The sequence below is a fragment of the Coregonus lavaretus genome, assembly GCF_964263955.1.
Source record: "Coregonus lavaretus genome assembly, chromosome: 14".
Lineage (NCBI taxonomy): Eukaryota > Metazoa > Chordata > Actinopteri > Salmoniformes > Salmonidae > Coregonus > Coregonus lavaretus.
In genome coordinates, this window is record NC_140001.1 from 50,019,064 (window position 1) to 50,163,242 (window position 144,179).

A 144,179-nucleotide genomic window follows, 5' to 3' on the forward strand; every position below is an offset into this window, starting at 1 on the left:
TAACATTATTATATGAAGTTGCCAAACTTTGAAAGAAATGGCATTGCAATCTTCTTACATCATTATATTTTATTAGGGTACTGTCCAAACATAGCTATAGCTTTTTTAAAGAATGGTAATCAAAAAGATTTGAACATCTTCTAGCCCTGTCGGCTACTTAGTCTGCTGCGCCACCAGGATCCTAATGTTTCTAGTGGATTTCCCTTTGTACTGAAATATTTCAATTATGATCCAGACTATGGCTATATGTCTTCATACATATGCAACGATAAACACCACAATCTGGAAGTCAGAGTAAAGGTGTAGCTTTAAGGGTATGTTAGTCCCTTCCCAATGGCGCTGTGGATTAATTCCAGGAATAACCCTCCAAAGTTCCCAGGTTCGATCCCCGCTTGAGACTATGGCAAAACTGTTTGTACAATATATTGTCATGTGAATACAAATAATTGCCAGATGTGTTTCTACATGGATTGTTGAACAACTAACTTCCTCAACAGTAAGATAACACAAACACATGAAAGAAACCTCCATGGACTGTTCAAAATTGAATTGGATCATTCTGGGAACATAGGAAGAACATTGAGGGAATATTTTGTGCACCCTGATACAAACATTGTAAGAATGTTTTAAGAACTTTTAAAGAACATAAAAAATGTGTTCTGGGAACGTTCTTGCAAATGTTTTTTCGACTAATACAAACATTGTATAATCATCTGCACAGTTTTTGTGTTTTGGGAACACATCTTTTGTGATGTCCCCACAATGTTCCCACCAGACTGTTCCCACATTCTGGGAACCTTTAAAGAACAGACTAAATGTGTTCTGGGAATGTTCTTGCAATGTCAGGCAAATGTTTTATACAAACATTGTGTAATCATCAGCACAACTGGATAGTATTATGAGAACATTTGCCGCAACCTAATGAATGTTCTGGGAACTTTCACAGAACCAACTTTAGTTTGCTGGGTGGTCATACATGCCGTCATAGCCTAGAATCCCAAATGGACTTCTTGGTTGTTATTCACACAAAAGCACTTCAGCAGAGACACTACCTCCACCTATTGTCATAGAGACAACAGAATAATGACAGCAGAATGACAATGTTCCATGATAATAACATTATAATATGCATTCTACCAAGGATTGGTACTTCGCCCAACAAAATTGTCAATGTCAAACGTAGCTGGCCAAACTCTGTATATGACCTACCTTGGTCATAGAAAAGCTGGAAACATACGGGTGCTGAGGAGCTAATGTTAGGGAGCTGACTGGAGATCCGAGATGTGCTCTTGACCAAGGGTTTGATCTTTGACCTTGGGGAGGACAGGTTCCCCCTGGTATGTAAAGAGCAGAGGAAGTAGCACACAGTTCAGGGAGAACCTTCGGACAGATCATTACAGATCCATGTGCAAGGGCAGACACAGAGGAGTCTGCTCTTCTCTAAGGGGGAAATTCAGACCAGAGTTATGCGCGTGTCAATTAAACTTTATTCCCTTTTTATGCACTTTTCTCTCTATGCGTATTCTGACCTTGAACTTAAGCATGAGGGAAATGCCAATGCCAGCAAGGTACGTGTTTAGGGTGCAGATCAAAGAAATTGAGGTGTGGCAGATATGCCGTATTCTGACCTTGACTTAATTCCCTAATAATTCCACTACTTTTATGCGTGAGGAAACCATGAATATGGCCGAGCGAACTTGCCGGTTCCAAGTAGAAAAAGCATCTACTTTCTTTTTTTCAGATAGAAATAACACCGTTCTCCATGCACAGTAATATATCAATTGATATGATAAGAGCTATTGATAAGAGCTAGGTAATCCGTTTGGATAAGGGGATTGTAAATATAGGCTAAATGACAATTGTTTTAGATCTATTTTACCTTATGATTGCTGGAGATGAATGTGAAACCAGTCTTAATGGAAGGAAACTGAAAAACATATAAACATGATAGGTAGGCCTATTTATGCCCCTTTCCCACAGTGAAGCTTGCAATGCTTTGCCATTATGCAGAATTTTAATTGTAGGCCTTATAACTTGCAGGGATTCAATTAATAGTCTATGTTAAATATTATTAGCAACTGTCAGTAGCGACCATAAGTGATAACCACATATATTTAACTGCCAATTTAGTGATTGCATCCTACCTTTATTTATTTCCACTGTAAGAATGTCCTTGTGGTTGTGGCTGCGGGTCAAGTAAAAGTGGATACTATTTAATGAAGGCCAAATACAAATTGTAGTAAAAATAAATCATTATGGAGCTCAAACTGTTACTTTGAACTTGACGCATGACGCAAGATTTGGCACCTGCCATCACACATTTCCATGATCAATGCTGGCAATTAGGGTATATTTATTATATGATACTGTTGTATACTATTCTACATATTATAATTATATTGTAGGCTACATTACTTCCAACGTTACCATTGATGATCTGAATGTGGCAGCTTTCAGAATGAATCAAACCACCTTTTTTCATTTGTGCGTAAAGGCTCTATTCATGATTATTCCCTAAAAATAAATAACGTGTAAAATCAGTGTTTTTAAATCTACCCATGGGTTCTGAAATGGAGACAAATATGTATATGTTTTAATGACTATTCTTCAATATTCTGAACGCATTTGCCATAGTCTACATTCAAGTCTTGTGCCGATCAAATTCAAATTAAAGGTACACCATATTTAAAGAGATTGCTTTAGAGAAATTAAATGAACAGATGAATAGATCCTAAACAAAAATATAAACGCAACATGTAAAGTGTCCCATGTTTCATGAGCTGAAATAAAATATCCTAGAAATATTCCAGTCAGGAGAACGTGAAGAGTCTGAATGGTAGGGCTCGGAAGGAGACGGAGACTGAGACTGTACAAGGAAGGAGACGGAGACTGTACAACCCAGCAGACAGACCCAGGACAGGCCCAGGCCCAGGACAGACCAGGCAGATTTCCTCTCTACAGCCGAGTCACTCTCAGTTCCTCCTCCTCATCTCTGGATGGTGTTTCTGAGTGGCAGGATGAAGTTGAGATCCTTTCTCAGCTGGAGCATCTGCCCTGACTAGAGAGAGTGAGAGGGGTGGGGTTAGATTTGGGATGCCCCAGGCTCTCAAATAAAAATGGTGGATTTACAATGTGGAAGGAAAACAACCACAGTGAAACGTTCCCTAAGTCTACCTCAGCAAACTGTGCTTTGATGGCATCAAACTTAATATAATATAAATAATATAATATGCCATTTAGCAGATGTACTTAACCTTCTCATGGACCATCCTGGCTGTGTTGGTGCCATTAAACGGCTCTGAGAGAGCAACAATGAAGAGACAACATTTCAGTTGGGACAGATACCGCGTTTAAACATTGACACTGATTTAGCAAGAACCAGATGTATTGCACCAGCATGTATTGCACAATCATGTTTTGTAGCATAAGTCTCTAGCCCCTAGGCTTCAATATAAGAAGATAATCTAAAAGGGGGGAAATTACATCATGGTAATAACACTGTTTTTACACAGTTACTTCACAACTGTGTGGGAGGCAGCTAGGTGTCAGTGTCATGGTTAGCAGTGATTGACTAGTCAGGTCTAGTGTGGCCTACCACACAGATGAACTTGTCTCTCCACTCTAGACTATTTGACTTGGACAGAGCTCTGGCCTCGCACCGAGATCACCTGTTTATCCCACCTGGAACAGAGGAGAGGGAGTGTGTTGTGAGATTGAGTAGACATCTGTGTGTGTGTGTGTTCTGTATGACATGGTATGGTACTGTAGGCATAAACTTCAGAGATCATTCAGAGTTTCTCGGAGCGTCCAGCAATGCTGCCAAAAGGTCAGTTTCCACCTGTTGCAGTCCCTCAGACAGCAACATGACACCAGAGAGAGAGGGGGAGTGGGAGGAGAGAGGAGAGTACATACCAGCTGTGACGGCAGTAAATGACGATAGTTGCTAATCGAAACTCCATATTTGGTGAGTAACAAACGTATTTTCACATTATTAAGCTTGAAAAGCTGGTGAATGGCAAGTTGAATGGCTGCTTCCTGGGCTTAAAGGAGATTTGCCATATCAACGTCTACTGTAAGGCCAAATTCTGGTTCAGATGAGCACAAGCTGTCATTATATGCAGATGTTGTGTTATTGTATGCGAGTGATCCAATAAATTCTGTTCATAATGTTTAACACTAGAACCGCCATAGGCCAACGGCCCCTGACGTTTGATTTTGTTAGTAAAATGAAAATAAAGACCACAAAAAAAGCTGTGTGTGTCCTGCTCCTTCCTTTACTTTTCCTACATGTTTGTATTTTACATTGCTCATTTGACAGAATTTTGAAATCACAAACAGAAAAGTATTTAGTTTTTTTCACACCTATTTCCAACTAAACCCGCCAAGACAATGTGCTGTAGGTCATTGGTACCCAGCCAGGCGCTAATGCGTCTCTCTCTCTCCTCACTGAATGAATGACAAATGGATGAATGGGCGATAATTGTGTATCTTACTTCACAATTTAATTTAAATTAGGCCTAACTGAATGATAAGGAGGGTGAAGGGGTTGATTTAATTTAGAAAGACAATAGTGTAATGATCAGGTTGTGTTATGCCTATTTATCAGCAGCAAATAATTTGACCACACACCTTGCAGGTTGATACCATTATATTTTACGTTTTACTTCGTAAAAAATAAGCCTTTACGGGACTGTTTTATTTACTGTAACTCTACTACTAATCAAATTTATTGTAAGGAAAACATGCTATGTGTTGTAGTAGGCCTTTAGAATAATACAAAACCTATCCTTGACTCTAAGTTGATGAGTGGGAAACAAACAATGCCAGTCAGCCTGCACAGCCAGCCCATAGAAACTACACCTAAACTATACCGAAACTGATTTCACACATAAGAGTTAGCCTATAGACAAGATTAAATAATTTGATGAGTGACAATATTAGGCCTATCAGTTGTCAAATTGTTCATAGAAGAGATGTGCGCATCTTGTAATTGACAGATGCAGGGAAAGGAGCATCACTTTATCAAATCCTCCTTCAGAGTCACATGCAGGTAAAACATGTTGATTTCTACAGTGGGGAAAAAAAGTATTTAGTCAGCCACCAATTGTGCAAGTTCTCCCACTTAAAAAGATGAGAGAGGCCTGTAATTTTCATCATAGGTACACGTCAACTATGACAGACAAATTGAGAGAAAAAAATCCAGAAAATCACATTGTAGGATTTTTAATGAATTTATTTGCAAATTATGGTGGAAAATAAGTATTTGGTCACCTACAAACAAGCAAGATTTCTGGCTCTCACAGACCTGTAACTTCTTCTTTAAGAGGCTCCTCTGTCCTCCACTCGTTACCTGTATTAATGGCACCTGTTTGAACTTGTTATCAGTATAAAAGACACCTGTCCACAACCTCAAACAGTCACACTCCAAACTCCACTATGGCCAAGACCAAAGAGCTGTCAAAGGACACCAGAAACAAAATTGTAGACCTGCACCAGGCTGGGAAGACTGAATCTGCAATAGGTAAGCAGCTTGGTTTGAAGAAATCAACTATGGGAGCAATTATTAGGAAATGGAAGACATACAAGACCACTGATAATCTCCCTCGATCTGGGGCTCCACGCAAGATCTCACCCCGTGGGGTCAAAATGATCACAAGAACGGTGAGCAAAAATCCCAGAACCACACGGGGGGACCTAGTGAATGACCTGCAGAGAGCTGGGACCAAAGTAACAAAGCCTACCATCAGTAACACACTACGCCGCCAGGGACTCAAATCCTGCAGTGCCAGACGTGTCCCCCTGCTTAAGCCAGTACATGTCCAGGCCCGTCTGAAGTTTGCTAGAGTGCATTTGGATGATCCAGAAGAGGATTGGGAGAATGTCATATGGTCAGATGAAACCAAAATATAACTTTTTGGTAAAAACTCAACTCGTTGTGTTTGGAGGACAAAGAATGCTGAGTTGCATCCAAAGAACACCATACCTACTGTGAAGCATGGGGGTGGAAACCATGCTTTGGGGCTGTTTTTCTGCAAAGGGACCAAGATGACTGATCCGTGTAAAGGAAAGAATGAATGGGGCCATGTATCGTGAGATTTTGAGTGAAAACATAATTCCATCAGCAAGGGCATTGAAGATGAAACGTGGCTGGGTCTTTCAGCATGACAATGATCCCAAACACACCGCCCAGGCAATGAAGGAGTGGCTTCGTAAGAAGCATTTCAAGGTCCTGGAGTGGCCTAGCCAGTCTCCAGATCTCAACCCCATAGAAAATCTTTGGAGGGAGTTGAAAGTCTGTGTTGCCCAGCGACAGCCCCAAAACATCACTGCTCTAGAGGAGATCTGCATGGAGGAATGGGCCAAAATACTAGCAACAGTGTGTGAAAACCTTGTGAAGACTTACAGAAAACGTTTGACCTGTGTCATTGCCAACAAAGGGTATATAACAAAGTATTGAGAAACTATTGTTATTGACCAAATACTTATTTTCCTCCATAATTTGCAAATACATTCATAAAAAATCCTACAATGTGATTTCTGGATTTCTTTCCCTCATTTTGTCTGTCATAGTTGACGTGTACCTATGATGAAAATTACAGGCCTCTCTCATCTTTTTAAGTGGGAGAACTTGCACAATTGGTGGCTGACTAAATACTTTTTTTCCCCACTGTATATAGTATCAGAACGAGCATATTCTGCAGTTTCTATGACACTTACCTTTGTCAAATAACTCTCAAAATTCAAGAGGTGCAGCTCTATTTCCAAATTTCACTTTTTCCAACAATTTTTCCAAGAAGAAGTTGGCAGTGCTGCCAACTCTCACGTGTTGGCCAAGAGACACGTGCATTTGACCCTCTTCTCACGCTCACACGCCACACCTCTTATACAGTGAGGGAAAAAAATATTTGATACCCTGCTGATTTTGTACGTTTGCCCACTGACAAAGACATGATCAGTCTATAATTTTAATGGTAGGTTTATTTGAACAGTGAGAGACAGAATAACAACAACAAAATTCAGAAAAACGCATGTCAAAATTTTTATAAATTGATTTGCATTTTAATGAGGGAAATAAGTATTTGACCCCCTCTCAATCAGAAAGATTTCTGGCTCCCAGGTGTCTTTTATACAGGTAACTAGCTGAGATTAGGAGCACACTCTTAAAGGGAGTGCTCCTAATCTCAGTTTGTTACCTGTATAAAAGACACCTGTCCACAGAAGCAATCAATCCAATCAGATTCCAAACTCTCCACCATGGCCAAGACCAAAGAGCTCTCCAAGGATGTCAGGGACAAGATTGTAGACCTACACAAGGCTGGAATGGGCTACAAGACCATCGCCAAACAGCTTGGTGAGAAGGTGACAACAGTTGGTGCGATTATTCGCAAATGGAAGAAACACAAATTAATCTCCCTCGGCCTGGGGCTCCATGCAAGATCTCACTTCGTGGAGTTGCAATTATCATGAGAACGGTGAGGAATCATCCCAGAACTACACGGGAGGATCTTGTCAATGATCTCAAGGCAGCTGGGACCATAGTCACCAAGAAAACAATTGGTAACACACTACGCCATGAAGGACTGAAATCCTGCAGCGCCCGCAAGGTCCCCCTGCTCAAGAAAGCACATATACAGGCCCGTCTGAAGTTTGCCAATTAACATCTGAATGATTCAGAGGAGAACTGGGTGAAAGTGTTTGGAGGAGGAGGAATGCTGTCTATGACCCCAAGAACACCATCCCCACTGTTTTTATGCTACGGGGACAGGACAATTTCACCGCATCAAAGGGACGATGGACGGCGCCATGTACCGTCAAATCTTGGGTGAGAACCTCCTTCCCTCAGCCAGGGCATTGAAAATGGGTCGTGGATGGGTATTGCAGCATGACAATGGCCCAAAACACACGGCCAAGACAACAAAGGAGTGGCTCAAGAAGAAGCACATTAAGGACCTGGAGTGGCCTAGCCAGTCTCAAGACCTTAATCCCATAGAAAATCTGTGGAGGGAGCTGAAGGTTCGAATTGCCAAACGTCAGGCTCGAAACCTTAATGACTTGGAGAAGATCTGCAAAGAGGAGTGGGACAAAAATCCCTCCTGAGATGTGTGCAAACCTGGTGGCCAACTACAAGAAACGTCTGACCTCTGTGATTGCCAACAATGGTTTTGCCACCAAGTACTAAGTAATGTTCTGCAGAAGGGTCAAATATTTATTTCCCTCATTAAAATGCAAATCAATTGACAACATTTTTGACATGCGTTTTTCTGGATTTTTTTGTTGTTATTCTGTCTCTCACTGTTCAAATAAACCTAACATTAAAATTATAGACTGATCATGTCTTTGTCAGTGGGCAAACGTACAAAATCAGCTGGGGATCAAATACTTTTTTCCCTCACTGTATCTCATGCATTGAAGAGTACTGGTTTTATTTTTCTAATGAATTCAGTGCGTTAACTTTTCAACTGTGCTCCAAATCGTTTTGAAATCGGAGCATCTGCACCTGCAATTTAACATACAGAGCAAAACCTCTATCATTGTAAGAAAAACAACACATTTGTACATAAAATACATTTGTTCAAATTGGCAACAACATTAACAACAGAATTGACAATAGAAGTAACAAGAAGTTAACACATATGTAACCAAATAAGAGAATCATTACAAATCTAAAGTAAAATAGGTAGTGGTGGCTATTCAGCAGTCTGATGGTCTTGGGGTAGAAATTATTGGCCAGTCTTCCAGTTTTTGCCATAACGCTCCTGTGCCAAACACGTCTGAGTAATGGAAACGGGGAACACAGGCCATGGCTCGGATGGCTGAGGTCCCTAATGTTCTTCTTGGGCTTCCTGCAACACCTGGGCAGGCAGTGTGCTCCCAACGGTGCGTCCGGCTGCGTGTATCAACCTCTGAAGCGCCTTGCGGTCCGCGATGGTGGAGTTGCCATACCAGGCTGTGATGCAGCCCGATCTATGATCAGGGGCAACTCTGTTTGGGGTAAGCGGGTCCAGAGGAGGTGAAACACACAATACGACAGTTTGGGCCAGAAAGCATCCAGGAGAGAGAAGTCAGCGCAGCATCAGGTGTTCCTCATGGGGCTCCGTATAGTTTATGAAATCAATTGGGGCATTGAACAAATACAAATAAGACAGCTACAGTGGGGAGAACAAGTATTTGATACACTGCCGATTTTGCAGGTTTTCCTACTTACAAAGCATGTAGAGGTCTGTAATTTTTATCATAGGTACACTTCAACTGTGAGAGATGGAATCTAAAACAAAAATCCAGAAAATCACATTGTATGATTTTTAAGTAATTAATTTGCATTTTATTGCATGACATAAGTATTTGATACATCAGAAAAGCAGACCTTAATATTTGGTACAGAAACCTTTGTTTGCAATTACAGAGATCATACGTTTCCTGTAGGTCTTGACCAGGTTTGCACACACTGCAGCAGGGATTTTGTCCCACTCCTCCATACAGACCTTCTCCAGATCCTTCAGGTTTCGGGGCTGTCGCTGGGCAATAAGGACTTTCAGCTCCCTCCAAAGATTTTCTATTGGGTTCAGGTCTGGAGACTGGCTAGGCCACTCCAGGACCTTGAGATGCTTCTTACGGAGCCACTCCTTAGTTGCCCTGGCTGTGTGTTTTGGGTCATTGTCATGCTGGAAGACCCAGCCACGACCCATCTTCAATGCTCTTACTGAGGGAAGGAGGTTGTTGGCCAAGATCTCGTGATACATGGCCCCATCCATCCTCCCCTCAATACGGTGCAGTCGTCCTGTCCCCTTTGCAGAAAAGCATCCCCAAATAATTATGTTTCCACCTCCATGCTTCACGGTTGGGATGGTGTTCTTGGGGTTGTACTCATCCTTCTTCTTCCTCCAAACACGGCGAGTGGAGTTTAGACCAAAAAGCTCTATTTTTGTCTCATCAGACCACATGACCTTCTCCCATTCCTCCTCTGGATCATCCAGATGGTCATTGGCAAACTTCAGACGGGCCTGGACATGCGTCTTGCTCTCTGGTCTTGGCCATTGTGGAGAGGTTGGAGTCTGTTTGATTGAGTGTGTGGACAGGTGTCTTTTATACAGGTAACGAGTTCAAACTGGTGCAGTTAATACAGGTCATGAGTGGAGAACAGGAGGGCTTCTTAAAGAAAAACTAACAGGTCTGTGAGAGCCAGAATTCTTACTGGTTGGTAGGTGATCAAATACATATGTCATGCAATAAAATGCAAATTAATTACTTAAAAATCATACAATGTGATTTTCTGGATTTTTGTTTTAGATTCCGTCTCTCACAGTTGAAGTGTACCTATGATAAAAATTACAGACCTCTACATGCTTTGTAAGTAGGAAAACCTGCAAAATCGGCAGTGTATCAAATACTTGTTCTCCCCACTGTAGATACACCTATTTCAAACCCTAGCAAACTAATACAACATTGCTATAGCCTACACAATATCATAGATTATTTGACCAGACTCAAGATTTTTCTTTCTAGCTGTGCCACCAAATGTTTACAAACTACTGGTAAAGTGAACAGGTTTAGCTAATATTGTAACATTATGGAACAATGTTTTTTAAATTAAACAAATGGTTAGAGGGAGTGGCAATATGGACAATCCTGGCCTACAAAACAATTATTTATGTCGCGCAGATGAGAGCCAAGTGAACCAAATAACACAGGGTTGTGACAGCTAAGGAGAACTCTGTCCCAGTGTTTTAACAATTTATGCTCTCCCCATTGAGTAGAATATATCACAGTGACATCTAGATGGCTACCAATATTAGTTATTTCTTGTGTAGGCTGCTATCCTACTTGAAATACTGTAGAATCCTGGGAGGGGAAAATACGCCACGTTACTAGTTTCCACCGCCGACAATGTGTTAGGCTATAGCTGACCAGTGGCACAGCACCTTAGGTCGGCAGGCACCTCGATACAATATAGTGCACTGGTCATTCGCATCAGCTTTAGCGGGTCGCGAGTTCGGCCCACAACGCGGTTTGTGTGTAAAATGCGGCCCGTCAATCCGAAAAAAAGATGGGTCATCTTTTGAAATCTGTAGTAATAACGGTCACAAATCTGCTTTCAATGTATTCTCTATGGCATTCAGAGGCTGCGATACAGCCTATAATCACAATATTCTCTCAGTGATGTTTTTATAGGTCGCACAGCTAGAAACAGTTGAAGTCGGAAGTTTACGTACACTTAGGTTGGAGTCATTAAAACTTGTTTTTCAACCACCACTCCACACATTTCTTGTTAACAAACTATAGTTTTGGCAAGTTGGTTAGGACATCTACTTTGTGCATGACACAAGTAATTTTTCCAACAATTGTTTACAGACAGATTATTTCACTTATAATTCACTGTATCACAATTCCAGTGGGTCAGAAGTTTCCATACACTAAGTTGACTGTGCCTTCAAACAGCTTGGAAAATTCCAGAAAATGATGTCATGGCTTTAGAAGCTTCTGATAGGCTAATTGACATCATTTGAGTCAATTGGAGGTGTCCCTGTAGATGTATTTCAAGGCCTACCATCAAAATCAGTGCCTCTTTGTCTGGTTCATCTTTGGGAGCAATTTCCAAACACCTGAAGGTACCACGTTCATCTGGACAAACAATAATACGCAAGTATAAACACCATGGGACCATGCAGCCTTCATAACGCTCAGGAAGGAGACGTGTTCGGTCTCCTAGAGATTAACGTATTTTGATGCGAAAAGTGCAAATCAATCCCAGAACAATAGCAAATGACCTTGTGAAGATGCTGGAGGAATAGGTACAAAAGTATCTATATCCACAGTAAAACGAGTCCTATATCGACATAACCTGAAAGGCCCCTCAGCAACAAAGAAGCCACTGCTCCAAAACTGCCATAAAAAAGACAGACTACGGTTTGCAACTGCACATGGGGACAAAGATCGTACTTTTTGGAGAAATTTCCTCTGGTCTGATGAAACAAAAATAGAACTGTTTGGCCATAATGACCACGTTATGTTTGGAGGAAAAAGGGGATGATTGCAAGCCGAAGAACACCATCCAAACCGTGAAGCACGGGGGTGGCAGCATCATGCTGTGGGGGTGCTTTGCTGCAGGAGGGACTAGTGCACGTCACAAAATAGATGGCATCATGAGGAAGGAAAATTATGTGGATAGATTGAAGCAACATCTCAAGACATCAGACAGGAAGTTAAAGCTTGGTGGCAAATGGGTCTTCCAAATGGACAATGAATTGTGGAAAACTGAGTTTAAATGTATTTGGCTAAGGTGTATGTAAACTTCCGACTTCAACTGTATCTACGAGCAATTTAGAGCAGACCGAAATTGCTTTTGTCAACTTGAGCTAACTAGCTGGCAAACGTTAGCCAGCTATCTAGCTAGGTTAGCTAAGGAAACATGCAGTAATTCAACGTTGGCTAGCAATAACTATGCTAATAAACAAGGCAAGTACCTACCCAGCAGCTGCTGAAAATATTATTCCACTTCACAGCCGCTTCAAGAAGATATTTACTAAAGTAGTCTGAGCTTCATGTGTCTCACCCGACAGCATGAGGTTGCCGCCTGAAACGGATAATTTGAATCTACAGTATGTATAAACTATTACTGTAAAGAAATACGTTAGAGTAATTCTTACAGGAGGCTTCCGAATTAAAGTTAATAACAGTATTTTTCAGCATTGTACCCATAATGTAGTGCAATCTACAGCATGAATGCTGTAAAACACATTTATGGTATTATACTGTGCATCCTACAGTGTTTTTCTGTTGAAATTACAGAAAAGTCTTACAGTGTAGGGCTGTTTTATATACAATGTTGTCAACAAAATTAGGTTGCTGTTACTCCCGTCCCTATTGCAGAATGCAGCCTTTTGACAGCATGTACTAAAGTCGATTTAATCCACACTTGCATTAGTCCCGTCATTTGGTGATTGTCATTTAGGCTGTGACAACGAAAAGGCAGCAGACTGACCTACCGATTTGTAACTATGAAAATAATTTTGTCAAACAGATTGTGAATCCAAAAGTGTAAGTTAGAAAAATAATTTGGTTAGGGTGTAGGGTCGTCTTGTCTTCAGGAGATATTATTATCTATTTACTTTACTTACCTGATCAGTGGAATAATTCTCATTCTTAACAATGAGCTAAAATATAGGGTAATTCGTGTGCTTGTCAGCAAGAACACTACTTTTGTTCGCCACACTTATTTTATTATCCCGCTTCTTCCCAATTTTGCCACTGTAATCACATATTTGAAATCTGATATGCCTACTTGTCTTTGAAAATTAATTATATGAGTCTAGGTATTTTTGCAGCCATTTATGGACAGTTTTGAATAAGTCATACAAACAAGCATTGGATATTAAATGCTCCAGGCCTCAAATATAATTGTTAACATTTTATTATTGTGCACATGCTAGGCAGAGATGGTAGGGGGACTCACAACGCATAAACACATCATATTTTGTCTATGTAGAGTAAGATGATGGCAAGGATGTCCAACTAGCAGGCATAAACCAGGTACCTGCATATTGATATTCATTAGATTTTTCTTGAAGGTTGGGTGATTTTTATTGTTATAAGACATTTTTCAAACACCCAGCACTTGGGAAACATAGATGGCCAACCCTCCTGGAGAGCAAGCAGGATTTTATTCCATCCCTATTTTAAAGAGAGAGTTCACCCAAATTACAAAATGTTTGTATCCTTACCTTGAAAGCAATGAGACTGCAATCTATGATTTGGTTACCCAATGCCATCAACCTTTAATAGCAGTATTTCCCGTGCAGAGCCTTGGTGTAGTGGTAACAGTCCCCGGCATGTGTCGAATACAACTTTCCACCTGAGACCAAGGTTCAATCCCTGCTTCCAACCTTCCCACGGTTTAGCCCATTTGCCTGTCTCCCCATTTCATTACTGTGCCAAACCACCTAAAAATAATATTAGCATACTTTAAATTTCATCCCCCAAAAATCTCAAAGTAACAAAGTCTTAGAATTTTGAGTGTTCAAAGCATCCTGAATACACCTGACCCGTGGATAAAATAAATAAATACCTTCTAGGGGTTGTGCCAGGGGGCAATGAAATTCACATAGCAAATCTCACTCTAAGCTTTCTTCAAAAGTTGGCAGCCCTGTATTTGGCTACCTCTCTTCTCCAATTATCTAGCTAATTGTTTGGATTCAAATACCAACCTAGCTAGATCTTCCTAGATCCTCATCTCATGTAATCTCCTCTACCATCTACTAGACCAAAGGCAGGACCACAATATTCAGAAATGGCAGCAACCATAAGGACCTGTAAACAACTCTACTACCTAGGGCCTCCCCAGAACGGTGCAATCAACACCTTTGCTTCTTCCAAAGCAAAATTGAAAACATAACACCAGAACTACAGGCCTATCTCCAGCCTCCCCTTCCTGAGTAAGCTACAAAAAACGTGCTGTGTCCAGCCAATTCCAACACCATATGGCCACTCACAACCTACTCGAGCCCTTCCAGTCGGGTTTCAAAGCTAGACACAGCACTGACAGTGCCTTGGTAAGGGTCACCAATGACCTCCTCATGAATGCTGACTGGGGCTGCCAGCATCCTCCTACTGCTGGACCTCAGTGCAGCATTTGACACGGTCAGCCATGCCATTCTGCTGGACCGCACGGAGAAGCTCCTGGGCCTGTCAGACACTGATCACTCCCAGTTTGTAGCCCTCTGCCTTAGTAGGTCAGACACAGTGGTGGTCCATCAGGGAGTCCCTCAAAGCTCGGTCATAGGGCCACTACTGTTTTGTATCTACATGCTGCCACTGGGAAAGATCTTGAGGAAACACGGACTGGGCTTTCACTTTTATGCTGATGACACTCAGCAAAAATACAGAGGTCGTCCTGACTGGCACTGGCACCATCATTAAAGAAAAATTTCACCGCTGCTCTATTTCACTATGTATGTCCATCAATATGTTATTAACATACAGTAACATATGCATCATAAAAGTTTCTAATTGTATCACTAAATCTAATTATCACACAAATACAAGTGTTTCTGCATCTCACCGGTAGAAACGGGCCAGCTACTGAGAAGGACTGTACTCCTGAGTGGCGCAGTGGTCTAAGGCACTGCATCGCAGTGCTAACTGTGCCACTAGAGATCCTGGTTCGAATCCAGGCTCTGTCGCAGCCGGCCGCGACCGGGAGACTCATGGGCGGCGCACAATTGGCCCAGCGTCGTCCAGGGTAGGGGAGGGAATGGCCGGCAGGGATGTAGCTCAGTTGATAGAACATGGCTTTTGCAACGCCAGGGTTTTGGGTTTGATTCCCACGGGGGGCCAGTATAAAAAAAATATATATGTATTCACTAACTGTAAGTCGCTCTGGATAAGAGCGTCTGCTAAATGACTAAAATGTAAATGTAAATGTAAGCTACATTTCCTGGATGTAAGCAAACCACAATATCCAGAATTCATAGCAATTTCAGGACATGGAGAACCACCTCGTGGAGGTGTATCCAATTGATATGAGAAATATCAAAATGCCTGTGCTTGTATCCAGAACATTCAGCCAGAGGATTTCAAAACGGAACTGAAGTCATAACTGATGGAGTTGCCATGTCGGCGAACGTTGAAAAGTGATTCGATTCCATTGATTTTCCCCTTCACTTCAAAAAAGAAAGGCATCCGATCAGCACAGCAGAAAAGTAGTCAAGCTGAGGGAATGTAGCTAAAGTTACATAGCTAAATATATTTATCAAAACCAGAATCTAGCTAGCTTTCATAATACATTGGCTAGAAATTCTAAAGCATATCGATGTAATTAGCCAGCTGCTATCTGCGATGTGATTAGCAACTTTGCAAGCTAACATTAGCTTCATTAGGTTACGTTAGCTAGCTAGCTAACGTGACTAACGTAATGTGTTCTATTTAGAGTCCAATCTCATCAACAATGAAGCGGCATCAAAATCAAGCTCAGCACCGGAACTAGTGTAAGTCACCTTCTAAGATCTTACTAAAATCTACTAAATCTTTCCACGATGAGCAAATAAATAAACTGGCACTAGGCATAAACATGGTCCGTGTCTTGTTGTCATAGTTGGTGTGTTTTCAAGTAGGCTACAACTTCTACTGTAGTTTTCTGTATTATGGAGGCGTAGTTGATTGTTCATGCAAGGCTTGAAGTCAAAATTTGAGAAAATTAGGTATTAGTAAGGAGGAGATAGTGTGGGTGACTGTCTGGTGTCTGTTGGGGGTGGGTATTTTGTGTGACGGTTAGTATGCATGATCTATTGAGATGAGGGGGGTGGGTGGATATAGGACCTTGTTTGAGTTCGCTTGTTTGAGTGTGCTTGTTTGAGTGTGTATTGATGGGACAAAGTAGTACAATGTTGGCTAATCACTGACTACTGTGCGTCCTATAGACTAATCCTGCTGCCGACGACGATGACCTTGACACCAGCTTTAGTAGTACAGAGCCTGTAGACCCATTGGATGAAAGATTTCATCCTGGAAAAATCTCAAGTTCAACATCATCTGACTTTGAAGCAAGCCAAGACAGCCAAAGGTATTTATGAAAGCACAATACCCTTGAGAAAGCAAAATCACTAATACACTAAACTGTCTACAAGTCAAGTGATCCTCAAACTTTTCACACCCTTGCAGTCAGTTCTTTGGCATGGGGGAGAGGGCCTGTTAGTATACTCTTCTAGCCTATTCACTATTGTTGGCAGTGTTTGTCTACTCAACAGCACAACTGTAGGTGCTCATACACAACGATACACGACTAGACTGTCTACAAGTCAACCCCCCCTCAAACGTTTCACCTTTGCTAATAGCCCATCTCAAAATCCCATTATTGACTGAATAACAAAACACATACCAGTCTACTGTAACCTTTTGTTTACAGATGAACATGGTTTATTGTATGGTTACACATCTTCATGATCAATATTCATGTCTTTCCAGGAGTCTTGAAGTACATAAAAATGTTCTGCAAGAGGTCGAAGCAGTGGGTGGTGAAGAACATCGCCACAGCGCCAACACCTGCTAAACCAGCTGCCATTATCCAACACAAGAAGAGGTTCACCAGCTAAATACAATTTTGTAACCTGCCTGGAACATTCAACGGACACAACATCCATATTCAGTTAGACTGATGTTGTAGTATAACATAGAATGCCTAGTATGCTCACAACTGTGGTATACACTGAGTGTACAAAACATTAAGAACACGTGCTCTTTCCCATGACAGACTGACCAGGTGAATCCAGGTGAAAGCTATGATCTCTTATTGATGTCACTTGTTAAATCCACTTCAAATCAGTGTAGATGAAAGGAAGGAGTCAGGTTAAAGAAGGATTTTTAAGCCTTGAGAAAATTGAGACATGGATTGTGAATGTGTGCCATTCTGAGGCTATGGCAAGACAAAATATTTAATTGCTTTTGAACAGGGTATGGTAGGTAGTAGGTGCCAGGAGCACCGGTTTGTGTCAAGAACTGCAACGCTGCTGAGTTTTTCACGCTCAACAGTTTCCAGTGTTTATCAAGAATGGTCCATCACCCAAAGGACATCCAGCCAACTTGACACAACTGTGGGAAGCATAGAGCCCCACAGTGGAGGTGTCATAATACCCATAAAAACTAGCGGTCAAACAGGGAAATGGTTCCAATCGTTTTTCCACCATCCATTTTTCCCATTGGGAATTTTAGAAACACTTCAAATAAAGGCAATTTTTCGTGTAGGCTTACCCTGGCGTGACGTTTTGATAACTATGTAAATCTCTCTCGGACAAGGTGACTTTTATCAATATATTCGGCTCTATTTACTCTTAGATTTGAAAAGGCAAATTAGCGTCAAAGTAGACATCATGCAAGACTACAAATCCCTGCAAGTCATCTCTAGCTGATGCCTTTGCTAACAGGTATTGTGTACATTTAAAACTTCCACAAGACAGTTCACAGAATTGTCAATTTCAAGAAATGTAGCCAATTTATTAATGACTAAATTTAGCTAACATTAGATAGTTAATTCAGAGATTCTTACCTTTGCCTCAATTCGGCAGTCTCGTCCAGATCATCATGGCGTGCCGTCTTTAGCAAACTCTTGCTATCGCTCTCAGAATGACCTTCTTGATCCAAACCAGTCAGGTTTCAAGACTGGTCATTCAACTGAGACTGCTCTTCTCTGTGTCACGGAGGCTCTCCGCACTGCTAAAGCTAACTCTCTCTCCTCTGCTCTTGTCCTTCTAGACCTGTCTGCTGCCTTTGATACTGTGAACCATCAGATCCTCCTCTCCACCCTCTCCGAGTTGGGCATCTCCGGCGTGGCTCACTCTTGGATTGCGTCCTACCTGACCAGTCGCTCCTACCAAGTGGCGTGGCGAGAATCTGTCTCCGCACCACGTGCTCTCACCACTGGTGTCCCCCAGGGCTCAGTTCTAGGCTATTCTTGCTATACACCAAGTCACTTGTAGGTTCATGCTCTACAACATTCGGAGAGTACGACCCTGCCTTACACAGGAAGCGGCACAGGTCCTAATCCAGGCACTTGGTCATCTCCCGTCTGGATTACTGCAACTCGCTGTTGGCTGGGCTCTCTGCCTGTGCCATTAAACCCCTACAACTCATCCAGAATGCCGCAGCCCGTCTGGTGTTCAACCTTCCCAAGTTCTCTCACGTCACCCCACTCCTCCGCACACTCCACTGGCTTCCAGTTGAAGCTCGCATCTGCTACAAGACCATGGTGCTTGCCTACGGAGCTGTGAGGGGAACGGCACCTCTGTAACTTCAGGCTCTGATCAGTCCCTACACCCAAACGAGGGCATTGCGTTCATCCACCTCTGGCCTGCTGGCCCCCTACCTCTGCGGAAGCACAGTTCCCGCTCAGCCCAGTCAAAACTGTTCGCTGCTCTGGCACCCCAATGGTGGAACAAGTTCCCTCACGACGCCAGGACAGCAGAGTCACTCACCACCTTCTGGAGACACTTGAAACCCCACCTCTTTAAGGAATACAGTGGGGGAAAAAAGTATTTAGTCAGCCACCAATTGTGCAAGTTCTCCCACTTAAAAAGATGAGGCCTGTAATTTTCATCATAGGTGCACGTCAACTATGACAGACAAATTGAGGAAAAAAAATCCAGAAAATCACATTGTAGGATTTTTAATGAATTTATTTGCAAATTATGGTGGAAAATAAGTATTTGGTCACCTACAAACAAGCAAGATTTCTGGCTCTCACAGACCTGTAACTTCTTCTTTAAGAGGCTCCTCTATCCTCCACTCGTTACCTGTATTAATGGCACCTGTTTGAACTTGTTATCAGTATAAAAGACACCTGTCCACAACCTCAAACAGTCACACTCCAAACTCCACTATGGCCAAGACCAAAGAGCTGTCAAAGGACACCAGAAACAAAATTGTAGACCTGCACCAGGCTGGGAAGACTGAATCTGCAATAGGTAAGCACCTTGGTTTGAAGAAATCAACTGTGGGAGCAATTATTAGGAAATGGAAGACATACAAGACCACTGATAATCTCCCTCGATCTGGGGCTCCACGCAAGATCTCACCCCGTGGGGTCAAAATGATCACAAGAACGGTGAGCAAAAATCCCAGAACCACACGGGGGGACCTAGTGAATGACCCGCAGAGAGCTGGGACCAAAGTAACAAAGCCTACCATCAGTAACACACTACGCCGCCAGGGACTCAAATCCTGCAGTGCCAGACGTGTCCCCCTGCTTAAGCCAGTACATGTCCAGGCCTGTCTGAAGTTTGCTAGAGTGCATTTGGATGATCCAGAAGAGGATTGGGAGTGTCATATGGTCAGATGAAACCAAAATATAACTTTTTGGTAAAAACTCAACTCGTCGTGTTTGGAGGACAAAGAATGCTGAGTTGCATCCAAAGAACACCATACCTACTGTGAAGCATGGGGGTGGAAACATCATGCTTTGGGGCTGTTTTTCTACAAAGGGACCAGGACGACTGATCCGTGTAAAGAATAGAATGATTGGGGCCATGTATCGTGAGATTTTGAGTGAAAACCTCCTTCCATCAGCAAGGGCATTGAAGATGAAACGTGGCTGGGTCTTTCAGCATGACAATGATCCCAAACACACCACCCGGGCAATGAAGGAGTGGCTTCGTAAGAAGCATTTCAAGGTCCTGGAGTGGCCTAGCCAGTCTCCAGATCTCAACCCCATAGAAAATCTTTGGAGGGAGTTGAAAGTCTGTGTTGCCCAGCGACAGCCCCAAAACATCACTGCTCTAGAGGAGATCTGCATGGAGGAATGGGCCAAAATACCAGCAACAGTGTGTTAAAACCGTGTGAAGACTTACAGAAAACGTTTGACCTGTGTCATTGCCAACAAAGGGTATATAACAAAGTATTGAGGAACTTTTGTTATTGACCAAATACTTATTTTCCACCATAATTTGCAAATAAATTCATTAAAAATCCTACAATGTGATTTTCTGGATTTTTTTTTCTCATTTTGTCTGTCATAGTTGACGTGTACCTATGATGAAAATTACAGGCCTCTCTCATCTTTTTAAGTGGGAGAACTTGCACAATTGGTGGCTGACTAAATACTTTTTCCCCCACTGTACCTGGGATAGGATAAAGTAACACCCCCTTACCCAACCCCAAAGAAGAAAAAATATATATATATATTGTAAGGTGAATGCACCAATTTGTAAGTCGCTCTGGATAAGAGCGTCTGCTAAATGACGTAAATGTAATGGCATTTGTAGTTCTTTACGAAAGCCACATTAGCAGCTAATTAGCATTTCTTTTTTGTGTGGTAAATGCAGGCAAATATATTGACAGAAGTCACCTTGTCCTAGAGAGATTTACATGGTTATCAAAACATCACGCCAGGGTAAGCCTACACGAAACACATATCTTACTTTAAGTGTTTCTAAAATCCCCTATAAAGGAAAATGAATCGTGGAAAAACAACTGGAACCATTTCCTTGTTTGACCTCTAGGTTTTATGGGTCATACTGTAGTACTCTATTGGAGTCAACATGGGCCCGCATCCCTGTGGAATGCTTTCGACACCTTGTAGAGTCCATGCCCTGATGAATTGAGGCTGTTCTAAGTGCAAAAGGGGGAAGGGGGGGTATTGCTAGCTGTTGTACATATGAATATAATGGTGTTTTATATCATCTTTTTGTTTTTCAAGTGTATTGACAAGTGAATAAATGATTCCAGCTGCATCAGAAAGCAATGAAGTTTTGACTTCAACTTCTGGATCAATTCATTGTGATATTCATGAAATGTGTTTGGATAAACTAGCTTCAATCTTACTGCTAAAACAAATGATGCAGGGAGTTGGTGTGTAATTTAAACGTACATTTGTTGGCATGTAAACATGTTTAAATAAAACAATAGATTAGTCTGTCTAGCCACGTGTAAAGTCATACGTATTTTTTTTTAAAAATCACGACAGCTGTGATCAAAACAGGACGTTTCGGTACAAATAAATGCCTACAGATAATTTGTTCATTTGACATGGTGGGATCTTTTTGTGTCGGTAAAATGTATTATGCGAGAAATGGCGGTGTCAGTTTGGTGGAAACACACCACTGGAGGGAAAATTTTCATATTTTCTTTATGCATATTTTAAAATATTTGCATGAAAATCTGTCGCCAATTGGATGGAAACCTAGCTAATGAAGCAAATAAGTAGACATGGCTTGTATTCAAGACAGTTTATTTGCTCTGGAGACCGAGGTGATGTTACACAGCAGTATCCAGGAACATTTACTGTATAGCAATGTATGATATACAGTGCCTTCAGACAGTATTCACACCCCTTGACTTTTTCCACATTGTTGTGTTACAGCCTGAATATTTTTGTCACTGGCCTACACACAATACCCCATAATGTTAAAGTGGAATTATGTTTTACATTTTTTTAACAAATTAATTAAATAGGTATTCAACCCCTTTGTTATGGCAAGCCTAAGTAAGTTCAGGAGTAAACATTTGCTTAACAAGTCACATAAGTTGCATAGACTCACTGTGTGCAATAATAGTGTTTAACATGATATTTGAAAGGATACCTCATCTATGTACCCCACACATACAAATATCTGTAAGGTCCCTCAGTCGAGCAGTGAATATCAAACACAGATTCAACCACAAAGACCAGCGAGGTAGTCCAATGCCTCGCAAAGAAGGGCACCTAAGGTAAAAATAAAAAAGCAGACATTGAATATCCATTTGTCTCAATACACCCAGTCACTACAAAGATACAGGTGTCCTTCCTAACTCCGTTTCCTGAGAGGAAGGAAACCTCTCAGGGATTTCACCATGAGGCCAATGGTGACTTTAAAACAGTTACAGAGTTTAATGGCTGTGATAGGAGATAATTCAGCATGGATCAACAACATTGTAGTTACTCCACAATACTAACCTAATTGACAGAGTGAAAATAAGGAAACTTGTTCAGAATAAAAATATTCCAAATCATGCATCCTGTTTGCAACAAGGCACTAAAGTAATACTGCAAAAAATGTGGCGACGCAATTAACTTTTTGTCCTGAAAGCAAAGTGTTGTGTTTGGGGCAAATCCAATACAGCAGCCTCCCGAGTGGTGCAGCGGTCTAAGGCAGTGCTTGAGGCGTCACTACAGACCTGTGTTAGATCCCAGGCTGTGTCACAGCCGGTCGTGACCGGGAGACCCATGAGGCGGCGCACAATTGGCCCAGCGTCGTCCGGGTTAAGGGGAGGGTTTGGCCGGCTGGGATTTCCTTTTCCCATCGAACTCTAGCGACTCCTTGTGGCGGGCCGGGCGCCTGCAAGCTGACTACAGTCGCCAGCTGGATGGTGCTTCCTCCGACACATTGGTGCGGCTGGCTTCCGGGTTAAGCAAGCAGTGTGTCAAGAAGCAGTGTGGCTTGGCAGGGTCGTGTTTCGGAGGACGCATGGCTCTCAACCTTAGTCTCTCTTGTGTCCGTAGGGGAGTTTCTGCGATGGGACAAGACTGTAACTACCAATTGGATATCACGAAATTGGCGGAGAAAAAAGGGGTAAAAGTACCCAAATATTTTTTTATACAAAAATATAAATAAATCCAATACAGCACATTACTGAGTACCACTCTCCGAATTTTCAAGCATAGTGGTGGCTGCATCATGTTATGGGTATGCATGTAATCGTTAAGGAGTGGTGATAAAAAAAAGAAACGGAATGGAGCTAAGCACAGGCAAAATCCTAGAGGAAAACCTGGTTTAGCCTGCTTTCCACCAGACAATGGGAGATGAATTCACCATTCAGCAGGACAATAACCTAAAACACAAGGCAAAATCTACAATGGAGTTGGTTACCAAGAAGACAGTGAATGTTCCTGAGTGGCCGAGTTACAGTTTTTACTTAAATCTACTTGAAAATCTATGGCAAGACCGGAAAATGGTTGTCTAGCAATGATCAACAACCAGTTTGACAGAGCTTGAAGAATTTTGAAAATAATAAAATGGGCAAATGTTGCACAACCCAGGTATGGAAAGCTCTTCGAGACTTATCCAGACACTCACAGTTGTAATAGCTGTTCAAGGAGCTTCTACAAAGTATTGACTTAGGGGTGTGAATACTTACACTAAATATGCAAAAGTATGTGGACACCGCTTTAAATTAGTGGATTCGGCTATATCTGCCACACCCGTTCCTGACAGGAGTATAAAATCGAGCACACAGCCATGCGATCTCCATAGACAAACATTGGCAGTAGAATGGCCTTACTGAAGAGCTCAGTGACTTTCAACATGGCACCATCATAGGATGATACCTTTCCAACCAGTCAGTTCATCAAATGCTTGCCCTGCTAGAGCTGCCCTGGTCAACTGTAAGTGCTGTTATTGTGAAGTGGAAGCGTCTAGGAGCAACAGTGGCTCAGCCGCGAAGTGGTAGGATACCCAAGCTCACAGAATGTGACCGCCGAGTGCTGAAGCACGTAGCGGGTAAAAATAATCTGTCCTCGGTTGCAACAGAGTTCCAAACTGCCTCTGGAAGCAACGTCAACTGTTCATTGGGAGCCTCATTAAAATGGGTTTCCATGGCGGAACAGCCTAAGATCACCATGCGCAATGCCAAGCGTCGGCTGGAGTGGTGTAAAGCTCGCCGCCATTGGACTCTGGAGCACTGGAAATGCATTCTCTGTAGTGATGAATCATGCTTCACCATCTGGCAGTCTGACGGACGAATCTGTGTTTGGCGGATGCCAGGAGATACCTGCACCAATGCATAGTGCCAACTGTAAAGTTTGGTGGAGGAGGAACAATGGTCTGGGGCTGTTTTTCATGGTTCGGGCTAGGCCCCTTAGTTCCAGTGAAGGGAAATCTTTAACGCTACAGCATACAATTAATTACATTCTGGACGATTCTGTACTTCCAACTTTGTGGCAACAGTTTGGGGAAGGCCCTTTCCTGTTTCAGCATGACAATGCCCCCGTGCACAAAGCGAGGTCTATACAGGAATGATCGAGATCGGTGTGGAAGAACTTGACTGGCCTGAACACAGCCCTGACCTCAACCCCATCTAACACATTTGGGATGAATTGGAACACCGATCCCCAAACATCAGCAAAGGGGCGACCAACTCCATATTAATGCCCATGATTTTGGAATGAGATGTTCAATGAGCAGGTGTCCACTTACTTTTGGCCATGTAGTGTATGTAAATGAGATATTTCTATATTTCATTTTCAATCAATTCTGAACAAATTCTAAAAACATGTTTTCACTTTGTAATTATGGGGTATTGTGTGTAGATGGGTGAGAAAAAAAAAATATATTTAACCTATTTTGAATTTAGGTTGTACCACAACAAAATGTGGAATAAGTCAAGGGGTATCAATACTTTCTGAAGGCACTAGAAGAAAAATATACCACTAACGCTTATAATAAATACTACAGTTCTACAAATGGAATACTAGCACGTGGTGTGTTTGGGTGGTGCAGTGAGATTGTTGTTATGGGACCTTTCACATCTCCTCTTGAGAGTCATCAACTTCTTTGTAGCCAAGTAGTATTGTCTGCGCGAGAAAGATGAAAATGCTATTAGACAGTCATGGGCAATCATTGTGTACTGTCTGTATTCCTACTGTAGCAGCAGGGTGTCGAATATGAGACATCCCACAGACACACGTTAGCTAGCTAGCTACAGCACACAGGTATAGTTACTCCAAGACTAAAATGAACAGGTATAGTTACTCCAAGACTAATATGAGTCATAAAGCCAAAGTCATTATTTTACTCTCTGCCATCATCACCAAAACATTTATCCAGTTTTGCTCTAATGAGAGGCACTGGGACTAGCTAGGCTAGTTTGCTAACTAGCTATAATGTTAGTCTACAGGACATTTTAGCTATAGCAAACACAGCTAGCTAGCTAAACTTGGCTAGTTTGGCTTGTAGTGGTACTAGCAAGCCTCGTTATGGCCAAATCGATCACCAAATTGTACTGTACTGAACAACACCTCCTTGTGTAAAAAGAGAGGTTATATATTGCTAGCTAGCTACCGACAGCAAAATAACTTACTTGTTTTTAATTTTCCCTCCTGAGTCCTGGTTCAGATGGGATAGGGCAGTGTGCAATGCGATGGCGATTGCATTGTCTGTTGATCTATTGGGGCGTTAAGCAAATTGAAGTGGGTCTAGGGTGTCAGGTAAAGTAGAGGTGATATGTTCCTTAACTAGCCTCTCAAAGCACTTCATGATGACAGAAGTGAGTGCTACGGGGCGATAGTCATTTAGTTCAGTTACCTTTGCTTTCTTGGGAACAGGAACAATTGTGGACATCTTGAAGCAAGTGGGGACAGCAGACTGGGATAGGGAGAGATTGAATGTCCGTACTCGCTGTTAGTTTGATCGTGCAATCTCCTGGGGCGGAAATTCAACCGAAATCAATCAAAATTATGTAGGGAGACTGGAAAAACACCCCAAATAGTGTCTAGCAGTTACATTTCCCTTAAACAACATCAGCAGCTACAGGCTCAATACTGATGGTGTCAAGATCCTCTCCTCCAGTGAGCTTCGCAACCTGGGTGTGATATTTGACAGTCAGCTCCCGTTTGAGGCCCACATCAAAAGTGTGACCAAGTTAAATTTTTCCATCTACGTAACATTGCCAGGTTACTACCTATGTTATCACAGCCTGCAGCAGAGCGAATCATCCATGCCTTTCTCTCATCCTGTCTGGATATTGTAATGCCCTGTTTGTTGGCGCATCTGCTAAGAAGGCTACAATGTGTCCAGAACTGTGCTCACCCACACCTCCCCCCATAAGCACATCACTCCAGTGCTGTTCAACCTCCACTGGCTTCCCATATGTGACTCGTTTCATGAAACTAGGCGTATGTCGCGCGTCACTACTTCACAGGAGAGGCATTTGAACGTAAACTTTTTTAGAATCAAAATGCGTCTTTGGGCAGAAATGCCTTCAGGAACATGTGAACTTCCATGTGCCTTAATAACAAACTTGTATGCCATCTGTAAATACTAATTAATTGTTAAATTATGAGCCTAGTTGGTTTAGCCACAGAAAAAGACCGCAACTATCCCGCTAGCCATGATTGGCTGAGATAATGAGTGGGCTGGACATGCTGAGAGATGAGTTCGGATTGGTCTGCCATATAGCACGCTTCTGTCTATTTGCGCTGGTCAGTATGTGTAGGTAATACTATCTGACGCGGCTTAAAACATTTTTTTATAGCGTAGTAAAACTGCATAAGTGTTGCTCTCCACTTTCTGGAGGACCGAGTTTTGAAATCAGTGGAATTTGATTATGATAGCTATGGAGAAGGAGAAAACACCTGTCTCCGGATTACGTCTTCAAACTAAGGGCAACCATGCTAGTTATAGCCTAATGTAAGCTAGCTAACTACATTGAACATTCATGCAGGGTAGTAACGTCATGAGTTGGGATTATGGTTCATTGTTTAGCTAGCTACATGTCTTAACAAAAGACTCCACTATGCAAGTATCCATTTCAATAGAATGTTCATGATGTCATTGCGACAGCTGTTGATAGACATAGTTGGTAAATTCGCTCTGGCTATAACTAGCAAAGCAAATGGCTCTGAGATACGAATAATATTATTACACAGATCATACACGTAACGTTAGCTAGCTGACCTAACATCAGCAGTAAAGCACCCAAGCTAACCGGCTAACTTTGGCTATCTACTTCCAGACACAAATGAGAGAACAGCTCACTCTGACCATTTTACTCGCCCTAGCAGAACGCTCTGATCAATCCTTAAAGAGATGGGTGGGGCTAAAGCTTAAGAGGGTGTGAACGATGCTGAATGGGTGTAGACAAAGAAGTACTTTCCAATAGGTGTACCAAAACATTTAAAGGCCATTTTCTCAAAAGTGAGGTTACAAGTTTATCAACTTTCAAAGCAGAATTACTTTCCCATTGTTCCTCAACTGTAGTGTATGATATACCATTTTCTAGCTCTGAGTCTCTACTTTTATCCAATGTAAAAAACACAATTTCAAATTTTGCTACAGAAGACCGAATCGAGCCGGTCGGTCAAATATGCTCATGCATTGACTTTGAAATCCTGGTTCACACCTACCAAGCTATCCACAACTCTGGACCCAAGTATCTGTCTGACCTTATCCTACCCTCCTGCACCAATTGCATCCTTCGCTCCTCCAGGCCTGTCTCCCTTCAGCAGCCCCACAGCGGACTAAAAACTGTTGGTGACAGGGCTTTCAGTTGTGTGGCTCCTCATTCCAGTCATTGTCAGGGCTGCTGAGTCGATGGCCTTGTTTAAGACAGCTAAAGACTGAGGTTTTCAGAAAAGCTTCAAGGACCTACATTATATATACAAAAGTATGTGGACACCCCTTCAAATTTGTGGATTTGGCTATTTCTGTCACACCCGACAGGTGTATAAAACGGAGCACACAGCCATGCAATCTCCATAGACAAACATTGGCAGTAGAATGGCCTTACTGAAGAGCTCAGTGACGTTCAACATGGCACCATCATAGGATGCCACCCTTTCAACAAGTCAGTTCGTCAAATGTCTGCCCTACTAGAGCTGCCCCGGTCAACTGTAAGTGCTGTTATTGTGAAGTGGAAATGTCAAGGAGCAACAACGGCTCAGCCGCGAAGTGGTAGGCCACACAAGCTCACAGAACGGGACCGCAGAGTGCTGAAGCGTGTAAAAATCATCTGTCCTCGGTTGCAACACTCACTGCCGAGTTCCAAACTGCCTCTGGAAGTGCCCGACCTCACTAATGCTCTTGTGGCTGAAGCAAAGCAAGTCCCTGCAGCAATTATCCAACATCTAGTAGAAAGCCTTCCCAGAAGAGTGGAGGCTGTTATAGCAGCAAAGAGGGGGATCAACTCCATATTAATGCCCATGATTTTGGAATGAGATGTTCGATGAGCAGGTGTCCACACACTTTGGTCATGTAGTGTATGTTAATTATGTTCTCCTGTCCACCAGATCTGACAACACCTGTAAATAGCTTTGATTGTTGCCTGCTTACAATGTTCTGTGTTTTTGATTGTTTTTATTATTTATTTATTTATTTTCTTCAGTGCGATGGGTGTGAGAAAAGCGCTTTACAAATTAAGTGAATTATTTTTAACTAGCTGTCAGTAAGTTATTGTAAAATTCAAAGTAACTTAATAGCCAGTAACTGCTATTAACTTACTTGCAACTAGCTGCCAGTAACTTACTGTACTTTCACTGAACTTGAATGATTACAAGATAGCTTAAAAATAGTTCACAACTACTAAGCATGTTTTGTGGTGAGCACACTTGGGACATCCTCAACTGGCCTCAACATCTTGGTTGACAACCACCTGACCTTCCTGCCACACCATCAGGACAGTGAGCGTGACAGGTCAGCCACAGTAAGTTCCTGTGAATTTTAAATAAAAATGTACTTTCTGGTGACCAACTGCCATTAAGTTACTGGAAAATGCACCTCTTAACAGTGCAGCTCTTGATTGTCACAAGTTCTTACAAAGAACTCCTCAGCAAGAAGGTGTTGTTTACGTTCACATCAAACTCGACTCCACTGGAGAGAGAGAGAGAGAGAGAGAGAGAGAGAAAGAGAGAAATACATTTTTATAGAGGTTTGATATAACTAGTCCCTTGCCCATGCACTGTTCTACTGTGGAAATAGGCCATTAGTAATATGTACATATCTATGTTCATAAAGAAATGTTTGATGCACAGCCGTATTGTGTGAACGAGAACCTCTACGCTTCTACCCAGTCAGCCAGAGGAATATTGGCTTCACCTCAAGAGTCTGGTTCTTCACAAGGTTTCTTCTCTTCCTCTCAAGGAGTCATTCCTTGCCAGTGTTGCCTCGGCCTGCTAAGCCTAAATGTTTTTTTTATTTTTATTTTTTTGGGGGGGATGGATCAGCTTAATATTGCAGATAGATTGTATCTTCTATCAATGTAATTGTCTGCATCACTTCCAATCCCCCATGTTTTTTATTTATATATACTCCCCTTTATTACTTTTCAACCCCGCCATCCTTTCCCTACTTGGAGTAAATTAGTGAACAACAATGCCCAGGCCTCTACTTCCGGTCTATACTTACTATCTACACCTTATGGACACAGTTAATTTTACAATAATTATATATATATATATATATATATTATTATTATTTTTTGCTCCTGAACTTCTTCTACTCTCAACCTCTCCGATCATTTTCATGATGTCCATCCGGTTTGCTTCTATATGCCATATCTTTCTAACTGTGCTCTTTCCCAAAAGCTCCCAACATACAACCTACATGTGTTTGTGAAAATCAAAAAGACAAAGAAAATGTGATTGATTGATATAAGTTTCGACCTACCTGACTTTGTCTCTGAATTTGAGGATGGGACCTTGGCTCGGATCAGCTGCGGTCTCTCTATGTACGCTGTGGACCAGAACTCACACATATTCCTCAACTCCACAAGACCTTGCACACATATTTTCTTTACTATGACTGCCCAAACTCAACAACATTGTGTGTGTTTAGTTTACCTACAGCTCTGTATATATCAATGACTCTGGCATCACCAGGGAATTACTGCCCTCTGGAGGCCACTGAGGATAAATACAGCTGCTCCTTTATCATTATTACACAAATTCATGGAATAGGATGGGCCAAGCCCACTGATCAGACAGGTGAAAGCCATATGGTGTAAACAATAAAGCGGAACCTTATCCAGTCCTTTCACTTACTGGTGTTCATAATGGAGTGGAGAAAGGGAGAGGAGACAAGGAAAGGAAGCTGAAGAAGAGTATGTAGAGACACATTCCAGGACACACAGCTGAAATGTGTTTAAACAGCAGTGTTAGTACTCACAGAGTCTGTAGAAGAGCTGCTGAATGAGACTGAGTACATACACAGCATAATTCCTCTGGTCCACCTGACAGAGACACAGACATGGTCAATGGGCATCTTATTCACAGAAAGATAGACGGGTTAGCTGATAAAGTCACAAAAACGATGCGCACGCTTCAATGGGGAAGAAGTCCATGTGTTGTTGTGATTCTGGATGGCCAGATAGCTAGCAACAATAACAAGAAGCTGCCATGTGGGGAACTGTAGGTGGCTCACTGGTGCTGCTTGGATGACCAAACAGAGGTCAGCATCACTGTTCCTGCTGCCTAAACCATACAGAGAAGAACCAGCCAGGTACAACCTCACCACTGAGAGAGAGAGAGAGAGAGAGAGAGAGAGAGAGAGACAGAGAGGTGGCGGGTGTAGAGAATATCATTAATGACAATTCTATGTCATTATGACAATAGGATGATGTAGTGCGTGTGTGAGTTACATACATGGGAAGAGTCTCTGGATCGCTCTCTGTAGTTGGGCTCTGCACAGCTCCTTCCTCTCCAGGTCAGTCGACTGCTGCTGTCATGCTTCAAAGTGCTCCACCATCTGACCACTCAGCTGAGACACACAGCAACTCACAGCATCTGTGCTGATACACACACAGGCTACCCCACTGGGACTTGTTTTCCCATGATCTCTATTCGTTTGTGTATATCCATGTGAACGTGGATGTAAACACCCGGGTTGGATAAAAAGAAAACCGCTACACATAATATGCATTATTATCATGATCCTGAGGCTTACCTTGTCCTTGGCATAAGCCTGCAGTGAGCTATGAGGGTTCTCTCCCCACAGAGGGGGAATCCGTGGGGCAGAGGGTTGGGGGCTGAGAGCGGAGAGCTGGATCGGGGTACACTGGATTTCCCTGGGGCCAGAGGGAGAGGAGCCGGCTACAGGAGGACTGCCATGGTGGGGGCCAGGCGGTGATGCAACCAGTCAGGATGCTCTCGATGGTGCAGCTGTATAACTTTTTGAGGATCTGAGGACCCATGCCAAATCTTTTCAGTCTCCTGAGGGGGAATAGGCTTTGTCGTGCCCTCTTCACAACTGTCTTGGTGTGTTTGGACCATGATAGTTTGTTGGTGATGTACTCAGACAAAATGAGAAAAAAAAATCCAGAAAATCACATTGTAGGATTTTTAATGAATTTATTTGCAAATTATGGTGGAAAATAAGTATTTGGTCAAGAACAAAAGTTTCTCAATACTTTGTTATATACCCTTTGTTGGCAATGACACAGGTCAAACGTTTTCTGTAAGTCTTCACACACGGTTGCTGGTATTTTGGCCCATTCCTCCATGCAGATCTCCTCTAGAGCAGTGATGTTTTGGGGCTGTCGCTGGGCAACACGGACTTTCAACTCCCTCCAAAGATTTTCTATGGGGTTGAGATCTGGAGACTGGCTAGGCCACTCCAGGACCTTGAAATGCTTCTTACGAAGCCACTCCTTTGTTGCCCGGGCGGTGTGTTTGGGATCATTGTCATGCTGAAAGACCCAGCCACGTTTCATCTTCAATGCCCTTGCTGATGGAAGGAGGTTTTCACTCAAAATCTCACGATACATGGCCCCATTCATGCTTTCCTTTACACGGATCAGTCGTCCTGGTCCCTTTGCAGAAAAACAGCCCCAAAGCATGATGTTTCCACCCCCATGCTTCACAGTAGGTATGGTGTTCTTTGGATGCAACTCAGCATTCATTGTCCTCCAAACACGACAAGTTGAGTTACCAAAAAGTTCTATTTTGGTTTCATCTGACATTCTCCCAATCCTCTTCTGGATCATCCAAATGCACTCTAGCAAACTTCAGACGGGCCTGGACATGTACTGGCTTAAGCAGGGGGACACGTCTCGCACTGCAGGATTTGAGTCCCTGGCGGCGTAGTGTGTTACTGATGGTAGGCTTTGTTACTTTGGTCCCAGCTCTCTGCAGGTCATTCACTAGGTCCCCCCCCGTGTGGTTCTGGGATTTTTGCTCACCGTTCTTGTGATCATTTTGACCCCACGGGGTGAGATCTTGCGTGGAGCCCCAGATCGAGGGAGATTATCAGTGGTCTTGTATGTCTTCCATTTCCTAATAATTGCTCCCACAGTTGATTTCTTCAAACCAAGCTGCTTACCTATTGTAGATTCAGTCTTCCCAGCCTGGTGCAGGTCTACAATTTTGTTTCTGGTGTCCTTTGACAGCTCTTTGGTCTTGGCCATAGTGGCGTTTGGAGTGTGACTGTTTGAGGTTGTGGACAGGTGTCTTTTATACTGATAACAAGTTCAAACAGGTGCCATTAATACAGGTAACGAGTGGAGGACAGGGAAGCTTCTTAAAGAAGAAGTTACAGGTCTGTGAGAGCCAGAAATCTTGCTTGTAGGTGACCAAATACTTATTTTCCACCATAATTTGCAAATAAATTCATTAAAAATCCTACAATGTGATTTTCTGGATTTTTTTTCTTCTCAATTTGTCTGTCATAGTTGACGTGTTTCTATGATGAAAATTACAGGCCTCTCATCTTTTTAAGTGGGAGAACTTGCACAATTGGTGGCTGACTAAATATCTTTTTTTTACTTAACACATATTTTTCTTAAAACTGCATTGTTGGTTAAGCGCTTGTAACTAAGCATTTCACTAATGTTTACACCTGTTGTAGTCGGCGCATGTGACAAAAACATTTGATTTGATATATAGACAAGGTACGACAGCAACCCATGCTTTGGTTGGTTTTGTTTACCTGCAGTGATGCAAACTGTTAAGGGTCCAAAAAGGTGACTAAAACAAATATTGTTACGAACCCCGTGGCTTTAAACGTCTAGGGTGGATGGACAAGAGACCCGTAACATAATTCATGCAAATTAGAATCGTGACATGGAACAGTGAGAACAAAAACTACACGACAACCATAAACTACCGTCAAACATAAAATGTTTATTTTTGAATACATGGTAAAGGTTTGGGAAAAAGGGCTGAGCAGGACCCAAGAAATGAAACAATAGTGTAAAAAAAACTAAACTGATCTTGCCTGCCTCAAGAACCGCTAAGCTACTGCTAATCATACAAAAATACAGTGGGTGGTCCGCACAGGTCTAACTAGTGTTTTTAGACAGTTTTCTTCCTACGGGTAATGTATGCCCAAGGGCAACTTGCTTAAATTCCCCTTTTCCCAGAAACACACAAAGTTACCAAACAGAGTAACCAGCAAATGAGTGAGTACACAAAACACCATAGTATCCATACTCCCATACGGAACATAGTCTCTAACAAAGTTACCAAACAGAGTAACCAGCAAATGAATGCACACAGGACACCACAGTATCCATACTCACATACGGAAAATAGTCTTCCTCTACAAACACAACTGACAGGCTTTTAAACAATGGGATGTGTGATTGAAAAACCAGAAACAGGTGGTGCAATGCAGAGGAATGTCCACTGATTGGTCCACCTCAGCAATCAGCAGACACCCCAACGACCACCAATCAGGAACATACAGGACACCTGTGATTAGGGCAGAAGGAGAGGAAAACACAAAAACACACACAGGATACCTGTATCCGTAACAATTATAATTTGCATATTTCAGAGAATAACAAGTACATAACACATATTTGAACAATCTCAATACTCAGGAAACATGTCTATGGTAGGCTGTTATTGCTTAATTGATTACGTGGGTCGAAGGTTATGTTTTGGTTATTTGGGTCTCCATTCACCTTTTGTTTCCTGCATATGTTTACTGTTAATGTAACTAGCCTAAATATATACTGAACAAAAATAAACGCAACATGCAACAATTTTACAGATTTTACAGAGTTACAGTTCAGATGAGGAAATCAGGCAATTGAAATAAATAAATTAGGCCCTAATCTATGGATTTCACATGACTGGGAATACAGATATGTATCTGTTGGTCACAGATACCTTAAGAAAATGTGCCTCACAATGGGCCTCAGGATCTCGTCAGGGTATTTTTGTGCATTAAAATTCCCATCGATAAAATACAATTGTGTTTGTTGTCCATAGCATATGCCTGTCGATACCATAACCCCACCTCCACGATGGGGCACTCTGTTCACAATGTTGACATGAGCAAACCGTTCTCCCACATCACGCCATACACATGGTCTGCGGTTGCATTCCCCCCCCCCCCACCCCCCCTTTACGCTGCTGCTACTCTCTGTTTATTATCTATGCAAAGTCACTTTAATAACTCTACCTCCATGTACATATTACCTCAATTACCTCGACTAACCGGTGCCCCCGCACATTGACTCGGTACTGGTACCCCCTGTATATAGCTTCGCTATTGTTATATTTACTGCTGCTGTTTTATAATTAACTTTTATTTCATATTTTTTATATAGTATATTTTTGTGGGTTTTTTTTGTATTCATTCTTAAAACTGCATTGTTGGTTAATGGCTTGTAAGTAAGCATTTCACTGTAAGGTGAATGCTTTCTCTGTAAGGTGAATCATTCTCTAAAACTGATTGGCTAGCTAGCTAACACACAGAGTGCAGATACATTATTGACCTTCATTGTTTTACACAACAACTTATCACAGCACTGACCAACATGGCGGACCTCTGGACCATAATTTATTTTTACGTATTTTATTTAATCTTTATTTAACTAGGCAAGTCAGTTAAGAACAAATTCTTATTTACAATGACGGCCTACCTCAGCCAAACCCTACCCAAACCCAGATGACGCTAGGCCAATTTTGCACCACCCTATGGACTCCTGATCACGGCCGGTTGTGATACAGCCCGGGATCAAACCCAGGTCTGTAGTGATGCCTCTAGGACTGCGATGCACCACTCGGTCCCCCGATCATAAGAAGGTTTATCGCCATTCTAGTATTCTATGTCCTAATTCTATGGGCACAGTATTGTCCCATGAGGTTGTGGGGCTAGCCCATCATGCAAACCACCGTTTCTTTTGTTACTCTCTTTGTGCACATCCCTATTAGGCTCTTGAGCACTACTTTCAGAACTATTGGTATACAAAAGTATACAAAACCTCTGTTCAATCTCTTTAAAAATGTGTTCTCTTTAGTCTGTATGGATATACACTACCAGTCAAAAGTTTAGACACAGCTACTCATTCAAGGGTTTTTCTTTATTTTTACAATTTTGTACATTGTACAATAATAGTGATGACATTACAACTATGAAATAACACATATGGAATCATGTAGTAACCAAAAAAGTGTTAAACAAAACAAAATATATTTTATATTTGAGATTCTTCAAATAGCCACCCTTTGCCTTGATGACAGCTTTTGCACACGTTTGGCATTCTCTCAACCAGCTTCATGAGGTAGTCACCTGGAATGAATTTCAATTAACAGGTGTGCCTTCTTAAAAGTTAATTTGTGGAATTTCTTTCCTTCTTAATGCAATTGAGCCAATCAGTTGTGACAAGGTAGGGGGGGTATACAGAAGATAGCCCAATTTGGTAAAAGACCAAATCCATATTATAGCAAGAACAGCTCAAATAAGCCAAGAGAAATGACATGAAGGTCAGTTAATACGGAAAATGTCCTGAACTTTGAACGTCTCTTCAGGTGCAGTCGCAAAAACCATCAAGCGCTACAATGAAAGTGGCTCATGAGTTCAAGTAACAGACACATCTCAACATCAACTGTTCAGAGGAGACTGCGTGAATCAGGCCTTCATGGTCGAATTGCTGCAAAGAAACCACTACTAAAGGACACCAATAAGAAGAAGAGACTTGCTTGGGCCAAGAACCACGAGCAATGGACATTAGACCGGTGGAAATCTGTCCTTTGGTCTGATGAGTCCATATTTGAGATTTTTTGTTCCAACCGCTGTGTCTTTGTGAGACGCAGAGTAGGTGAACGGATGATCTCTGCATGTGTGGTTCCCACCGTGAAGCATGGAGGAGGAGGTGTGATGGTATGGGGGTGCTTTGCTGGTGACACTGTCTGTGATTTATTTAGAATTGAAGGCACACTTAACCAGCATTGCTACCACATCATTCTGCAGCGATACGCCATCCCATCTGGTTTGCGCTTAGTGGGACTATCATTTGTTTTTCAACAGGACAATGATCCCACACACCTCCAGCCTGTGTAAGGGCTATTTGACCAAGGAGGAGAGTAATGGAGTGCTGCATCAGATGACCTGGCCTCCACAATCACCCAAACTCAACCCAATTGAGATGGTTTGGGATGAGTTGGACCGCAGAGTGAAGGAAAAGCAGCCAACAAGTGCTCAGCATATATGGGAACTCCTTCATGACTGTTGGAAAACCATTCCTCATGAAGCTGGTTGAGAGAATGCCAAGACTGTTCAAAGCTGTCATCAAGGCAAAGGGTGGCTACTTTGAAGAATCTCAAATATAAAATATATTTTGATTTGTTTAACACTTTTTTGGTTACTACATGATTCCATATGTGTTATTTCATAGTTTTGATGTCTTTACTATTATTCTACAATGTAGAAAATAATAAAAATAAAGAAAAACCGTTGAATGAGTAGGTGTATCCAAACTTTTGACTGGTACTGTATATAAAGATTACACACACTGCATAGGTCCTAAAGTTGCTGAAGGACCCAACATTTGTATTATTTACCTCTAGCTACCAAGGGGCTATATTTGACCCATTTACAAGGAAGCTTCCTATCCAGGTGAAATGGAGACGTAAAACCGCATAATGTGAAGTCACTGATCCCCTCATCCATGCTATATAAATGTTATTTCTAGCTCATCACTTCCCTGATTTTATAGGCATATTTCTTGTGATAGGTCTACATTTCAATACCTTCCTATCAATACAAGCTACAGATCTAGAAACAAGTGTGGTGGGTTCCTTTACAGCTCTTATGAAAGGTACACCTTTTATTTTTTCAGAATTCCTCCCCTTAGATTTTTTACAAATATTTATCCTATTATTATTATTTGTTCACGTACAGATAACATTTTCTGTAGCTCTATAACACTGAAAATGATTTTCAATATTGCCCATATTTAACATATATTCAGGTGGAGCCATTGACTACAGTACCTCTTACCCTGTGGACCTACTTGTATTGACAGCCACACCTCTCATTGGAACCGCCAGCTGAATAGTTTCCTTGCTAATTGTATTGCATTATCCCTATGACCTATGTACTTGTCCAGTCCGTCTGTGTAATTGTTTTGAGAAAAGCCATTGCTGAACCCCGAAACGTCAAGCTTAATAGTTCTTTAAATAAAACATATATTTTTTTATGGTGAGCAAACGTTGCGCCTTTCCTTTTCAATGATGATCTAATACTTTTTTGGCACATCTACTCACATTGGTTAAGTGCCTTCCACTTGTTTCAACATTTGAAAACTAACACTTCATAATTAAAGATCATTTTATTACCACTCTGCAACATTAAATCCCTTCACCCCAAATGCTGGCTTGCCTCTGCATGAAGTGAACTGGATCGCCTATCCTACTGTATACTAGGGATTAATATTTATCAAAAAATGAACCAAGTTTCAATACCAGGAATATTCATATTTATCCAGAGAGTCCCGGGAAATACCGCAAATATTGGAAGTGCATATTTAAAGCGTTTAAAACCAAAATATGGTCACTATGCCAGGGCTTTTCTTCAAATAGGAGGGGCGCTGCGCCACCTTGTCGGCTTGGCTGCGCCACTATGTAAAGGTTTCAAAGGAAATTAAACTGATATTTTGTAACTATCTTTGATCGCCAATGACATTGTTGTGAATTGTGAAACAGGCTGTTAATAAATTCTGAGCGTTATCATTTTCCTCAATTATTTTCAGCACATTTCAGCAGTAGGCTATCTCGACGCACAGAGCACAACCCGAGCATAGCATTGTCGAATCATACAAACTTTGTAACGGCAGTCAAACAAAAGTCAAATTACCAAAGTTGCTAGGCTTGATAGATAACAGTGAGGGAAAAAAGTATTTGATCCCCTAATGATTTTGTACGTTTGCCCACTGACAAAGACATGATCAGTCTATAATTTTAATGGTAGGTTTACTTGAACAGTGAGAGACAGAATAACATAAAAAAAATCCAGAAAAACGCATGTCAAAAATGTTATAAATTGATTTGCATTTTAATGAGGGAAATAAGTATTTGACCCCTCTGCAAAACATGACTTAGTATTTGGTGGCAAAACCCTTGTTGGCAATCACAGAGGTCAGACGTTTCTTGTAGTTGGCCACCAGGTTTGCACACATCTCAGGAGGGATTTTGTCCCACTCCTCTTTGCAGATCTTCTCCAAGTCATTAAGGTTTCGAGGCTGACGTTTGGCAACTCGAACCTTAGCTCCCTCCACAGATTTTCTATGGGATTAAGGTCTGGAGACTAATTAGGCCACTCCAGGACCATAATGTGCTTCTTCTTGAGCCACTCCTTTGTTGCCTTGGCCGTGTGTTTTAGGTAATTGTCATGCTGGAATACCCATCCACGACCCATTTTCAATGCCCTGGCTGAGGTTCTCACCCAAGATTTGATGGTACATGGCCCCGTCCATCGTCCCTTTGATGCGGTGAAGTTGTCCTGTCACCTTAGCAGAAAACCCCCCCCCAAAGCATAATGTTTCCACCTCCATGTTTGACGGTGGGGATGGTGTTCTTGGGTTCATAAGCAGCATTCCTCCTCCTCCAAACACGGCGAGTTGAGTTGATGCCAAAGACCTCAATTTTGGTCTCATCTGACCACAACACTTTCACCCAGTTCTCCTCTGAATCATTCAGATGTTCATTGGCAAACTTCAGACGGGCCTGTATATGTGCTTTCTTGAGCAGGGGGACCTTGCGGGAGCTGCAGGATGTCAGTCCTTCATGGCGTAGTGTGTTACCAATTGTTTTCTTGGTGACTATGGTCCCAGCTGCCTTCAGATCATTGACAAGATCCTCCCTTGTAGTTCTGGGCTGATTCCTGATCTCATGATCATTGCAACTCTACGAGATTAGATCTTGCATGGAGCTCCAGGCCGAGGGAGATTGACAGTCCTTTTGTGGTTCTTCCATTGGCGAATAATCGCACCAACTGTTGTCACCTTCTCACCAAGCTGCTTGGCGATGGTCTTGTAGCCCATTCCAGCCTTGTGTAGTTCTACAATCTTGTCCCTGACATCATTGGAGACCTCTTTGGTCTAGGCCATGGTGGAGAGTTTGGAATCTGATTGATTGATTGCTTCTGTGGACAGGTGTCTTTGCATAGGGCATACGTTCTACTGTAGGGGTCAATTTAGGATTGGGCCATACACCATACAGCACTTACAGGACCATTTGGTGTGTAATACCACATTTCTAACCGTATACAGTAGGGATTAACCTGGGTAACCGGGATCCCTGGACTGTCCAGGGAACACTCTTCACATTTCCCGAAAAAATAACATGATAAAACCAGGGAAATAAAGAAAAAAATCCCTAACGTCGGCACTAATACAATTCCACAAAATACACAACATGCGCAGTATCAGATTAGACAAAAATGTAATAGCACATTATCCAAGCAGGTTGGAAGCCTTTAGCCTAGTGTATTTACTTCACACAAAGTCGCCATAAATTACACACACGCATAATTGAAACTGACATAAAAAGCACACACATACAGTACCAGTCAAAAGTTGGGACACACCTATTCATTCAAAGGTTTTTCTGAATTTGTTCTATTTTCTACATTGTAGATTAATAGTGAAGACATCAAAACTATGAAATAACACATATGGAATCATGTAGTAACCAAAAAACTGTTAAACAAATCAAAATATATTTTATATTTGAGATTCTTCAAAGTAGCCACCCTTTGCCTTGATGACAGCTTTGCACACTCTTGGCATTCTCTCAACCAGCACATGAGGTAGTTACCTGGAATGCATTTCAATTAACAGGTGTGCCTTGTTAAATGTTAATTTGTGCGTTTGAGGCAGTCAGTTGTGTTGTGATAAGGTAGGGGTGGTATACAGAAGATAGCCCTATTTGGTAAAAGACCAAATCCATATTATGGCAAGAACAGCTGAAATTAGCAAAGAGAAACGACAGTCCATCATTACTTTAAGACATGAAGGTCAATTAATCCAGAAAATGTCAATAACTTTGAAAGTTTCTTCAAGTGCAGTCGCAAAAACCTTCAAGCACTATGATGAAATTGGCTCTCATGAGGACCGCCACAGGAAAGGAAGACCCAGAGTCACCTCTGCTGCAGAGGATAAGTTCATTAGAGTTACCAGCCTCAGACATTGCAGCCCAAATAAATGCTTCACAGAGTTCAAGTAACAGACACATCTCAACATCAACTGTTCAGAGGAGACTGTGTGAATCAGGCCTTCATGGTCAAATTGCTGCATAGAAACCACTACTAAAGGACACCAATAATAAGAAGAGACTTGCTTGGCCAAGAACCACGAGCAATGGACATTAGACCGGTGGAAATCTGTCCTTTGGTCTGATGAGTCCATATTTGAGATGTGAGTCTGCAAAGCACACACGTAACACACATATGCAGACCGACACAATACAAACACACATACACATTACACACACACACACTTTTACACTTATCATTTGCTGCTGCTACGCTGTTCTTTATTTTACTCTTATTATTACCTGTCCTGATGCCTAGTCACTCTACCCTGCCTTCATGTACAATGAAGGAAAAAAGTATTTGATCCCCTGCTGATTTTGTACGTTTGCCCACTGACAAAGACATGATCAGTCTATAATTTTAATGGTAGGTTTATTTGAACAGTGAGGGACAGAATAACAACAAAAAAATCCAGAAAAACGCATGTAAAAAATGTTATACATTTTGGAGATCTGAGTGGATTTGACAGGTGTAAGCAATATGGCAATAGCTCCAACTTTTCGTCTTGTAGTAATTTGACTTTTCACGATACTGCTTATACCAATCTCCACAAGCTTTGATCTCCACAAGTGCAAAGGGCATAGGTTCTAGGGGTTGATTGGGTATTGTGCTTATGACATTGCCCTGTGGAGGATGCTGTCCTTTGGAAGGGGCCTTAAACGGATGTCTTGACTCTCTGATCATTGAATAGCTTAACATGGTAGGCCTACTTCTCGTAAGAGAATAGCTTCTTACCCTGATGTCTTGGCTAAATTCCCAATTTAAACCCTCTACCATAATGTTCATGTAGTCATTCCTCTGACAAGTAATTATAGGTCATTAATCCACTCTCCGCCCTATGCAACTAACACTTATGTGTTGGCAGCTAAAAATAGCCATTAAAAAATCATTATTTTATTTAAACAACTAATAAAAGATTGATGTTTTGGGCTTCATTAATGACCTTCATCAAAACAATGATAGAGATGGAATGGACAAATACATAGGTCATAGGGATAAGTGAAGAACATTTGCAAAGAAACTTTTCAGCTGGCGTGCCAATGAGAGGTGTGGTTGTCAATTCCAATTTGGCCCAAAGTTAATAGGTACTGTGGTCAATGGCTCCACCTAGTGTCAAAATACAGAATTGAAAACAATAAATCAAAGGCAGAGGCAAGGCAAGCATATTACATCTGCACAAGAGAGTAATAAAGACCTAGGATGGGAATATATGTTAAATATGTACAATATTGGAATGTTTTTTCAGTTTTTGTTTCAAAACCATCTGGATACAAAGCTACAGAATATGTTATCTGTATGTGACTTAGTAACCAAAGCAGTAATAGGAAAAATATTTATAGAGAATCAAAGGGGGGGGATTTTGAAAACATTAAAGCTGAACCCAACACACTTGTTTGTAGATCTGTAGCTCATATGGACAGTAAGCTATTGAAAATATGGAAATATTCATAAAAAATGTGTGCAATAGAAAAAGGAAATTCTAATGGGTGTACTATGGAGGAGGTAGGTCTGTGACTTAACATCAAGTGGTTTTACAGGTATATGTCATTTGGATAAGAAATTATTGAAAATTAGATCTCCATGCGAACAAATAACCACAGCTATATTAGGATAAATCTTTTTAGAATAGCAAAGGGGAGGAGTACAAGAAAAAGGTGTAGCTTTCATAGGAGAGGTAAAGGAACTCACCACACTTGTTTGTAGATCTGTAGCTCATATAGACAGTGAGCTATTGAAAAGAAGGCCCATAAATGCAAATATTCATATAAAATCAGTGCAATGGAAAATTGAAATTCTAATGGAGGAGGGAGGTCTGTGACCTAACATCAAATGGTTTTACAGGTATACATAATTTGGATAAGAAACTATTGAGAATGAGGTCTGTATGTGAACAAATAACCACAGCTGTAACAGGAGGAATTCATAGAAAAAATAAAATATGTACCTTTCATAAGAGAGGTAAACTAAACCAACCCATGGACACAGAGTTTGAACAGAAAAATCTCACCCACCCCCCCTGAACTCCCCCAGCAAAGAAACCCTCCCAAGTCTACCTTTGCCCCACCACCGCTGAAAAAAATCATAGGAGAAACACTGAAGATCACTGGCCTATTCATGCTTAATGACCTTGTATTTTTACATAAAATACAGAAATACAAACAAGATCAAATTTCAAAATGTAATTGTTGTGGGGAAAAACGAAGTTGGTTTAAAATCACTAGATCATTGAATTGAGACAAATATGAAGTTCTCCTGTAAACACCAGGTTTTGCTGATTGAGTGCATAATTTTGCCCCTTTGAAAACAACTTAAAGTCGCTTTTTGAAAACGAAACAGAACTAATGGGAGAAAAGAAAGGGTGTACCTTGCTGGTCCATGTACGTTTTGTTACTTTGATTTCCGGGTCAAAACGGCGAATGGGAAAAACTGAAAACAGCATGGGGTGTATTTACAGCCTAGGTTGGAAGCACAAAGAAAGAATTAGACTGTGTGAGTGTGACCGAGAGATAAAAATAGTAATGTTAGCTAAGATGTAGAACTTATTATGAAGTTAGCATGCCAAAAGAACAAACTCAACAACAACTGAACAAAGTTAGCTTGCACTAGCTGGCTAGTTAGCACTAGCTGGCTAGCTAGCACTAGCTGGCTATTGACTAGCTAGCACTAGCTGGCTATTGACTAGCTAGTAGGCTGGCTAACCCTACCTAACCCTACTGGCTATAGTCATGCTAGCTAGTAGTAGCTAGTGGAAGTAAGTTAGTCCCTCACATTTTCTGTTGCTGCAGGATTATTTTCCTGCTGTGAGAAAATTATCAAATGAAGATCCTACATCTTTACACACCCCCTGTGGGGGGATTGATGATCAATTGATTACTGACCCCCGATACACATTCTCTCTCTCTCTCTCTCTCTCTCTCTCTCTCTCTCTCTCTCTCTCTCTCTCTCTCTCTCTCTCTCTCTCTCTCTCTCTCTCTCTCTCTCTCTCTCTCATGGACATGATGCTCTCAAGGTCCTGCACTACTGCCTCCTACAACAGCCCGATGATAAGCAATAATCCTGGCCCCATGACTGTAAGTCTGAATATCTTTCTAACCCTACTGTACCCTACTGTGCTGAGACAATGTGACTCTTAGAACAGTTTTACACTATTTTAAATGGAATGCTCAACAGTGATTATCTCTCTCTTTCTCTAAATCCCATTCACTTCAATCCCATGCTGCCAGGCTGCCAAGTCAATTACTTTATCCCAATCATACTAAACTTTGCTCACTCTTGTTCAACTGCCATTTGATTACATCAGTTGAATTCAATGTTTAAATTTGCTTCAAATGTGGTCATACTGAAAGTTGACAGCTGGCACTTGTATGGAAGGATGTGGGTGTGGGGGAAGACAGTGGATAGATGGGTTTGGTTGAAGAAACTCCCTCTCCCATCAGTCCTCGAGGGGTCTTCTAAACCACTCAATGCGAACGAATGGCCGGACCTCCTCAGCCATTTCAGCAGCTGTTGTCATCGGCAGCTCTACGGTGAGAAACATCTTGTTTCCGGGAAAAATACAACGGTGCTATTCTAAAACACAAGTACAGGAATTTACAAGGCTGATTCCTACCATTCTACAACAGCTGCCAGGGGCTGATGCTGTCGTAGTCCATGTAGGTTCAAACGACATTTGGAAGGCTAGCTCGGAACTGCTGAAAATTGATTTTAAAGATCTGATTCTAGCTATGAAAGATTCCAAAAAGCGGGCAATTATTTCAGGGCTGGTACCATCGCTGAGCTCTGTAAGATTCAGCACGCTACTGGCATTACAGACTTTGCTAAAATACTAATGTAGCTCTTTTGGCATAACTTTCATAGATAACTTTGGCTCCTGGACCCTGTCTGCGCATTTCAAGGCTGAGTTGAGACAATGACTTACAGTTGAAGTCGGAAGTTTACATACACCTTAGCCAAATACATTTAAACTCAGTTTTTCCACAATTCCTGACATTTAATCCTAGTAAAATTCCCTGTCTTAGGTCAGTTAGGATCACCGCTTTATTTTAAGAATGTGAAATGTCAGAATAATAGTAGAGAGAATTATTTATTTCATCACATTCCCAGTGGGTCAGAAGTTTACATACACTCAATTAGTATTTGGTAGTATTGCCTTTAAATTGTTTAACTTGGGTCAAACGTTTCGGGTAGCCTTCCACAAGTTTCCCACAATAAGTTGGGTGAATTTTGGCCCATTCCTCCTGACAGAGCTGGTGTAACTGAGTCAGGTTTGTAGGCCTCCTTGCTCACACACGCTTTTTCAGTTCTGCCACACATTTTCTATAGGATTGAGGTCAGGGCTTTAATGTGCTTGACTTTGTTGTCCTTAAGCCATTTTGCCACAACTTTGGAAGTATGCTTGGGGTCATTGTCCATTTGGAAGACCCATTTGCGACCAAGCTTTAACTTCCTGACTGATGTCTTGAGATGTTGCTTCAATATATCCACATCATTTTCCTTCCTCATGATGCCATCTATTTTGTGAAGTGCATTAGTCCCTCCTGCAGCAAAGCACCCCCACAGCACGATTCTGCCACCCCCGTGCGTCACGGTTGGGATGGTGTTCTTCGGCTTGCAAGGGTCCCCCTTTTTCCTCCATACATAATGATGGTCATTATGGCCAAACAGTTTGATTTTTGTTTCATCAGACCAGAGGACATTTCTCCAAAAAGTATGATCTTTGTCCCCATGTGCAGTTGCAAAACGTAGTCTGGCTTTTTAATGGCGGTTTTGGAGCAGTGGTTTCTTCCTTGCTGAGCAGCCTTTCAGGTTATGTCGATATAGGATTAGTTTTACTGTGGATATAGATGCTTTTGTACCTGTTTCCTCCAGCATCTTCACAAGGTCCTTTGCTGTTGTTCTGGGATTGATTTGCACTTTTCGCACCAAAGTACGTTCATCTCTAGGAGACAGAACACGTCTCCTTCCTGAGCGGTATGACAGCTGCATGGTCCCATGGTGTTTATACATGCCTACTATTGTTTGTACAGATGAACGTGGTACCTTCAGGCATTTGGAAATTGCTCCCAATGATGAACCAGTCTTGTGGGGGTCTACCATTTTTTTTTCGGAGGTTTTGGCTAATTTATTTTGATTTTCCCTTGATGTCAAGCAAATATGCAATGAGTTTGAAGGTGGGCCTTGAAATACATCCACAGGTACACCTCCAATTGACTCAAATGATGTCAATTAGCCTATCAGAAGCCATGACATAATTTTCTGAAATTTACCAAGCTGTTTAAAGACACAGTCAACTTAGTGTATGTAAACTTCTGACTACTGGAATTGTGATACAGTGAATTATAAGTGAAATCATCTGTAAACAATTGTTGAAAAAATTACTTGTGTCAATACATGGCTTCAACATCTTTAGAAGAGAGAGGAATGCCAGTGGTGGAGGGGTTGCCGTGTATGTTCAGAGTCTTATTCCTGTAAAGTTCAGAGAGGAGCTCATGTCAAATGCTGTTGAAGTAATATGGCTACAGGTTCACCTGCCTCACCTAAAGCCCATTCTTTTGGGAAGCTGCTATAGACCACCAAGTGCTAACAGTCAGTATCTGGATAATATGTGTGATATACGCTTAATAATGTATGTGATATGAACAGAGAGGTAAATTTTCTGGGTGATCTAAATATTGACTGGCCAATCAAGAAATAGCTTAAACTGTGACCAGTGCTTGCAACCAAGTTCAGTCAACCTACCAGGGTATTTACAAACAGCACAGGAATGAAATCATGTATTTTGTATTGATCAAATCTTTACTAATGCTGCAGAAATCTGCTCTAAAGCAGTATCCAAATCCATTGGATGTAGTGATCATAATATAGTAGCCATATCTAGGAAAACCAAAGTTCAAAAGGCTGGGCCTAATATAGTGTATAAGAGCTCATACTATACGTTTTGTAGTGATTCCTATGTTAAAGATGTAAAGAATATTTGCTGGTCTGTGGTTTGTAATAAGGAGCAACCAGATGCTGCACTTGACACATTTATGAAATTGCTTATTCCAGTTACTAATAAGCATGCATCCATTAAGAAAAATACTTTATAGACTGTTACATCTATGGGGATTGATGAGAAAATGTGTATAGTTGAGAAGGATGAGGCAAAAGGAATGGCAAATAAGTCTGGCTGCACAGCTGATTGACAAACGTACATGATAAATCATGTCACTAAACTGAACAAAAAGAAGAAGAAACTGTACTATGAAACAAAGATAAATGATATAAAGAATGATAGTAAACAGCATTGGAGCACCTTAAATGACATTTTGGGCAAAAAGGCAAACTCGGCTTCATCAGTCATTGAATCAGATGGCTCATTCATCACAAAACCCACTGATATTGCTAAGTACCTTAATTATTTTTTCATTGGCAAGATTAGTCAACTTAAGCATGACATGCCAACAACAGATTTTGAACTTTCACTTCCATGCTTAAATGACCAAGTTATGAAAGCATTGTACTTTTGAAATCCGTAAAGTGAGTCTGGAAGACGTGAAAAAATTATTGTTGTCTATCAACAATGACAAGCCACCTGGGTCTGACAACTTGGATGGAAACCACTCCTATTTGCAATCTCTTCAATCTAACTTTACAGGCCTGGAGGTAAGCACAAGTTATTCCCCTACGTAAGAATATTAAAGCCCCCTTTACTGGCTCAAATAGTCGACCAATCAGCCTGTTACCAATCCTTAGTAAACTTTTGGAAAAAATGATGTTTGACCAGATACAATGCTATTTCACAGTAAACAAATTGACAACAGCACGCTTATAGGGAAGGACATTCAACAAGCACAGCACTTACACAAATGACTGATGATTGGATGAGAGAAATTGATGATAAAAATATTTTGGGGGCTGTTTTGTTAGACTTCTGTGTGGCTTTTGACATTATTGATCATAGTCTATTGCTGAAAAAACATATGTGTTTTGACTCAACAATATACACGTCAGCTACTACAGCGACTGAAATGACAGCAACACTTAACACAGAGCTGCAGTTAGATTCAGAATCGGTGGCAAGGAATAAGTTAGTCCTAAATATTTCCCAAACTAAAAGCATTGTATTTGGGACAAACCATTCACTAAACCCTAAACCTCAACTAAATCTTGTAATGAATAATGTGGAAATTGAGCAAGTTGAGGAGACCAAACTGCTTGGAGTAACCCTGGATTGTAAACTGTCATGGTCAAAACATATTGATACAACAGTATCTAGGATGGGGAGAAGTCTGTCTGTAATAAAGCACTGCTCTGCATTCTTAACAGCACTATCAACAAGAAAGGTCCTACAGGCCCTAGTTTTGTTGCACCTGGACTAATACACCTTATGGAACAGCGGGGACTGTTAAGCAACACTGTAAAGCAACACAAATAATTTAGACGAATACACTGATATAGTAACTGAGATTATCAGGAAGTGTATAGGAGATGTCGTACCCACTGTGACTATTAAAACCTACCCTAACCAGAAACCGTTGATAGATGGCAGCGTTCGCGCGAACCACCGCATTTAATCATGGCAAGTTGACTAGGAAAATGGCAGAATACAAACAGTGTAGTTATTCACTACACAAGGCAATCAAACAGGTAAAACGTCAGTACAGAGAAAAAGTGGAGTCGCAATTCAATGACTCAGACACTAGACATATGTGGCAGGGTCTACAGACAATGACGGACTACAAAAGGAAAACCAGCCACGTCGCCGACACCAACGTCTCGCTTTCAGACAAGTTAAACACCTTATTCGCCCGCTTTGATAATAACACAGTGCCACTGACGCGGCCCGCTACCAAGGACTGTGGGCTCTCCTTAAAACATTTAACCCTCCCGTTGTCCTAGGGTCAAAATGACCCGCCACTGTGTTGAACCAACTTTATTAAATTTTTATATTTTGGGGATCATTTGTGAGAAGGAGGCAGTGAGACTTTAAAGAAAGTATCACTGCCTCCTTCTCACAAATGATCCAAAAAATATAAAAATTAAATAAAGTTGGTTCAACACAGTGGCGGGTCATTTTGACCCTAGGACAACGGGAGGGTTAAACGTGTTAACCCCACGCAAGACTACTTGCCCAGACGGCATCCTTAGCCGCGTCCTCAGATCAGCTGGCTGGTGTGTTTACGGGCATATTCAATCTCTCCCTATCCCAGTCTGCTGTCCCCACATGCTTCAAGATGGCCACCATTGTTCATGTACCCAATAAAGCAAAGGTAACTGAATTAAATGACTATCGCCCTGTAGTACTCACCTCTGTCATCATGAATTGCTTTGAGAGACTAGTCAAGGATCATATCACCTCTACCTTACCTGCCACCCTAGACCCACTTCAATTTGCTTACCGCCCCAACAGATCCACAGACGATGCAATCGCCATCACTCTGCACACTGCCCTATCCCATCTGGACAAGAGTAATACCTATGTAAGAATGCTGTTCATTGACTATAGCTCAGCATTCAACACCATAGTACCCTCCAAGCTCATCATTAAGCTCGGGGCCCTGGGTCTGAACCCCGCCCTGTGCAACTGGGTCCTGGACATCCTGACGGGCCGCCCCCAGGTGGTGAAGGTAGGAAACAACACCTCCACTTCGCTTATCCTAAACACTGGGGCCCCACAATGGTGCATGCTCAGCCCACTCCTATACTCCCTGTTCACCCATGACTGCGTGGCCAACATGCCTCCAACTCAATTATCAAGTTTGCAGACGACACAACAGTAGTAGGCTTGATTACCAACAATGACGAGACAGCCTACAGGGAGGAGGTGAGGGCTCTGGGAGTGTGGTGCCAGGAAAATAACGTCTCACTCATTGTCAACAAAACAAAGGAGATGATCGTGGACTTCAGGAAACAGCAGAGGGTGCACCCCCCTATCCACATCGACGGGACTGCAGTGGAGAAGGTGGAAAGCTTCAAGTTCCTTGGCGTACACATCACTGACAAACTGAAATGGACCACCCACACAGACAGTGTGGTAAAGAAGGTGCAACAGAGCCTCTTCAACCTCAGGAGGCTAAAGAAATGTGGCTTAGCACCTACAACCCTCACAAATCTGTACAGATGCACAATTGAGATCATCCTGTCGGGCTGTATCACTGCACCGCCCTCAAACTCAAGGCTCTTCAGAGGGTGTGGCTTTCTGCCCAACGCATCACCGGAGGCAAACTTCCCGCCCTCCAGGACACCTACAGCACCCAATGTCACAGGAAGGCCAAAAAGATAATCAATGACATCAACCACCCGAGCCACTGCCTGCTCACCCTGCTATCATCCAGAAGGTGAGGTCAGTACAAGTGCATCAAAGCTGGGACCAAGAGACTGAAAAACAGCTTTTATCTCAAGGCCATCAGTCTGTTAAACAGCCATCACTAGCACATTAGAGGCTGCTGCCTGTAGGCATAGACTAGAAATCACTGGCCACTTTAAGAAATGGAACACTAGGTACTTTAATAATGTTTAAATATCTTGCATTACTTATCTCATATGTATATAATGTATTCTGTACTATTCTACGGCATCTTAGTCACTTGAATAATGTTTAAATATCTTGCAGTATTCATGTCATATGTATATATACTGTATTCTATACTATTCTACTGTATCTTAGTCCATGCCGCTCTGACATAGCTCGTCCATATATGTATTCTTAATTCATTCCTTACTTAGGTTTGTGTGTATTGGGTATATGTTGTGAAATTGTTAGATATTACTGTACTGTCGTAGCTAGAAGCACAAACATTTTGCTACACCCGCAATAACATCTGCTATAAAATGTGACAAATAAAATCTGATTTGATTTGACATAGACACATGCATACAAACACATGACAACATACACACTATACACACACGTTATAGATATGTGGTAGTAGAGTAGGGGCCTGATGGCACACACTTAATATGCTGTAAAATCTGTTTTGAATGTATTGTAATGTTTTTAAAATTATTACTGCCTTCATTTTGCTGGACCCCAGGAAGAGTAGCTTCTGTCTTTGCAGCAGCTAATGGGTATCCATAATAAATACAAATACAAATATCTAGTGTCCATCAAAGCAACATTCGCAATGCAAATTCAGGGAATTTCATTAATTTGGACATTTGCCCAGTACTTGAAATGTAGTGGCCACTAGTGAATAGATGTGTAAAGACTAGATGTGTAAAGTAATCATGAAATCTCATTTTGTCTTAGCTTGTAACTTATAAAATATTCAATTTGAATACATTTTTGATCACAGGTAAAATGCAGTAATTACATTCACTTGTATTACTTATCAAGAGAAGGAGGGGAGGTAGGGGGAGAGGGGGTTTCTTCAACCAAACCCATCTACACCCATCTATCCACTCTCTCCCCCCACACCCACATCCCTCCATGCATGTTCCATCTGTTAACTTTCAGTAAAAACCAGACTTTAAACATTGAATTCAACCGATTTAATCAAAGGGCAGTTGAAACAAGAGTGAGCAAAGTTTAGTATGAGGGGGATAAAGTAGTTGATTTGGCAGCATGGGATTGGTGCCAACAGCAAATCAACTTCCCCGAATGCATCCTGGAGAGAGAGAGAGAGAGAGCGAGAGAGCGAGAGAGAAAGAATGAGAGTGAGAGAGAGAGAGAGAAAGCATGGGGAAGTTGAGGAATCATTTAAATTCTGTGAGAGAGATGCAGTATTTAAACACACAGGTAACAAGTACAGTGGTGTGAAAAAGTGTTTGCCCCCTTCCTGATTTGTTATTTGTTTGCATGTTTGTCACAATTAAATGTTTCAGATCAAACAAATGTAAATATTAGTCAAAGATAACACAAGTAAACACAAAATGCAGTTGTTATTATTAAGGGAAAACAAAATCCAAACCCACATGGCCCTATGTGAAAAAGTGATTGCCCCCTACAACCTAATAACTGGTTGGGCCACCCTTAGCAGCAACAACTGCAATCAAGCGTTTGCGATAACTTGCAATGAGTCTTTTACAGCGCTGTGGAGGAATTTTGGCCCACTCATCTTTGCAGAATTGTTGTAAGTCAGCCACATTGGAGGGTTTTCGAGCATGAACTGCCTTTTTAAGGTCATGCCACAGCATCTCAATAGGATTTAGGTCAGGACTTTGACTAGGCCACTCCAAAGTCTTCATTTTGTTTTTCTTCAGCCATTCAGAGGTGGACTTGCTGGTGTGTTTTGGATCATTGTCCTGCTGCAGAACCCAAGTTCGCTTCAGCTTGAGGTCACAAACAGATGGCCGGACATTCTCCTTCAGGATTTTTTGGTAGACAGCAGAATTCATGGTTCCATTTATCACAGCAAGTCTTCCAGGTCCTGAAGCAGCAAAACAGGCCCAGACCATCACCATATTTTACTGTTGGTATGATGTTCTTTTTCTGAAATGCTGTGTTACTTTTACGCCAGATGTAATGGGACACACACCTTCCAAAAAGTTAAACTTTTGTCTCGTCAGTCCACAGAGTATTTTCCCAAAGGTCTTGTGGATTATCAAGATGTTTTCTTGCAAAAATGAGACAAGCCTTAATGTTATTTTTGCTCAGCAGTGGTTTTCGTCTTGGAACTCTGCCATGCAGGCCATTTTTGCCCAGTCTCTTTCTTATGGTGGAGTCATGAACACTGACCTTAACTGAGGCAAGTGAGGCCTGCAGCTCTTTGGATGTTGTTGTAGGGTCTTTTGTGACCTCTTGGATAAGTCGTTGCTGCGCTCTTGGGGTCATTTTGGTCGGCCGGTCACTCCTGGGAAGGTTCACCACTGTTCCATGTTCTCGCCATTTGTGGATAATGGCTCTCACTGTGGTTCGCTGGAGTCCCAAAGCTTTAGAAATGGCTTTATAACCTTTTCCAGACTGATGGAGCTCAATTACTTTCTTTCTCATTTGTTCCTGAATTTCTTTGGATCTCGGCATGATGTCTAGCTTTTGAGGATCTTTTGGTCTACTTCACTTTGTCAGGCAGGTCCTATTTAAGTGATTCCTTGATTGAGAACAGGTGTGGCAGTAATCAGGCCTGGGTGTGGCTAGAGGAATTGAACTCAGGTGTGATAAACCACAGTTGAGTTGTGTTATAACAGGGAGGGGGGAAACACTTTTTCACACAGGGCCATGTAGGTTTGGATTTTGTTTACCCTTAATAATAACAACCTTCATTTCAAAACTGCATTTTGTGTTTACTTGTGTTATCTTTGACTAATATTTAAATTTGTTTGATGATCTGAAACATTTAAGTGTGACAAACATGCAAACAAATAACAAATCAGGAAGGGGGCAAACACTTTTTCACACCACTGTATATAGCATGATGATGTGGACAACCATTCACAGGCAAACAATTTGAAAGTGCCTAGGGGTCAACTATAGGTAATACCACCTTGAGAGCGTCAAGCATAACAGGAAGTGTAAAGAAGGGGCTTTCCTTGAAGGACGGGGAAGGAGTGGAGGGTCTCAGCTGAAGTCCAATAATTCTGATTTGTTCTGTCCAGTTGTCCCTCAAACAGACCTGCAGGTGCCATCAACCAGCCTACATACCATCTATGAATGAACTGTGAGGATTGTCAAGACAGAGACAGACAGAGAGAGACAAAGAGAGAGAGAGTTAACTGTTGATTTGGGATTGTTTATTCCACTTGCTTTGGAAATGACAATAAAGCCCCATTGAATTGAATTTAATTGAGAGAGAGATAATCACTGTTGAGCATCCAATTTAAAATAGTGTACAACTGTTCTAGAGTCATATTGTCTCAGCACAGTAGCGTACATTAGGGTTAGAGAGATTTACAGTCAATGGGCCAGGATTATTGCTTTTCATCGGGGTGTAGTAGGATGCGGCAGTGCAGGACCTTGAGAGCGTTATATCCACTGGATAGGGCTGAACTGTGTGAATGGTCGTGTGTGTGTGTGTGTGTGTGTGTGTGTGTGTGTGTGTGTGTGACCAATTTTTTTTTGACCAACTGGGGACATTTTGTTAGTCCCCACAAGGTCAAATGCTATTTCTAGGGGGTTTAGGATTAAGGTTAGAATTAGTGTTAGTGTTAGGAGCTAGTGTTAGTTTTAGGGTTAGGAGCTAGGGTTAGATTTAGGTTTAGGGTTAGGGTTAGGGGTTAGGGAAAAAATAATTTTGAATGGGACTGAATTTTGTGTCCCCACAAGGTTAGTTGTACAAGACTGTGTGTGTGTGTTTGGGTGTGGGTGTGTGTGAGTGAGTGTTAGAGAGAGAGCGAGAGAGAGAGAGAGAGAGAGAGTGTATTCTTACAAGGATTTGTACATTGCTAGACATGACCGCCTTGTTGACCTGATAGTTCTCCTGCGGGAACATTCAGAACTCTCAAACACACAGACACACACATCAGCACTTGACTATAGCTTAATTGGATATTGTTGTTTGTGTAAGCAATACAGATGTAGGATCTTAATTTGATCACTCTTTTGTTCCTGCAAACTTGTACTGTATTCAAGGTTTAAAAAGGCTTCTAAAGTTTATAATTTCTACTATAAAATGTCAGACTTGATTTGCCCTAACGAAAAATGTATCAACCCCTACAAAGAATATCCATGAATTATAATCCACATAATAATTTACATTTCAGTTACTGCAGTATTATTTTCCTTCTGTACCAAAATGGCTCAAATTAAGATCCTACATCTGTAGATAAATTAGCTATGCAAAGTTCCAGATACTGTAGGTAACCATTTACAGTAACCACTGTTCATTATTACACTCCACCACTCTTCTTCTTGGTATAATAGCCCTTACACAGCCTGGAGGTGTATTGGATCATTGTCCTGTTAAAAAACAAATGATAGTCCCACTAAGCCCAAACCAGATAGGATGGCATATCGCTGCAGAATGCTGTGGTAGCCATGCTTGTTAAGTGTGCCTTGAATTCTAAATAAATCACAGACAGTGTCACCAGCAAAGCACCCCCACACCATAACACCGCGACTCACAAAGACACTGTGGTTGGAACCAAGAATCTCCAATTTGGACTCATCAGACCAAAGGACACATTTTCACCGGTCTAATGTCCATTGCTCGTGTTTCTTGGCCCAAGCAGGTCTCTTCTTCTTATTGGTGTCCTTTATTAGTGGTTTCTTTGCAGGAATTTGACCATGAAGGCCTGATTCACACAGTCCCTTCTGAACAGTTGATGTTGAGATGTGTCTGTGACTTGAACTCTGTGAAGCATTTATTTGGGCTGCAATTTCTGAGGCTGGTAACTCTAATGAACTTATCCTCTGCAGCAGAGGTAACTCTGGGTCTTCCATTCCTGTGTCGGTCCTCATGAGAGCCAGTTTCATCATAGCGGCAGGTAGCTTAGTGGTTAAGAGCGTTGTGCCAGTAACCGAAAGGTCGTTGGTTCAAATCCCCGAGCTGACTAGGTGGAAAATCTGTCGATGTGCCCTTGAGCAAGGCACTTAACCCTAATTGCTCCTGTAAGTCACTCTGGATAAGAGCGTCTGCTAAATGACTAAAATGTAAATGTAATAGTGCAACAAAGGTTCTTAAAATGTTCAGAATTGACTGACCTTCATGTCTCAATGTTTTGATGGACTGTCATTTCTCTTTGCTTATTTGAGCTGGTCTTTTACTTGGTCTTTTACCAAATAGGGCTATCTTCTGTATACCCCCCAACTGATTGGCTTAAACGCATTAAGAAGGAAAGAAATTCCACAAATTAACTTTTTTTAGAAGGTACACCTGTTAATTGAAATGCATTCCTGGTGACTAGCTCATGAAGCTGGTTGAGAGAATGCCAAAAGTGTGCAAAGCTGTCATCAAGGCAAAGGGTGGCTATTTGAAGAATCTCAAATCTAAAATATATTTTGATTTGTTTAACACTTTTTTGGTTACTACATGATTCCATATGTGTTATTTCATAGTTTGATGTCTTCACTATTATTCTACAATGTAGAAAATAGTAACAATAAATAAAAACCATTGAATGAGTAGGTGTGTCCAAACATTTCACTGGTAGTGTATTAATATTATTTTTATATTACTCTTTTTGTATATTGTTTTAAATGTCTGCCTCTCACTACCTCTAGTGGGGGGTACACATGTCGATAAGGAGCTCTACCAGGGCAGTCCCGTTAGTTCTCTTATATACTGTAGACAAGTCATATTTGCATTATTTAGTTTATTTAATTATTATCATATTTAATTCATCATTAACGTTTGCTTCATTCGTGTGACCGACCAATACTGGTTAATGCATGTGACAGACCAATACCTCATGATGGTTCTTCTCTTTAACCTGAGACCTTGAAACAAGGGTCTGGGTGTACTGCCAAATTGCAGATACTGATAGTGAGGATTCGTTCAATCAGTCACTTGCATGAACACAGAAATTGGTTAGGCATTATTGCTGGGATATGAGATAACAACAGGGCCTGTGTTAAAAGGTGTTTCAAATTATTAAAATTCAAAAAAGGTAGACAGGGTTTTAAAAAGGTAGTGGTAATATTTCATTCAGTACATACATTTGTAGCCGGCTTAACTTACCCTGTCCTGTCCTGAGGCTCAACTTACGTTGTGCCTAGAGAACACTTTTTTTGGACAAGCTATGTTTTCAAAACTGTAATGTTGACATTAATTATGAATATTTCCAGGGATACACAACATCCTGAAATATATGTAGACATCTTCCCATTGACGGAGTGATGCTGAATGTAAAAAATGGCTCAACTTACCCCACTGTCCCCTACCAAAGAGCGAACTTAGGACCTCTGCCTTGCAAACACAGGTGACGACCTCCTGAAAGTGTCTTACCTAGTTGTGCCACCAAAAAGCTAGCTATATGGCTGCGCAAGTGGAGACTGAGGAGTATGTTTCTCAGATCCCCCATCTGCTTATTCACCATCTGTAGAAAAACTTTTACAGTTGCCCCTGAACACTTTCTCTCAACCATCTCTTAAGGCGTCCGCAAGCTTCCCATTCTACACAGTTTGGAACAGTTAGTGCATATGTTATGACACATTTAGTGACGTTTTTGTTCGTTTTGGACGTTTTTGTTCAAGGGTTTTTTCAGCTGTTTGTGTGCACAAAATGTTTTCTCGAGGCAAGCCGAAGTTCGGAGCCGAAGTCCATGCACCTTCGTCGGTCACTGGTTAACAGTAGGGATTCTTCAATGAAGTGTTTGTTGTCATTCAACGATAGACGACTTATTTTCATGCAAAGTTTTTCTCTTGAGAAATACTGCACCAAACATCTTAGTTAGATGTAAAATTGTGCAACTAAGATCTCTGCAAAAATTTCAGTTATCTTAGATTAATTGACCAATCACTGAGGAAGGGGTATAGATATATTTTAACTCCAGAAAAAAGGTGGAGTGCCAGAACAGCAGAAAAAACCCTAATTAAGTCCAAAACGAACTAAAATGTCACAAAATGTCATCATACTATATGCACAAACTCTTCCGAACTGTTTAGACTGGGAAGCATGTCTTTACCCTCTCTTAGAGACACAAACTGTGTAGCCTTTTACTGCTGAGGTAGGCTAACATCCGCTTCCTCAGCCTGACTCCTTTGTCCAGTGGCACAGGGCTCTTCACACCTCCGCGTTAAGGACCAGTTTACCAAGGTTACCCATGGGGTCAGCCAATCACAGGCCTTACCTGGTGGTTCTCAAATCCCCACTTCTGTCTCTGAGCTCAGTCTCCAGCAAGCAGTGGCAGAGTGAGGAGCTCACTCATAAACATCTGTCCTGCACATCACACAACTGGACCGCTCACCTATGAACCTCACTCATGGGCTGCTTACCCTCTGGACATCCCATCATTAGTGATTAGTGCGTTCATGACCATGTAAGTAGGTTTCAGTGTCCATAAGTCTATCTGTTGTACTTGGTCTCTGTATGTGTGCTCTCCATTGTGCCTGTGGCCCCAAGATGGCTGCCCCCATGGTTATATCTTTCAAAAATGGCGCGGTAGAATGGACTGTCAACACATACTGAACAGCTCACGTTATAGACAGAAGCGTGCTACATGGCAGACCAATCCAAACTCATCTCCCGGCATGTCCAGCCCATACATTCTCTCAGCCAATCATGGCTAGTGGGAAGGTTCCTGTCATTTTCCATGGCTAAACCAAAACAATTTTATTCATATTTATGGATGGAATACAAGTTTGTTATTAAGGCACATGAAAGTACACATGTTCCAGAAGGCATTTCTGCCAAAAAAAATGCATTTTGATAAAAAATAAATGTTTACGTTCAAATGCTGATCCTGTTTGACGTGCGACATATGCCTAGCTTCCTGAAACGAGACGCATATTAGCATAGCAGCATAGCATGCTAGCACTATGCTAGCTGCTAACAACATACTGCATTTACTGTGTAGCCACATATAAAACAATGAGCCAGATGTGTCACCGAATGTATAAATCTGAAGCATCCGGTTGGCATTTCCACTCACCACCAAATATGGTGATGAGAGGAATCCCAGTGGCCAGAAGTGGGAGAAAATGGAGCGAGATGGATTTTGGCCGACATTCTGCTAATTTTGTAATTGATTAAACAAAATAACCTTGTATTAGTCACATACACATATTTAGCAGATGTTATTGCGGGTGTAGTGAAATGCTTGTTATCCTAGCTCCAACAGTGCAGAATATCTAACAATACACAACAATACACACAAATCTAAAAAGTAAAATAATGGAATTAAGAAATATTGAAATATTAGGACGAGCAATGTCGGAGTATAAATATATACAGTGCATTCGGAAGGTATTCAGACCCCTTGACCTTTTCCACATGTTGATCACAATGGATTAAATTGTTTTTTCCCCCTCATCAATCTACACAAAATACCCCATAATGGCAAAGCAAGAAATGTTTGCTAATCTATAAAGACATTTAAAATAAATCACATTTACATAAATATTCAGACCCTTTACTCAGTAATTTGTTGAAGCACCTTTCTCAGCGATTACAGCCTCGAGTCTTCTTGGGTATGACGCTACAAGCTTGGCACACCTGTATTTGGTGAGTTTCTCCCACTCTTCTCTGCAGATCCTCTCAAGCGCTGTCAGGTTGGATGGGGAGCGTCGCTGCACAGCTATTTTCAGGTCTCTCCAGAGATGTTCGATTGGGTTCAAGTCCGGGCTCTGGCTGGGCCACTTAAGGACACTCCTGCATTGTCTTGGCTGTGTGCTTAGTGTCGTTGTCCTGTTGGAAGGTGAACCTTCACCCCAGTCTGAGGTCCTGAGTGCTCTGGAGCAGGTTTCCATCAAGGATCTGTCTGTACTTTGCTCTGTTCATCTTTCCTTCGATCTTGACTAGTCTCCCACTCCCTGCCGTTGTAAAACATACCCACAGCATGATGCTGCCACCACCATGCTTCACCGTAGGGATGGTGCCAGGTTTCCTCCAGACGTGATGCTTGGCATTAAGGCCAAAGATTTCAATCTTGGTTTCATTAGACCAGAGAATCTTGTTTCTTATGATCTGAGTCCTTTAGGTGCCTTTTGGCAAACTCCAAGCGGGCTGTAATGTGCTTTTTACTGAGCAGGGGCTTCTGTCTGGCCACTCTACCATAAAGGCCTGATTGGTGGAGTGCTGCACAGATTTTTTGGTACCCCACAGCAGATCTGTGCCTCGACACAACCCTGTCTCGAAGGTCAACGGACAATTCCTTTGACCTCATGGCATGGTTTTTGCTCTGACATACACTGTCAATTGTGGGACCTTTTATACTGTACACAGGTGTGTGCCTTTCCAAATCATGTCCAATCAATTTAATTTACCACAGGTGGACTCCAATCAAGTTGTAGAAACATCTCAAGGGTGATCAATTGAAACAGGATGCACCTGAGCTCAACTTCGAGTCTCATAGCAAAGGGTCTGAATACTTAAGGCATTACTGTTTTATATTTGTAATAGATTTGCAAAAATGTCTAAAAACCTTTTTTCACTTTGTCATTATGGGGTATTGTGTGTAGATTGATGAGGGACATATATACAGCGGGGAGAACAAGTATTTTATACACTACTGATTTTGCAGGTTTTCCTACTTACAAAGCATGTAGAGGTCTGTAATTTTTATCATAGTTACACTTCAACTGTGAGAGACGGAATCTAAAACAAAAATCCAGAAAATCACATTGTATGATTTTTAAGTAATTCATTTGCATTTTATTGCATGACATAAGTATTTGATCACCTACCAACCATTAAGAATTCCGGCTCTCACAGACCTGTTAGTTTTTCTTTAAGAAGCCCTCCTGTTCTCCACTCATTACCTGTATTAACTACATCTGTTTGAACTCGTTACCTGTATAAAAGACACCTGTCCACACACTCAATCAAACAGACTCCAACCTCTCCACAATGGCCAAGACCAGAGAGCTGTGTAAGGACATCAGGGATAAAATTGTAGACCTGAACAAGGATGGGATGGACTACAGGACAATATGCAAGCAGCTTGGTGAGAAGGCAACAACTGTTGGCGCAATAATTAGAAAATGGAAGAAGTTCAAGATGACGGTCAATCACCCTCGGTCTGGGGCTCCATGCAAGATCTCACCTCATGGGGCATCAATGATCATGAGGAAAGTGAGGGATCAGCCCAGAACTACACGGCAGGACCTGGTCAATGACCTGAAGAGAGCTGGGACCACAGTCTCAAAGAAAACCAATAGTAACACACTACGCCGTCATGGATTAAAATCCTGCAGCGCACGCAAGGTCCCCCTGCTCAAGCCAGCGCATGTCCAGGCCCGTCTGAAGTTTGCCAATGACCATCTGTATGATCCAGAGGAGGAATGGGAGAAGGTCTTGTGGTCTGATGAGACAAAAATAGAGCTTTTTGGTCTAAACGCCGTGTTTGGAGGAAGAAGAAGGATGAGTACAACCCCAAGAACACCATCCCAACCGTGAAGCATGGAGGTGGAAATATCATTCTTCGGGGATGCTTTTCTGCAAAGGGGACAGGACGACTGCACCGTATTGAGGGGAGGATGGATGAGGCCATGTATCGCGAGATCTTGGCCAACAACCTCCTTCCCTCAGTAAGAGCTTTGAAGATGGGTCGTGGCTGGGTCTTCCAGCATGACAATGACCCAAAACACACAGCCAGGGCAACTAAGGAGTGGCTCCGTAAGAAGCATCTCAAGGTCCTGGAGTGGCCTAGCCGAAACCTGAAGGATCTGGAGAAGGTCTGTATGGAGGAGTGGGCCAAAATCCCTGCTGCAGTGTGTGCAAACCTGGTCAAGACCTACAGGAAACGTATGATCTCTGTAATTGCAAACAAAGCTTTCTGTACCAAATATTAAGTTCTGCTTTTCTGATGTATCAAATACTTATGTCATGCAATAAAATGCAAATTAATTACTTAAAACTGGATTTTTGTTTTAGATTCCGTCTCTCACAGTTGAAGTGTACCTATGATAAAAATTACAGACCTCCACATGCTTTGTAAATAGGAAAACCTGCAAAATCAGCAGTGAATCAAATACTTGTTCTCCCCACTGTATATATTTTGTTATGTTTGCGTACATAGTTCCCATGTCTGATATTAGTGTACATTCCTTTTGTTGTTGCTAGTACCATTTTTAATGTCGCATACTTCCTTCTCCTCCCTCATAAACATTCCCTGCCTCCTTACCCCTTCCCTGTCTACTGTACCCATATGGAAGAGGTAGGTTACTGAAAAATTGTCCCATGAAAATCATAATCAACACAGATATTGAGTTAATATTGTCACTGCCATTGTAATATGATGGTTTTCTGCCAGTATATTGTGATATTTATGCATGCCATGCATTTATGAACCTTTTATCTGTTGATTTGTGAACGCTGTACATGCTAGCTAGTTACTATACTTTTCCCTGTACATGTCGTCATTGGGCTAGCATGGCTATTCCTGTCCCCTTTTGTTAATTTGTACTTAACTTCATTTATTGGAATTGTTTGTTTCTTTATCAGGTACAGTTGAAGACGGAAGTTTACATACATCTTAGCCAAATACATTTTAACTCAGTGTTCACAATTCCTGACATTTAATCTTAGTAAAAATTCCCTGTCTTAGGTCAGTTAGGTTCGCCACTTTATTTTAAGAATGTGAAATGTCAGAATAATAGTCGAGAGAAGCTTTTATTTCTTTCATCACATTCCCAGTGAGTCAGAAGTTTACATACACTCAATTAGTATTTGGGAGCATTGCTTTTAAATTGTTCAACTTGGGTCAAACGTTTCGGGTAGCCTTCCACAAGCTTCCCACAATAATTTGGGTGAATTTTGGCCCATCCCTCCTGACAGAGCTGGTGTAACTGAGTCAGGTTTGTAGGCCTCCTTGCTCGCACATGTTTTTTCAGTTCTGCCCACAAATGTTCTATAGGTTTGAGGCCAGGGCTTTGTGATGGCCACTCCAATACCTTGACTTTGTTGTCCTTAAGCCATTTTGCCACAACTTTGGAAGTATGCTTGGGGTCATTGTCCATTTGGAAGACCCATTTGCGACCAAGCTTTAACTTCCTGACTGATGTCTTGAGATGTTGCTTCAATATATCCACATAATTTCCTTCCTCATGATGCCATCTATTTTTTGAAGTGCACTAGTCCCTCCTGCAGCAAAGCACCCCCACAGCATGATGCTGCCACCCCCGTGCTTCACGGTTGGGATGGTGTTCTTTGGCTTGCAAGATATCCCCTTTTTCCTCCAAACATAACGATGATCATTATGGCCAAACAGTTCTATATTTGTTTAATCAGACCAGAGGTCGTTTCTCCAAAAAGTACGATCTTTGTCCCCATGTGCAGTTGCAAACTGTAGTCTGGTTTTTTTATGGTGGTTTTGGAGCAGTGGCTTCTTCCTTGCTGAGAGGCCTTTCAGGTTATGTCAATATAGGACTCGATTTACTGTGGATATAGATACTTTTGTACCTGTTTCCTCCAGCATCTTCACAAGGTCCTTTGCTGTTGTTCTGGAATTGATTTGCACTTTTCGCACCAAAGTACATTCATCTCTAGGAGACAGAATGCATCTCCTTCCTGAGCTGTATGACGACTGCGTGGTCCCATGGTGTTTATACTTGCGTACTATTGTTTGTACAGATGAACGTGGTACCTCCAGTCATTTGGAAATTGCTCCCAAGGATGAACAGTATTTGTGTAGGTCTACAATTTTATTTCTGAGGTCTTAGCTGAATTCTTTTGATTTTTCCATGATGTCAAGCAATGAGGCACTGAGTTTGAAGGTAGGCCTTGAAATACATCCACAGGTACACCTCCAATTGACTCAAATGATGTCACTTAGCCTATCAGAAGCTTCTAAAGCCATGACATCATTTTCTGGAATTTTGCAAACTGTTTAAAGGCACAGTCAACTTAGTGTATGTAAACGTCTGACCCACTGGAATTGTGATACAGTGAATTATAAGTTAAATAATCTGTCTGTAAACAACTGTTGGGTCATGCACAAAGTAGATGTCCTAACCGTCGTTGTCACGCCCTGACCTTGAGAGCCCTGTTTTCTCTAGTTGGTTTGGTCAGGGTGTGAATTCCAGATTTTCTATTTCTATGTTGGCCGGGTGTGGTTCCCAATCAGAGGCAGCTGTCGATCGTTGTCTCTGATTGGGGATCTTACTTAGGCAGACATTTTGCCTACCTTAGTTGTGGGATCTTGTTTCTGTTTTGGCTAGTGTTTTGTGTAGCCTGTTGAACTTCACGTTCGTTTGTATTTTGTTGTTTTGATCTGTATTCAGTTAATAAAGGAATATGTACGCATACCACGCTGCACCTTGGTCTGATCCGTCTATCAACGTGCGTGACAGTCTTGCCAAAACTATAGTTTGTTGACAAGACATTTGTGGAGTGGTTAGAAAAACGAGTTTTAATGACTCCAACCTAATTGTATGTAAACCTCCGACTTCAACTGTATGTCATGTGTTTTTGTTTGTTTTGAAATTTTGATGATATTTTACTGTTAGTTTGCAAGTGCATGTCATGTACTAACTGTACTTAACGCCTGTCTGTTTTTTATGAAAGTTGGCTAGCCCAGGCCCATAGGCTATACAGTATATTAGTATCGTTGTCAAGCAAGATTGTTATTCTTAACCTGTCTACTATACCCATGTGGAAGAGAGGAGTTGGTGCATAAGGGCAGCACAACACTTAATTATTAGCACAGAACGTTTTTCTGTGTTATTACATACAGCCGGAAATAACTTTTGGATATCATAGCGGCGGTAACTCGGCAGCATTACGACCGGGAATACGACTTTCCCTAATTTGATCCTTTGTTTGGTAGGTTAATTGAATTTATCTCAGAGGCTGCTCCAAGACGGCACGGGTGGAGAAGAGGTATTTGGAGTGGACTTCTAGTCCGACTCAGGAGACGTGCACACCATCCACCGTTTCCGAGTATATTACTCGCTAATGGTCAGTCTCTGGACAATAAAATAGATGAGCTCAGGGCGGGGATCTCTTTCCATAGAGACAACAGGGACTGTAAAATACTCTGTTTCACAGAATCATGGCTCTCTCCTGATATACTATCCCCACCCATACAGCCAACTGGGTTCTCAGTACATCACGCAGACAGGAATAAAGAACTCTCCGGGAAGAAGAAAGGCGGTGGTGTATGTTTCATGATTAACTACTTATGGTGTGATTGTGATAATGTACAGAAACTCAAGTCCTTTTGTTCACCCGACCTAGAATACCTCACAATCAAACGCCGACCGTATTACCTCCCAAGATAATTATCTTGGGTTATAGTCACAGCTGTGTATATTCCCCCTCAAGCCCATACCACGACGGCCCTGAAGGAGCTACACTGGACTTTGTGCAAAATGGAAGCCACATATCCTGAGGCCGTATTTATTGTAGCTGGGGATTTTAACAAAGCAAATTTGAGGAAAACGCTACCGAAGTTCTATCAACACATTGACTGCAGTACTCGCGCTTCTAAAAAGCTCGATCACTGCTACTCCCCATTCCGGGATGCCTACAAGGCCCTCCCCCGCCCTCCCTTCGGCAAAACAGACCACGACTCCATTTTGCTCCTTCCTTCCTATAGGCAGAAACTCAAACAGGAAGTACCCGTGCTAAGGTCTTTTTCAACGCTGGTCCGACCAATCGGAATCCGTGCTTCAAGATTGTTTTGATAACGCGGACAAGGATATTTTCCGGGTAGCATTGGAGAATAAAATTGACATATACATGGAGACTGTGACTGAGTTCATCAGGAAGTGTATAGGCGATGTTGTTCCCACTGTGACAATTAAAATCTACCCTAACCAGAAACCGTGGATAGAAGGCAGCATTCGCGCAAAACTGAAAGCACGAACCACTGCATTTAACCATCAAATCAAATACTGTCTTTCATTCTCTCGGTCCCAGCTTTGATGCACCTGTACTGACCTCGCCTTCTGGATGATAGCGGAGTGAACAGGCAGTGGCTCGGGTGGTTGATGACCTTGATGATCTTTTTGGCCTTCCTGTGACATCGGGTGCTGTATGTGTCTTGGACGGCGGGTAGTTTGCCCCCGGTAATGCGTTCGGCAGACCGCACCACCCTCTGGAGAGCCCTGCAGTTGTGGGCGGTGCAGTTGCTGTACCAGACAGTGATACAGCCCGACAGGATGCTCTCAATTGTGCATCTGTAAACGTTTGTGAGGGTTTTAGGTGATAAGCCACATTTCTTCAGCCTCCTGAGGTTGAAGAGGCTCTGTTGCGCCTTCTTCACCACACTCTCTGCATTGGTGGACCATTTCAGTTTGTCGGTGATATGTACGCCAAGGAACATGAAGCTTTCCACCTTCTCCACTGCGGTCCCGTCGATGTGGATAGGGGGGGTGCACCCTCTGCTGTTTCCTGAAGTCCACGATCATCTCCTTTGTTTTGTTGATGTTGAGTGAGAGGTTATTTTCCTGGCACCACACTCCCAGAGCCCTCACCTCCTCCCTGTAGGCTGTCTCGTCAATGTCGGTAATCAAGCCTACTACTGTTGTGTCGTCTGCAAACTTGATGATTGAGTTGGAGGCGTGCTTGGCCACGCAGTCATGGGTTAACAGGGAGTACAGGAGGGGGCTGAGCACGCACCCTTGTGGGGCCCCAGTGTTGAGGATCAGCAAAGTGGAGATGTTGTTTCCTACCTTCACCACCCGGGGGCAGCCCGTCAGGAAGTCCAGGACCCAGTTGCACAGGGCGGGGTTCAGACCCAGGGCATCGAGCTTAATGATGAGCTTGGAGGGTACTATGGTGTTGAATGCTGAGCTATAGTCAATGAACAGCATTCTTACATAGGTATTCCTCTTGTCCAGATGGGATAGAGCAGCAGTGTGCAGTGTGATGGCAATTGCATCGTCTGTGGATCTATTGAGGCGGTAAGCAAATTGAAGTGAGTCTAGGGTGACAGGTAAGGTAGAGGTGATATGATCCTTGACTAGTCTCTCAAAGCACTTCATGATGACAGAGTTGAGTGCTACGGGGCGATAGTCATTTAGTTCAGTTACCTTTGCTTTCTTGGGTACAGGAACAATGGTGGCCATCTTGAAGCATGTGGAAACAGCAGACTGGGAAAGGGAGAGATTGAATATGTCCATGAACACACCAGCCAGCTGGTCTGCGCATGCTCTGAGGACGCGGCTAGGGATGCCGTCTGGGGACCCTGCCACATACGTCTCGTGTCTGAGCCATTGAATTGCGACTCCACTTTGTCTCTATACTGATGTTTTGCCAGTTTAATCCCCCTTGGCGTTTTTCGTATTTTGTTGCATTACAACCTGTAATTTAAATGGATATTTACTTGGATTTCATGTAATGGACATACACAAAATAGTCCAAATTGGTGAAGTGAAATAAAAAAAATAACTTGTTTCAAAACGTTCTAAAAAATAAATAACGGTAAAGTGGTGAGTGCATATGTATTCACCCCTTTTGCTATGACGCCCCTAAATAACATCTGGTGCAACCAATTACCTTCAGAAGTCACATAATTAGTTAAATAAAGTCCACCTGTGTTCAATCTAAGTGTCACATGATCTCAGTATATATATACCTGTTCTGAAAGGCCCCAGAGTCTGCAACACCACTAAGCAAGTTGCACCACCAAGCAAGCGGCACCATGAAGACCAAGGAGCTCTCCAAACAGGTCAAGGTGTCACGTTCGTTTAAGGACGGGTCAGACCAAGGCGCAGCGTGAAAGGCATACATGTTTATTTCACCGATAAACACACGAACAAAACAACAAACCAACGAAACGTGAAGTCCGAAGGCTAAACACAAAACAAGCCTCTAACACGGAACAAGATCCCACAACCCATGATTGCCAATAGGCTGCCTAAGTATGATCCCCAATCAGAGACAACGAGCGACAGCTGCCTCTGATTGGGAATCACACCCGGCCAAACATAGAACTACACAACCTAGAATGCACCATAGAAATACTAACATAGAATATCCACACCCTGACTCAACATACAAGAGTCCCATGAGTCAGGGTGTGACACAAGGACAAAGTTGTGGAGAAGTACAGATCAGGGTTGGGTTATAAAGAAATATCAGAAACTTTGAACATCCTACGGAGCGCCATTAAATCCATTATTAAAAAATTGAAAGAATATGGCACCACAACAAACCTGCCAAGAGAGGGCCGCCCACCAAAACTCACTGACCAAGCAAGGAGGGCATTAATCAGAGAGGCAACAAAGAGACCAAAGATAACCCTGAAGGAGCTGCAAAGCTCCACAGTGTAGATTGGAGTATCTGTCCATAGAACCACTTTAAGCCGTACATTCCACAGAGCTGGGCTTTACGGAAGAGTGGACAGAAAAAAGCCACTGCTTAAAGAAAAGAATAAGCAAACACGTTTGGTGTTCGCCAAAAGGCATGTGGGAAACTCCCCAAACATATGGAAGAAGGTACTCTGGTCAGATAAAACTAAAATTGAGCTTTTTGGCCATCAAGGAAAATGCTATGTCTGGTGCAAACCCAACACCTCTCATCACCCCGAAAACACCATCCCCACAGTGAAGCATGGTGGTGGCAGCATCATACTGTGGGGATGTTTTTTATCGGCAGGGACTGAAAAACTGGTCAGAATTGAAGGAATGATGGATGGCGCTAAATACAGGGAAATTCTTGAGGGAAACCTGTTTCTGTCGTCCAGAGATTTGAGACTGGGACTGAGGTTCACCTTCCAGCAGGACAATGACTCTAAGAATACTGCTAAAGCAACACTTGAGTGGTTTAAGGGGAAACATTTAAATATCTTGGAATGGCCTAGTCAAAGCCCAGACTTAAAGATTGCTGTACACCAGCGGAACCCATCCAACTTGACGGAGCTGGAGCAGTTTTACCTTGAAGAATGGGCAAAAATCCCAGTGGCTAGATGTGCCAAGCTTATATAGACAAACCCCAAGAGACTTGCAGCTATAATTGCTGCAAAATGTGGCTCTACAAAGTATTGACTTTGGGGGGGTGAATAGTTATGCACGCTCAAGTCTTCTGTTTTTTTGTCTTATTTCTTGTTTGTATCACAAAAAAAAATATTTTGCATCTTGTGTTGTGTAAAGCAAATGATACAAACCCCCCCAAAAATCCATTTTAATTCCAGGTTGTAAGGCAACAAAGTATGAAAAATGCCAAGGGGGGTAAATACTTTCGCAAGCCACTGTAGCAGAGGGTGTCACGCTCTGGCTCCGGGACTGTGTATTTTGAGCCAGGGTGTGTTCATTTGGTTGTGTTGTATTTGGTTGTGTTTCATTGTTTGGTCGTGTGACTCCCAATCAGTGGTAACGAGTGTCAGCTGTCGGCTCGTTATCTCTGATTGGGAGCCATATTTAAACTGTCAGTGTTCACCTTAGTGTTGTGGGTTTTTGTTCTATGTTCAGTCGTTGTCACTGAGGACTTCATGATCGTGTTTTGTTTTGTATTCTCGTGTATCACATTAAAATCAATATGTTCGCTACCAACGCTGCGCTTTGGTCCTCCTCTCTCGTAGACGATCGTGACAGAAAAACCCACCAAGATGGGACCAAGCAGCGTGTCCAGGAGCCATCGCCAGGGAGATCCCTCACAGATCTCCTTCGCCTCCTGGACTGGGTCAAGCCGAGTGAGGAAGAGAAGGGCTTGACATTATGGCAGAAGGGCGAGAGGCTGGCGAGGGACCTGGAGACCTGGTCCACGGGTAGGAGAGACGCCCCGAAAATTTTTAGGGGGGGGCTCACGACGTCGGACCAGCAGGAGGCCGCGATAGAGCGGCCCAGTGGGTTGCCGGAGAAGGCCGCCGGGTTACGGGGGCCACTGGTCGAAGAGGGGATGGAGGAAGTAGAGGCACGGCGAGAGGTACTGGCGTGTGTTGCCAGTCCGGTCCGGCCCGTTCCAGATCCCGGAGTAGGACCAGTGGTGTGTGTCCCCAGTACAGTCCGGCCCATCCAAGCTTCCCGCACCAAGCCAGTGGGGTGCGTCGTCAGTCCGGCACGGCCCGTGCCTGCTCTCCGCATCAAGCCTGTGGTGCGTCTCGTCAGCCCGGCTCTGCCCGTTCCTGCTCTCCGCACCAGGTCTGTGGTGCACGTCGCCAGCCCAGTCCGGCCCATTCCTGCCACTCGTACCAAGTCAAGGGTGCGAGTCGTCAGCCGGATTCAGCCCATTCCTGCTACTCGCAACAAGCCAAGGGTGCGAGTCGTCAGCCGGATTCAGCCCATTCCTGCTACTCGCACCAAGCCAAGGGTGCGAGTCGTCAGCCGGATTCAGCCCATTCCTGCTACTCGCACCAAGCCAAGGGTGCGAGTCGTCAGCCGGATTCAGCCCATTCCTGCTACTCGCACCAAGCCAAGGGTGCGAGTCGTCAGCCGGATTCAGCCCATTCCTGCTACTCGCACCAAGCCAGGGATGCGAGTCTTCAGCCTGGTGAGGCCTGTTCCGGCTCCACGCACCATGCAAAGGGTGCGTATCGTCTGCCAGGTCCGGTCCATTCCTGCCTCACGCGCCAAGCCAGGGGTGCGCGTCGGCAGTCCTGATCCAGCTAACTGGGTCAGATCGGACTGGGGGCACTACGGGGGGATTGTAATAGGGTGGTGGTCAAGCCCGGAGCCGGAGCCGCCTCCGAGGAACAATACCCACCCAGCCCTTCCCTATTTGGGGTGTAGGCGCGGTCGGAGTCCGCGCCTTTAGGGGGGGGGTACTGTCACGCTCTGGCTCCGGGACTGTGTATTTTGAGCCAGGGTGTGTTCATTTGGTTGTGTTGTATTTGGTTGTGTTTCATTGTTTGGTCGTGTGACTCCCAATCAGTGGTAACGAGTGTCAGCTGTCGGCTCGTTATCTCTGATTGGGAGCCATATTTAAACTGTCAGTGTTCACCTTAGTGTTGTGGGTTTTTGTTCTATGTTCAGTCGTTGTCACTGAGGACTTCATGATCGTGTTTTGTTTTGTATTCTCGTGTATCACATTAAAATCAATATGTTCGCTACCAACGCTGCGCTTTGGTCCTCCTCTCTCGTAGACGATCGTGACAGAGGGTGTAAAGCTATAACACATTCCAGCAACAGACTATGATCGATAACGTCAAAAGCCGCACTGAAGTCTATCAAAATAGCCCCCACAATCATTTATCATCAATTTCTCTCAACCAATCCTTAGTCATTTGTGTAAGGGCTGTGCTTGTTGACTCTCCTTCTCTATATGCGTGCTGAAAGTCTGTTGTCAATTTGTTTACTGTAAAATAGCATTATATCTGCTCAAACACAATTTTTTCCAAAAGTTTACTAAGTGTTGGTAACAGGCTGATTGGTTGGCTATTTGAGCCAGTTAAGGGGGCTTTACTATTCTTAGGAAGGGGTACAACTTTTGCTTCCCTACAGGCCTGAGGGCACACACTTTCTAGTAGGCTTAAATTGAAGATATGGCAAATAGGAGTGGCAAAATCGTCCACTATTATCCTCAGTAATTTTCCATCCAATTTGTCAGACCCTGGTGGCTTGTCATTGTTGATAGACAACAATAATGTATTCACCTCTTCCACACTTACTTTATGGAATTAAAAATTACAATGCTTGTCTTTCAAAATTTGGTCAGATGTACTTGCATGTGTAGTGTCAGCATTTGTTGCTGGCATGTCATGCCTAAATTTGCTAATCTTGCCAATGAAAAAATTATTAAAGTAGTTGGTAATACCAGTGGGTTTTGTGATGAATGAGCCATCTGATTCAATGAACGATGGAGCGGAGTTTGCTTTTTTGCCCAAAATTTCATTTAAGGTGCTCCAAAGCTTTTTACTATCATTCTTTATGTCATTTATCTTTGTTTCATAGTATAGTTTCTTCTTCTTTTTATTCAGTTTAGTCACATGATTTCTCAATTTGCAGTACATTTGCCAATTGGTTGTGCAGCCAGACCTATTTGCCATCCATCTCAACCATACAATTTTTCAATTCCTCATCAATCCCACGGGGATTTAACAATATTTACAGTCATTTTCTTAATGGGTGCATGCTTATTAGTAACTGGGATAAGCAATTTCATAAATGTATCAAGTGCAGCGTCTGGTTGCTTGTTATTACACACCGAATATTACACAACAAATATTCTTCACATCAACAACATAGGAATCACTACAAAACATATTGTATGACCTGTTACACACAATATTAGGGCCAGCCTTTGGATCTTTGATTTTCCTAGATATAGCTACTATATTGTGATCACTACATCCGATGGATCTGGAGACTGCTTTCAAACACATTTCTGCAGCATTAGTAAAGATATGATCAATACATGTTGATGATTTCATTCCTGTACTTTTTGTAATTACCCTGGTAGGTTGGTTGATAACCTGAACCAGGTTGCAGGCAATAGTTACAGTTTCAAGCTTTCTCTTGAGTGGGCAGCCTGATGAAAGCCAGTCAATATTTAAATCACCCAGAAAGTATACCTCTATTGATATCACATACATTATTAAGCATTTCACACATGTTATCCAGATACTGACTGTTAGCACTTGGTCATCTATAGCAGCTTCCCACCAGAATGGGCTTTAGGTGAGGCAGATTAACCTGTAGTCATATTACTTCAACAGTATTTAACATGATATCCTCTCTAAGTTTTATTGGAATGTGGTTCTGAATATAACCTTTGGCATTTCTGTATTTTCTGCAGATCTTATATAAATGTATTGCTACCACTGTGTAATCAAATGTATTATCTAAGTGAGTTTCAGAGATAGTCAGAATATGAATGTCATTTGTTACAGGCAAATGGTTGATTTCATGAACCTTGTTTCTTAAGCTATGTTAACGTGGGCTATTTTTAACACTTTTCTGGGATGCTTGTTTATTTTTCTTGCTTTACTGGGAAGTTTAGCAGAGGTAGACATGCTTAGTTTATTTTTATTAGTGCAGGGTGAGCTGCACACAGTGGACTTCCTACTAGGGCACACCATCTCAGTGCTAACAGTATTACTCTTGTTCATAGGCACAGTATGAAAATGTATGCACTCACTAACTCTAAGTCGCTCTGGATAAGAGCGTCTGCTAAATGACAAAAAAATAAATAATAATAATAATATGATTACTGCATACAATAGCTGTAGGTACATCATAGGCATTCAGGGCAGTAAGAGGGACATAAATTTGGTTACTTACATTGTGTCTTCCAATGCCCCTAGGATAATGTACATTTGCTGAAGCATTATGACAACTCAGCGACACAATGGTAGGGATTAAATGAGCTGGATTTGGGTCGTTGATAAGTCCAGGAACCCAAATATGAGCTTTGTTTCCAGACGGTATCAAAATTGTCAATAAATGTTACACCCACAGAGCTGCAATAGTCTCGTAGCCAGTTATGGAGGGCTAAAAGTCTGCTGAACAGTTCAATGCCACGATTTAGGGAGGGCAGATGGCCAGATATTATGGGGTGTTTGTTGGTGTCAAGTAGAGACCCGATCAGTTCTTTAAATCCATCTTCAACTGTTCTGAGCTGCCCTTCATAATGTAATTTGACCCCACATAAACTATGACAGTATCAGTCCCCGGTGACTGACTCACAGCCTCGGGAAGCAACCTGGTGATATCCTGAACTTTTGCCCCAGGAAAACACAAAGTCTTTGCCCCAGGTACAGATATATGCCTCACCATTGAACTCCCTATCACAATCGCCGGAATGGTCCGGCCTCTACCGTGTCTCGAAGCAGAATGCGAGGCCAGAGCCACAGAACTCACCTGAGAAGAGGGCTGCTGAGACGCTGGCAGCGTGCAGGCCACAACAGCCAAAGGGACAGAGCTCTGATCCAGAGAGCATGGCCGAGCAGAGGTGGGGCCGCGGATGTCCAGGCTGTGCCCATGCAGATGATTGACTAGGACAGGGAGAGGTAGCTGGAGGGGCATCCACAGCCATGGAGGGAACACCCAAGCCCCCGGCAGAAGATACTGGTACAGGGGCTCAAAGCGATTTGAAAGTCTTAATACCGGACGCAGCGGAAGAAGACAGGCGCGCCGAGAATTATTCTTCTCCTTCTTTCTGGTTCCGACACGCATCCATTTATGTTCACCTGGAGTTTAACAATGAGCAGCTATTTTCTGGTTCAAACTAGTAGAGGGGTGCAGTGGCGGAAATTGATCATAGTCCAGGAAGGCCCCATTTTGATCCTCTTGGATGTTTTGATAGGAAGCATTTAAAGATGCCAATAGTCTCATAGAATACTTATTCAGTTCAAGGCGCTTGGTCAAATGTTTTACTTTTTCATGAAGAGTAATAAATAATCATTTCTTTAGCTGCATCAAGTTCAATACATTTTTCACAAATGAAGGTATCCATCGGACCTTTCCCCGTAACAACATCTTACATGTCTCAGATTATACATTTAATGTTATGCGAGTCCCCAAACTCAAATGAGTTTTCACTGCTGCACAGCGACAGTCCAAGGGAACAAAGATTTCCCAGCTCCACTGGGGACTTAGATACTCCCTCTATGGCTGCGGACGCCCGCACCAGCCCCCCGCACAACTGTGTTGTTGTCTGTTTCTCGTTGAATGTGAAGAGCGAGAGAAAAGTGCACGGGGGCTGGTGATGTCTGGGTCGGTTGTCAGTGGCAAGTCGCCAGCTGTTCCTTGCTACACAGCAGCCGGGCTGCGTGTTAGTGTTCGGTGTAGCATCTGGTGTAGCGTAGCTGTGTTCGGTGTAGTGTTCGGTGTAGCGTAGCTGTGTCTGGCATGTCCCCAGTGTCTCTGATCGCGTCTGGCTAAGAACCCACAAACAAAAATATCCGCAGGAGTGAAGATGTGCGTCTCACTTCGAGAGCCTTGGTGGAGATACAGGGTTTGACGGACAACAAATCATCAAGTTTGCAGACGACACAACAGTAGTGGGCCTGATTACCAACAATGACGAGACAGCCTACAGGGAGGTGGTGAGCGCCCAGGCAGAGTGGTGCCAGGAAAATAACTTCTCCCTCAACGTCAACAAAACAAAGGAGATGATCACAGACTTCAGGAAACAGCAGAGGGAGCACGCCCCTATCCACATCGACGGGACCGCAGTGGAGAAGGTGAAAAGCTTCAAGTTCCTCGGCATACACATCACTGACAATTTGAAATGGTCCACACAGACAGTGTGGTGAAGAAGGCACAACAGTGCCTCTTCAACCTCAGGAGGCTGAAGAAATTTGGCTTGGCCCCTAACACCCTCACAAACTTTTACAGATGCACAATTGAGAGCATCCTGTCGGGCTGTATCACCGCCTGGTACAGCAACTGCACCGCCCGCAACCGCAGGGCTCTCCAGAGGGTGGTGCGGTCTGCCCAACGCATCACCGGGGACACACTGCCAGCCCTCCAGGACACCTACAGCACCCAAAGTCACAGGAAGGCCAAAAAGACCATTAAGGACATCAACCACCCGAGCCATGGCCTGTTCACCCCGCTACCATCCAGAAGGCGAGGTCAGTACAGGTGCATCAAAGCTGGGACCGAGAGACTGAAAAACAGCTTCCATCTCAAGGCCATCAGACTGTTAAATAGCCATCACTAGCCGGCTACCATACGGTTATTGAACCCTGCACCTTAAAGGCAGCTGCCCTATATACAGTGGGGAGAACAAGTATTTGATACACTGCCAATTTTGCAGGTTTTCCTACTTACAAAGCATGTAGAGGTCTGTAATTTTTATCATAGGTACATTTCAACTGTGAGAGACGGAATCTAAAACAAAAATCCAGAAAATCACAATTTTTAAGTAATTCATTTGCATATTATTGCATGACATAAGTATTTGATACATCAGAAAAGCAGAACTTAATATTTGGTACAGAAACCTTTGTTTGCAATTACAGAGATCATACGTTTCCTGTACGTCTTGACCAGGTTTTACACACACTGCAGCAGGGATTTTGGCCCACTCCTCCATACAGACCTGCTCCAGATCATTCAGGTTTCGGGGCTGTCGCTGGGCAAAAGGGACTTTCAGCTCCCTCCAAAGATGTTCTATTGGGTTCAGGTCTGGAGACTGGCTAGGCCACTCCAGGACCTTGAGATGCTTCTTATGGAGCCACTCCTTAGTTGCCCTGGCTGTGTGTTTCGAGTCGTTGTCATGCTGGAAGACCCAGCCACGACCCATCTTCAATGCTCTTACTGAGGGAAGGAGGTTGTTGGCCAAGATCTCACGATACATGGCCCCATCCATCCTCCCCTCAATACGGTGCAGTCGTCCTGTCCCCTTTGCAGAAAAGCATCCCCAAAGAATGATGTTTCCACCTCCTTGCTTCACGGTTGGGATGGTGTTCTTGGGGTTGTACTCATCATTCTTCTTCCTCCAAACACGGCGAGTGGAGTTTAGACCAAAAAGCTCTATTTTTGTCTCATCAGACCACATGACCTTCTCCCATTCCTCCTCTGGATCATCCAGATGGTCATTGGCAAACTTCAGACGGGCCTGGACATGCGCTGGCTTGAGCAGGTGGACCTTGCGTGCACTGCAGGATTTTAATCCATGACGGCGTAGTGTGTTACTAATGGTTTTCTTTGAGACTGTGGTCCCAGCTCTCTTCAGGTCATTGACCAGGTCCTGCCGTGTAGTTCTGGGCTGATCCCTCACTTTCCTCATGATCATTGATGCCCCACGAGGTGAGATCATGCATGGAGCCCCAGACCGAGGGTGATTGACCTTCATCTTGAACTTCTTCTATTTTCTAATAATTGCGCCAACAGTTGTTGTCTTCTCACCAAGCTGCTTGCCTATTGTCCATCCCAGCCTTGTGCAGGTCTACAATTTTATCCCTGATGTCCTTACACAGCTCTCTGGTCTTGGCCATTGTGGAGAGATTGGAGTCTGTTTGATTGAGTGTGTGGACAGGTGTCTTTTATACAGGTAACGAGTTCAAACAGGTGCAGTTAATACAGGTAATGAGTGGAGAACAGGAGGGCTTCTTAAAGAAAAACGAACAGGTCTGTGAGAGCCGGAATTCTTAATGGTTGGTAGGTGATCAAATACATATGTCATATACATATGTCATATGTCCTCTGTAGCTCAGCTGGTAGAGCACGGCGCTTGTAACGCCAAGGTAATGGGTTCGATCCCCGGGACCACCCATACACAAAAATGTATGCACGCATGACTGTAAGTCGCTTTGGATAAAAGCGTCTGCTAAATGGCATATTATTATTATAATAAAATGCAAATGAATTACTTAAAAATCATACAATGTGATTTTCTGGATTTTTGTTTTAGATTCCGTCTCTCACAGTTGAAGTGTACCTATGATAAAAATTACAGACCTCTACATGCTTTGTAAGTAGGAAAACCTGCAAAATCGGCAGTGTATCAAATACTTGTTCTCCCCACTGTATAAAGCTTGTATTTCTAAGATGCATGCGCAGATCAAATACACCGCTGGAATGCTGGTCTGTGCAATCCTGGATCCTTGGAACGTCCCTACCCTTAACCCTGACCTTAACCATAACCCAAACCATAACCATTTTACATTTAAACTTCACTGGGGTATGGACCTACCAAGGATCTCAGATAGCATGGACCCTGGAACGCCGATTAAGCTCTTTTCATGTCCTAATAATTCCAGGTGTTTCTATCGGCATATGCTTACTTCGATTTTGACCTTATGCCAATTAAGATAAGCAGAGTAAGGTGTTTACATTACTATTTCCACACTTGGCCTACTGCAATAGTCAGTTTAATATCGAAGTATCAGTGTGCATGTAAATGTACCATTTTGTGAATGGACTTAGGTCTACATAATACCCCCTCTCTTCAGTGTTGCTTCGTTTTTTATGTTCCTGTGCCACAGCACTGTTATTGGCAACATCACAGATTATCCATTATGTTGACCAGATACTCTAGTGGCCGCTCTAACAGTGACCACGTTTACATGCACACAGTTTTCCGGATAGTAGCTCATATCCCGCTTAAGGTCTTATTTGGGAGAAGATGTTTACATGCACCTTTGATATCCTGCTCACGAGTATCCCTGTATTCATGAATAAACAGAATATTCCTCATTTAAGTTTAGATGGGTTAAACTGAATAGTACTGAATAGTAACTGAAATATGGACACTGTGTCACGACTTCCGCCAAGGGTGCCTCCCCTCCTTGTTCGGGCAGGCTTTGGCGTTCGTCGTCACCGGCTTACTAGCCACTGCCGCTCCATATATCATCATTCCATTTGTCTTGTCTTGTCAATTACACACACCTGGTTCATATCCCCTCATTAGTCTGTGTATAAGTGTTCCCTCTGCCCCCTTGTCCTTGTGGGCTATTGTTTTATGTGAGTTGAGTGCAGCTCGGTGGAGCTACTCGTACCTTGTATTGCCGGGGTAGATTATTCCCCTGTGCCTATATTTTGTTGGAGCTACCCGTACCTTGTATTGCCGGGGTAGATTATTCCCCTGTGCCTATATTTTGTGGAGCGACCCGTACCTTGTATTGCCGGGGTAGATTGTTCCCCTGTGCCTGTATTTTGTTGTCGCTATCCAGCGCAACTGGGTACGACGGAATAAACTCTGTATTCAGTGATTTACCCTCCTGTGTCTGACTCCTTCTAATCGCACTCATCACACACTGACTGTAGGCCTATAACCTCTCATATGTAGCATAATATAACAACAAATGTTAATTTTGTCTTGGCAACAGGAGTGGAGAATTATTATATATTATTTTTGCATCTCTTGAGAAAATGCGAATGCCCGTGTAATGTGTTATCTTTGATACTGTTACGCAAGCAGACAGTATTTCAACCACATAAAATATGCACCCAAGCCAACCTGAAGTATTATCAGAAACGTGTTTAATAGTTTTCTCAGCTTTTCATTTCCTTAAAACTGGTCAAACTGATGACATTTGGACATTTTGTTCAGGACCAATCTTTCCACTGTTTTGGAGTTATTGCGTTTTCTCCCCGGTCCGTAAACGAAACAGACATCTTTACCGTGTTAACTAGATTAATAATGCATTAATTCTATCAATATAAGACATAATTCTGGTGAGCACTACTTTATTTAGTATTCTGGGGCAACAAGTTATGACAGAAGAGAAGCTGCATGTACACTACGTGACCAAAAGGATGTGGACATCTGCTCGTCGAACATCTCATTCCAAAATCATGGGCATTAATATGGAGTTGGTTCCCGCTTTGCTGCTATATCAGCCTCCACTCTTCTGGGAAGGCTTTCCACTAGATGTTGGAACATTGCTGCGTGGACACAAGAGTATTAGTGAGGTTGGGCACTGATGTTGGGCGATTAGGCCTGGCTCGCAGTCAGCGTTCCAATTCCTCGTCAGGGCTCTGTGCAGGCCAGTCAAGTTCTTCCACACCGATCTCGACAAACCATTTTGGTATGGACCTCGCTTTGTGCCCCGGGGCATTGTCATGCTGAAACAGGAAAGGGCCTTCTCCAAACTGTTGCCACAAAGTTGGAAGCACAGAGTCGTCTAGAATGTAATTGTATGCTGTAGCGTTAAGATTTTCCTTCACTGGAACTAAGGGGCCTAGCCTGAACCATGAAAAACAGCCCCAGACCATTATTCCTCCTCCACCAAACTTTACAGTTGGCACTATGCATTGGGACAGGTAGAGTTCTCCTGGCATCTGCCAAACTAAGATTTGTCCATCGGACTGCCAGATGGTGAAGCGTGATTCATCACTCCAGAGAACGTTTCCACTGCTCCAGATTCCAGATGCTTGGCATTGCGCATGGTGATCTTAGGCTTGTGTGTGGCTGCTCGGCAATGGAAACCCATTTCATGAAGCTCCCGATGAACAGGTATTTTGCTGATGTTGCTTCCAGGGGCAGTTTGGAACTCTGTAGTGAGTGTTGCAACCGAGGACATACGATTTTTATGCGCTTCAGCACTCGGTGGTCCTGTTCTGTGTGCTTGTGTGGCCTACCACTTCACTTCGCGGCTGAGCCTTTGTCGCTCCTAGACATTTCCACTTCACAATAACAGCACCTACAGTTGACCGGGGCAGCTCTTGCAGGGCAGAAATTTGATGAACTGACTTGTTGGAAAGGTGGCATCCTTTGACGGTGCCACGTTGAAAGTCACTGAGCTCATCAGTAAGGCCATTCTAATGCCAATGTTTGTCTGTGGAGATTACGTGGCTGATTTTATACACCTGTCAGCAACAGGTGTGGCTGAAATAGCCGAATCCACTAATTTGAAGGGGTGTCCACATACTTTTGTATATATAGTGTATCTAACTATAGTTGACAAACAAATGGCCTACAAAATGTTGGAAATACGGTCCAGTATGGACTATTAGCAAAATAAATGATTATGGAATTATGGTGGATCAAACTGCGCAGGTAGCCTACTTTTTGAAGTGATTTGTTTGACAATCAGATGAAAACATCATCACACACCACCCCATGATCTGTGAAACTGAGCCTGCGCAGACCGTGAAAAACAACAGTAAACGGGATAAGATGTTTACATGCCACCATATCCTGTCCAAGATCAGTATATCCCAGACATCTTAACTGGGTTTCTCATAACCGGGATACAAGCTTTTTCGGGTTATTGTAAGCGGGATATGATGTTTATATGTGTCAACTCAAAAACAAAATATTAAGTATACCGAATAATATCTGGATATTGATATGCATGAAAACGTGGTCACTGAAAATAAATATATTTTCAAAAATGGAAGGCAGTCGGGAGGAGGCAAGATCAGATGGGACCATTCTAGCCAATGAGAGGGCAGATACTCGTGTGAAAATCAGGCACAACTGTTTCCATTAGTTACCACGGCCACAAAGTAAAACTTGGCTTTATCATAAAAATTAATTAAACAAAAATGTGCTTTTTGCTTTTCGTTTAAATTATAGTTAGGCATAAGGTTATCAGTGTGGTTGAGGATAGGGTTAGGTTTAAAATCCCATTTTAAGAAGAAACATTTTAGAAATAGGCAGGTTTATAACTTTGTGGCTGTGGTAACTAGTGACGACCCGACACAACTCAGGTATAAAGTGTTTTTTCTCAAAGTTGCCGGGATGTCACGTGTCCTACTTATATCAGTACACTCATAACAACCTAATCATTACGAAACTTCTATTTGATCAAATAAGCCACAAGTAGCAAATAAGCCATTACATTTTGTGTTAACCAAATTCGACATTCTCTCATTGACCTCCATACAGAAACTCCTCGCTTCGTGAGAGAAAACCCCCGAAAAAACGCCACCTGCTGGAAACTACCGATTTTGGCCCAGTCTTTCTCGCTTTGTCTCTTCCTCTCTGACAACATACATTGCTGAGGACTGAGGGGGTGTCCGGTCGAGAGAGCAGGGAACAGAGGGCGTAGAGAGGAGAGGAGAGGAGAGCAGAGCAGAGGAGAGGAGAGGAGAGGAGAGGAGAGAGTGCGCGCAGGGGGTGGACAGTGGGTACTGTGCGTTACCGATCTACTGGACTTGTCAGGGGGCGTTTGGAGAGCAAACAGCGAAAACAACGAAAGAACATCTCTCCTCTTCTCATTTAGCCGACAATTATCTGACGGACACATTTCTCTCTGTCGAACCTTCTACGGCGCTTCCGAACGCCGCTTCAACACTGAATAGCTTAGGAACTGGCCATGTGCATTAATCTCTAGTGAACGAATATTTTTCCTGCAATGTGTAGTTTCACACTGTTGTGAATGTGACAATGCAGTATATGCCGTGGAATTTCTTTCGGACGAGCTACGGTGAAGAGGCAGAAACACGCCTATTATAGAGGGCAATCACCGCACCAAACCAACAGAAACAACGTCCAGAATTTGGTCGGAGAACATTTTTCATCTGCTCATCTGCTGATTTGGTTTACCAACAATAACAATGGGGTAAGTGTTTAATCGCCTACACCACATGAATCGGACTGGCTTTGATTGACTAAGCTATTTGGTATGAATCTCTGTCAAAATCATGTTAATTCTGCTGGATTTAATTGACAATGTATAGGGATTGTTATTTATCAGAGACTTATATTACAGAGATTTATATTACAAATCTGACTCGACAAGAAAAGCATCACTATGCCTGTGACATGCAATGCAACAATGATGGCCAAGATCATTCATAATGTAGCCTACCATAATATTATACTGAAAACGTGCTCCAAATTGGTGGAATACATTTTGTTATCTCTTGTCATGATTGATCTCGATTAGCAGGCTACCTGTTCTGTGAATCACTTTATGATAGATATTAGTCACTGTCATAAGTTATTCTGTAACACACCAGTCAGTGGAGGCTGCTGAGCAGAGGACGGCTCATAATAATGGCTGGAATGGCGCTAATGGAATGGCATAAAACACATAGAAACCATGTGTTTGATACCACCATCTATCCCGCTCCAGCCATTACCACGAGCCCGTCCTCCCCAATTAAGGTGCCACCAACCTCCTGTGACACCAGTACCATTTATTCTACAAGGCTATTTTGGCTTCCACATTGTTTTTCTAGGACGGAGTATACAACAGTGACAATATAATTATATGAGCTATCTAGGGTGAGGGTTTATGATAAGGATCATATCTCTGGCTAGAAAGTGTCATCTTCATCCAATAATGTCTATCAAACATATATGCACTTCTGGTCAGTGAGGACACCAAAAATGACTGTGCCAGCCTATACCACCCAGGATTATAGTGTTAATGCCCTGTAAAGTGAATAGCTCTGTGGTTATTGGTTGGGATTGAGATATAATGGTATGTAACAGGCATGGATACAAGTCATCAGCACAACTCTTGTATCCACTATTCATATTGGTTAATTATTCAATTGAAACTGAATTAGATGAATTAGACTTGATCTTTCACATTCACATCCTATTCCTAGTCTCCTTCCTTCTCTCTTCATGTTGCCAGTCATGATATGTGAATTGAAAGACTAGGGGGAAAGCAGAAGTTATAGGGTTAGGCCAGAGAAGGGTAGGGCCTTGGGGTAAAATATCTAGAAATGGGAATGGAACCAGGCTATTCATCCCCCTAAGGTTCAGCCACAGTCTGTGATGAAGCACTCTTAATTAAACAGAGCAGTGGTGAGGTAGCTGATTGGTCTATTGTGGTATTTAGCTCTACTATTGTTGACCTATGAGTATGGTTAAGACTAGTGTAGACTGAGTGTAGAAAGTTGAATGCCACCCCCCCACTCCAACCCACACACACACACACACAACAACTCTGCTGGTGACTATGTTTCCGTTACGCAACTGCATCAATGATTAAATTAATCCACAATGGTTTTGATTATGAGATTCAGTCCACGCACGCCCAGGCCCAAATCAATTAAATTGTTCTTTATTTCTCTCTATATTTACATGAATTCACGACAGTCTCAATGCACTGCACTTCTCAGGACATGACTGTACTTAACTCCTATATCTGGAGTGTGCTGTAAGTGCATGCGTGTGCATACATGTGTGTGTGATCCTGCTCTGAACCACAGCCAGCTGTGGTACTTCTAATCCAATGACGCTGTAACTATAACCACGCTCAGCTGTGTGTGTGTGTGTGTGTGTGTGTGTGCCTCTATTATCTGTGTACCCATGCTCAGCTGTGAGGGTAATGGGAGCTAGAATAATATCAAACCCTCTGCAAGTGTGTGTGTGTGTGTGTAACTCTCTTCTGTAAGTGCAGCAGAAAGAGCTGTCTCTGCCTCTGGTTGTCCTACAGTAAAGTTCTAAGACATAGTAATATTTCACCCTAGACATTATGGCACACAACCAAACAATTTACAGCTATGATAGTAATGGGAGAGGGAGAGATGATACATTACATTTACATTTTACATTTACATTTTAGTCATTTAGCAGACGCTCTTATCCAGAGCGACTTACAGGAGCAATTAGGGTTAAGTGCCTTGCTCAAGGGCACATTTACGTCATTTAGCAGACGCTCTTATCCAGAGCGACTACAAATTGGTGCATTCACCCTATAGCCAGTGGGATAACCACTTTACAATTATACTTTCTTTTTTTTTGGGGGGGGGGGGGGTAGAAGGATTACTTTATCCTATCCCAGGTGTTCCTTAAAGAGGTGGGGTTTCAAATGTCTCCGGAAGGTGGTGAGTGACTCCGCTGTCCTGGCGTCGTGAGGGAGCTTGTTCCACCATTGGGGTGCCAGAGCAGCGAACAGCTTTGACTGGGCTGAGCGGGAACTATGCTTCCGCAGAGGAAGGGGAGCCAGCAGGCCAGAGGTGGATGAACGCAATGCCCTCGCCTGGGTGTAGGGACTGATCAGAGCCTGAAGGTACGGAGGTGCCGTTCCCCTCACTGCTCCATAGGCAAGCACCATGGTCTTGTAACGGATGCGAGCTTCAACTGGAAGCCAGTGGAGTGTGCGGAGGAGCGGGGTGACGTGAGAGAACTTGGGAAGGTTGAACACCAGACGGGCTGCGGCATTCTGGATGAGTTGTAGGGGTTTAATGGCACAGGCAGGGAGCCCAGCCAACAGCGAGTTGCAGTAATCCAGACGGGAGATGACAAGTGCCTGGATTAGGACCTGTGCCGCTTCCTGTGTAAGGCAGGGTCGTACTCTCCGAATGTTGTAGAGCATGAACCTGCAGGATCGGGTCACCGCCTTGATGTTAGCGGAGAACGACAGGGTGTTGTCCAGGGTCACGCCAAGGCTCTTCGCACTCTGGGAGGAGGACACAACGGAGTTGTCAACCGTGATGGCGAGATCATGGAACGGGCAGTCCTTCCCCGGGAGGAAGAGCAGCTCCGTCTTGCCAGGGTTCAGCTTGAGGTGGTGATCCGTCATCCATACTGATATGTCGGCCAGACATGCAGAGATGCGATTCGCCACCTGGTTATCAGAAGGGGGAAAGGAGAAGATTAGTTGTGTGTCGTCAGCGTAGCAATGATAGGAGAGGCCATGTGAGGATATGACAGAGCCAAGTGACTTGGTGTATAGGGAGAAAAGGAGAGGGCCTAGAACTGAGCCCTGGGGGACACCCAGTGAAAGTGAACATAGACACCTTTCCATAAAAAAGTTAACATACACAAGTGGACATAAACACTTTTTTTTTTGTTTTGTTTAACCCAAGCAAACGTTGCAAAAGACATGACTGAAACAGGAACCAATTTGTAGGGATTTAGGTGTACAGTGGACAATAAATGTGATATTTGAGGCTCACTCTCACTGATTGTACAATCAATGTGTACACATATAATATTATATTATAATTTCAGTTTGTGAGTGTGTGATATGGGGGTTAGATACATGTTTATTTCGTCATTATAAAGAAAATATTTTATAAACAATGGCAAAACTGCCATGTTGGTCTGAGCCTTGCGGTTAGAAAACCACATTAGTGTCAGACATTCGGCTGTCGCAGATGCAGCTCCCCCGACTTCACTCCTTGACTTTCGTCTACAGTCAGTTGCTTTAGCTTTACCACTCAAACGTGTCCAATATCCGTGGTGATGCTCATGGCAATGTCATCTTGCTGAGTCTACCTTTAAATTATTAAGTCAATCTCAATGTGACCTGCCTGATCCAGAAGCTTGAAAACCCCATTAGATTTTTGCCCCCCCCCCCCCCCCTCCAAAAAAAGTAAACTGAACATAATTCATGATGTTATTATAATTGTTTTTGTTTGTTTTGGAGTCAAAGTTAAAAGTTTCCGTTTTAGTTTTTCTAACGGATTTGTTAATTATTTTATTTCAGTTTACTTTTCTTTTTTTTGTATTAGTCGTTTTCGTTTTAATTTCAGTTTTCGTTTACTATAATAACGTTGGTGATAACACATCACTCCCGACAGACACAAGCAAAAACTATTCCATAAATGTAGCAGCCTATACACCTAAACATTAGCGATCTGACATGCTGTATTGCATGGAAACTAGACTATTTTTCAGTCTGATCGACTGTACGCTACTAATAGTTGATCAGCCTACTATGCGCCCTGTCCCTCTGGCCAGGGTATATTAAGCGGTAACGTTGTGTATTTTTAGACCATTTGTTTGTGAGAATGTGAATGGGATCAAATTTGGTTTATATTCAAACTTGGGCTGACTAGGCTACCTAGACATTTTCAATCCAAAATTATTAACTGGAGAGTTGACATAGACTGTGAGTACATTTTTTATTAGGCCTATAGTTGCATAAAGCAGGACTACACAATGCAAACCTGCATAAAGCAAACTCAGCCCTGTGAGTTTCATTGTCCAATCATGTTACGTTGTCTGTGTATAGGAAACTCCCTTGTCCTTCTTTAAAATATAATTCATATGAACAAGTACAAGGTTGCTGTAGTATGACAGGGTTTTCATCCTCCCAAATGCCAAGAGTTTTTCCAGGATTTGTTTTAAAACCATGTGACCTGATTAGAAAAACTCTGGTCCCATCATAGCCCATATTAAAACTTTTAACAACAGATTAATCATGTCATAGCGTATAAGGTCCGGATTTTTACCTGGTTAGATGACAAGATCAGGGAAAACTATGGGCCCCAGAAATGTTTTTACGCCACACCATTCTAGGACGTGTGGTGCCACCTCTGTGTGAGAGTTAATATTGCTGCTGTATGTTCAGGTCATACTCTGGGTGTTTCACTGTGTTCCCACACAGTTGAAGTCGGAAGTTTACATACACTTAGGTTGGAGTCATTAAAACTTGTTTTTCAACCACTCCACAAATTTCTTGTTAACAAACTATAGTTTTGTAAAGTCAGTTAGGACATCTACTTTGTGCATGACACAAGTAATTTTTCCAACAATTGTTTATAGACAGATTATTTCATTTATAATTCACTGTATCACAATTCCAGTGGTCAGAAGTTTACATACACTAAGTTGACTGTGCCTTCAAACAGATGGGAAAAATCCAGAAAATGATGTCATGGCTTTAGAAGCTTCTGATAGGCTAATTTACATCATTTGAATCTATTGGAGGTGTACCTGTGGATATATTTCAAGGCCTACATTCAATCTCAGTGCCTCTTTGCTTGACATCATGGGAAAATCAAAAGAAATCAGCCAAGAACTCAGAAAAAACATTGTAGACCTCCACAAGTCTGGTTCATCCTTGGGAGCAATTTCCAAATGCCTGAAGTTACCACGTTCATCTGTACAAACAATAGAACGCAAGTATAAACACCATGGGACCACGCAGCCGTCATACCGCTCAAGAAGGAGACGCGTTCTGTCTCCTAGAGATGAACGTACTTTGGTGCGAAAAGTGCAAATTAATCCCAGAACAACAGCAAAGGACCTTGTGAAGATCCTGGAGGAAACAGGTACAAAAGTATCTATATCCACAGTAAAACTAGTCCTATATCGACATAACCTGAAATGCCGCTCGGCAAGGAAGAAGCCACTGCACCAAAACCGCCATAAAAAAGCCAGACTACGGTTTGCAACTGCACATGGGGACAAAGATCGTACTTTTTGGAAAATGTCCTCTGGTCTGATGAAACAAAAATAGAGCTGTTTGGCCATAATGACCATCGTTAAATTTGGAGGAAAAAGGGGGACTCTTGCAAGCCAAAGAACACCATCCCAACCGTGAAGCACGGAGGTGGCAGCATCATGCTGTGGGGGTGCTTTGCTGCAGGAGTGACTGGTGCACTTCACAATATAGATGGCATCATGAGGAAGGAAAATTATGTGGATATATTGAAGCAACATCTCAAGACATCAGTCAGGAAGTTAAAGCTTGGTCGCAAATGGGTCTTCCAAATGGACAATGACCCCAAGCATACTTCCAAAGTTGTGGCAAAATTGCTTAAGGACAACAATGTCAAGGTATTGGAGTGGCCATCACAAAGCCCTGACCTCAATCCTATAGAAAATGTGTGGGCAGAACTGAAAAAGCGTGTGCGAGCATGTAGGCGTACATACCTGACTCAGTTACACCAGCTCTGGCAGCAGGAATGGGCCAAAATTCACCCAACTTATTGTGGGAAGCTAGTGGAAGGCTACCCAAACGTTTGACCCAAGTTAAACAATTTAAAGGCAATGCTACCAAATTCTAATTGAGTGTATGTAAACGTCTGACCCACTGGGAATGTGATGAAATAAGTAAAAGCTGAAATAAATCATTCTCTCTACAATTATTCTGACATTTAACATTCTTAAAATAAAGTGGTGATCCTAACTGACCTAAGACAGGGAATTTCTACTAGGATTAAATGTCAGGAATTGTGAAAAACTGAGTTTAAATGTATTTGGCTAAGGTGTATGTAAACTTCCGACTTCAACTGTATCGTGTCTCAGGTTGAGCACCAGTGTAATTTGTCAGAGACAGGCAGGCAGTTCACTGGGGGTCAAGGACAATGTTCCCTCTAAGCTGCGTGCAGTAGCCCCGAGACTGCCGCCGCCGCACAGAAGAAATATCAGCCCACTGAGAGAAGCATGAGATTGAACTTCAGAAAATATTCTAGAGCAGTGGTCACCAACCAGGCAATCGACTGGTCGATCTCCAAGGCACATTCCTAGTCGATCGCCTTGTTTTTCTATGTCTTTTTTATTCGCCTCGGGCTGTTGGAGGTAGGTTCACCCGATTCAGCTGACCTGCGCGCCGGGTAGGCGAACTGTTGCTATTTTGAACCATTTCATGTGTCTGAAGGTACAAACGCTGCCTTCCTGGCGGGCCCGGAGAGCAAATCAAGTGCACTATAGGCCTACCATTGACCAATCGGATGGCTCAGATTACCGTGTCTGCAGTAACGTAGCAGACATAAATGAAAGCTACAGCAAAGTTGATACTTTGAGATTTCAAAACTTTTAAAACCATGATTAGAGAGAGACTGTCAACGAATACAGCAAAGAGCTGCTGTTTTTATGAGTGAGTACATGTTTAAGTTCTTACTCAGCACTGTCAACACTTTGTATTCAACACTTTTATATGCCAATCTAATGCGCGTCCTTCCTTTTTCCACTCAGCGCTACAACAAGCACTGCAGAAGAAATGAATGAGTAGGAAAGTGTATTGATAGGCTTGCGTTGTTGTTATTATTAGCGACTTGGGTAATTTTTAATATCGAGGAATATTTCACTTTCTCTGTTCATAGGAGTAACAACATGAATTTGTGCATGAGGCAGAAATAATGCGGTGCGACTCGGGTTTCACCATCAGCTGGAAGAAGGTGTCCCTTTTTGGTCAGTGACAGTGGAGGAAACGGAGAGGGGAGGGATGTTGAAAGGCGGACCGTCAGTCTGCTGCTCTCTCCCTCCGCTGAGACTGACCATCAGATGCAGGCACCATCAGCCCAGTAAAATAAAATTATTTAAATGTAAGCTCACTCAGCTGTGCCTCACAAGTAATACAACAACGGATCTATTACCGGTGTGATCATATAGCCTACCTCAAATTTTGAAATATAATTTTAAAAAATGGCCCGAACAACAATGTATGGCAATTCAAGCAAAGCCTATATGCAGTGATAATGTATTGGGCCTATAGCCTACTGCACAAACCTCATTGCTACAGTACTGTTTTTAATTGGTTAATGTTGCATATGCTTATGTTTTTTAAGTCATGTTAAAAAAACAATCTGAGCGGAAGATCTCGGCTTGCGTTTTGACTCAAAGTGATCATGACTCAGAAAAGGTTGGTGATCACTGTTCTAGAGTTTTCCCTGTTAACACTATCAACGTTTCCCTTAACTGTGGCAATTGTGATCGAATCAACGCAATATTAGAGGGGCAATGTTATATTCTGAGACGGGCATGAATAAGCTAAGTAGCCAACAGGTCCAAGAATGGCTGAAGGATTGCAATATTTACCTGGAGCTAACCATGCAGATAGCACTACTGGGTGATCTGAAAAGTCATAGTCAATTGATCAATAATATAATAATACTTTTAGCAAAAATGTTTGTTTCTACAGATTGTAAATTGAAAATAATGAGAATAGAAGGGTTCAGAACTTTTGTGAAACATCACAGTACAGTTGAAAAATATATGGCAAATAGAAATCCAATATGGATGGTGTTAAGAGATAGATGGGAGGTATTGAATAGAGTTGAAGGATGGGACTAATAACAAATAACAACAAATAATATCAGCAAGATAACTAATGTATGGCATGCTGTGTCCATAATAAGTATATAGGTTATAGGTTGAGAGCTTTTGTGAAGGAGCACAGTTGGAGAGATATGGCATATAGAAGCAAACTGGATGGACATCATGAAAATGATCGGAGAGGTTGAGGGTAGAGGAAGTTCAGGAGTAAAAACAAACAAAATAGAATTATTGTAAAATTGACTGTCCATAAAATGTATATAGTATGTATAAACTGGAAGTAGAGGCCTAAGCGTTGTTGTTCACTAGTTTACTCCAATTAGGGAAGGGGTGGTGGGGTTGGAAAGTAATAAAGGGAAAATATATTTAAAAAAAGGATGTGTGTATATACAGTGGGGAGAACAAGTATTTGATACACTGCCGATTTTGCAGGTTTTCCTACTTACAAAGCATGTAGAGGTCTGTAATGATGATTTTTTATGATTTTTAAGTAATTAATTTGCATTTTATTGCATGACATAAGTATTTGATCACCTACCAGCCAGTAAGAATTCTGGCTCTCACAGACCTGTTAGTTTTTCTTTAAGAAGCCCTCCTGTTCTCCACTCATTACCTGTATTAACTGCACCTGTTTGAACTCGTTACCTGTATAAAAGACACCTGTCCACACACTCAATCAAACAGACTCCAACCTCTCCACAATGGCCAAGACCAGAGAGCTGTGTAAGGACATCAGGGATAAAATTGTAGACCTGCACAAGGCCGGGATGGGCTACAGGACAATAGGCAAGCAGCTTGGTGAGAAGGCAACAACTGTTGGTGCAATTATTAGAAAATGGAAGAAGTTCAAGATGACGGTCAATCACCCTCGGTCTGGGGCTCCATGCAAGATCTCACCTCGTGGGGCATCAATGATCATGAGGAAGGTGAGGGATCAGCCCAGAACTACACGGCAGGACCTAGTCAATGACCTGAAGAGAGCTGGGACCACAGTCTCAAAGAAAACCATTAGTAACACACTACGCCGTCATGGATTAAAATCCTGCAGCGCACGCAAGGTCCCCCTGCTCAAGCCAGCGCATGTCCAGGCCTGTCTGAAGATTGCCAATGACCATCTGGATGATCCAGAGGAGGAATGGGAGAAGGTCATGTGGTCTGATGAGACAAAAATATAGCTTTTTGGTCTAAACTCCACTCGCCGTGTTTGAAGGAAGAAGAAGGATGAGTACAACCCCAAGAACACCATCCCAACCGTGAAGCATGGAGGTGGAAACATCATTCTTTTGGGATGCTTTTCTGCAAAGGGGACAGGACGACTGCACCGTATTGAGGGGAGGATGGATGGGGCCATGTATCGCGAGATCTTGGCCAACAACCTCCTTCCCTCAGTAAGAGCATTGAAGATGGGTCGTGGCTGGGTCTTCCAGCATGACAACGACCCGAAACACACAGCCAGGGCAACTAAGGAGTGGCTCCGTAAGAAGCATCTCAAGGTCCTGGAGTGGCCTAGCCAGTCTCCAGACCTGAACCCAATAGAAAGTCTTTAAAGGGAGCTAAAAGTCTCTATTGCCCAGCGACAGCCCCGAAACCTGAAGGATCTGGAGAAGGTCTGTATGGAGGAGTGGGCCAAAATCCCTGCTGCAGTGTGTGCAAACCTGGTCAAGACCTACAGGAAACAAGACCTACAGGTCCCCCTGATCAAGAAAGCACTTATACATGCCCGTCTGAAGTTTGCCAATGAACATCTGAATGGTTCAGAGGAGAACGTGTTGTGGTCAGATGAGACCAAAATGGAGCTCTTTGGCATCAACTCAACTCGCCGTGTATGGAGGAGGAGGAATGCTGCCTATGACCCCAAGAACACCATCCCCACCATCAAACATGGAGGTGGAAACATTATGCTTTGGGGGTGTTTTTCTGCTAAGGGGACAGGACAACTTCACCGCATCAAAGGGACGATGGACGGGGCTATGTACCGTCAAATCTTGGGTGAGAACCTCCTTCCCTCAGCCAGGGCATTGAAAATGGGTCGTAGATGGGTATTCCAGCATGACAATGACCCAAAACACACGGCCAAGGCAACAAAGGAGTGGCTCAAGAAGAAGCACATTAAGGTCCTGGAGTGGCCTAGCCAGTCTCCAGACCTTAATCCCATAGAAAATCTGTGGAGGGAGCTGAAGGTTCGAGTTGCCAAACGTCAGCCTCGAAACCTTAATGACTTGGAGAAGATCTGCAAAGAGGAGTGGGACAAAATCCCTCCTGAGATGTGTGCAAACCTGGTGGCCAACTACAAGAAACGTCTGACCTTTGTGATTGCCAACAAGGGTTTTGCCACCAAGTACTAAGTCATGTTTTGCAGAGGGGTCAAATACTTATTTCCCTCATTAAAATGCAAATCAATTTATAACATTTTTGACATGTGTTTTTCTGGATTTTTTTGTTGTTATTCTGTCTCTCACTGTTCAACCTAAACCTACCATTACAATTATAGACTGATCATTTCTTTGTCAGTGGGCAAACGTACAAAATCAGCAGGGGATCAAATACTTTTTTCCCTCACTGTAGCTAGCTAGCTAAACAATTAACCATAATTCCCAACTCATAATGTTACTACTCTGCATGAGTCTGCAGGCAGCTAATAAAACAGGTTCAATGTTAGCTAGTTAGCTAGTATTAGGCTATAACTAGCAATGCAAATGGCTCTGCGATACAAATAATATTACTACACAGATCATACACTTAACGTTAGCTAGCGAGCCAGCCAGCTAAAGTTAGCTAGATACCTAACTGTACGCTTTAACTTGAAATGAAAATGACTTTCTGACTAAATTAGAAACGCGTAATATCTGAAAATGTAGCTAGCTAGACTATCTTACCCGTATACATGGATGGACGCTTCTCCCTCTCTGTCATGAATGCCATGGTTGCCCTTAGTTTGAAGATGTAATCCGGAGACAGCTGTTTTATACAATAGCCTTCTGTGTGTTCTCTTTTCGACTCCCTCTGCATATTTGCAATCAAATGCCAGAATTTTCTCCATCTCCTTTATTTTTTATTTTTGTATTTATTTAACAAGTCAGTTAAGAACAAATTCTTATTTACAATGACGGCCTACACCGGCCAAACCCGGACGACGCTGGGCCAATTGTGCGCCGCCCTATGGGACTCCCAATCACGGCCGGTTGTGATACAGCCTGGAATCTATCCAGGGGGTCTGTAGTGACGCCTCAAGCACTGAGATGCAGTGCCTTAGACCGCTGCGCCACTCGGGAGCCCACCGCTGCTCCAGTCCTTAGCTATCATACTCTAATTCCACTGAGCATTCCACTGATTTCAAAACTCCAGAAAGTGGAGAGCAACACTTTTGCAGTTCTACTATGTGATATCTTTTTAAAAAGCAGCGTTAGAAAGGATTACCTACATATACTGACCAGCTCATGTTATAGACAGAAGCGTGCTACATGGCAGACCAATCCGAACTCCTCTCTCGGTATGTCCAGCCCACCCATTATCTCAGCCAATCATGGCTAGCGGGAAGGTTCCTGTCTTTTTCCGTGGCTAAACCAACTAGGCTCGTAATTTTAATAATTGTATTCGTATTTACAGATGGCATATAAGTTTGTTATTAAGGCATATGAAAGTTCACATGTTCCAGAAGGCATTTCTGCCCAAAAACACATTTTGATTAAAAAAATGGTTTCTGTTCAAATTGCTCTCCTGTGAAGTAGTGACGCGCGACATACCCCTAGTTTCCTGAAACGAGTCACATTTTGTATAAAAAGAGAAACCCCTAAAGAATCACAAAATAGCAAAGTTGGGCTGGAGCTCCCAACACGGCAGCCATCTCCTTCTCATCTCTCTCACCGTGTTTGTGTGCGTGTGTGTGATTATTTACCTTTATTTCAACAGGGAAGTCATATTGAGACTAAAGTGTCTTTTACAAATGAGCCCTGCTCAATACAAAAACAAGCACATACAACAGGCAAGTATAGATAAACATAAATGCAGACAATATACACATTAAATACACATTAAGATGCAAAACACAGTGAATTGAAAAAAACACATTCTTGATGCGATTGAGTGCTATAAAATCAGCTGACAGAGAGTTGAGGAGAGAGAGATGGATAGAGTTAGCTCCCTGGCTCTGTAATCTGGTGGTGGCCCCCTCATGAATACATATGAGCAAGCTTTGCTAGCTGCTACAGAGGTACAGGTATTCTCAACTGTGACTACTGATGAGGGATGGAATGTAAACCTGTAGTACACTTAAACAGAGTTAACACTTATACAAAGTGCTCTTATCAGGAGTCCAGCCCTGCTTGACTTTGAGCCAGCCCTGCCTATGTCCTCCCCACCTTACGTTTGATTGATGGATTGATTGCTTGCTTGCTTGCTTGATTAACAGTATCAATAAATGGATATGAATATGCAGCCCTTTTCCCCAAACTGTCTTCAGTCATCGAACACACTAGAGTGTCTCCACTCAAGATAAATACAGCAGGATTGCAACGGGAATGAGGTTCCAATCAATTAGTTGCAGATGTAGGAAAAACTGATTATGGGTTAATGTGTATCAGGGGTGTTATCCGTGTCGAAATCGACACATCTGGCAAGCTGGTTCCCGCTGCGGACATTGCCATTGGATGTTAACACAAAATCACTTCTGTCCGTAATATACAGTGTAAAGATGATTATTGAACCTGTAGTGCAGTTTTACTGTGAGTAATCCAATGATGTGATGGACTCCTGAGGACACTGTGTATTTGACAGTGTGTGTGTGTGTGTGTGTGTGTGTGTGTGAGAGTGAGGCGGACCCATCTCTCTTATTGATGACCCCTCTCTCTGGTTTAAATAAGAGCCTCTGAGCTCTAAGCTCTACTCTGTTAAATTAATAAACAGCTCAGGGGAGAGGAATAACGCCCATACAGGGATGAGGGAGGGAGATGGGGTAGAGGGAGAAAGGGAGCGCGCTCTGGTGAATTACATTTTCACTAGCCCCCTTAACACCCCCTCTCTCTTCCCATAATACAGTGAATATCAAAGTGTTATACAATTGTATATAGGCCTAAGTGGCAAAGGTGGAGTTTGCCGAGTACTGTAGAGCTGAGGGCTGCTAATGTCGCCACTAACTAAACACAACAGATAAGGAAAATCGTTTGTCTCAATAACAGTTTCCCAGACAGCAGATGACACTGCTCTATTTGCCTCGGATGCAAATTGCTGTTCAAATGTTTAATTCATAATCATAATAATACTATGTTTTATTTGGCGGACACCTTTCAGGGCTCTCAAGGACGTCTTACATCAAAAGTAGGCCTACATAAAAGTAAGTGTATCAATCAAAGTACAATTTAAATGAAAGGAACAGATGGAACAGCACAAATATAAAAAGAGGATGGAGGGGTTGGGTAGAGGATACAAATCTGGTTTATATGTAAATGTTACAGGAGGGGGTCGCAGTTCCGGAGCGACCCACTAGGTGTCATCCTCCGACAACCTTAGGCACCTCCTCACTCACAGTCGGGACTAATCATCATCCTATTGGTGTCACGTGTCTATCGGTTCACCTGTGTATTTATGCCCTCACTTCCCTGTGTTCCTTTGCTCAGTTTTCTCTGCTAGTTTCTCTATGTCCAGCAATACTACTCAGTGTCTGATCGGATATCTATGTCCAGGTACTTGAGAAGTGTTTTCCCTGTTTCGTTATTTGTTTCAGTCCACTCTCCCGAGTGGCGCAGTGGTCTAAGGCACTGCATCGCAGTGCTAGCTGTGCCACTAGAGATCCTGGTTCGAATCCAGGCTCTGTCGTAGCCGGCCGCGACCGGGAGACCCATGGGGCGGCGCACAATTGGCCCAGTGTCGTCCAGGGTAGGGGAGGGAATGGCCGGCAGGGGATGTAGCTCAGTTGGTAGAGCATGGCGTTTGCAACGCCAGGGTTGTGGGTTCGATAAAAATAATGTATGTGCTAACTGTAAGTCGCTCTGGATAAGAGCGTCTGCTAAATGACTAAAATGTAAATGTAAAAATGTAGTATTTCGTATTTTGGCTGTCAGACGGTTTTTGGAGACTTATTTGCAAGGGGACCAGCAGAGGGAGCGGAGGAAGTGGGAGAGGGCATAGACTGAGAGAAGGTCAGAGAGGTACTGTAGGTGGGTGCCAGGTTGTAATTCAAATGAAGTGTGTGTGTGTTTATGAAGGAAAGAGGCAAACGTGTTATGTAATAAAGACAGGAGGCAATAGGTTTTAAATTAAGGTGTGTCTGTGCTCCAGTGTGTGCGCTCCAGTGTGTGTGCTTCAGTGTATGTGCTCCAGTGGGCCAGGCCTCTGAGCTGCACCTGATGTTTTAGAGTAGAGCATACCTTCAATCAGCAGCTACACACACACAAACATAAACACCTGTACCCACCCTGGCTCGACGCACGCCAGGTTAAGCATGTAGCAGAGGTACTAAAGCACACAAACATCAACAAACACACACACACACACACACACACATTTGGGAAAGATCACATTCAGCAAGCGATTGGTAGTTTAACCTGTGTGTGTGTGCGTGTGTGTGTGTGTGTGTGTGTGTGTGTGTGCGCTCAGGGCCAGCTCTAGCCTTTTGGGGGCCCTAAGCGAAAAAATATTTTTGTGGCCTCCATCTTGAAGGCAGATAGAAATGTACGCTTTAAAGTTAATTTCCTGCAATCTATACGTTTTTCCATGGGGCAGAGTGAAATGTTAGCAATTTTATAACACATTTCATGCAATTATATTCATTCTGTCATGAGCAAAGAGAAAAAATTTGCAGTTTTACTTTCCTGCAATTCTACCCATTTTGCCAGGGGGTGGAGAGAATTGTTTGCTGTTTTTAAGCTAATTTCCTATAATTCTACACATTTTGCCATGACATATGCCATGTTAATATGATAGCTGAGTGAGAATGAGTAACAAAATGGATTCGCTAAATGCACCAGGTCTGTATTCAGCCATGATTACTACAAGTTTAGATAGCTGGCTAGACTAACTACCAATCTAAAAAATGACATGGCTAATTGTCAGCTAATTGAGTGACTGACATAACAAGAGAAAAACTACTGATGCACAACCACATTTTGAAATTGCACCTGGTGTATTCTACTATTCTTACTCTCAATAGTAAGTTGAGACCCCAACTGAAGCGCATGCCTGTGTGACTGGCGCACCTTGTCTCTCTTTCCTCCTCCCTGTCAGCTGCAGGAGCAGGCACATGCTACAGTGTGTATTGTGCTGCCCAGGGTGCTGAAGCTACTATCTAATTACAGTAATTAACTTGATTCTTACTTGTTGTTTCTCTGACTGAAAAGTCATGTTACCGGAATCCCTCATTTGTTGAGACTTAAAAAACATTCCCTATTTGCTAATTGTGCCTTCCCTGCCATGCTCTTTTCACGTGACACATGCATGCACCTGTGTCTGACCAATAGGGTAGGGTCTGAATGTATGATAGCCAATCATATATCACATCAATACATTGGTTACAACAACTCTGTTATAACGTTATAAGGATATTAAAAAGAAATTGCCGCAAGGTCTCGGGAGGGAAAGTCAGATGTGTGGAACTCATTTAACTTAGTTTTTGAAACAATGTGAGAATCAACTGGCCATGCCAAGTGCAGAAGATGCAAGATCTTTCTACGTTATGACAACAGGGACTTCTTCTCTGCAGCGCAATTTTGCACAATGCTGTGACGTGACAGCCTCCTCCCCAGGCCAAGCAGCTATGTCAGCTTTCATCAACAAAATGGTAACTGTCTAAAAGAAAACAAAAATCTAATCTAATCAAATTTTATTGGTCACATACACGTGTTTAGCAGATGTTATTGCGGGTGTAGCGAAATGGTTGTGTTTCTAGCTCTGACAGTGCAGTAATATCTAACAAGTAATAACTAACAATTTCACAACATATACCCAATACACACAAATCTAATTAAAGCAATGGAATTTAGAATATATAAATATATGGACGAGCAATGTCAGAACGGCATAGACTAAGATACAGTAGAATAGTATAGAATATAGTATATAATAATAATAATAATAATAATAATAATAATAATAATAATAATAATAATAATAATAATAAATAATAATTAATATAATATAATATACATATGAGATGAGTAATGCAAGACATGTAAACATTATTAAAGTGACTAGTGTTCCATTTATTAAAGTGGCCAGTGATTTCTAATCTATGTATATAGGCAGCAGCCTCTAATGTGCTAGTGAAGGCTATTTAACAGTCTGATGGCCTTGTGATAGAAGCTGTTTTTCAGTCCCTCGGTCCCAGCTTTGATGCACCTGTACCGACCTCGCCTTCTGGATGATAGCAGGGTAAACAGGCAGTGGCTCGGGTGGTTGTTGTCCTTGATGGTCTTTTTGGCCTTCCTGTGATATCGGGTGCTGTATGTGTCCTGGAAGGCTGGTAGTTTGTGTTGCAAAGACATCAGGCCCTTCTATACCATCGAAGGCCCAGGCTTTGAGGAGCTTGCCCAGGAGCATATATATATTTATATATATGTGGGAGCCACTTATGGGAGGGTGGGTGACTCTCACGAACTTGGTATTACTCTTGGTACATTTAGAATTTTTAAAAAAAGACAATGTTTTTATTTTCTAATAGATAAAATACCATCTCACATTTTTGCATAAGTTAAAATAAACATCTAAACTGTATATATATATTTTTTACATATCCAAGACCATGCACAAAAAAGTTCTCATTACCGTAACACTTATAAAGTAAAAAAAAAAAAAAAAAAACATAGCAAGGTGAACGTTTTACTTTTTTATTTTTTATTGCCGAAAATACAGGAGAGTTATTACAACAATATTTCATTAAAAAATATGACATTCTGATTTAAAGTATATTTTCATTTTAATCAGTTATCTCATTGCCATAGTATTACACAGTTACGGTAATTATAATCTAAAATTAGTAAATGGGGTGTACGAGGAAAAGTATCATTTTTTTACCCCCTTTTTCTCGTCCCATCGCTGCAACTCCCCTATGGACTCAGGAGAGGTGAAGGTCGAGAGCCATGCGTCCTCCGAAACATGACCCTGCCAAGCCGCACTGCTCGCTTAACCCGGTAGCCAGCTGCACCAATGTGTCGGAGGAAACACCATCCAGCTGGCAACTGAAGTCAGTTGCAGGCGCCTGGCCTCCACAAGGAGTCGCTAGAGCGCGATGGGACAAGGAAATGCTGGCCGGCCAAACCCTCCCCTAACCCGGGCGACACTGGGCCAATTGTGTGCTGCCTCATGGGTCTCCTGGTCACAGCTGGCTGGCTGTGACACAGCCTGGGATCGAACCTGGGTCTGTAGTGACACCTCAAGCGCCTTAGACCTCTGCGCCGCTCGGGAGGCCCCGACAATTATCAAATTTAAACATAATAAAAGAGAAAAGACTAGCTTGTCCTTGTAGCCTTCTTTGATATTCTCTTCTTAGTGATGCATTATGGGTCGAAAAATTTGGTAAAAAAACAATGTACTTTGTTCAGAAATGTGAAGAAATTTTACGGTAATGAGAAACACGTGCTCGGACAAACAGTTTTTGTCTAAAACATGACTTGTTTGTAACATGAATACCCAGAAATTATAACTGTCATTGAATATGTACTACTTTAAACAATACAGTGGGGGAAAAAAGTATTTAGTCAGCCACTAATTGTGCATGTTCTCCCACTTAAAAAGATGAGAGGCCTGTAATTTTCATCATAGGTACACGTCAAATATGACAGACAAATTGAGATTTTTTTTCTCCAGAAAATCACATTGTAGGATTTTTTATGAATTTATTTGCAAATTATGGTGGAAAATAAGTATTTGGTCACCTACAAACAAGCAAGATTTCTGTCTCTCACAGACCTGTAACCTCTTCTTTAAGAGGCTCCTCTGTCCTCCACTCGTTACCTGTATTAATGGCACCTGTTTGAACTTGTTATCAGTATAAAAGACACCTGTCCACAACCTCAAACAGTCACACTCCAAACTCCACTATGGCCAAGACCAAAGAGCTGTCAAAGGACACCAGAAACAAAATTATAGACCTGCACCAGGCTGGGAAGACTGAATCTGCAATAGGTAAGCAGCTTGGTTTGAAGAAATCAACTGTGGGAGCAATTATTAGGAAATGGAAGACAGATACAAGACCACTGATAATCTCCCTCGATCTGGGGCTCCACGCAAGATCTCACCCCGTGGGGTCAAAATGATCACAAGAACGGTGAGCAAAAATTCCAGAACCACACGGGGGGACCTAGTGAATGACCTGCAGAGAGCTGGGACCAAAGTAACAAAGCCTACCATCAGTAACACACTACGCCGCCAGGGACTCAAATCCTGCAATGCCAGACGTGTCCCCCTGCTTAAGCCAGTACATGTCCAGGCCCGTCTGAAGTTTGCTAGAGTGCATTTGGATGATCCAGAAGAGGATTGGGAGAATGTCATATGGTCAGATGAAACCAAAATATAACTTTTTGGTAAAAACTCAACTCGTCGTGTTTGGAGGACAAAGAATGCTGAGTTGCATCCAAAGAACACCATACCTACTGTGAAGGATGGGGGTGGAAACATCATGCTTTTTGGCTGTTTTTCTGCAAAGGGACCAGGACGACTGATCCGTGTAAAGGAAAGAATGAATGGGGCCATGTATCGTGAGATTTTGAGTGAAAACCTCCTTCCACCAGCAAGGGCATTGAAGATGAAACGTGGCTGGGTCTTTCAGCATGACAATGATCCCAAACACACCGCCCGGGCAACGAAGGAGTGGCTTCGTAAGAAGCATTCCAAGGTCCTGGAGTGGCCTAGCCAGTCTCCAGATCTCAACCCCATAGAAAATCTTTGGAGGGAGTTGAAAGTCCGTGTTGCCCAGCGACAGCCCCAAAACATCACAGCTCTAGAGGAGATCTGCATGGAGGAATGGGCCAAAATACCAGCAACAGCGTGTGAAAACCTTGTGAAGACTTACAGAAAACGTTTGACCTGTGTCATTGCCAACAAAGGGTATATAACAAAGTATTGAGAAACTTTTGTTATTGACCAAATACTTATTTTCCACCATCATTTGCAAATAAATTCATAAAAAATCCTACAATGTGATTTTCTGGATTTTTTTTTCTCATTTTGTCTGTCATAGTTGACGTGTACCTATGATGAAAATTACAGGCCTCTCTCATCTTTTTAAGTGGGAGAACTTGCACAATTGGTGGCTGACTAAATACTTTTTTTCCCCACTGTATTTCATTGGTTTATGTTTGTTATTTTTTATAAATTAAATGCATGTAAAGTCCTACAAAATTTACCCGGATGCATTACAGTAACGAGATTGAGTAAACATTTTATAAATAAAACACAAAAATAAGATTTAAGCCCAAAACAGCCAGAACAGCCAGAAACCAAGCATAGTGAGCTTTAATAAGATAGTAAATTATTAAATGTTTTTAGAGGCTATGTAACTGAATTCATCACAGACATGGTCTCAGTTGGTTTCATGAGAATCACCCAGTGTGTCTGCTAGCTCCGTTCTACCCAGCCACAACACTGTCTCTGCCAGGCACAAGACCATGGCAGAGGACAAAAGAGGGCACATGTCATTTCATAACTGAAGAGTTCCAGTTAATTGGAAGAATCTTGACCATGGCTGTGTTTCCAGCTGAAGACTCAAACTGAGGATAATATAAGGCGAGAGTTGATTAAGCTCCTCGTGACAAAGTTTGGCCTCGACGCTACGTCACTGAGCAGAATTGTTTGGGTGACTGACCAGGGCACCAATATTGTTCCTGCCCTTCGGCCATATCAGAGGCTGTCAGGATCACGTTCTAAACACGGTGCACGTTCTAAACAAGGCCTTGATATCGCTAAAACCCTCACCACAGCAAAGTCCCTGGTCAGGTAGGCTACGTGTTTTCGGAAAGTATTCAGACCCCTAGACTTTTTCCACATTTTGTTACGTTACAACCTTATTGTAAAATGGATTAAGTCGTTTTTTTCCCTCTTCAATCTACACACAATACGCCATAATGACAAAGCAAAAATAGGTTTTTAGAAATGTTTGCAAATGTATTAAAAATTACAGCCTCAAGTCTTCTTGGGGATGACGCTACAAGCTTGGCACACCTGTATTTGGGGAGTTTCTCCCATTATTCTCTGCAGATCCTTTCAAGCTCTATCAGGTTGGATGGGGAGCTCTCTCCAGAGATGTTAGATCGGGTTCAAGTCCGGGCTCTGGCTGGGCCACTCAAGGATATTCAGAGACTTGTCCTGTTGGAAGGTGAAACTTCGACCCAGTCTGAGGTCCTGAGTGCTCTGGAGCAGGTTTTCATCAAGGATCTCTCTGTACTTTGTTCCATTAATCTTTCCCTCAATCCTGACTAGTCTCCCAGTCCCTGCCGCTGAAAAACATCCCCACAGCATGATGCTGTCACCACCATGCTTCACCGTAGGGATGGTGCCAGGTTTCCTCCAGACGTGACGCTTGGCATTCAGGCCAAAGAGTTCAATCTTGGTTTCATCAGACCAGAGGGTCTTGTTTCTCATGGTCTGATAGTCCTTTAGGTGCCTTTTAGCAAACTCCAAGTGGGCTGTCATGTGCCTTTTACTGAGGTGTGGCTTCCATCTGGCCACTCTACCATAAAAGCCTGATTGGTGGAGTGCTGCAAAGATAGTTGTCCTTCTGGAAGGTTCTCCATCCCAAAAAGAAAAATATAGAAAATGCAACATATTATCCTAATTATTGTGTTTTATATATATTTTTATTTAACTTGTATTTTGTCAGGGCAAACCCATTGAGACCAGGGTCTCATTTTCAAAAGGGCCCTAAGCACAGCAATACAACAGTACAAAATGATCACTCTAACAAAGATTGAAAATATATTAAAAAAATTCAAGGTAAAACTTTCAAAACACAACAATCTCTTCAAGTCTTAAACTGCCCTGGCGGTACCAGAGAATCAAGATGGAAGGAGTTCTGCAGGCTATTTCAAGAATAGGGGGCATTAAAACTGAAAGCGTATCTACCTAGATCGGTATCAGGTTTGGTGTCTCATATTTTTTTATTTTAACAAGTTAGGTACAGTGGGGAAAAAAGTATTTAGTCAGCCACCAATTGTGCAAGTTCTCCCACTTAAAAAGATGAGAGAGGCCTGTAATTTTCATCATAGGTACACGTCAACTATGACAGACAAAATGAGAAAAAAAATCCAGAAAATCACATTGTAGGATTTTTAATGAATTTATTTGCAAATGATGGTGGAAAACAAGTATTTGGTCAATAACAAAAGTTTCTCAATACTTTGTTATATACCCTTTGTTGGCAATGACACAGGTCAAACGTTTTCTGTAAGTCTTCACAAGATTTTCACACACAGTTGCTGGTATTTTGGCCCATTCCTCCACGCAGATCTCCTCTAGAGCAGTGATGTTTTGGGGCTGTCGCTGGGCAACACGGACTTTCAACTCCCTCCAAAGATTTTCTATGGGGTTGAGATCTGGAGACTGGCTAGGCCACTCCAGGACCTTGAAATGCTTCTTAGGAAGCCACTCCTTCGTTGCCCGGGCGTTGTGTTTGGGATCATTGTCATGCTGAAAGACCCAGCCACGTTTCATCTTCAATGCCCTTGCTGATGGAAGGAGGTTTTCACTCAAAATCTCACGATACATGGCCCCATTCATTCTTTCCTTTACACGGATCAGTCGTCCTGGTCCCTTTGCAGAAAAACAACCCCAAAGCATGATGTTTCCACCCCCCTGCTTCACAGTAGGTATGGTGTTCTTTGGATGCAACTCAGCATTCTTTGTCCTCCAAACACGACGAGTTGAGTTTTTACCAAAAAGTTCTATTTTGGTTTCATCTGACCATATGACATTCTCCCAATCCTCTTCTGGATCATCCAAATGCATTCTAGCAAACTTCAGACGGGCCTGGACATGTACTGGCTTAAGCAGGGGGACACGTCTGGCACTGCAGGATTTGAGTCCCTGGCGGCGTAGTGTGTTACTGATGGTAGGCTTTGTTACTTTGGTCCCAGCTCTCTGCAGGTCATTCACTAGGTGGATGTGTGGTTCTGGGATTTTTGCTCACCGTTCTTGTGATCATTTTGACCCCACGGGGTGAGATCTTGCGTGGAGCCCCAGATCGAGGGAGATTATCAGTGGTCTTGTATGTCTTCCATTTCCCAATAATTGCTCCCACAGTTGATTTCTTCAAACCAAGCTGCTTACCTATTGCAGATTCAGTCTTCCCAGCCTGGTGCAGGTCTACAAATTTTGTTTCTGGTGTCCTTTGACAGCTCTTTGGTCTTGGCCATATTGGAGTTTGGAGTGTGACTGTTTGAGGTTGTGGACAGGTGTCTTTTATACTGATAACAAGTTCAAACATGTGCCATTAATACAGGTAACGAGTGGAGGACAGAGGAGCCTCTTAAAGAAGAAGTTACAGGTCTGTGAGAGCCAGAAATCTTGCTTGTTTGTAGGTGACCAAATACTTATTTTCCACCATAATTTCCAAATAAATTCATTAAATATCCTACAATGTGATTTTCTGGAGAAAAACAATTCTCAATTTGTCTGTCATAGTTGACGTGTGTCACGGTTTCGGCCGAGACTGCTCCTCCTCCTAGTTCGGGCAGGCTTCGGCGTTCGCCGTCCCCGGAGTACTAGCTGCCACCGCTCTATGTTTCGTTATTTGATTGCTTTTGTCTGTCTGTTACACCTGTGTCCATTTGTGTGTTGATTACGTGTCTTATAAGTTCCTTGTTTTGCACTAGAATGATTGTGTGTTGTTATGACTGCCACTGTGTCGGAGCTACGTGTTTGCACCCTGTTTGTTTTGTGTTTAGTGTTTACGCGTGTGCGTAATTTTCCCTCGCCTCTTGGTGTATTTTGAGGTCGGGGTTTTTCTCGTAAACTTTAGACTATTAAAGTCTGTTGGACTTAACCTCTGTGTCCTGCGCCTGACTCCTCCACCACATCCACATCGGTTCAAGTGACAGAACAACACACCTCCATGGAGTCAGCAGGAACAGCGGCGGCACCCGAATCCCTGGAAGACCGGATCAACTACCAGGACACCATGATCCGGCAACTCGGGGCCGCCATGGACGAGGTGTCCAACACTCTGCGCCGATTGGTGAATCGAGAGGTGCCCACGCACTCTTACAACATCCCATCACCAACGGCCAGTCCTCCTCTCTCAGCACCGGAACCCAGTGGCATTCGGCTCTCGCTCCCGAGGGCATATGACGGTTCTGCAGCTGGGTGTCAGGGATTCCTCCTGCAGGTGGAACTTTACCTTGCCACCATACACCCGGCGCCCTCGGGATATGAGAGCGTCTCCGCCCTCATCTCCTGTCTATCCGGCAAGGCGTTGGAGTGGGCCAACGCCGAATGGAGGGGAATAGACGCCGCAACCATCACCTACGCGGAGTTCTCCCGCCGCTTCAGGGCTGTCTTCGATCATCCACCTGAGGGGAAAGCGGCGGGAGAGCGTCTATTCCACCTCCGACAGGGGAAGAGGAGCGCACAGGAGTTCGCACTGGAGTTCCGGACACTAGCGGCGGAGGCGGGGTGGAATGAGAGGGCCCTCATCGACCACTACCGGTGTAGCCTACGAGAGGACGTTCGTCGTGAGCTGGCCTGCAGGGACACCAACCTGTCGTTCGACCAGTTGGTGGACATTTCCATCCGTCTAGACACCCTGCTGGCTACCCGCGGACGTCCCGAGTGGGGGTCGTCCATTCCACCCTCCAGCACCTCCGAGCCGATTCCCATGGAGCTCGGGGGTGCTGGCGCTAGAGAGAGGAGGAGAGGGAACCCGAGGGGGGCCATCCCCTGCACCACCTGTGGTCGTGGAGGACACACCGCGGCCAGGTGCTGGGGAGGGTCTCCTGGGAGAGGTGACAACAGGCCACGCACTGGGGAGTCATTTCAGGTGAGTAGGCGCCCCACTTACCCAGAGCTTTCTGTTGGTCACATGAGTATTCCTGTGAGATTTCCACAGGTGGCACCTCATTCCCAGCATAAGGCGCTAGTAGATTCAGGCGCAGCTGGGAACTTTATTGATCGGGCATTTTGTTGTAGGTTAGGAATTCCCCTTCGGCCGGTAGAAGCTCCATTTCCTGTCCACGCATTAGACAGCCGGCCGTTGGGGTCGGGCCTGATCAGGGAGGTCACAGCACCACTGACGATGACGACGCGGGGGGTCATGAGGAGATCATTCAGTTTTATCTGATTGACTCTCCTGCGTACCCCGTGGTGTTGGGCCTTCCCTGGTTAAGCACCCATGATCCTACCATAGCGTGGCAACAGAGGGCTCTTATGGAGTGGTCTGCCCAGTGTGTAGGGAGATGTCTAGGTGTTTCCGTAGGGGCGACCTCGGTAGAGAGTCCGAACCAAGTGCCCGCACTGCGCATTCCCCCTGAGTATGAGGATTTAGCACTCGTGTTCAGCAAATCGAGGGCAACACGGCTACCTCCTCATAGACAAGGGGACTGTGCGATAAATCTCCAGACAGGAGCGGCTCTTCCACGGAGTCGTGTGTATCCCCTGTCTCAAGAGGAAACAGCGGCTATGGAGACTTACATAGCTGAGTCCTTGGCACAGGGATACATACGGTCCTCCACTTCCCCGGTCTCCTCGAGTTTCTTCTTTGTGAAGAAGAAGGACGGGGGATTGCGCCCGTGTATTGATTACCGTAGTCTCAATCAGATCACAGTTAAAATACAGTTACCCACTTCCACTGATTGCGACGATGACGGAATCATTACGCGGAGCGCGGTTCTTCACAAAGTTGGATCTCAGGAGCGCGTACAATCTGGTGCGCATTAGGGAGGGGGATGAATGGAAAACAGCATTTAGCACCACCTCGGGTCATTACGAGTATCTCGTCATGCCATACGGGTTAATGAATGCTCCTTCAGTCTTCCAATCCTTTGTTGACGAGATTTTCCGGGACATGCATGGGCAGGGTGTAGTAGTTTACATCGACGACATCCTAGTGTATTCTTCTACACGAGCCGAGCATGTAGCCCAGGTGCGCCGAGTGTTGAGAAGACTGTTGGAGCATGACTTGTATGTCAAGGCAGAGAAATGCCTGTTCTTCCAGGAGTCCGTCTCCTTTTTGGGTTATCGGTTGTCCGCGTCTGGTGTGGAGATAGAGGTAGACCGTGTGTCGGCCGTGCGTAATTGGCAAACTCCAACCACTGTAAAAGAGGTGCAGCAGTTCTTGGGTTTTGCTAATTACTACCGGAGGTTTATTCGGGGTTTTGGACAGGTTGCAGCTCCCATTACGTCCCTGCTAAAGGGGGGTCCGGTTCGTTTGCAGTGGTCGGCTGAGGCGGACAGGGCATTTGTCAAACTAAAGAACCTGTTCACCTCGGCTCCTGTGCTGGCGCATCCGGATCCCTCTTTACCATTCCAAGTAGAGGTAGACGCGTCCGAGACCGGTATTGGGGCAGTTCTGTCACAACGGTCCGGCACGCCACCTAAACTCCGCCCCTGTGCGTTCTACTCCAAGAAGCTCAGCTCGGCGGAGCGCAACTATGATGTTGGGGACAGGGAGCTGTTAGCCGTAGTCCAGGCCCTAAAGGTGTGGAGGCATTGGCTTGAGGGGGCTCAACACCCTTTCCTCATTCTGACTGATCACCGTAACCTGGAGTATATCCGGGCAGCTAGGAGATTGAACCCTCGTCAGGCTAGGTGGAACATGTTCCTAACCCGGTTTGTTTTTAAGATCACATACATCCCTGGGTCCCAGAATGGTAAGGCAGACGCCCTGTCCCGGCGGTATGACACAGAGGAGAGGTCCAACGAGCCTACTTCCATATTGCCGGAGTCTTGTTTGGTGGCTCCGGTGGTATGGGAGGTCGATGCGGAAATCGAGCGGGCACTGCGTACCGACCCTACTCCCCCCGAGTGTCCTGTGGGGCGGACGTACGTTCCGCTCGAGATTCGTGATCGTCTTATTTATTGGGCTCATACATCACCCTCCTCTGGACATCCAGGTATTGGCCGGACCGTGCACTGTCTTAGCATGAAATACTGGTGGCCAACGTTAGCTAGGGATGTGAGGGTTTATGTCTCCTCCTGCTCGGTGTGTGCCCAGTGTAAGGCGCCTAGACATTTGCCCAGGGGTAAGCTACATCCCCTGCCCGTTCCACAACGACCATGGTCCCACCTATCGGTGGATTTCGTAACCGACCTACCCCCCTCCCAGGGGAATACCACCATTTTGGTCGTTGTGGATCGGTTTTCCAAGGCCTGTCGTCTCCTTCCCATGCCGGGTCTCCCTACTGCCCTACAAACCGCTGAGGCCCTATTTACCCATGTGTTCCGGCACTATGGGGTCCCCGAGGATATAGTGTCTGACCGAGGTCCCCAGTTCACCTCCAGAGTTTGGGGGGCGTTCATGGAACGGTTGGGGGTCTCGGTAAGCCTTACCTCGGGGTACCACCCAGAGAGCAATGGGCAGGTGGAACGTGTCAACCAGGATGTGGGTAGGTTTTTGAGGTCCTATTGCCGGGACCGGCCGGAGGAGTGGTCTAGGTTCATCCCCTGGGCAGAGATGGCCCAGAACTCTCTCCGCCACTCCTCCACCAATTTAACACCTTTCCAGTGTGTTTTAGGTTATCAGCCGGTCCTGGCACCATGGCACGAGAGCCAGATCGAGGCCCCTGCGGTGGACGAGTGGATTCGGCGCTCGGAGGAGACGTGGGACGCTGCCCATGTCCATCTGCAGCGTGCCATCCGTCAACAAAAGGCGAGCGCCGATCGCCACCGCAGTGAGGGACCGGTGTACGCACCGGGAGATCGAGTCTGGCTCTCGACTCGAAACCTGCCCCTCCGCCTGCCCTGCCGGAAGCTGGGTCGGCGGTTTGTGGGGCCCTTCAAAGTCCTGAGAAGATTGAACGAGGTGTGTTACAGGTTACAACTGCCTATAGAGTATAAAAATATTAACCCCTCGTTCCATGTGTCTCTTCTCAGGCCGGTGGTAGCTGGCCCACTCCAAGAAGATGAGATAGGAGAGACCCCTCCGCCCCCTTTGGACATCGAGGGGGTCCCGGCGTACAGGGTCCGGACCATCTTGGACTCGAGGCGCCGGATGAGTGGTCTCCAGTATCTCGTGGAGTGGGAGGGGTACGGTCCGGAGGAACGGTGCTGGGTGCCCAGGAGGGACATACTCGATCCATCCCTCCTGACTGAGTTTCACCGTGGGCATCCCACGCGCCCGGGTCCGCGTCCTCCTGGCCGTCCCCGAGGCCGGGGTCGGCGCACGGCTGGAGCCGCGCGTCAAGGGGGGGGTACTGTCACGGTTTCGGCCGAGACTGCTCCTCCTCCTAGTTCGGGCAGGCTTCGGCGTTCGCCGTCCCCGGAGTACTAGCTGCCACCGCTCTATGTTTCGTTATTTGATTGCTTTTGTCTGTCTGTTACACCTGTGTCCATTTGTGTGTTGATTACGTGTCTTATAAGTTCCTTGTTTTGCACTAGAATGATTGTGTGTTGTTATGACTGCCACTGTGTCGGAGCTACGTGTTTGCACCCTGTTTGTTTTGTGTTTAGTGTTTACGCGTGTGCGTAATTTTCCCTCGCCTCTTGGTGTATTTTGAGGTCGGGGTTTTTCTCGTAAACTTTAGACTATTAAAGTCTGTTGGACTTAACCTCTGTGTCCTGCGCCTGACTCCTCCACCACATCCACATCGGTTCAAGTGACAACGTGTACCTATGATGAAAATTACAGGCCTCTCTCATCTTTTTAAGTGGGAGAACTTGCACAATTGGTGGCTGACTAAATACTTTTTTTCCCCACTGTATCATACACTCCAGTTGAGGAAAAATGGGTAAGTAATTCTGCTTTGAAAGTTGATAAACTTGTAACTCCACTTTTGAGAAAATGGCCCTTGAATGTTTTGGTACACCTACTGGAGAGCTCTATTTTTTTCTACACCCATTCAGCATCGTTCACACCCTCTTAAGCCTTAGCCACACCCATCTCTTTAAGGATTCTCATGTGAGGCCCTGTGCTAAACAGAGTGAGTAAGGTATTGTATTAAACAACCAAAAATGTCAAGACTAAAAGTGGTGAAAGTAGTAGCAAAAAGTAGTAGTAAACATACACTATCTAGTCCTTGGCCTGTATCCTAATCTGACTTTGGTGCAGGTCAAGTTGTTCTACACAGTAACGTCTCTGGTAAACACACACTATATCAAATAAAGTCAACGTTTATTTGTCACATGCACAGTATACAGAAGGTGTAAACGGTACAGTGAAATGGTTAGTTGCATAGCAGAGTCTTTTGTTTAGACATGTACCTAGCTAGCTAGCTAAACAATTAACCATATTCCCAACCCATACTACTAGCAATAGAAACTGATTGTCATAGCTAGCCACCATGCAGGAATCTGCAGGTAGCTAAAGCTAACCAACTAGGTTCAATGTTAGCTAGCTAGCTAACATTAGGCTATAAGTACCAATGCAAATGTATTTCTGAGATACAAATAATATTTTAACACAGACCATACACATAACGTTAGCTAGCGAGCCAGCCAGCTAACGTTAGCTCGCTAGCTAACAGAACGCTTTTACTAGAAATGAAAACGGCTTTCTGACCAAATTAGAAACATATAATATCTGAACATTTAGCTAAACTCTTACCCGTATACATGGATGAACTCTTCTCCCTCTCTGTCATTGATGCCATGGTTGCCCTTAGTTTAAGATGTAAATTCGGAGACAGGTGTTTTATACAACAGCCATCTGTGTTCTCTTTTCGACTCCCGTCTGCATTTGCAATCATACTCTGCTTCCACCGGGCATTCCACTGATATCAAAAACTCGGTCAACTTCTTCTGTGACAACAACACTGTTGATCGCTGTTTCTTCCCCATCACTGTCATCAGATGACTCTACAATGTCTGGTTCAATGAAAATGTTTTTACTTAAATCAGGGATTTCCTCATCATCTAATTCATTTTCAGAGTCAGAGAGAGTCAGCATGACACGATCGTCCTCCAGAAAGTAGTCCATCACAATGATCTTTGTCGATAGCGCCTGTTAAATTCAAGGGCAGCAATGTTGAGAGCAGTAGCAACACTTGTATTTCTCCATGATATCTTAAAAAAAAAACACGGTAGCAAAGAATATCTACATACACTGAGCAGCTCATGTTACAATGAGGGAAAAAAGTATTGATCCCCTGCTGATTTTGTACGTTTTCCCACTGACAAAGAAATTATCAGTCTATAATTTTAATGGTAGGTTTATTTGAACAGTGAGAGACAGAATAACAACAACAAAAATCCAGAAAAACGCATTTCAAAAATGTTATGAATTGACTTGGATTTTAATGAGGGAAATAAGTATTTGACCCCCTCTCAATCAGAAAGATTTCTGGCTCCCAGGTGTCTTTTATACAGGTAACGAGCTGAGGTTGCTTCTAATCTCAGCTAGTTACCTGTATAAAAGACACCTGTCCACAGAAGCAATCAATCAATCAGATTCCAAACTCTCCACCATGGCCAAGACCAAAGAGCTCTCCAAGGATGTCAGGGACAAGATTGTAGACCTACACAAGGCTGGAATGGGCTACAAGACCATTGCCAAGCAGCTTGATGAGAAGGTGACAACAGTTGGTGTGATTATTCGCAAATGGAAGAAACACAAAAGAACTGTCAATCTCCCTCGGCCTGGGGCTCCATGCAAGATCTCACCTCGTGGAGTTGCAATGATCATGAGAACGTTGAGGAATCAGCCCAGAACTACACGGGAGGATCTTGTCAATGATCTCAAGGCAGCTGGGACCATAGTCACCAAGAAAACAATTGGTAACACACTACGCTGTGAAGGACTGAAATCCTGCAGCGCCCGCAAGGTCCCCCTGCTCAAGAAAACACATATACAGGGCCGTCTGAAGTTTGCGAAATTGATTTATCCGACATAGGTTACATGTTGTGGTTGCGTGAGGCATTTGAAGCTCACAGAATCAAACAAACACTTAAAAACAGGCAACAGAAGCAGCATCTGTCTAATTTCTGAAGATATACAGTATATACATGTTTTATAAACCAAGATATAAGTTGTTGATTATATTCAAGTTTTCCCCTCTCCTCACTTTTCTCAGACAAGGCACAGGTTTTTCCCTCTCTCCTCAATTCGCTCGCTGCTGTCTCTGCCTCGTTGTTGTCAACACCAGTGTAAATGTATTCATACAACAACGGTTAACTTTCGCAATATAGCAACATTGTATAGGGAAAGGTGCGGCCGTTTTCTAGAAATCTGGCTTTTTGGGGGGGGTTTCGGGCTCATTACATTTCTGTGATGTCGGACCGCGCCTGGGCTCGGGATTCAGCTCATCGGGCTTGGGTCAGACCGGGCTCAATGAGAACTCTAATAGCCTGTGAGAGAGCAGTGCAGCGTGGGAGGATAAGCAGAGCGAGAGAGAGAAGAGGGGGAGGAGTAGGAGGAGAGCGAGAGAAGATGAGAGGAGAGGAGAGTCCCCATAGTCTCTGTCTCACTCTTCCTCCTATACACTCACAGTAAAATAGTTCCTCTTAGCTGAGTGTTTTTCCCTAAGTGTGCTGTGCCCGATCACGGCCTTGGACACTTACATTACACAGACACAGGCAATACGACAGTCTGATCGGCTATTCGTTTGCTATGGTGAGAGAGTTCTGGGCCAGAGCCTATCGATACAAAGACTCTCACATTGGTTTGTGGACACTATTGCTACAGCATATCATCTGGCCAGCCGGCCTCTGCTGTAGTAGCACATTCTACTAGAGGTGTAGCTACATCGTGGGCCCTGCTCCGAGGAGTTCCCCTCAATGACATTTGCGCCTCGGCCAGTTGGGCATCGACTAGCACCTTTTTTCTAGGTACTATCGAGTCAATGTTGCACCCGCCAATGAGGTTGGGACGGCTATGCTGAGTGTTGCTTCCGAGGGACACAGCAACTATGACTACCCTGAGCTCAGTCCTATGGGACTTTGCTCTCTGTCTGGCCCTTACCTAGTTCACCAATTAATCTGGTATTGTGATACCATATGTGACAGACCGCCTCGATTCGGTCTTATGTAGCAACATTTGAAATTGTGTTTTTTACATTGGATAAAAGTACAGACTCAGAGCTAGAAAATTGTATATCATAAACTTCAGTTGAGGAACAATGGTAATTCTGCTTTGAAAGTTGATAAACTTGTAACCCCACTGTTCAAGGCATTCGTAGTCGATCGCCTAAAATTTCTGTAGAAAAGCTGATAAAGCCTTGCGCTACTATTTGTTTTAAATTCAAGTGCGCCTATTGCTGGCCAATTGGATAGCTCAAATCACTGTGCCTGCACCTTCTACGACCCCACAGCAACATTTGATACTATGTGAGATTTCATAACTTTTCTCTATATTTAGCCTGTAGCCCCTCTCTCGCTCACCCATACCACTGGCATTCCCAAATCAGAGCAGGGAGAGACAGCACTGCCATTCAGAGGAGTCTGAGAGACTGCGTGGATGTGTACTTGTATAGCCTACATGTATAGGAAGTGTATAGGAAGTTTATATATTTTTTAAACAAAAATAGTAATTTAGCAGACACTGTTATCAAGAACGAGTTACAGGAGCAATTAGGGTTAAGTGCCTTGCTCAAGGGCACATTGACAGATTTTTCACCGAGTCGGCTCGGGGATTCAAACCAGCGAACTTTCGGTTACTGGCCCAACGCTCTTAACAACTAGGCTACCTGCGGCATGTATTAGTATGTGCAGCATGATTGGTGTGTATGTGGCCTGTATGTGGGTGTAGTAGGTCTGTGTATGTTTATAGAAGGTTTGTGTGTACAAGAAGATAGTGTGTGTGTGTGTGGAGAAGGTGGTGTGTAGGCAGTAAGTGTGTGTGTGCAAGAAGTTAGTCTTCACTCCATCCTGTCAGTCAGTTGGTGAACTTTAACCACACGCTGCCCTCCCTGTGGTTGTCATGGAGGGCGGTGGTGAGTTGGTGATTCGGTTACCGGGGCGATCCCGTTCCCCGGACAACAACGGCAACAGTAACTTTGGGTTAGGCGATTTTGGCCAGACAATGGTGTTACGGCACAAAGAGGTTCACCACTTCTTCTTGGTCCCCTTCAGGGAGCAACCGATCTACAGCACGCAGGCCCATGCGTTCCAGATTGACCCCAACACCAAGAAGAACTGGGTGCCCACCAGTAAACACGCTGTCACCGTGTCCTACTTCTATGACAGCACCCGCAACGTCTACCGCATCATCAGCCTCGACGGCACCAAGGTAAAGGCTACTTATACTGCTTATAACACGTAGCCCTCTCCTGAGATACTAAACATCCTCTTATGCCTCTATGGTATGGCCACTTGCATGTCTTTTTTTTCTCACACTGTGCAGGTCTTTATGGACATTGTTAGTTCCTGTATTTTTGGTTGGTTGAGTACGACATAGGAGCTGCACTGTGATATTGCAAAAGCAGTAGGTTTTTCACCTGCTACATTGGAAGCATAACTTTTGTCTAGCATGGGCAGTGTGAGCTACTTCAAGTGTTCTCAATTGTGACCTGCGTGTGGAAATCTTGAAAATAGAACCAGAGTGTAAGTTTACGAGCATCTTGCAGAGCCGCACTGCTTACACCCAGGTTTCATTGAATTGGAGCGTCTCACACTCAGCAAAGGTTAAGTGTCTAATGTAGCAGGCCAGTAAGTTACATGTGAGACAAGCATCTTTAAAAAGCATAGTAGAAGGGCCATGACCTTTTGTAGCCTGTAGCTACAAAAATTATTTGGTTCATTGGAAACCTTGAAGAAAATTCTAAAGACATTAGATATAAGGTGACTGCACACCCAAAAATAATGTGGTGACCACTGCACTAACATTGCACCATCATCCAATGCCAAGGGAAAGATAACTAGCACCATTTTATCACATCCAGTTTAGTGGGTTTGTCCAGTGTTAATGGCCGATTTAATGTACAAACATGTCAGTGGGTGGACAGCATAGCTAATGCTGGCATGATTCAGCCGAGTGCCAGAATGTAGAATGTGTTTTATTCAGCTCATGTGTCATACAGAGCCAGGAGTGACCTGATATGATAGGTATGTGTGTGTGTGTGTGTGTGTGTGTGTGTGTGTGTGTGTGTGTGTGTGTGTGTGTGTGTGTGTGTGTGTGTGTGTGTGTGTGTGTGTGTGTGTGAATGCCTTACTGTCTGATAGTGACAGGGTCCATTTTAGGTCTGGACTTAAGTCCACTCTCTTGTCCTCCTGTCGGGTTTTCCTGTAGTGCTGGAACTGTATAGTTACAGTATATCCCTCCATAAATGAGGCAAGGAACATTTTGATCAGGGTACTGTACAAAGCTCCTTTGACTGTTCCACAGAATCTCATATGCATCATGAGCTGCCAGCTAAGAGGTTGTTACCATGACTAACTCTACGAGTACAGTTTGAATGCTAAGTGTTATAAGTCGGTTATAATTTGATCTAATCTAGTGTGTGTGTTTGTTCCTGTAGGCGATAATCAACAGCACCATCAGCCCCAACATGACCTTCACAAAGACGTCTCAGAAGTTTGGCCAGTGGGCCGACAGCAGAGCAAACACTGTTTATGGCTTGGGCTTCTCTACTGAACACCACCTGACCAAGGTACACACATGCACACACGCATCTCTTAAAAGTGGGTGGTGTCTACCACTCCCTCCTGAACAGTGGGAGGCATTCCCCCCCTCTTTTTATCTCTCTGTCTTCCCTCTGCGCTTTCTCTCTCTCTCTTCTTTACTGTTCTTTCTCTCTTCTTGCCGGGTAACTCTTCCACTTTTAGCCCTAATGAGGCACCGTGTGTTTGTGTCTGTGTGTGTGTATGTGGGCGGGTGCTTCTTTCCTCTGCAGTATGATTAAGTTATGTCGTGAGCCGGGGGAGGCACACAGCAGCCCTACTCTCAGACATGACGCATATGCACACATGCACATACACACACACACACACAGTCTTGTACAGCTAACCTTGTGGGGACACACAATTAAGTCCCATTCAAAATCCTATTTTCCCTAACCTAACCCTAACCCGTACTCTTACCCTTACCCTAACCTTAACCATAACCCAACCTTAACCCTAAACCTAAACCTAACCCTAGCACCTAACCCTAACTCCATAACTAACCCTAGCTCCTAACCCTAACCGTAATTCTAACACTAATTCTAACCTTAACCCTAAACCCCCTAGAAATAGCATTTGAACTCGTGGGGACTAACAAAATGTCCACAGTTGGTCAAATGTTTGTTCGTTTACTATTCTTATGGGGACTTCTGGTCCCCACAAGAATAGTTACACATGTCCACACACACACACACACACACACACAGACACACACAGACAGACAGACAGACAGACAGAGAATAAGCAGAATCATAATGTTCTTAATCTTATAATCATTCATGTTAATTTCATGATTAGGGAAATTAATATTGGGTATAGATTCTCAATCAGTATCCCACTAGTATTCCAATAGTGTAATGAACCCTCTGGGCACACACTGGTTGAATCAACGTTGTTTCCACATAATTTCAATGAAATTACGTTGAACCAACATTGAATAGACGTCTGTTCCCAGTGGGAACAGTGACAGCCTACAGGGAGGAGGTGAGGGCTCTCAGAGTGTGGTGTCAGGAAAATAACCTCTCACTCAACGTCAAAAAAACAAAGGAGATGATCGTGGACTTCAGGAAACAGCAGAGGGAGTACCACCCTATCCACATCGACAGGACAGCAGTGGAGAAGGTGGAAAGTTTTAAGTTCCTCGGCGTGCAACACTGACAAACTGAAATGGTCCACCCACACAGACAGTGTGGTGAAGAAGGCGCAACAGCGTCTCTTCAACCTTAGGAGGCTGAAGAAATTTGGCCTGTCACCTAAAATCCTCATAAACCTTTACAGATGCACAATTGAGAGCATCCTGTCGGGCTGTATCACCGCCTTGTACTGCAAATGCACCGCCCACAACCGCAGGGCTCTCCTGAGGGTGGGCCAGTCTGCACAACGCATCACCGGGGGCAACCTACCTTCCCTCCAGGACACCTACAGCACCCGATGTCACAGGAAGGCCAAAAAGATCATCAAGGACAACTACCACCCGAGCCACTGCCTGTTCACCCCGCTATCATCCAGATGGCGAGGTCAGTACAGGTGCATCAAAGCTGGGACCGAGAGACTGAAAAACAGCTTCTATCTCAAGGCCATCAGACTGTTAAACAGCCATCACTAGCACAGAGAGGCTGCTGCCTACATAGACTTGAAAATCACTGGCCACTTTAATAAATGGAACACTAGTCACTTTAATAATGTTTACATATCTTGCATTACCCATCTCATATGTATATACTGCATTCTATACTATCTATTGCATCTTAGCCTATGCCACTCTGATAATGACATTGCTCATCCATATATTTATATATTCTTATTCCATTCCTTTACTTAGATTTGTGTATTAGGTTTTTGTTGTGGAACTGTTAGATATGACTTGCTAGATATTGCTGCACTAGCATTTCTCTACACTCACAATAACATCTGCTAACCATGTGTATGTGACCAATACATTTGATTTGATTTGATTTGGAAGACGTAGGAGGTGTCGCTCACACTAAGACTACACTAAGACTAGTGAATCTAGTTGGTTTGAGTAACATGGTGCCACCAGATTTGTGGCTTTGAGTCCCATATACAGTGGGGAGAACAAGTATTTGATACACTGCCAATTTTGCAGGTTTTCCTACTTACAAAGCATGTAGAGGTCTGTAATTTTTATCATAGGTACACTTCAACTGTGAGAGACGGAATCTAAAACAAAAATCCAGAAAATCACATTGTATGATTTTTAAGTAATTAATTTGCATTTTATTGCATGACATAAGTATTTGATCACCTACCAACCAGTAAGAATTCCAGCTCTCACAGACCTGTTAGTTTTTCATTAAGAAGCCCTCCTGTTCTCCACTCATTACCTGTATTAACTGCACCTGTTTGAATTTGTTACCTGTATAAAAGACACCTGTCCACACACTCAATCAAACAGACTCCAACCTCTCCACAATGGCCAAGACCAGAGAGCTGTGTAAGGACATCAGGGATGGGATGGGCTACAGGACAATAGGCAAGCAGCTTGGTAAGAAGGCAACAACTGTTGGCGCAATTATTAGAAAATGGAAGAAGTTCAAGATGACGGTCAATCACCCTCGGTCTGGGGCTCCATGCAAGATCTCACCTCGTTGGGCATCAATGATCATGAGGAAGGTGAGGGATCAGCCCAGAACTACACGGCAGGACCTGGTCAATGACCTGAAGAGAGCTGGGACCACAGTGTCAAAGAAAACCATTAGTAACACACTACGCCGTCATGGATTACAATCCTGCAGCGCACGCAAGGTCCCCCTGCTCAAGCCAGCGCATGTCCAGGCCCGTCTGAAGTTTGCCAATGACCATCTGGATGATCCAGAGGAGGATTGGGAGAAGGTCATGTGGTCTGATGAGACAAAAATAGAGCTTTTTGGTCTAAACTCCACTCGCCGTGTTTGGAGGAAGAAGAAGGATGAGTACAACTCCAAGAACACCATTCCAACCGTGAAGCATGGAGGTGGAAACATCATTCTTTGGGGATGCTTTTCTGCAAAGGGGACAGGATGACTGCACCGTATTGAGGGGAGGATGGATGGGGCCATGTATCACGAGATCTTGGCCAACAACCTCCTTCCCTCAGTAAGAGCATTGAAGATGCGTCGTGGCTGGGTCTTCCAGCATGACAACGACCCGAAACACACAGCCAGGGCAACTAAGGAGTGGCTCCGTAAGAATCATCTCAAGGTCCTGGAGTTGCCTAGCCAGTCACTAGACCTGAACCCAATAGAACATCTTTGGAGGGAGCTGAAAGTCCGTATTGCCCAGCGACAGCCCCGAAACCTGAAGGATCTGGAGAAGGTCTGTATGGAGGAGTGGGCCAAAATCCCTGCTGCAGTGTGTGCAAACCTGGTCAAGACGTACAGGAAACGTATGAACTCTGTAATTGCAAACAAAGCTTAAAAATCATACAATGTGATTTTCTGGATTTTTGTTTTAGATTCCGTCTCTCACAGTTGAAGTGTACCTATGATAAAAATTACAGACCTCTACATGCTTTGTAAGTAGGAAAACCTGCAAAATCGGCAGTGTATCAAATACTTGTTCTCCCCACTGTACATGGGACACATACTGTATTGCTGAATATAAACGTACTCAATGTATGACTAAACTGCAAGTTTAAGTCAACAGCTGGTGACTCAATAAAAATTAAGCCCATCCCACAGAGGGAGAGAGAGGGAGAGCGAAGTGAGAAAGAGGAGATGGAGCCATGCTTTCCCAGTTTGTCTGTGTTTATTTCTGTTTCTAATGTTCCTATGATGTTACTATGTCTCTCTGCGTATTTCTGTGTCTGCGCACTCGCATGGGTTTTACTGTAAGGGTTACTGTGCCTCTCTCTGGTTGACCTACATAGCTCACATTTCTACTGAGGTAGGGGCCTCCATTCCACAGCCCAACTGTTGGATGTCAAATCAGATGCCTCCCATTTGGTCACTACTGACAACCTCCTCTACCCTCTTAATACTAACATACTAGTGTGTGTTTTTAGTGTGTGCACAGGTGTACCCTAAAGTGACAATAAATATTTTGTACTAGAGCTAGAAATTGACGTTCTATCTCTCTGAGTATATGACCAGTCTCTGTCTCTCTCCAGTTTGCAGATAAGTTTTCAGAGTATAAGGAGGCAGCTCGTCTGGCCAAGGAAAAAAGTCAAGATGGGAAGATGGAACCAAACTCCCAGGTACTCACACTAAAAAAGTCACAACACTCTCCTGTGGTACTTCATAAGTTAACAGCTGGAAAAAAAGAGAACCATGCAACAAACAGATGAACTTGTAAATCCTTGCATTCGTTAGATTATTGCGATTTCTCTGCATATTTAATTGTCCTCTTTTCAACAGAAATTGAAGAAATTAGGTTGTTTTTAAGATTCAATCCCCAGAGTCCCCCCTCTTTAAAAACCAGCTAAAAACACTCTCAAGTCCAGGGAAACCCTGCTAGTTTACTACACGTTACGTCAGTTTACATCACATCATTACATACACGGAAAACAAGATGCTGATGAACGGACAAGGTTCCTCCATCCAGAAATGAATTGATGCTGCACTAAATATGTCGGCACAATGGAAATGGACATTGTTGCACATGTAGAAGTCTGAGAACAGAATTGAGAGTATGATAAGCATAAATTAACCCAACCGTCCCAAATATTAACTTCAATATGGCCACTTAAAAATGCAGATTATGGAATAATACTTTTAATGGGAATGTCCTGAATATAATTTCCTACAGTGATTAAGTCTTAGTTATCCCTGTCCATCAGGCTTACATGGTGCATGGTTTGAGTGTGTACAATGGGCAGTTTATAACCCCTTAATTGTTTTGTTTCATGTAATTAAAGTGGGTAAATGTTTAGTTTGGTCACATAGGCTTAACTGTTTGGGAAATAAAGATAAACGTTTATCTGCAATTTCTCTGAGCTACAATAAGCTTTGGCAGGCAGAACAGCTCAGTAATGTCCTCTTTGTAATGCAGAGCTAGGAGCTTATCACCAGATTCTCCTATCAGTCTCTCTTTTTTTCTCTCTTTTTTCTTTCTTTCTCATTTTCTCGATCTCTATCTCACGCCGAAACAGAGGAAGAAGATGACTGCTGAATCTCCTCATAAAAAAAATGACTTGGGTCAATTTGAGCACATTTCATTCTCATACATTGCTTGCTCTTTGCTAGATAAATCCAGAATCGCTGTTCAGCACTTTCAGACTTATGGGTTCATAAGAAGCACTGTAAACAATTCTATAATTATGTGTTGATTGATGGTTTGATTGCTTGTCCTGTATGTAGGAGTCACCAGCAGTTGAACTCTCCTCACCTCTGACTCCTGTGACTCCTCCCGCCATGGACAACATCAACGGGACAGATGACCCCTGTGACATAACACCCGAGCCCCGTCCTGAACCGTCTCAGAACGCACTGGCCTTCACACACAGGTAACACACACAGGGGTGTTAACAGGGTGTTGTGCTGTGCGTGTGTTTGTGTGTGTGTGTGTGTGTGTGTGTGTGTGTGTGTGTGTGTGTGTGTATACACTGAGTGTACAAAAAACACTTTCCATGTCCATAGACTGACCAGGTGAATCCAGGTGAACGCTATGATCCCGTATTGATGTCAGCTGTTAAATCCACTTCAATCAGTGTAGATTAAGAGACAGGTTAAATAAGGATTTTCAAGCCTTGAGACAATTGAGACATGGATTGTGTATGTGCGCAATTCAGATGGTGAATGGGCAAGACAAACAATTAAAGTGCCTTTGAACGGGGTATGGTAGTAGATGCCAGGCGCACTGGTTTGAGTGTGTCAAGATCTGCAATGCTGCTTTTTCAAGAATGGTCCATCACCCAAAGGACATCCAGCTAACTTGACACAACTGTGGGAAGCATTGGAGTCAAAATGTGCCAGCATTCCCGTGGAAAGCTTTCGACACCTTGTAGAGTCCATGCCCCGACAAATTGACGCTGTTCTGAGGGAAGATGTTCTTTAGGTTTTGTGTATGTGTATGATCTCACTTTAAGGGTTAAGATATTACCACTGTAAACATCTGCTAGTATCTGTCCTTCTGTCCCTCAGTCTGAAGAACAAACCCTTTTTGTATGTCAGGGGAACAGACAGGAGTAACAAAACATCTGTTCATTATTTGATTATTTTTATAGCTCACAGGTAGATGCTTCCAGTTTGCAGAATGAGTGCGCAAGGCTGATTTAAGATAAGGTGTTTGTGTGTGTGGGCACTGGGCAGTAGTTGTATATAGTTGGAAGGACAGAAAGAGTGTCACTCAGTGTCTATGTGTATGATGGGGTAAGTGTGTGTGTGTGCCACATGTATTGTTTCAAATCTTGGTTTTGTTTAAACTTTATTGTATGAAGACTCCCTTTTTTCTAAATCCCCCTCTATTTGTATCTTTTCTTTCCAGGGAGCAGTATAAAGCCTGTCGGGTCTGCTCTTTCTGATAGCTTTCTATACAAGTTCTGAGATAGGAGCTCTTTACACTACCTACCCTAACCTCTATAGCTACTAGACCACTAACATCTTGACTATACCACCTCTATACTGTAGCACACTGATGAAATCACATTCTCAACATCTGTACTATAACCTGAGTTAAGAGAAATCACACTCTTGCTATCAGACTTATACTCCTTTATGATTATATCTCCCTCATTGAAAAGCAGAGGTCACTAAAAAACTCCTCAAATGTGACTGACCCCTTGAGTGAAAAACACTGACGCCTTGGTTGGTTCTCTTACTATACTGAACAAAAACATAAACGGAACTTGCAACAATTTCTAAGATTACATTTCATATGAGGAAATCAGTCAATTTAAATAAAAAATGTGGCCCTAATCTATGGATTTCACATGACTGGGAATACAGATATGCATTTGTTGGTCACAGATACCTTAAAACAATGGGCCTCACAATGTGCCTCAGGATCTCAACACGGTATTTCTATGCATTCAAATTGCCATAGATAAAATGCAATTGTGTTCGTTGTCTGTAGCTTATGCCTGCCCATACCATAACCACACCGCCACCATGGGGAACTCTGTTCACAACGTTGACATCAGCAAATCGCTCGCCCACACGACGCCATACACGTGCTCTGCGGTTGTGAGGCCGGTTGGACGTACTGCCAAATTCTCTAAAACGACGTTGGAGTTGGCTTATGGTAGAGAAATTAACATTAAATTCTCTGGCAACAGCTCTGGTGGACATTCCTGCAGTCAGCATGCCAATTGCACGCTCCCTAAAAACTTGAGACATCTGTGGCATTGTGTTGTGTGACAAAACTGCACATTTTAGAGTGGCCTTTTGTTGTCCCCAGCACAAGGTGCACCTGTGTAATGACCATGCTGTTTATTCAGGTTATTGATATGCCACACCTGTCAGGTGGACGGATTATCTTGGCAAAGAGGAAATTCTCACTAACAGGGATGTAAACAAATTTGTGCACCAAATTTTAGAGAAGTAAGCTTTTTGTGCGCATGGAACATTTCTGGGAGCTTTTATTTCATCTCATGAAACATGGGACCAACACTTTACATGTTGCGTTTATATTTTTGTTCAGTGTAAATGTTATACTTAATAGATTACATTATTATATCAAAATGTCTTATTATAACGCTATTATAGCTCCTTTGTTTTATTGCAAAAATAGTTTTTAGTTTTTATTATTATTAGTCCCGTTGGCACTTTCCACACTTTTCCCATTGATCTCTATACATCACTTGTAAGAATTATGTTGTTTAGAAATTGAACTTGGTTAGCTAGCCCTCAGAGACTTATCTTTGTTAATCTGTGTATATTCTTGTGATTTTGTGTCATCTCTCTTAAAGGGCAAGTTGTCTTACCTCTCTTGTATTAACTTTTTTTTTTATAGACAGCATGTTGTTTTTATGATGTCATACAGTACTTTACAGTATGTCAAGATTTGGGGCAAAGAATGCTGCCGTCTATACATTTCTGGGTCTATGATCAGATACTACATATTGATTATGTTCATAGATATTGAATAATGATGACTGAATATTTATTTAAATAGCTCAAGTCCTACCACACAGGGACTAGTTTTAAGGTTCTTCTCCTGAGGGTGTTGATAGAGGATTTATGTAACTCTTGTATAACATATGCGGTGGGGGAGAGGGAAGGAGGGAGGGAGAGGGAGAAGGAGAGGGAGAGGGGTGCAGTGCAGTGTCTAAGGGCCTGTCTGTGTGTCACTGCCACCTAAACATGATCTTACTGCAGATACAAACACTCGCACACACACACACTTATGCACGTACACAGACCAACACCATGCACTACACTATGCCAAAATACTGCACCAATAACCAGAATTGATTTGTTCTTATTTATTGCACAATAAAGACAAATAAAACTTCATTTTCAACATAAATAATCAAGAACAATTTTATTGAGTACAATAATACATATTTCAAATACTATATGTGTAGTCAAGCATCCCAGTAGTGTATTCATAATATTTTCGAGTACCCACTGGAGACTGACATTTCACTGTGCAGAATGAATAAGACAAAATCTATGTATTGCCTGGCCGTAAAGATCACTATGATTGTGGTTCGTATTGATTAAAGTCATCAATAATTTGATCAATATATTGTTGATTTTTTTCGATTTATTAGTTTGTCTATTACTTAACTGATATTCTGCAACTGTATTAACCCTCTGTAGTGCAGTCAGTGTGGTGAGAATTTGCAGAGGTGCTCTTTAAACACACACACAACCACAAACACTTTGGTACAGATCTGCTGATGCTGCTACTATTGCTGTGTGTGTGGGAGTCAGGACTGACTCTTTGACTCATGCAAACACACACACACACACACACACACACACACACACGCGGGATGTGGTGTTACTTTGGTGTTACTTTGTGAATACCAGCTGGTGTTTCTTTTTAAGCTGTTGTTAAAAAATACTGTTGTTCAATCAGGGTGTTAAATTGGCCAGTGTTACCTAGTGTTGATTTTTCGGTGTTACATTTCTAGTGTTGATTCAGGTGTTTAATTAACATTAATTGGTGTAAAAAAAAAACATGTTGGTGATAATAACAAGTGTTAAACCAAAACTACGCCCATCATTATCATATTTCCCAGCATGCTCTATTGCAGGTTGATTTTTAGAATAGTTTTTCTTCGAAATCTATGTCTTTGACTGATTATATAAACCCTAGAGTCGATCTAATTAGTATAATTTAAAAAATCCCCATCAAAGTACGTCAGTTTAAGCTAGAGATATCAGTTTACATTGGATGTGTCTCAATCCACCACATCCGTCGATGTTGTACTTCCACATTTGTGGTGTTTGTCAGACCTTGAAACATTGTTCTTCTCACGAAAACGTATGTACAGTGAGGGAAAAATGTATTTGATCCCCTGCTGATTTTGTACGTTTGCCCACTGACAAAGAAATGATCAGTCTATAATTTTAATGGTAGGTTTATTTGAACAGTGAGAGACAGAATAACAACAAAGAAATCCAGAAAAAAACACATGTCAAAAATGTTATAAATTGATTTGCATTTTAATGAGGGAAATAAGTATTTGACCCCCTCTCAATCAGAAAGATTTCTGGCTCCCAGGTGTCTTTTATACAGGTAACGAGCTGAGATTAGGAGCACACTCTTAAAGGGAGTGCTCCTAATCTCAGCTTGTTACCTGTATAAAAGACACCTGTCCACAGAAGCAATCAATCAATCAGATTCCAAACTCTCCACCATGGCCAAGACCAAAGAGCTCTCCAAGGATGTCAGGGACAAGATTGTAGACCTACACAAGGCTGGAATGGGCTACAAGACCATCGCCAAGCAGCTTGGTGAGAAGGTGACAACAGTTGGTGCGATTATTCGCAAATGGAAGAAACACAAAATAACTGTCAATCTAACTCGGCCTGGGGCTCCATGCAATATCTCACCTTGTGGAGTTGCAATGTTCATGAGAATGGTGAGGAATCAGCCCAGAACTACACGAGAGGATCTTGTCAATGATCTCAAGGCAGCTGGGACCATAGTCACCAAGAAAATAATTGGTAACACACTGCGCCGTGAAGGACTGAAATCCTGCAGCGCCCGCAAGGTCCCCCTGCTCAAGAAAGCACATATACAGGCCCGTCTGAAGTTTGCCAATGAACATCTGAATGATTCAGAGGAGAACGTGTTGTGGTCAGATGAGACCAAAATCGAGCTCTTTGGCATCAACTCAACTCGCCGTGTTTGGAGGAGGAGGAATGCTGCCTATGACCCCAAGAACACCATCCCCACCGTCAAACATGGAGGTGGAAACATTATGCTTTGGGGGTGTTTTTCTGCTAAGGGGACAGGACAACTTCACCGCATCAAAGGGACGATGGACGGGGCCATGTACCGTCAATTCTTGGGTGAGAACCTCCTTCCCTCATGGGTCGTGGATGGGTATTCCAGCATGACAATGACCCAAAACACATGGCCAAGGCATCAAAGGTGTGGCTCAAGAAGAAGCACATTAAGGTCCTGGAGTGGCCTAGCTGAAGGTTCGAGTTGCCAAACGTCAGCCTCAAAACCTTAATGACTTGGAGAAGATCTTCAAAGAGGAGTGGAACACAATCCCTCCTGAGATGTGTGCAAACCTGGTGGCCAACTACAATAAACGTCTGACCTCTGTGATTGCCAACAAGGGTTTTGCCACCGAGTACTAAGTCATGTTTTACAGAGGGGTCAAATACTTATTTCCCTCATTAAAATGCAAATCAATTTATAACATTTTTGACATGCGTTTTTCTGGATTTTTTTGTTGTTATTCTGTTTCTCACTGTTCAAATAAACCTACCATTAAAATTATAGACTGATCATGTCTTTGTCCGTGGGCAAACGTACAAAATCAGCAGGGGATCAAATACTTTTTTCCCTCACTGTAGCGTCCGAATGGTTTGCCCTACAAACTATGGAAAGATGAGACTCTCACGAACACGATGGTGTTCTCCGTTTTGCAGAAGAATCTTGGGACCTGTCTGAAGTCGGTACAGTCGATCTGCCAACTTCTGTCTGTAGCGTCCGAACAGTTTGGGCTACACACTAATATGACCCCTTTTTGCGGACTATCTATTGTTCCATGTTGTGAATCTGTTATTCAATGCGTTTGTATGGGCTAATAGCAGTAAGGCCACATTTTAATAGTAAAAAATCTAATTCAAAATGAAATGGCTAAATTATCCTTGGTATGACCTTCTTAAAACAATTCCGTATAGCGTAGTAGAACCCCCCCCCCCCCCCCCCCCCCCCCCCCAATCTGTTACTTGGACTTAAAGCACCTGTTACTGAAATGGTTGTTCCAGTTTAGATGCTTTAGGTAGTCTCATATTTTAGTCTTCCCAACCCGGCAGCAGTGGTGTAAAGTACTTAAGTAGATTTTGTGGTATCTCTACTTTACTTAACTTTTTTTTTTTTGACAACTTTTACTTTTACTCCACTACATTCCTAAAGAAAATAATGTACTTTTTACTCCATACATTTTCCTTGACACCCAAAAGTACTCGTTACAGAAAATGGTCCAATTCATGCACTTATCAAGAGAACATCCCTGGTCGTCCCTATTGCCTCTGATCTGGCGGACTCACTAAACACAAATGCTTCGTTTGTAAATTATGTCTGAGTGTTGGAGTGTGCCCCTGGCTATTCGTACATTAAAAAAACTATTAAACTGTGCCATCTGGTTTGCATAATATAAGGAATGTGTCATTATTTATACTTTTACTTTTGATACTTAAGTATATTTTAGTAATTACAGTACATTTACTTTTGATACTTAAGTATATTTAAAACCAAATACTTTTAGACTTTTACTCAAGTAGTATTTTACTGGGTGACTTTCACTTTTACTTGAGTAATTTTCTATTACGGTATCTTTACTTTTACTCAAGTCTGACAATTGGGTACTTTTTCCACTACTGCCCGGCAGTCTTTCTGAATGCAGGTTGCGGGTGAATAAATGTAAATGTTGGATATCCCCACTCTGGCTAGATTCCAACAGGAATTACACATCACTTTGTAAGCCAGTATAATGTGACTTGCTGGTGTGATTTTGACTGTAAACGAGTTTCAGGCCACTGTATGGGTAAAACTAGGCCCTCAAAATAAGGCCTTATGAATTATGTTTTGTATTGTGTTAAATTATTACATTTTAATGATAACATATTTGCTTAGGATTTCACTTGGTGAAGGCCACACGACTGATAATGGATGAATGCAACAACCATGTCTTTGTCACTAACAAATACTGTCATGGGTGGTAACTCTACAATTCACTCAAACAAGGTGCTCTGGGAAATATGCAACATGCAGAAATTGCTTCGCCGTTTCCTGGTTGCTAAAATTCTAATAGTTCGCCTAATATCAGTTTATGTGACAAAACAAGCAATCATTGTATAATCTAAACCGCTGTGAAATATTTTTTCAATAACCAAAAATGCTTGTATTTTCAGCTGTTTGAAGCTGGTGTACAAAAGCGAAAGTAAAAGACCCTAAAACAAAACTTAAGAATGGGAAGCATAGAAATGGCACACAGAACAGATCTACCGCTTCTTACAATTGCTTTCAATGAGAATGACAGCTCTATAATTCACATTCCTATGTGAATTTGGTCGGGTCGCCCAAAAAGTAACATATACATCTAAATGAAAATGATACAAATCTAAAATTAACTTATATTGCCATTGCCAACTATGTAAAACATAACTTCAAACATTGTATCAACTATCAACTGTGTCTGGCCCAAAGCTCCCGCTACCAAACTAGGGCCCTCAGAGTTTCCCGCGCCAGTGAGCTTGGGACAGACACAGCTGTAGGCTATTTGTGCAAGGAATAAGAAGTAATCAGGTATTTTATGACGTTTCCACTGGATCATACCATTACATTTTTTCCTGTTCATGCAGAGTGGTTATCGAAAGGGAGAGAGCTGGAAATATTTCTCAAATACATTGAGGAACTATTGTCATTCTCAATGGATTCTAAAATCAACCTTTGTTTACTTGCTGTTTGAGGTAAAGAAAAAATTACTTCGAGAAGCTCCACAGCTCATTACTGGTGGTGAGTTAAGACAATCAGAAATACAATCAGATATCCCCAAATGGGCACATTTATGGCCTACATTTGTGTGCAGGCCAGGTAGCCTAGGCCTACTTTTATGCGTAATCAGATGTGTGTCCTTACTCAACATTGACAGGAGCGCTCCAAACAAAAGACAATTAATAAATTGACAAAACTCATAAATTGAATGACATAAACCAAAACTTGTGTAGTATGGGTTGTGAGCTCTGCAAACAACGTGTCCACTCCCACAATGAGAATGGAAAATTACTGTAATAATAATATATTGAATGCATTAACAGAAATTACCATAACCAAACAAAGATTATAGATGAGAAATTATGGGAATTAACAGTAAATGTAGGTTATTACTGGTAATATACGGTACCAGTCAAAGGTTTGGACACACCTACACATTCAAGGGTTTTTCTTAATTTTTCTACATTGTAGAATAATAGTGAAGACATCAAAACTATGAAATTACACATATGGAATCATGTTGTAACCAAAAAAATGTTAAACAAATCAAAATATATTTTATATTTGAGATTCTTCAAATAGCCACCCTTTGCCTTGATGACAGCTTTGCACACACAGTACAGTCAAAGGTTTGGACACACCTACTCATTCCAGGGTTTTAGGAGAACTCTTTCTATGTCATAGACTGGCAAGGTGAATCCAGGTCAAAGCTATGATCCTTTATTGATGTCAGTTTTTAAATCAGTGTAGATGAAGACGGGTTAAATAAGGATTTTTAAGCCTTGAGACAATTGAGACATGGATTGTGTATGTGTGTCATTGAGAGGGTGAATGGTCAAGACAAAATATTTAAGTGCCTTTGAACAGGGTATGGTAGTAGGTGCCAGGCGCACCGGTTTGAGTGTGTCAAGAACTGCAACGCTGCTGGGTTTTTCACACTCAACAGTTTCCTGTGTGTATCAAGAATGGTCCACCATCCAAAGGACATCCAGCCAACTTGACACAACTGTGGGAAGCATTGGAGTCAACATTGGACAAAACAGCATCCCTGTGGAACACTTTCGACACCCTTGTAGAGTCCATGCCCTGACATATTGAGGCTGCTCTGAGGGCAAAACAGGTGCTACTCAATATTAGGAAGGTTTTCCTAATGTTTTGTGCACTCAGTGTATATGACATACAGTGGGGGAAAAAAGTATTTAGTCAGCCACCAATTGTGCAAGTTCTCCCACTTAAAAAGATGAGAGAGGCCTGTAATTTTCATCATAGGTACACGTCAACTATGACAGACAAAATGAGAAAGAAAAATCCAGAAAATCACATTGTAGGATTTTTAATGAATTTATTTGCAAATTATGGTGGAGAATAAGTATTTGGTCAATAACAAAAGTTTCTCAATATTTTGTTATATACCCTTTGTTGGCAATGACACAGGTCAAACGTTTTCACACGTCAAGGTTTTCACACACTGTTGCTGGTATTTTGGCCCATTCCTCCATGCAGATCTCCTCTAGAGCAGTGATGTTTTGGGGCTGTCGCTGGGCAACATGGACTTTCAACTCCCTCCAAAGATTTTCTATGGGGTTGAGATCTGGAGACTGGCTAGGCCACTCCAGGACCTTGAAATGCTTCTTACGAAGCCACTCCTTCGTTGCCCGGGCGGTGTGTTTGGGATCATTGTCATGCTGAAAGACCCAGCCACGTTTCATCTTCAATGGCCCCATTCATTCTTTCCTTTACACGGATCAGTCGTCCTGGTCCCTTTGCAGAAAAACAGCCCCAAAGCATGATGTTTCCACCCCCATGCTTCACAGTAGGTATGGTGGTCTTTGGATGCAACTCAGCATTCTTTGTCCTCCAAACACGACGAGTTGAGTTTTTACCAAAAAGTTCTATTTTGGTTTCATCTGACCATATGACATTCTCCCAATCCTCTTCTGGATCATCCAAATGTACTCTAGCAAACTTCAGACGGGCCTGGACATGTACTGGCTTAAGCAGGGGGACACGTCTGGCACTGCAGGATTTGATTCCCTGGCGGCGTAGTGTGTTACTGGTGGTAGGCTTTGTTACTTTGGTCCCAGCTCTCTGCAGGTCATTCACTAGGTCCCCCCGTGTGGTTCTGGGATTTTTGCTCACCGTTCTTGTGATCATTTTGACCCCACGGGGTGAGATCTTGCGTGGAGCCCCAGATCGAGGGAGATTATCAGTGGTCTTGTATCTGTCTTCCATTTCCTAATAATTGCTCCCACAGTTGATTTCTTCAAACCAAGCTGCTTACCTATTGCAGATTCAGTCTTCCCAGCCTGGTGCAGGTCTATAATTTTGTTTCTGGTGTCCTTTGACAGCTCTTTGGTCTTGGCCATAGTGGAGTTTGGAGTGTGACTGTTTGAGGTTGTGGACAGGTTTCTTTTATACTGATAACAAGTTCAAACAGGTGCCATTAATACAGGTAACGAGTGGAGGACAGAGGGGCCTCTTAAAGAAGAAGTTACAGGTCTGTGAGAGCCAGAAATCTTGCTTGTTTGTAGGTGACCAAATACTTATTTTCCACCATAATTTGCAAATAAATTCATTACAAATCCTACAATGTGATTTTCTGGATTTTCTTTTCTCAATTTGTCTGTCATAGTTGACGTGTACCTATGATGAAAATTACAGGCCTCTCTCATCTTTTTAAGTGGGAGAACTTGCCCAATTGGTGGCTGACTAAATACTTTCCCCCCCCCCCACTGTATATGAGTAATACATGTATTTAGATATATTTATTTCAAATATTAATTTGTATTTAAAGTATCTATCAATATATTAGGCTTTGGTATTGGAAAGTATCGGTGTTAAAAGGGCAACACTTTGAAAAGTGTAAATTCAACGCTTTCTGGTGGTTCTCATATAAACACTTTAAAAGTGTTTACATTTACATTTTACATTTTAGTCATTTAGCAGACGCTCTTATCCAGAGCGACTTACAGGAGCAATTAGGGTTAAGTGCCTTGCTCAAGGGCACATTAACGTCATTTAGCAGACGCTCTTAGCCAGAGCGACTCACAAATTGGTGCGTTCACCCTATAGCCAGTGGGATAACCACTTTACAATTGGGGGGGGGGGGGGGGGGGGGTAGAAGGATTCCTTTATCCTATCCCAGGTATTCCTTAAAGAGGTGGGGTTTCAAATGTCTCCGGAAGGTGGTGAGTGACTCCGCTGTCCTGGCGTCGTGAGGGAGCTTGTTCCACCATTGGGGTGCCAGAGCAGCGAACAGTTTTGACTGGGCTGAGCGGGAACTATGCTTCCGCAGAGGAAGGGGAGCCAGCAGGCCAGAGGTGGATGAGCGCAATGCCCTCGTTTGGGTGTAGGGACTGATCAGAGCCTGAAGGTACAGAGGTGCCGTTCCCCTCACTGCTCCATAGGCAAGCACCATGGTCTTGTAACGGATGCGAGCTTCAACTGGAAGCCAGTGGAGTGTGCGGAGGAGGGGGGTGACGTGAGAGAACTTGGGAAGGTTGAACACCAGACGGGCTGCGGCATTCTGGATGAGTTGTAGGGGTTTAATGGCACAGGCAGGGAGGCCAGCCAACAGCGAGTTGCAGTAGTCCAGACGGGAGATGACAAGTGCCTGGATTAGGACCTGTGCCGCTTCCTGTGTAAGGCAGGGTCGTACTCTCCGAATGTTGTAGAGCATGAACCTGCAGGAGCGGGTCACCGCCTTGATGTTGGCGGAGAACGACAGGGTGTTGTCCAGGGTCACGCCTAGGCTCTTCGCACTCTGGGAGGAGGACACAGCGGAGTTGTCAACCGTGATGGCGAGATCATGGAACGGGCAGTCCTTCCCCGGGAGGAAGAGCAGCTCCGTCTTGCCAGGGTTCAGCTTGAGGTGGTGATCCGTCATCCATACTGATATGTCTGCCAGACATGCAGAGATGCGATTCGCCACCTGGTTATCAGAAGGGGGAAAGGAGAAGATTAGTTGTGTATCGTCAGCGTAGCAATGATAGGAGAGACCATGTGAGGATATGACAGAGCCAAGTGACTTGGTGTATAGGGAGAAAAGGAGAGGGCCTAGAACTGAGCCTTGGGGGACACCAGTGGTGAGAGCACGTGGTGCGGAGACAGCTTCTCGCCACGCCACTTGGTAGGAGCGACCGGTCAGGTAGGACGCAATCCAGGAGTGAGCCGCGCCGGAGATGCCCAGCTCGGAGAGGGTGGAGAGGAGGATCTGATGGTTCACAGTATCAAAGGCAGCAGACAGGTCTAGAAGGACAAGAGCAGAGGAGAGAGAGTTAGCTTTAGCAGTGCGGAGAGTCTCCGTGACACAGAGAAGAGCAGTCTCAGTTGAATGACCAGTCCTGAAACCTGATTGGTTTGGATCAAGAAGGTCATTCTGAGAGAGATAGCAAGAGAGTTGGCTAAAGACGGCACGCTCAATAGTTTTGGAAAGAAAAGAAAGAAGGGATACTGGTCTGTAGTTGTTGACATCAGTAGGGTCGAGTGTTGGTTTTTTGAGAAGGGGAGCAACTCTCGCTCTCTTGAAGACGGAAGGGACATGGCCAGCGGTCAAGGATGAGTTGATCAGCGAGGTGAGGTAGGGGAGAAGGTCACCGGAGATGGTCTGGAGAAGGGAGGAGGGGATGGGGTCAAGCGGGCAGGTTGTTGGGCGGCCTGCAGTCACAAGTCGCAGGATTTTATCTGGAGAGAGAGGGGAGAAAGAAGTCAAAGCATAGGGTAGGGCAGTGTGAGCAGGACCAGCAGTGTCATTAGACTTAACAAACGAGGATCGGATGTCGTCAACCTTCTTTTCAAAGTGGTTGACGAAGTCATCCACAGAGAGAGAGGAGGAGGGGGGGGGGGGGGGGGAGGATTCAGGAGGGAGGAAAATGTGGCAAAGAGCTTCCTAGGGTTAGAGGCAGATGCTTGGAATTTAGAGTGGTAGAAGGTGGCCTTAGCAGCAGAAACAGATGAAGAAAATGTAGAGAGGAGGGAGTGAAAAGATGCCAGGTCGGCAGGGAGTTTAGTTTTCTTCCATTTCCGCTCCGCTGCCCGGAGCTCTGTTCTGTGAGCTCGCAGTGAGTCATCAAGCCACGGAGCTGGAGGGGAGGACCGAGCCGGCCGGGAGGATAGGGGACACAGAGAGTCAAAGGATGCAGAAAGGGAGGAGAGGAGGGTTGAGGAGGCAGAATCAGGAGATTGGAGGGAGAAGGATTGAGCAGAGGGAAGAGATGATAGGATGGAAGAGGAGAGAGTAGTGGGAGAGAGAGAGCGAAGGTTGCGGCGGCGCATTACCATCTGTGTAGGGGCAGAGTGAGTAGTGTGGGAGGAGAGCGAGAGAGAAAAGGAAACAAAGTAGTGGTCGGAGACATGGAGGGGAGTTGCAGTGAGATTAGTAGAGGAGCAGCATCTAGTGAAGATGAGGTCAAGCGTATTGCCTGCCTTGTGAGTAGGGGGGGACGGTGAGAGGGTGAGGTCAAAAGAGGAGAGGAGTGGAAAGAAGGAGGCAGAGAGAAATGAGTCAAATGTGGACATAGGGAGGTTGAAATCCCCCAAAACTGTGAGGGGTGAGCCATCCTCAGGAAAGGAACTTATCAAGGCGTCAAGCTCATTGATGAACTCTCCAAGGGAACCTGGAGGGCGATAGATGACAAGGATATTAAGCTTAAATGGGCTAGTGACTGTGACAGCATGGAATTCAAATGAGGAGATAGACAGATGGGTTAGGGGAAAAATTGAGAATGTCCACTTGGGAGAGATGAGGATTCCTGTACCACCACCCCTCTGACCAGATGCTCTCGGGGTATGCGAGAACACATGGTCAGACGAGGAGAGAGCAGTAGGAGTAGCAGTGTTTTCAGTGGTGATCCATGTTTCTGTCAGCGCCAGGAAGTCGAGGGACTGGAGGTTGGCATAGGCTGGGATGAAGTCAGCTTTGTTGGCAGCAGAACGGCAGTTCCAGAGGCTGCCTGCGACCTGGAACTCCAGGTGAGGGGTGCGTGCAGGGACCAGCAGGTTAGAGAGGCAGCAGCCGCGCGGTGTGGTGCGTTTGTGTAGCCTGTGCAGAGAGGAGAGAACAGGGATAGGCAGAGGCATAGTTGACAGGCTGTAGCAAATGGCTACAAAAATGCAGAGGAGATCGGAATGAAATGAGCTAAGCATCTGGGAGAGGAGAGAGCAGGGCCTCCCTCACCAAAAACTTCTACCTCAGAAACTAAAATTGTTTCACTGAACCACTGAACCAACCGATCCAATTTTGCTGTGTGTGCTGTTATGCAACAAGGGCTTGTTTTCAGCCTGTCTTATGGGCAGGAGAAACCCTGGCATTAACTACAGTATAGCTGACAGGGTTCACACTAGTGTGTAGCTGACAGTCGCTCTGTGTTATTTGTAGCTATGATATACACTGCTCAAAAAAATAAAGGGAACACTTAAACAACACAATGTAAATCCAAGTCAATCACACTTCTGTGAAACCAAACTGTCCACTTAGGAAGCAACACTGATTGACAATAAATTGCATATGCTGTTGTGCAAATGGAATAGACAACAGGTGGAAATTATAGGCAATTAGCAAGACACCCCCAATAAAGAAGTGGTTCTGCAGGTGGTGACCACAGACCACTTCTCAGTTCCTATGCTTCCTGGCTGATGTTTTGGTCACTTTTGAATGCTGGCGGTGCTTTCACTCTAGTGATAGCATGAGACGGAGTCTACAACCCACACAAGTGGCTCAGGTAGTGCAGCTTATCCAGGATGGCACATCAATGCGAGGTGTGGCAAGAAGGTTTGCTGTGTCTGTCAGCGTAGTGTCCAGAGCATGGAGGCGCTACTAGGAGACAGGCCAGTACATCAGGAGACGTGGAGGAGGCCGTAGGAGGGCAACAACCCAGCAGCAGGACCACTACCTCCGCCTTTGTGCAAAGAGGAGCAGGAGGAGCACTGCCAGAGCCCTGCTAAATGACCTCCAGCAGGCCACAAATGTGCATGTGTCTGCTCAAACTGTCAAACAGACTCCATGAGGGTGGTATGAGGGCCCGACGTCCACAGGTGGGGGTTGTGCTTACAGCCCAACACCGTGCAGGACGTTTGGCATTTGCCAGAGAACAACAAGATTAGCGAATTCGCCACTGGCGCCCTATGCTCTTCACAGATGAAAGCAGGTTCACACTGAGCACATGTGACAGACGTGACAGAGTCTGGAGACGCTGTGGAGAACGTTCTGCTGCCTGCAACATCCTCCAGCATGACCGGTTTGGCGGTGGGTCAGTCATGGTGTGGGGTGGCATTTCTTTGGGGGGCCACACAGCCCTCCATGTGCTCGCCAGAGGTAGCCTGACTGCCATTAGGTACCAAGATGAGATCCTCAGACCCCTTGTGAGACCATATGCTGGTGCGGTTGGCCCTGGGTTCCTCCTAATGCAAGACAATGCTTGACCTCATGTGGCTGGAGTGTGTCAGCAGTTCCTGCAAGAGGAAGGCATTGATGCTATGGACTGGCCCGCCCGTTCCCTAGACCTGAATCCAATTGAGCACATCTGGGACATCATGTCTCGCTCCATCCACCAACACCACGTTGCACCACAGACTGTCCAGGAGTTGGCGGATGCTTTAGTCCAGGTCTGGGAGGAGATCCCTCAGGAGACCATCCGCCACCTCATCAGGAGCATGCCCAGGCGTTGTAGGGAGGTCATACAGACATGTGGAGACCACACACACTACTGAGCCTCATTTTGACTTGTTTTAAGGACATTACATCAAAGTTGGATCAGCCTGTAGTGTGGTTTTCCACTTTAATTTTGAGGGTGACTCCAAATCCAGACCTCCATGGGTTGATAAATTTGATTTCCATTGATAATTTTTGTGTCATTTTGTTGTCAGCACATTCAACTATGTAAAGAAAAAAGTATTTAATAAGATTATTTCATTCATTCAGATCTAGGATGTGTTGTTTAAGTGTTCCCTTTATTTCTGTGAGCAGTGTATTATTTATTGAACCTTTGTTTATTTAATTTATCCAGATTAGTCTCATTGAAATGCACTCTTTTTCAAGAGTTAAGATTTCAGTAACAGCTTCTTGACATCTGTGATGGGATGTTATTTCCAGTCTGTGGAAGTCCAGTAGATATGTCTGGGTCTGTGTTTACCTGTATTTACCTGTTCGCTCTGCTCAAAATGTGTGTTTACCTGTCCAATCTTCTCTATGCTCAGAGTCTGATGATCTTCCCTCTCCGGTGTGGTTTCCATAGCGATGTTGTCATACACCTAGTTATGCTACCACCATTGCTGACGTATGTAGGGGGTTGTGTGTGTGTGGGTGTGTGGGTAAATGGAGGCATTGATGATGATAATGTGTACTGCCGGGATTCTATCCAAGCCACGCTATAGTGCAGCTGCGCTAGACAGACGGCAATGCGGGTGTTAAAGGGAATTTACGCTTGAGCCGCATCCACAGCCTTTACCATGAATGTGAACTCCGTAAGCAGGGGGCTTTTTGAAATGTAATTGTCGGCTTTCTAGCACAGCTGCGCTTTAGCGCGGTTCGGATTGAATCCAGGCCTAGGTTTTGTGTTATAGAGGGTGTAGGTGTGTGTGTGTGTGTGTGTGTGTGTGTGTGTGTGTGTGTATGTGTGTACAAAAGGTGTGTGTAAGCAGAGATTGTAATCATAAATCTGGATGCCATTGGCCAGTTGAACATCTGGATGTCCTTCTGGTGTTTGCATGGTGACGTATTACCTGGGTCCAGCAGAGGAAGGTCCATAAAAGGAGAACTTACCTGACCAACTCTCCTGGTAAACAACAACAACACATTTAAAGAACCACTTCAAACAGTTACAACTGTCACATTAAACTACACAATGTCAGCGAAAGTCATGGAGTTTTTTCTGCAAGATATTTTATTGTTACACATATTTTTTTACAATGGTGTTCTTTATTTAGTTATATAGAAAGAGAAAGAAACCTGATCCTTCCCAATCATCTGCCTGTGAGATGAAAGAGAATAGTACTTTTCTGATTCCTTCAAACAAGAATGCCCTTAGTCTCGCCAAGCTAGACGCTGTATATTGTCTGGCATTCGGTCTGTAGCATGGAAATCAAGGCTAGAATGGTCTTAACGTCTTTGGAAAGTAAGCTTTGATCGCACTCCATGTGGTTAGTTTTCTCTCCATGGTCTCCTAAACCAGCCCGTTGGGCTGAACAGAGTGATTCCTATAACACTGTAGATATTCACGGAGCTCTTTTGCAGTCATCATGGCATAATAAAGGGATTCTATCATAACTGTGATGCTCAGATGCAAGTGGCAAATAAAGCGATACAATGGAACTTTATTAATTTCAAACTTCATTGACAAACTAAATATATATTTTCAACAGTGAAGAGGTCTGACCCGATTTACCCAGAATGAATCACAAAACACTTCAGAATTTCGACTAAGGGACCTTACAGATAATTGTATATAATCATGTTAACACTATTATTGCACACTGAGTGAGTCCATGCAACTTATTATGTGACTTGTTAAGCAAATTGTTACTCCAGAACCTATTTAGGCTTGTCATAACAAAGGGGTTGAAAACTTTTGACTCAAGACATTTCAGCTTTTTATTTGTAATTAACTTCAAAAAATGTCAACAACAAAAAAATCTACTTAGACATTATGGGATATTGTGTGTAGGCCAAAAGTTAAGAGGTGTAAATACTTTCTGAAGGCACTGTATGTATGCGTTGTATGGTTACTGTTGTAATTTAGAACTGATTGTGTTCTGTGACATACACTATTGATATTTTGGGCATTTAAAGTGAGTTGAATGTTAACTAGTTGTTCCTATTGGCCTCGGCGGTCTAACTGTTAGTGCCACTGCCTACAGCACATGCATGTTTGCACACATGGTGTCGGCATTGGTTCAAAACATTCACCACTGCCTTTCTGACACATTTTCTTTCTATCTTCTCCACTATCTCTTCTCTGTCCAATAAAATAAAATAAAAAATTGATACAGTATATAAAACAACCAGTTTGTCCCAATTTATTTGGCAGACGGGAAACATTTTACTAATACCTCACCACATAACAGGCTCCACTGTCACAGAATAGCTGTATCTTTTAGATTGAAACCTGTAAGTAAGCATTTCACTGTAATGTCTGCACCTGTTGTATTCGGCGCATGTGGCCAATACAATCTGATTTGATTTGATTAGTAGGGATACAGTCACGCCTAGAATAATGAAATACAAAAAACTTTATTGCCCAACATGGGAAATTTTGCTTGGCATTTGTGTTCAATTAGCAACACATTCAGAGAGCATATTTCAGGTGATGCTATTCATATGTGAAGTCTAATGTTCTCAGATGTAGGAACAGCTCACTTACCACGCTGAGGTCTCTCACGATGTGTGTGTGTGTGTGTTGTTCCCTCGATGTGTTGCTCTCTCTCGGTGTGTGTGTTGCTGTCTGCAGAGTAGATGGATCCAGTTCACAAGCCAGTGGGTTTAAGTAACACAGCAGAAGTCTTCCTCATCTTAAAACTGTCAGGTCTTTCTGTTGTGAAAGCTCTCCCTTTCTCTCCTGGCCTCGCCATCTCTTCTGCCTCTCTCTCTCTCTCCCTCTCTTTCTTCACCTCTCACATGTTCTATCCCTCCCTCTCTCTCTCTGAGTCTGGTTGAGGCGTGTGTGCGGTTTGACATTTTTTACATTTGTGTGGAGGTGACAGCCTCACAGTGGGTGTGTGTGGGACGAGGTGTTCTCTCCCTCGTCTGCGTCACTCGGTACACACACACACACACCACACTGTGAGGGGGTGGCTGTGTTGTGTAAGAGCCCAAGGCATTGTGGGAGTTAGCTGAGTGAATTAGCATGTCTCTCTTTGAGTGGGAGTTTGCCATTGTGGAGTACTACGTTGTAGTGTGTGTGTGTGTGTGTGTGTGAGAGAGAGAATGTGTGTGTGTGTGTGCGCGCATGCCACTAAGGGGTCTATGTGTCTATGTGTCACAGAGGAGATACTGCAGTGTGTGGGAGAAATTACTCCTATTCAAAGGGACTCTCAACATTAAGGTCTTTATATTCCACACTAACAGCTGCATATCCGTATGTGCTGAGATACGGGCTGAGTGAGTGTTAACTTAAACTCAAATTAACAGGTGAATCAGGTGTTCTCAACAAGATGGACTGTAGAGTGATGTTTGAGTGATATTTCCTAGGATGCCTTGTGGCTAAAAATACATCCTTGTGACTGTTATAAAATTAAAATAAATAACTATGGTATATGTGTGATGCCAGCTCTCCTTATTTCTTACCTAAACCTGCAACCCTCCTTCCTACCAAGGAATCCTCTGAGCTGGATCTCGAATAGCCCAGGAGAGAGTTGTGGAGATCGGAATGAAACTTTTTCTGTTCAGTCTTCCTTCTCCCTCCTCTCCACTCTCCCTCTCACTCAAAAAATCCACCAAAGTCCTCACTGGTTGACCTAATTCTGACAAATAGACCCCACAAATACTTGTCCAGCGGTGTCTTTGCTAATGATCTCAGTGATCACTGTCCTAATGCATGTATTAGAGATGCCAAACAGATTAACACTGATCCTCGTATAATTATGAAGATACTTATATTTTATTCCCCACAAGCTTTTCTTCATGATATGTATTACTCTTCCTCTATTAGCTGCATGCCTGACCCTGAATTAGCCCAATAACAATTTTCATCTATTTATCTCTGGCAGAAAAACACGCACCCTTTAACACTAGAAAACACTAGAACTGCTAAAGCAGTCATTTGGACTGCTGATGAATGTAATTGTTTTATTACTCTGCGATTTTTAAAGTCATGCCCCCCTCGGTCCTTGACCTTTCCTAAATAAGCCTAAATAACACACTGTCGTTGTTAGAATCTTAATATCACAAACAGGAGTAGAGTTATAACCAGTTTTAGGAGGGCATGTCATTTCTTTCACACACTGCCCCTCCTTCTCTTGACAGTAGGACCTGCTCCGCTCCTTCTCCAGACATTGAACTGCCCAGTTGATACAATTTGACTCAAACCTGAACTAAAACTAAACTAATTTCACACATATAACAACAGATTAAATAAACAAAGTAAAGTATGATGGGGGAGAAAGGGGGAGAATGGGTGAGTTGATGAGCGAGGGGAAGCGAACGATTAATAATTATGTAATCACAGGAGGCGCTGGTGAGGAGCAACATGTGAAGACGCGTTTTTTTCGGTGCTCCTATCTAGGGCGAACAATTGACTATTAATATTTCACCAACACATGCCCTACCATGTACATTTTGTAACATTGTATTAGGAATCTAACCCAATTCACAAATGTGGCAATTTTTCCTGAAATGTTTGGCCTTTTCATCGTAAAATGTCGAAACAACAACTGCCACGAGTCACAAAAGAGCAGGCCTCTGATAAAGCCTCAGGCTCACCGGACACTGACACGGACTCTGACCCCCCCGACCTAGCCAAGGTAATGGCGGCTATCATTAAGTCTGAACAGACTGTGCTGGCTAAGGTGGAGTCACTATCCACTGACCTATCAGCACAAATAGCCACTCTCACCACCGAGGTCAACACAAAGATTGACTGCGTTAAAGAAGACTTGGCAAAACAGGACACCCCCCTGAATAGCCTGGAGGGCGGCGCAAATACTTACTCTGATAAAGTGGTGACACTGGAAGAGCAAGTCACCCGGCTATCATCAGATGTCGTCAAACTTATTTCCAAGGTTAAGGACCTCGAGAACAGACAGCGCCGGGGGAACGGTCGCATTTGCGACGTGAGAGAGGGACTCGAGACCGTAGGCGGATTGCGGCCTACCCTGTTCGTCGCTAAACTGCTACAGGCCTCGATTACGCCCCCACCCTTGACCGTGCACACAGAAGCCTACAGTCCGCCCCGAAGAATGGGGAGACGCCCAGACCCATCGTAGTCAAATTCCACTACTTTCAGGAGAAGGAGGGTGTCCTGCGTAAGGCATCACGTGCGGCTCCCATCACCCACGACGGCCAGAAGATTTGCATTTACCTGGACTACACGGTGGGAGTCATGAAGAAGAGGTCAGTGTTCAACGAGGTGAGGGGGCTCCTATATCGCTGCCGGGACACCAAGTTTGGCATTCTCTACCCAGCAGTGCTGAAGATCACTACTCCCTCCAGCGAGCAGAAGACATTCGTGGACCCAAGCAGGGCCAAAGAACACATAGTCACGCACCTACATCCATCCATAGGAGGACAGACGGCCTAAGAATAGCTAGCCTTTGTAGGCCCATACTTTGCCCCTGGCCCTAAAACACTAGCCATGCTAACGCGACTAAGGACCAACTAACTGGTGAACTCATCTCTTGATTAGAAACATGCCTCCGCCCTGCCAAAAACGGGCAATTATTATTCCAGTAACTTAACGTTATAAACAATGATGGTATGTATATGGTGACATGTTTTCACAAGGACAATATAGTTTGAATAGTATTTTATTTACATGGCACAATTAGCTTTTACCAACTAGCTCCGGCTGGACAGACTCTGTGCTAGGTGGCGCGGTACTAATTAGCCTAGTCTCTACCTAAGACTAGCCATTGAGCTCTCTATTTCCATGCCTTAATAGGATACCCTACCAGTATACTGTGGGCATGTTTAATGCCTACAAGTTTGTATTCCCAAAGGACCACGTGTATTATTCTTTACTATTTGACTGGTTGGCCCGCTTTGGTGCTTAGTGGCTGCTGGCACAGGACCGCAGGTTGTACAGCCGAGCGAGCACTGCAGGACGGGTATTAATAACCAAGCGATTGCCAGTCATTTTTCTGTGTTTTGGCTTGTTAGGATGTTAAATTGAGGGTTACATTTATACAAATGGTGAATTATACTGCACTTTCAATTGGGTTTGTTTTCCAATGTTTAAATTATTTTTGTAAATTATTTTTTTAATAGCAAGTCATCCCAAGTGGATGGGGTTAGTCTCAGGGAGGGTGGGGAGCGGAACATATACAGTGGGGAGAACAAGTATTTGATACACTGCCGATTTTGCAGGTTTTCCTACTTATAAAGCATGTAGAGGTCTGTCATTTTTATCATAGGTACACATCAACTGTGAGAGACGGAATCTAAAACAAAAATCCAGAAAATCACATCGTATGATTTTTAAGTAATTCATTTGCATTTTATTACATGACATAAGTATTTGATCACCTACCAACCAGTAGAATTCCGGCTTTTCACATTTTGCAGCTATTACAGCTGCAAGTCTCTTGGGGTATGTCTCTATAAGCTTGGCACATCTAGCCACTGGGATCTTTGCCCATTCTTCAAGGCAAAACTGCTCCAGCTCCTTCAAGTTGGATGGGTTCCGCTGGTGTACAGCAATCTTTAAGTCATACCACAGATTCTCAATTGGATTGAGATCTGGGCTTTGACTAGGCCATTCCAAGACATTTAAATGTTTCCCCTTAAACCACTCGAGTGTTGCTTTAGCAGTATGCGTAGGGTCATTGTCCTGCTGGAAGGTGTACCTCCGTCCCAGTCTCAAATCTCTGGAAGACTGAAACAGGTTAACCTCAAGAATGTCCCTGTATTTAGTGCCATCCTATCATTCCTTCAATTCTGACCAGTTTCCCAGTCCCTGCCGATGAAAAACATCCCCACAACATGATGCTGACACAAGCATGGATGGTGTTCTCTGGGTGATGAGAGGTGTTGGGTTTGCGCCAGACATAGCATTTTCCTTGATGGCCAAAAAGCTTAATTTTAGTTTCATCTGACCAGAGTACCTTCTTCCATATGTTTGGGGAGTCTCCCACATGCCTTTTGGCGAACACCAAACATGTTTGCATATTTCTGTACGCACCACTTTTCAAATTTTTTGAAACAAGTAATTTTTTTCATTTCACTTCACCAATTTGGACTATTTTGTGTATGTCCATTACATGAAATACAAATACAAATCCATTTAAATTACAGGTTGTAGTGCAACAAAATAAGAAAAATGCCAAGGGGGATGAATACTTTTGCAAGGCGCTGTATGTTATAGTGATAGGGAAATTGTTTAACACACAGGTTGTTCTAGCTAACCTCTATGGTCCTAATTGGGATGACGCTGAATTTTTCTCTGACCTCATTGCAACACTTCCCGACCTCAACTCACATCATTTGATATTGGGCGGAGATTTCAGTTGTGTATTACATCCACGTCTAGACAGATCCAGACCGAAGTCCAACAATGTAATTTCAAAATCAGGTGCAGTAATCAACTCATTTCTTGAATCTTATAATTTGTCTGATCCATGGAGAAGGAGCAATCCCACTGCTAAAAAGCACTTCTCCACTCTACCGCTCATGCTCTAGGATTGACTTTTTCCTGCTGGACAATAGAATTCTTCCTTTTGTGACTAATAGCTTACAGCATCGTTATCTCAGACCATAGCCCTGTCCAGCTAGATATCCGCTTTCCGGACAGTACTGCTTCACAACGCTTGTGGCGACTTGACCCACTACTACTGTCATGTAGTACCTTTAAAAAAGACATATCAACTCACATTGATGTCTTTTTACAGATCAACTGCACCCCTGACATGTCTCATTCTACTGTGTGGGAGTCGTTGAAGCGTATCTAAGGGGCCAAATTGTTTCATACGCGTATGACAACAAACAGCGCACTAAATGCTTATTGGAGCTATCTCAACTAATTCTAGATGTGGACAACAGATATACCTCTTCTCCGACTCCTGAACTCTACAAAGAGAGACTGCTACACCAATCGGAATTTGACAGTCTTTCCACTAAACAAACGGAGCAGCTTCTGTTTAAGTCAAGGGAGACATTTTGTGAACACAGAGAGAAGCTGCCAAGTTGTTATCTCACCAGCTTCGACATTCCGCTGCTAGCAGCACCATACCTGAAATCTGTGTTGCAGCTGATTTAACTTCTGCCAATCCCAAAGAAAACAACAATCAATTTAAGCAATTCTACTCTGCTCTTTACTCGTCAGAGGCTCTTCCTGACACATCTGGTATGCATGCATTTCTAGACAATCTGGACATCCCATCTCAATTCAGATGAACAAACTAACATTGATGCCTCAATAACTGATGAGGAAGCTACTCGGGCAATCCAGTCCATGCAGAGCCATATCAAATAGGCTCCTGGGCCTGATGGCTTACCTATTGAATTTTATAAAGCATTCTCCTCCAAACTATCCCCTATCCTCAGCTCAATGTACAATGAAATCCTTTCAAATCAGAAACTGTCCCAGACACTTACCCAGGCGACTATACAGTTTTGCTTAAAAAGGACAAGAATCCCCTAGACTGTGGCTCATACCACCCTATA

The 144,179-nt window shown here is 43.2% G+C and overlaps 1 pseudogene across 1 annotated transcript; it reads right to left on the reverse strand.

Moving 5' to 3' along the window:
- Positions 1–2,986: 2,986 nt before the first annotated feature.
- LOC311141164 (poly(A) RNA polymerase GLD2-like) lies at positions 2,987–73,081 on the reverse strand (annotated as a pseudogene). Its single transcript has 11 exons — positions 72,907–73,081; positions 49,800–49,936; positions 31,113–31,295; positions 30,812–30,926; positions 30,591–30,682; positions 30,336–30,399; positions 29,838–29,903; positions 28,989–29,042; positions 3,596–3,681; positions 3,175–3,204; positions 2,987–3,058 (listed from the first exon to the last, which is right to left on the reverse strand). The product of its transcript is annotated as a poly(A) RNA polymerase GLD2-like (transcript).
- Between the last annotated feature and the right edge of the window lie 71,098 nt (positions 73,082–144,179).